Below are 135,983 nucleotides of genomic sequence, written 5' to 3' on the forward strand. Positions count from 1 at the left end.
GACAGGATGGGTATGAAATATATACTTAGTCGATGCTTCATTTTACACTCAAATGGCAATTACATTTGCTTTTTTTTACCGAAGATTCAAGTCTCATTTTTTCTCTCGTATCATTTTATATTGATCGATATTCAATTGTTTTTGAGTATGACGTTTTAAAGTAATCAATAACACATAACCCCAGCGAGTAGCGAGCGTCGGGCGTCGCCATATAATTGATTTAGGCGCTGCGTACACAATAAATCAGCCGCTTATCTGTCCGTATCGCCATCCATTGTCTATGCTTCTATCATCTGTCATAGGGCATAGACAATACCACTAGCGCATCATATTTATTGCTTTATTATTGCGTTAATAGAATAGTGTTGTCGTCTTTTTTGGGAACTATTTGTATATAAGTGCACGTGTTCATATATTTATATTATCCTACGGGTCTCTGTAAATGTGATTTTCAAAAGGTGTTACTTTGATTGTAAATACTTTATCTAGGCTTTAATTTAATTAACATAATATTACTCATACAAATGCACATATTATCAGTTAATTAACCGTAAAATTTGTCACTGTGTGAACTAACAACCAAAGCAGTTTCTACTAACGATGATAAATTAAAAAAAAAAATCACACAAACTTTTGTCATAACTTTATAACCGAAATAAAATAATAAATTTAACTAATTGGAGTAAAATCTAAACGCGCTGTGAGCATAGCTTTCAAGTTATATAAATTAAGACATAACTTAGTTACTTTAAAGTTTAATTTCGATGTGCAAACTGGTTAAGCATTTCACCGCGCCCGTTGTTAACCAAATAAGTTAAAGTCACGCATCTACACTTCAAATGTTTATCTACATTTTTGATATTGTAATATAAATGACCCTCGTTATGACTACACTTTTATTACTCTACAATTTATTAAATAAAAAATTGTCACGTCCGAGTCGTAAAGGGGTTGCCAGAAATAAATTAAATCCTCCAAACCCTTTTAAACTGAAAGTCATGTCAATTATTCTCTTGTCACGTTACTTATGAAATGACGGCTTGAAAAAAAAAACATCTAGAGTTCTAGAGTCTAGAATCTAGACAATAAACAGTAATTATAAAATGACTAGTTTTCTCCGGCAACTCCGTCCACGCGATATTAAAAATAATAAAACAATAAGTAGCCTATGTGTTCCGGAGATACCTTCAAATAAACATCCATCTAGACATTCGTATTTATAATATTAGTAAAATTTAAATATTAATTGATGCTAATTTGGCGTATTAAAAATAGCAAAGAAAAATTTGTGATTTAAAATATAATGAATAATTTTGTTAACTGTATCTTGAAGTGAATAAAGAAAACGTGCATCCAAAGTATTTCATTTAATACAGATTTATAATTTTTCTTCTCAAAGCGAGATTTTGTTTTAGTGAAGTTCTTTGTGAGCGGTTTTATATCTTTTCAATTAGGACGCATATAATCTTACTGAAAACTCAATGTTCAGTTAAATTGTATTCTGAGATATAGTCATAAAATCTTTAATTCAGAAGAATTAATCTGTACAAAGAACCATAGATAAGAATATTTTGCTTTGAACAGCTTTATTAACTAAGAATATAAACTTAAGAAATTAAATATATCCGAAGAACACCTTACAACCTCTACGAATTTTTATTACAATGATCGAACCGTGATTATGAATGCATATTGTTCTATTTGACCTAAACTGATACTCTAGATATTACGTTGTCATTATAAATGACTGTATTGTATGTATTTGTTTACACGATCACCCGCACCTGGACATAGGCCTTCCCTAATGCTTTGCACAGTATGAGGTCCTCCATCTTCCGCAATTACACAATGCAACAGTTAAATTATAAAATAATAATAAAGCCAATATAATGAAGATACAAAATAAAAAAATAATTAAGTGCTGTTCTAAAATTCTTCAAGCGACCGTCGTAGTCCCTCGCAAAAGGGGCCGTTAGAAAATGACTGCCATCCAGCGATCGAGCCCCAAGATAACAGTCTGGAGTCCCTTCACCCTTCGTCCTTCTCCCTGCGGACGACGCGACGACTTAAATCGGGTCTTATTCTCAATTACGATTGCGGTTCCGAAATTTAATGGAATTTTTACATTTGTCCAACACTTTGACGCTCGTTATAAAAATCAATCTAGCGCTCCAGCTAATGCAATGTACACACTAATCCACGTCCTGTGTAAATTTGTAACAAGATTTTCACAAATTGATTCCGTTTCGAAGCAAATTCAATAAAGACGCAAAGTAAACGTTCCACGGGGATAATTTGAAACGTTTACCTAATCTAAAAGCGGCTGCCGTACCGTCGTCGCCGTATGTAATTATTCAGAAAATCCTTTAGATCGTTATTCTTTTTCATGTAATGGAAATTTTACTATACAAAGTTGTTCGAATGCATTAATGCTGTTGATTAAGTCTTTGATGTCTCATGTTATTATTTGCCCTTGTGTCTAGTAAGTAGTAACTGGTCTGTCGCAAAAAGAAAATTTTCACACAGTCCTGAATCGACAGCTAGCGCCATCTATTGACGCGAACTGCGCGACCAATTCTACCCCGCCCCTCCTCCTCAAACACGCCCCGTTCATTCACTCGTCTCAGTCGGTCTCGTCAGTTCCCGTCTGCGCGTCGTTTTAGTTGTACGTGTTAAATTTGTGTATTTACGTGAACGTTAATATTGTTATTAACTATCGCTCAGCTGATCTAGTGACAAATCATTACTGGTTTTATATTAACGCCATATCACAAGGCCAGTAACGGAACGGCGGCATTAGTTTGTGTGAAGATTTAACGAAAAACAGCAAAGAAATAGTCACAGTTGAATGTAAAAATATACGCGTCGCAGAGAGAACCGTTTCACCGCGTGTGACTCTAATCGATACCTTTAAATGATAACATGGATTCAATTAGGTGTTGTTTTAGAAGACGGTGAGATTGTTGTGTGAGTGTTGTGTTGTGCACCGGCCGCTCGCGCTCGACTGCTACTAAAGCGGTGAGTATTTATCGACATATTTACGTGATAACGCTATAGGATTCGTTTGTACCGATAACTGAGCTCGATGAGATAGTGGTGTACGAATTCGCAACAGAATGCACCAATAATTTTATATATCATCGCATATCCTTAGGTTGAAAGCGCCACGACAAGCTCGTCCGCGCAACCATTTACAGGTCGCGGAATTTGTTTTCAATATTCATTTTATTGCCTGCACCTTACACTGGTTTTATCACAAAAACTTATTTATAACCATTATGCAAATTAATACTTAATACACAACAAATTAAAAATTTAATGGTTTTTACTCTGTATAAAAATGTTTATTTTGTTAAGCTTGGAGATATATGCACGTACTTTGTTTCTTAGATGCACATGTCACATAAATTAAATTAAATGTTTTATAAATTTAATTTATAATTCATACGAACTATACAAAATATAATACTTATATTTAACCTAATTATCACATATTAACATTATAATTTTTTTCATCGGTAAAGAATTAATTTGCTTATTTTTAAGTGTCACCGAAAGTTTATTTCCTCGCGAAATGCGATAAAGAATAACCGAGTTTTTAACACTACAAAGAAAAATTATTAATGACAGAAAGAAATGATAGTAGCCGGATTAAAACCATTTTCAAAATTGTTCCAATTACGTATCTGTCGCGGTGGTGATTGTGTAGTTAAAATAAAACGGTCTATCCTTCATAATGTCAGACCGTGGCGGTGGCAGGCGAGTCTCGTCTCGTTAGCCATTTAAAAGAAATTCATAAATTTCTTGGCGTTAAAATTTACCGGAAATGCAAAAGCGCGAGGCGAGGAATAAACTCCCACTGGACTCAACAGTGCTTAGCTTCCGGTACAAAATTACTGGTAAAAATAAAGAATTGAAACAAAGGGTCTTTAAAATCTGTAGAAAATTAATTTTAGCTTCGGTCAGTAAGAAATATCACTTGTGTAATTTTAACAGACAATAAATCTTTTTACTACATATATTCTAGAAGGAGAACACGTGCATTACTAAATTAAAAAGGTTACTTGTCCGTTATATATTATTTTATCAAATTAAGTTAATCATAGTAATAATATAAATGTGAATGTTAAGATGGACGGATGTTTGTGTGAAGGTATCTCAGGAACGGCTCAATGGATCTCGATGCAATTTGGCATTGGTGTAGAACATAGTCTGGAAGAACACGTAGGCTAATTATTTTTTTTAATCCGCGCGGACGGAGTCGCGGGCACCAGTTAGTATTAGGAATGAAACATGTTTCAAAGTTATTGACCTGCTATAAAGTGAGTTGATTTACTCCTTTTTAAAAATAAAATAGGCGAAATGCAAATATTATTACATTCTACAGAAACACGTAAAAGTTAACAAATTTATTGATAACTATTAGCATTAATTATCATTGTTTAATATTTTATTTAAGAATGTCTATAAATTAAATAGATTATAACAGGCACGGACACAAAATTTAAGAAAAAAAAAACTTATGCAAGAAACAATATACGTTGTGACGAATTAATCAAAGTTACATTATAACTACATAATCCCTCGTGATCTATAAATGTAACTTAGCTAACGGTACAACACTACGATGTACATCACAACATGTACAATGTACACATTGTACAAGTGCTCGTGGCCAGGATTGTTTAAAATATTTGAAAGGTGTGCATCGTAAGCTCGGCGCATCGCACCCGCACACGCCACCTTATCCCCAGAACTCAAACATACATCTTAGGCCGTCGGCACACGCTCAACTCGCTTAAAATTAATTCTTGCCTTCATGCCGTACATGTTTCCTCGTATTTTTATTACCTAAAATTCTCGCACTCCAATCGCTGTAGAAGGCTTTTAGCGGAATACATTTAATTTATTAAATTATGGTAAAGCTGAAACTGTTCATTCGAATGATTCGTTTGCCTTCATCCTCAAAAAATAGACAATTAAGAAGCCAGTTTAGCATCAACTTGCTCTATGCAACAATTATTTATTGAGAATACAAGTCGAACAATGGACGCATAGTGTGATGGGCGGCCTTAACTGTCCGGTTCCTTCCTCGGCGATGCACTTTCTCGCGAGTCTAAAATAGCCCGACCGAGCAGCCGCCCGTTTCGCCCGCCTGACTCACGCCGTATTTACGACCGCCTCCTGGTTCCTGACTGCCTTTTCCTGCCTCTGTACCATTACCTGTACACTCCTGATTACTACACTCTTTACCTGCCTGCCCGATTTCTGCCGTCAACACTTGCTAACTCTAAATCTCGGAGGAAGAAATCTTCTAAGGAGTGTACGGAATTGGCTCAGTCTTTAGGTGTTGGTTAAGTTAGTTAAAAAGCAAAGTTGATAAAAAAAGGATAAAACAAATCTTTACAACATTATAAGTAACCACATCGGTTAATCCAAATGTAATTTTTTTGTTATAATTTTGATTAAATTAAACATTAAAACTTTCCTGAGGAATAATTAACTAATTAATTCTATTAATAACAACTTATTAAATGAATTTATTTCATTGATACAGTTCTAAATCAAACATCAACTGCTTTGTTAATCGAACACTAAACTAACTGAATCTTCTATGATAGGTATTCTTGAGATCAGTAAGAGATGCTCATTGCATTACAAAATACAAATGTATAATTTAATGACCAGCTGTGTGTCGCGACCAGTTCCTCGCATTATTAATATGCGATCATCGAATACTTTTTATTAAATATTTATTCACTAACTTTTTGTGATACAATTTAATGGTGCACAGAATTCCTCACAAGGATCTCTGAGTACACTTGGGAAACGTTGAATATTAATGGAGTAATTCTCAAAACGTTTAACGTGTTTCGAGTCCTGCCAAACGTGGACTAAATGGGCAACCATAGTAGAAAAAAGTTACTATTAAAATTCTTCACGAATCCAACGTATAACTTTATAGATTATATTTAAGTGTTGATTGACTGTTTTTGCGTGATTCAATAACTTAAGTCTTTTAAAATGAATGGAATAACACACGATTTAAGTACAAATGTTTGTTGGTTAAAATGCAAGAAGTAGTTAGTGATTAAATTCCAAATTAATATAAAACTGGTACGCGATGACTTTATTGTTATAAAATGCTCAATTGAAAAAAGCTTATTTAACCTTACCAATATAAATGTGGAGGGCAGAACTCTAGAATACGTTTTCTGTGATTGTTCAATATGCGCTAGCTCCCAGCGAAAGCAAGAGGTGGGCTTTGAGAGCAAACAGCGGCAGCACGGCAACCGTGTGCTGTACTGTTTCACATTATCTAACACCTCCTAATTACAGGTAAAACGCATTACACATAATTAGTACTCATTTGAACGGATATAAAGTCGGCATGGGTCGATGGCCGGGGAACAAACACCGTATTCCAAGATTGTAGGCTTACCACATTCTTATTGTTATAGGGATAGTTCTTGACGTCTTTTGTTAATTCTGAAAAGCAAAACTTAGACTATAATCTGGCTTTCGAGGCTTTCGAGTTCTGTGACAATTAAAAGATCAAAGCTAAATGCCAATTTTATATTAACTGTTTTTAACAATCTTTAATTTAACTGTTTATTGTGTATTTATATATTGATAAATAATATCATTTCAAAGACTTAAATATCTCCATACATTTCAGTCGTTTCTAAATTGTAAATAATGAATTTACAGTGAATATTTTTAAGAGGATTATCCGGACAACTGCATAAATTTGGTGCATGTATTCACACGGCATTGGGCTTATGTTTGCCGGCCAGTTGTGAGGGTATACACAAATTTGTGCGTACATTTTCGGTTACAGACCGACCGCACCTCATTTGCATCGCCAACGTAGCTCGCGCCACACGCTCTGTAATTCAACATAGATATTGTCAAAATATAAATTAAACATTTTTATCAATTCAATAGTCGTTCAATTTTATAATTTGCATTTTATTCTGTACAGATTACTGTAAAATATATCTTTAGAAATGTTTTTCCCGATATGGAATTGAAACTTGAAATTCTTTGAAATGTACTTGAAAATAATTTTGGATTAAATGTTAATCCGAATTAGTTACAGATAATATACGATCACCCTCATTCATAATATATCAAGTTCTATATATAATTGGCAGTTTTTATCTAAATATTTGAGTATGTCTAGACCCTAGGGTAATTAGGGTTCTTAATGTGAGCTGGAGAGGTACATTACGCAGTTAACACCTCAGATGCTTCGAACCTCCGGCCAAACAATTACCGCAGTTACGGTTATTATTACCTGATGAGCAGGGGCTTTCGTGCCTAACACTTCACTGCGCACATTTATATTTTACAGCTTCCTAAAGCTTGCTAAATAGACCTTTATAAACTCTGACTATTCTTTGTTTCTAAGATGTTATCACTAAGATTGAAAATAATACAGTATGTTGTTGTTAATATGAAAATATCAACTGTGCAAGTGTATTAATTATTTTTTAAGGAGCGGATTGAACTGCAATAATACGTAGTAAGATACTTATATACTTTGGACAGTTAAGTAGTAAATAGTTATGAATAGACTCAAGTTTGTACAGTGCACGCAACTGTACGCTGTACCCCACACGCATGCACAGAGCAATGCAGTGCCGTTTCGGTGCGGCCATAATGCCCACTCTATTATGCAGCTACTCTACACGAGTATTTCCGACTCGAAAAGTTATCTGTGTAACATAAAATGTTTTTAAACTGGCTGTGTTTTAAAACGTCATTGAATTCACTCACGCATGTTAATCCTTCAAATCCTACTGGTTGGTTAAGAAATTTCATTTTTCAAGTGCTTCGCATTTGTCGAGTTTTGTTAACGATTAATATAAAAGGATGGTAAATTTTATTAAAAATGTTTTTTTGAGTTCGTAATTTTTTTCATGTTGAAATCATTGAAAAAAAAGTTTAAACATTTTCGTAATAACGACGTTAAGCATTGTTAACAAATGTCGCTATGTACTGACTACATATATATAGCCAAGAGCCATCCACTACTACATGTAGACACCCTTCAAGGAACACAAAGTCTGTTTCTTCTTGCCATCATCTCGATACCTTTCAAACCTTTCCCAACACAATTGTAGAAGTTTTACTTACTCCCGGTAACCTTGGTTACTGTTATGTGTTACCTAAATAAAACATCCTGCTTTATAACTGCAAATATACGTAAACACAAGTAAATTAATATCATATTTGTAACATTGCGTCCAGTGACGTGTTTCCCGTTGCCGCGCGACCGGAGTCCGACAGAGGTGATTAACTCATTGGCAGCTTACGTAAACACCGCGCCGTTTATGCAGCCCTGGTACTTGACGCGCTAATGCGGATATATTTCATAGTTTTGTCCCGTATTCTGTTTATTAACTCGCACAATTCCTGTATTCTCAATTGTACTACACTACATAAATAAATTTTTACAAAGCGAACTTAATAAATAGATTGCAAGTGACACTGCATCAGTAAAAACACACCTAACAGTAATAAATACCATTAAAACCAACACCAGTTGTACTAAGATCTTGTTTCCCTCTTTAGTAATGTTCCCGTGGATCTCCACGGAGGTTGTATTAAGAAAATTAACGAGCCTCCGCGATAGCCCGCTGCGTCCGCCATTGTGTATCGCGCCTTGTTAATAACATTGATAAATAGCACCGTGTCTCTCTGTGTACACCGCGTTGTGCTTTTATAATGTTACCAATTTATTTAACCAACTAATACAATGTTTTATCATTCTGAAAAAACATTGATAAGTTTTTGATCTTTGAGACCGTTAATTGAATTAAAAAAAAAAATGTTGACAAAACTGTTTTTCATTAACCGATACACACGGAGTTGTTGAAACGTGTCACTTATGTGACAAGTGGCCATTATTAAGCTGTGGCACGCGTTTACCGACATTGTTTATAAAATAACTAGAGTAGAGTTCCACTGCAGCGGTAACGAATGGAGCGAACTAACAGTGTTGTATCAATATAACATTGTTTTACAAACATTAACCATGATTGATCATCTAGTGTTATGTAAGTCTATTGTTTTATGTATAACAGCTGTTGCGGTCAAATATTAACATTTGTATAAGCTGTTGGTTAATTAAATTTAATGTGAATAATACTACGACATCCTATCTCTTGGTCCATAATGCTTTGACTTCCAATGATTTGGGTACCTTATTCTTTACCAAAAGTCATAATATGCAGGCTTCTTATGAACTTAGTAACATTTAGAGTGCAAGTTCCATAGACAAGGGTTCATAGCAACTACGATTTTCACATATTCACCGGACGAGTCGGTGTTACTGAACTTGAGATTCCTGGTTATGTCGTGTGTTGGTCGGGATGTTGTAATCGGTTATAATTAGTGATACCTTAACACCGATGTTAATCCGGCTTCTCCCGCGCCGCAACCACGCCACTCCCCGGGGATTTGCTGTGTACTGATAATAGCTCTCGGAGATTATCCACTCGAATACTTGCCCTAATAAATTAATAATAATTTTAATATTCATTAGTAAAGCATATATAGGTTAAAGATTTAGTACGTAACAGTCCGACAGAATAACTAAACTGGATGGATTAGTCACTGTTCTAATCTGACTTAATTTCAGAACAGAATCAGCTGCAACTTTTGTCTCTACAAACTCCATATATTACAGGTCTTGGTAGTGAAAGTTTAAAAGTACTTGGCTACCTATTATGTCAATTCAACCACGTATTAGAAAGCTACACTAGATAAAGTAACGTTAGATATCGGATATCGCATTCAAACTTCTCTATATATTAACATTATTTACAAGCAATCAAAACAATCTGTATTTGTTAGCTTCATACTGGAGTACCAGCAGTAGAGGCAGCTATAATAATTCATAGCGTCGATATCGCGCGGCATTATTACACCGACCTCATCGATCACAAATATCGCCGTGCACTATACACACCACAGTGTACACAACTGCAGTAAAACCAATTGTAGTCAACGCGATACATTAGACAAAATTTTCACTGAGTATAATATTTATACCTACTTGTAAGTCTGCAAAGTATTAAGTCATCATAAAACTAAAAGGTTTTTTCAATATCTACTAACATTATATATGGAACCAAAGCAATTCCATTGTACTTATATATTACTACTTCATTATGATTTATAGCTGTCACAAACATGTTCTCATGGCTTGATAAAGATTCTTCTGGTACAAGGCGATAAGATATCGGTCGCTATCGCCGCAATCCGCGCCAACATATTGCGAGGCTATTACAAACTTACTACATACATGTTACTGGAGCTTATCTTGCTCTTTAACTTCGATACTATACGTAAGCATTGGTAACCGATTAGAGTTGACATTAGCTAGGAATCAAATAAACCGTATTAATTGAACTTGAACCCTTTTAGTAAATGACATATTTTGACTGGCATGTCTGTTAAGTAAATTGTAGAAATCAAAGTAGTCTTCATTCTAAGATTATTGACCTAATCCATTCGTATCATTTGATATACTGCACCTTTCTGTCTGGGATATTTTTGTAGTCCCTAGATTAGTCTTGATCATGTATTCTTGGCGGGGTATCATTGATGGGGCTGATGTCAATAACGTGTAAGCTTAGGTACTAATTAACGATGCACTCAAAAGCTTTGTGTTTCGATTAAAGGCGCAGGTAATCAGCGGCGGAGGCCAGGCGTTCCCTCGCGCGGAGTCCCTCCGCCCTTCACCCCACGGGAAACCCAAGTCACGTCATCAGGGAGGACTCCCCTATGGATCTAAACTGGCAATATTAGTTCTCAGCCACTACGTTCTGTGCTTTGTGGGCGAAAGAACAGGAAATTGGAACGCTTAACGCAGTTTTTAGTTTGTGGCAAGAGGCGATGCTTTGTGTTCGCGCTCTGTACGTTTTCATTTTTGTTGCCAGCCAGTTTTTAAGTCTTCGTTTGAGTTACAGTTATATTACAATAGTCCAGTAGTTTACATAATAATAATTGTAACATCGGCTTCATTTAAATCGGCTTTTTCTATTGTTTTAATTTCAGACCATCCCATGCATTTGTAAGGCCTCATTTATACAGATTCCTGTGCAACAGTTTTACACAACAGGCCTTTAAAATGAAGCTCGTAAACTTTATTATAATCGACCTGTATTATCACAAGCAATTTTTAAAGTCAAATTTATGAGAGTTTATTGTCCAAATATTTGTCCTCCGAGCAACAATGCACGAAGTATTTTCGTTAGCACCATTACGTAGCGATGCATCAGTAAAGGAACAGACCAAAGTGGCCCTTCTTCCAATATTGGTAAGGACCACAATCGGCTAATACACTCAATTCGCCGGGGATCGATTATTTGAGCAAACGAGCGGGCTATAAATCATGCTCTCCCGCTTACCTGCGACCGACCGATAGGGAAAAAAGGGCCAACTCCTAATACAAGCGAATGACATTTCTAACTGTGTAATTTGGGAGTCCTTCTGCGATTAGTTTTACGCAAATATAGCTCGATGTAGCGATAAAAATGTTTTAAAAGTCGTCCAATTCCTTTACAGAATTTCCCGGGAGTGATGAAGTTCTTATCCATAATTTTTGTCTACACTCTCCTATTTCCATAGACTCTTAAATGTTCAATATAGAACTAGTTAATATAAATATAAACAATTTCATCAGAAGTCATTAAATCGATTGAGATATAAAGATTACAGACGTGAACAATTTACATTAGCATTTCGTTTTTGTGTAAGACAGCTGAAGCAATTCCACGAAGTGACCGCAAGTTGCGATCACATAGGGATCGATTACAGGACACGGTGCACTGGTATTTAGTTAAAGCGAGCCTCGTGCGTTCTCGGTAACTGACGAGATAAAAACAAACCAACAGTGAACCGAAATAGACGCGTGTCTGGCGCAGAGCTGCGAGCGACCGATGTCGTTACACCCGATGTAGACATATAACCATATTCGATATGTCAACTGTGGTAGCAATAACCCGACATATGGAATCGAAACTATCGTCTATTTAGTACACGTGTACTTATTAAGAAAACGTTTGATCATCGACGCGAGATATATCCTATTGTCGAGATATATCCTCGCTTGTAGTACAATAGTACTACAAGCGAGTTCTAATAAAATTAAATATCATTAGTTGGTACGACGACGTTGAAAACTTGTTCTTCCAACCACGTCCTTGAAACAATTTTGCTTTCTAACTTGTCTAGGAAACAACAGAGTATTATTATAACAATAAAATTCACATTTAAAATAAAATAAAGAAGATAGACTTTCAGTCATGTTTTTGTGACAATGTGACAAACTAAAATAAAACAAAACAAGCATCGCTATTATATTAGAAATTGTAAAGCTAAATGAGTGCAGTAAAACAATCTAGACGCTTGCCCTTTTCCGTCCCCGCGCACAATGTACGCAGGTAAAAGTACTTCTGATATTTACTAAACAATACAAGCTTTGTTTTATCCTCAACTTTTTATTTTATCTGCTATTTGTCTCATGTTTATTTTATGGTTAGTTTATTAGAAAAGTATTTTGTTCACTTTTTGTCACCATTTCTCGTGAAGGGACGGTGATGTTTTGTATATTTTTTTTAACTTTATTAGAATCTTAACTATTCAGCCGTAACTTGTACTTTGCACTGAACAATCTAATATAATAATATTTTTCACGAACCCCCTGTATAGTATTTGAGAACAGTCGATGCTATATGAAAACATATCGTTTATAACTGAGGTAGTAGCACGTAATGCATCCTGTATAGTTTTGTTTAATTGTACAAACACGAGACAAAGACGTATTGTGTGTATATGTACAGGCAGGTCAGTGCCGACGTCCGGCGCGGCGGACGTCCGTATGAGTCTCCCTTGTTTACTAGCCCGCTAATACCACGTCAACAACTGATATATAATCAGCAGCTTTGTAATTACTACCTAAGATAATATATGAGTAAATTCAAGCTACCATTTCCACTTCATTTTACTTTGTATAAAAACCGAGATGAAATAAGAACTTAACTTTTTAAGTTAATAAAACTTAGCACAAGTTTTATTATACTAAAGTAATTAAACTGTTTTCGATAGACCTCAGGTTATAGTGATATTAAACATTCCGAGATATTATCAAGTTGGGATTCCAATTCGAAGAGGATTCCGCGTGAAAACTTCGCGAACAAGTCTCAGTAAACTTAGGAATTACGACTAATTCCCTACGCGGAGATAGGGCGAAAGGTAAAAACATCTTAATCCGGGTCCGAGCCCGGGGGACCAGATCTAACCCGGTTATCCGGGACGGTCATCTCGTCTCTGAGTTGTCAAGTCGGAATTTGCTTATGGCGCGTCTTACAAAAAGAAATCTAATTATGAAACAAATTTAAATGTTCATTTTTACTACAATTCTCCGTTTTCGCGTTTTTTTTTTTTGTCTTTAAAAAAATCTCGAGACCTAAGAAAACATCTTGAGTCAAATTCCTGATAACTTTTTTACTGAAGATGTTTCTATAAGACGTAAAGTATTCAATTATTGTATACCTTGTCGTAAAATTCTTTTTTAAAAATATTTTTATTTAATCCTTAATATTCAACTTTGAAGCTGGCCTTTTCCTAGCAGCACAAATTAAGCAATTAAGGAAACGAAAGTCAACCAAACCCTATGTTAATTAAGAAAACAAAATCTTTTCAAAAAGAAAACTTTCCCGCCATTTCTTGTTACTTAGGCCGCGAGAAGCTCAAGTTTGATCTGTCAAGCGTAAAATTGGCGGGAGCAAGAAAACGTTGACCCAATGGAGGTGATTACTGTGCGCCCGAGGGCGAAGGCCCGGGGTTGAGGCCGCCCCGCGCTCTTCTCTGCGCCTTCACCCCGCGATTTGTTATTTAAAATGTCAACTTACATTTCTGGTTAACCGGAGATAGCTTTGAACTGCGATTTTTTGATTCAAAACCGTTTTAATCTCGGTTCCAATTTAACTTGTTAAAGCAAAAAATACAAATTTAAAAGATTACGGTACAAGATTAGTTTACAAACTACAAGCAACCAATATTATAAAAGAGTAAATTTAAAGCAACAATATTTATTCCCATACTAGTCAAACATCTGTTGTTAAGAGCTCTTGGAAGAACGGCCATTTCAGCGCCTGTCAACACCTCCTTATCCGCAAAAAGGTGTAAGTAAGGCTTGTACCATCTGTTCCACATTCTTATAATTTAAGTTTTAACTTCAGTATAGTATAGCTTCACTTTACAATTTTTTTTCTAAAATTAAGTGTCCCTGCATCGCTTTATAAATCTCGTCAAACCGACGAACAGCTAGTTTGTATTTTTATAGTGTTACTTTACCGTGTTGTCGGGGACGTCGTAAATAACTACAGCGTCACCTTGCGGTTCATGTGGTCACTACAGCTGCGAGGGTGACCATTTAACATAACATACACGGACTGTTTATACAAAAGAAATTCTCAATAAATTCCTATCTTAGACCAACAAGTTTGTCATAAAATAATCCGAAAAACAAAAGTGTTCCAAACAAATCACGCATATAGAAAACTGTCACTGGCGACAAATTCTATGCACATTTTTCTTTTATTAAATTAAAAAGAAATAACCACAACCAATTATCGCGTAAAATCAATAAACAATCTGAACTAGAACTACCGAGAATCAAAGCTCACAAAAATGCCTTAGTAATCTTCTTACTTGATATTTAATACTCAACCTGTATCACTTACAGATCACGTCTCTCTACGTGATTCATAAATCATACTCTATTTAGATGTCTATTTGTAATTTGTATGCAATAAATCATCTAATGTGACCTCCCAAGCTGAATAACATCATGACACACAAGTTACGCACTATCACATGTATCACATAGGACTTAATAAATATATAATGTGTTTAATTTTATTGCACACGATGACAATGGATTGTGAACTAGCGTTCAGTTCACGTAAAGTAATTCATTCACAGTTTTAATTGTCATTAAACATGTGTAAAATATTACACAATTTATAAATTACACAAATGATAAAAAAACTTTCGAATTCAACTACATTATAATGTGTAATTTGTTACACAATTCGTCGAACGCATAAATAAGTTGTTCGATACGTAACACTATTAAAATGCACTTGTGTCCGTCTATATTTATAACGTAGCCTCAAGAGAATTGCTCACATCTGCTCACTTCTAAGTAATAAAACATATGTCATTTGTCAACAAATTTATTTCCATATAAATACTATAATAAACAGCAACTGCTTACAAGTATCTAGAAAAAAGTTTGTTAGTTGTATGGAGAAATTTACCGAAAATGTCTTACGAGTATAAAGTTCCCGTAACTTGGAAGAGTTGCTTTAACATTATTACTGAGACTGTAAAGTTGTCAGTTTAACAATATAGCACACTAGTGTCTGGTAAGTTTATAAGAATTTACAAATGAAGGTTATAGAAATTTAACATCAGCAAATATCGTCAGATAAGATAGCAGTTTGTGAGGATAGAGCGGCGCGGCGACACATTGAAGCGGATAACACGGCATGAGGCGCGCGTTTGTGCGGACTCTCATTAGCGCGGTAACGAGATGCGTGCTTGCCGCAAATCGCATGCGTTGGGCGGTAAATTTAAAATTATTATAAAAATTAATATCAAGAAAATAAGAAAACTTGAGAATATTAGTCATACGTTGATGGATTACGAATAATGAACAACAAAACTATAAATGTGAACTTCAAAAATTGAAAGACATTTTAAGTTAAACTGTAACATTGTGTCGAAATAAATATGATTAACAAGTAGAAGTAAATTGGTATAAAGTAAATAATAAGTTCTGGTAATAAGCAGCAGATATATACAGTTACTGTAAACCCGCTCCCGCCAGCGCCTTACACCACGCTCCAGTCTATAAGCTTTTAATCAGTTGGCCCGCAGCCAAACGATCGGGCGTCAACCTCGCGACACGCGGGCGACGCAATTCGCACCAACATTCGTCAAACTTTCCATACGGCGATATGTTCCCGCTGCGTGCTCTGGTGTTCCACCTCGCAGGACTTGAATGGAAGCTGGCGGATGTACCGTTACTGCAACTGTGATGAAAGATGTATCCCTCCCACTACAGTGAAATATCAGCACAAATATGTACACAAACAAATCAAACCTTCATGGGATTAAGAGACAAAGGACAGATATTTCCTCATACAGTTTTTCTATTAACGTTTTTGTTATGGTTTTACTAAAATAGTTAAAAGACTTTAGCACCAGCCAAGACCTGAAAGTTAGACGCTATTAGCGTATTTATTAATATGTGCGTAATTGGTACGGATAATTGTCGGGCATGAGACCACCGCTACGTGACAGTGACCTCTCTGCAAACAATTGCTTTCTTTGCTCAAGCACATAATTGTCATTTAAAAAGCGACATGAGTGCTTTGTTAATAATTTCGGAGTTCACAGCTAATTACAATCCGTGTCCACTCGACTACAAGAAAAACGGTTGCCTGACATGAACCGTCATTGTCAGTCGAAGTATGAGTGATGAAGTATGAATTCCTTGGCAACGATCCCGTATCGAACTTTAAAATAGCATTGATTTGCGGCAACTAACACGCGCGCTAACAAATAAGGTAAAACGACAAAACGTCGCGCACGTCCGGACTACACTGTACTGAATTAATGTTACTGCTTCCACTGAACCGGAATAATCGCGACCAAGTAAGACAGGACGAGGTGTGGCCACACTGCAAACGATTTAGTTTTTATTTCATTTAACATTTGTACCTTATAATATAGGCTTTGTGTGGTATTTAAAACGTCTGATTAAGAAATTTAGTCCAAAGTTGTGACACAACTTTCTTTATATTAACTCATCCGCTTACTCATTGAAATATTTCTCATCCTACGCGCATCATTGCTCAGAACTAGAAATACATTGCTTTTCTTGATTTAAGAAGCTTTGCAAATTATGTATTGTGGTATTGTCCTGATCCTTATAATAAACATAAAACAAATATTAAAGCAGCGTCGGTGGCTCAGGGGTTAAGCACTTGACTTGCAATCTGCAGGTCCTGGGTTCGAATCCCGCCATGTACCAATGTGTTTTTCGATTTTCGATTTACATATGTACATTTATCCGACGTTCTTACGGTGAAGGAAAACATCGTGATGCAACCTGCACATATCTGAGAAAAAATTCAATGATATGTGTGAAGTCAACCAACCCGCATTGGGCCAGCGTGGTTGACTATGGCCTAGTCACCCCTAACTTGGGGTAGGCTCCGAGCCCCTCAGTGGGGACGTATAGTGAGCTGATGATGAAATATTAAAGAGGATGGAATCTTTTCTTGTCTAAACTTAATTTATAATCTAATCTACTAACGTAATATGTATACAGAAACCTTTAAATGTTAATCTTGTGCATGTTATTTTTATAACCTAGATAATTATAATAGAAACGTTTCTAAACACAATGTAAATAGTTTTAGTATATTCTGTGTTTGTCATCCTTTAGTTTAAACTGATTAAGAAATGTTATTAAAGTATAACAGATGAGCGCTGTGTACTTTAGCCCACGTCTTCAACAAATAGTGGAGATAAACGAATTTTATTGTGTCTTAAATGTTAACATTAATTTTACCGCTACAAAGTAATTGTTTTGGGCTTTCTTTACTTTATATTAAATACGCTTAACAACAACTTATTTAAAAACCTTATAATTTTTCATAATTTCATTGTATTGAAGTACTTAATCGGATTTCAAATTTAACACATAAAAAAAGCCTATAATGTTGTGCTTTATGATAATGAAGATACGCTCATAACAAGCTCTTTCCAATCAATACATTTCACAATTAAACACACTGTTGATTGTGCGAACGTCGATGCCGATTGTTGGCTCTCGATCAATTGATACCGCGGTCGTTCGTTGCGATCGCACTGGTGTGTGCGCGCCTTTATATCCCATCAGTGTTGTGCGTTTTGCACGGCGAGTGCAATTTGTAATGTTGAACATTAGAGCACAGGCACATGTTGCAGATGTTTTACTCAAACTAGAACTTTTACCACACGCATGTTATGTAACCTAGTGAGCGATGTAAAGTTGCGAGCTTGCTTTACATTTTCATATAAGTATTGCACAACTAGGCAGAAATGTATACATATGTTTGTTAGAACTAAAAGTTTATTAGAATATCTATAGAATTACCAATTAAATACACGTATAAAAGATGACTTGTATAATATAATTAAAAGTCTGTAAAGCACCTTTATTAATTAACAAACTTTTGTTTTCAATACTTGACACGATCCTTTCTCCGGTCTCGCTCAGCGCACAAGACGCTGTGACACTTCTGACACTTTTAAACTTTCAAAAAAGACACAAAGGTAGTCGCGTAGTGTTTTGAGAGTGACAAAAAGCAGGGCCACGTCTTAGTTAAAATATTCTGTAAGAAGAACAAACGGCATTGTGTACGTCGCCCTGATATCCGCGGCATGTTTCCCTACACACTGACTTTGCACTCTTTTAATTGCCCACTTTTTTATGTATATTATATGTACAAGATTTATAATCTTTTAATTCTTTTAATTACGTCGTATAATTTTAAAATTATAAGGGAATTAACTCATCTCGTGTAATAATTAGTACTGACTAAACTTCACGCAAAATACGCGCTTGTCGTGGAGTTGCGGAAAACTGAGCCCCAACTACTAACTAACTAGAGTACTGACTAAATAACTTGTGCAAATAGAAAATTGTTTTTAAATCACCACTCCTCAAGCGTTAGAACAGTATTTAAACTAATCTTGCCGCATATTAACTGTTAGACAGTTAAATAGGGCATGTGTACAACAGTAGTTCATGTCTCCTATACCTGCCGTCGTAGTGAACAAAGTCCATCAGAACATTATCCGTGTAACAAGACAATTGCTCTCTTCCTCGTGTTCTTTTTTCTTCTTGCTAATATAATTTGTATATGATTGTTGTCTATGAAATAAAACAAAACTTACTCGCTATTAAACACTACATTTCTACATTTTATGAGGTTATTGCCATTAGCAAATCTTCCCACAAATTCGCTCAAGATTAGTTGGTTAGTGCTAGCTTTGTGTAAAGCATGCATTTAGTGGTTTTGACAAGATATATTGATGTCGCGCTGTAAAGTTGTCTGTAACCACATTGAGGATTCTTCCGGCCGGGTCCGTGTCGACGGCTTGTGTCGATGTGTCGGACGCAACGCCGCGTGTCGATAGCTCGTGTCGATGGCTCGTGTCGTTAAGAGCGCATTAGCCGGCGCTTGGACGCGAAGCGTCGTGGCGCCCTCTCCCGCACATATCATACTACACAGATAGGACATCGTTTTGTTATTCGTTTAAAAATATTTTTTTCAAAACAGCAAGTACTCGTACATTGTACCTAAATAAGTCCATCACAGCGTTGTTAGTTATACGTGATGAAAACAAGAACTTGATGACAATAAGGGTAACAAGAGTGTTGCTATTAGTCTCCCAGAAGCTGCGTTGCATTAGGTACAAACTGATCGTACCGCGTCGCGTCGTTACGGTAGCTAATCAATGACATGCCGTGTATATCCACCCGGCGCTTACTCGACCCAAAATAAATGGTAGTATTTAACTTAAACTAAACTAATTCCATCCAACGTTCGACGAACCTCTGCACGGAGACCGATCGCGTTTATTTTCCCCTTTTTATAGAATACAGCTACAAACTATTTGTCCGATGTATTTCGAGTAATTTGCTTTATTGCTGTCGTTAATTTTATTTGTTTCCTATTGTTACATCGTGAAGATAAAGTTCTACAATTAGAAGTCACAGGTCCAAAAAAATTAAGCTCGCTTCTTTATAACATAAAGTTTAAACTTATTACTCTATAAATCTTAATGTACACATGCCATTGTTCAACACTAAACTAATGTTAGAGCGGTCGTTAGGATGTCACAACACTACAGAATAAAAGTGAAATGCATCAGCGAAGCTTCTCACCCAATAACACTTGAAAAGCGATTACTGATCGAATACGAGTATAGCTTCCGTAAATCGAATGCCAATTCAACTGGCTCCCTGTATCCGCCACGCAATAGACAACCTTATGACAATGCAGTACGGTGCTTATTGGGGTGTTAGTATGTTGTCGATGCAGCACACTATCAGTATGATAAGTTATCAGAACAAAAGATTGTGTGAATGTATCGGAAGGATTGCCGACGGCCGCCACGGATTTTATATTTGGCTCGTGATTTTTACAATGTAATCGTACCTTTTTGTACCGGTCTAGAGTTATATAATATGCTACAAACATACTATTACAAAGTTTGAAGAGTTCATTTTGACTTGGCTTACGTTGGTTTTATCTCGTAAACTATAAACACATCATCAGTACTGGCATCGCATACTATGTTTTGGTAAACATATATAGATCCGAATTTATGACGAGTCCTGGACCTTAACATTTTAAGACAAAATAATACTGACACCAGAAACCAGGTGGGGAAGATAGAGCTTGTTAATTTCCAATGGGTACGGTTCAGGGTTTATCTTGTCACTTTTACATCTCTTTTTTCTAGTCAATTATGGGTAATTATTATATCACCTTTGATTAAATCGTTAGTTGTAATTGTTTCTAATGTTGTGCTGTCTATTTTCAGATGCGGTTAGCTTAGTGTGCGCAATGTGTGCGGGCGTGCAGGGCGCGTGGCGCGCGCTGTCGGCGCTAGTTGCGTTGAGCTGTCTGGTGGGATGCGGCGCGCTGCAGCAGCCACGATGCGAGGAGATCACCATCCCTATGTGCCGCGGCATCGGCTACAACCTCACCTCATTCCCCAACGCCCTTGACCACGACACGCAGGAGGAGGCCGGGCTAGAGGTCGGTGCACTCAAACAACTATAGCCATTAACCAATATCACGACTTCATCGAGCAAACGAGCTTCCCTCTAATAGTCACTGAAACATTTTTCTTGACAACTTTTAAACGTATGAGACAACTCTGTACAAGGGAAATATGCAGTGAAGAAATTTTCCGAACGTTATAAACTAAATGAAACATTATCAAATGTTATCAGTTTATTTGTATTGAATCTATCTTATCTGTATGTTATTATCCAACTTGGAGATTTGCCCCTGAACTCAATCCGCGTACAAACATGACACTATGGAGAAAAAATTCACGACATAATGAACATTCATACGTTTTTTTAGATTTGACGACATTCCGATAAGAAAGAGTGAATAGAGGTTTGTGTAAGTGGTATGTAGAAATGATAATAACGTATGTGTGCGTGTTGCAGGTGCACCAGTACTGGCCGCTGGTGGAGATCAAGTGCTCGCCGGACCTCAAATTCTTCCTGTGCTCGGTATACACGCCAATCTGCATCGAGGACTACGCCAAGCCGCTGCCGGCGTGCCGCAGCGTATGCGAGCGCGCACGCGCCGGCTGCGCACCACTCATGCAGAAGTACGGGTTCCAGTGGCCCGAGCGCATGGCCTGCGAGAAGCTGCCCAAGATGGGCGAGCCCGACCAGCTGTGCATGGACGAGAACGAGCGAGCGCAGGAGCCGGAGCCGCCGCGTCCGCCGCCGCGCCGTCCCCACAAGCCCTGCAAGGATCCAAAAAACTGCGAAAGCGCTGCCGGCGGCGAGGGCGGCGGCGAGGAGTGCGCGTGCGCGTGCCGGGCGCCGCTCGTGAGCGTGCGCGCGCACAACGCCAGCGTGCCCGGCCTCGCCAACTGCGCCGCGCCTTGTCGCGGCCCCTTCTTCTCGCGCGAGGAGAAGGAGTTCGCGGCCGTGTGGATCGCGCTCTGGAGCGGCCTGTGCGCCATCTCCACCCTCATGACGCTCACCACCTTCCTCATCGACTCGCAGCGCTTTAAGTACCCCGAGCGGCCCATCGTCTACCTCTCCGCCTGCTACTTCATGGTGGCGCTGGGCTACCTGGCGCGACTCGTGCTCGGCCACGACGAGATCGCATGCGACGGCGCCGTCATCAAGACCTCCGCCAACGGACCCAGCGCGTGCACCCTCGTCTTCATCCTGGTTTACTTCTTCGGCATGGCGTCTTCGATCTGGTGGGTGGTGCTGTCGTTCGCATGGTTCCTGGCGGCCGGGCTGAAGTGGGGCAACGAGGCGATCGCCGGCCACGCGCAGTACTACCACCTGGCGGCGTGGCTCGTGCCCGCCGCCAAGACGGTGGCCGTGCTGCTGGCGGGCGCGGTCGACGGCGACCCGGTGGCCGGCATCTGCTACGTGGGCAACTCCTCGCCCGAGAACCTGAAGAAGTACGTGCTGGCGCCGCTGATCGTGTACTTCGCGCTCGGGGCGACCTTCCTGCTGGCCGGCTTCGTGTCGCTCTTCCGCATCCGGTCGGTGATCAAGCGGCAGGGCGGCATCGGCGCCGGCTCCAAGGCCGACAAGCTCGAGAAGCTGATGATCCGCATCGGCGTGTTCAGCGTGCTGTACGCGGTGCCGGCCGGCGTCGTCATCGGCTGCCTGGCGTACGAGGCGGGCGGGCGCGCGGGCTGGCTGCGGCGCGTCGCGTGCGGCCCCGCCTGCGGCCCGCGTCCGCTCTACTCCGCGCTCATGCTCAAGTACTTCATGGCGCTGGCCGTGGGCATCACCTCGGGCGTCTGGATCTGGTCCGGCAAGACGCTGGAGTCGTGGCGGCGCGTCTGGCGCGGCGGCCGCGGCCCGCACCGCGCGCTCCCCAAGGGCGGCGTGTGACGCGAGCCCCCCGCGGCGCACCCCCCGCCGCCCGCCGCGCACCCCCCGCTCGGCCCGCCGCACCCGCCGCCCGCGCCCCCCGCGCCCCCGCCCGCGCCCGCCGCGCCCTCGCAGCGCTCCGGACAGCCGCTCTCCGACTACGGCCCCGTCTAGTGACCCGCTGGTTCACATCGCAACACTCCGGCTTAGATGAAGTTGATGTTTTCGAACATACCAAAGGTTTTCTGAAATCAATGGAAAGTACACTGTTTACTGTGGGGGAGGGGGGGGTCGCAAATGGGTTTTCAAATATATACTTCATAATTGACAAAGTGCCGTGTTGCCGGTGGGGGTGGGGGGTGGGGCCGGCATCCCGTAAACCAAACCGAACTCTGTAGTGCCATGGAACATTAAAGTGAGACAAAAAGACTTAACGTTTCATAATTTGTGATAAGCGATCCCAACTGTTTCGGAAGTGCAGTGTAGAGATGTAACAGTGCAGCGGCGCAGTGCGCAGTGCCACAGTGCGCAGTGCCACAGCGGCGCAGTGTAAGAGTGCGCAGCGGCCGCGGCGTCTAGTCCCGCAACCGGCGCGGCCGCATCATATACGTAACTAGTTGTAAGTGTGGAGATTCGCCGCATCGCTTCTCGGTAGCTCTAAATTAATCTTACTAATTCCCTTTGTATTTCGCTATCGATCCGCGAACATAATATTGTAGTGTTAGCTCACACGTCTCGGACGAAACTTAGACCTCGTTACATTTTATAAAATCGTATAAAACTGCTCCCGAATGGCGACCGCGCTGACGGTGCGTATTTTTAATTAAAGTAAAGATCTATTTAATTTAGAGATAATTTATATTGACCGTCATCTCTGTCGCCACTCGACGGGCATGTTACCGTCTTCGATTCGAAGCCTCGACTGATTTACAAATGTATATTCCAAATGTAAATATGTTTACAGAAAATATTACATTAAATCATTCCCCGGACAAAATCTCTTGTTGAATAATTGAATGTCTATGTCAAATATTTATAGCTGTAGAGTTTAGGAATGGAACCACGTGAAATATACATAGAATATGTCCACTTAGCCCTAAGATAACTCCGTACACAGGTCTGTTTTCATTCCTTCATTGAATGGACAAATTGAATCTTGCCAAAATTTGTAAGAAATAATTAGACCACATGTATCAGTAAGATGTTTTATTCCGACGTCAGATGGCGCCATCTTCAATCGATTTGTATGTCTCTTGTATAGATTTTTATATGTAGTTTTTCGTCTGCCATCAAATTGTTTGAAGATAGCTCGCATCAGATCGATTCTTGTATAATGCTGATTAAAGTCACTGCCATTTTTGAAATATTTTCATAGATAATAAAATAAATTACTGATGTGTGTTGAAACGTAGTGCTTCTTCATCTCTTTAGAAGTCTTTTTAATTTTTATAGACATTTTACTTGTACAATGTTCATTCTCAATACGGCTGTTTATCGCGAGTTGGAAGTTAATGTGTAAAATGTAAACAGAGCCATCTAGTGAGTAACTCGACTAATGTTATTAAATTGTTAATAGATGGCGCTGCGCTAAATTTGTATACGGCTAACTGTTGACGAGTAGTTGAAACTACATAATGTATTCTATTGATAGATATGAGATTTCATACATTTATTATTTGATATAAAATGGCAGCTCAAACACTTTACAAATATTTAAATGCGATTTAATTCAATGTATATGTTAGTGGCTTACGAAGTACAGCATTCGATCACAAGACTATATTATTTTTTGTTCTGTTGTAAGAAAAGTTTGATGTAAAATTATAGAAAAAGACTCCGCTGCCGAAATGCAGATATCATCATGTAATTTATTTTATAACTTAATTAACTGTAGATAATGAATAAAGCGACTTTTTTATGTACAAATAATGTGCTGTCTTATTTCATTTGAAATTACAATCACCCACGACCTCAATATTTAATCTAAATAAAAAGAAAAATAAAAAGGTAGCAAATGGCCACCTTAATTCGCCGACATGGCGAAGCGACCGCTGCCCATATACATCCGCAATTATAGATGTATTGTCTGTCTTAAATCGACTGAGGAGGACACGCACAGTTAGAGAATATTTAGTCTTACTGTGCGTCCCTTCCTCCATCAAATCCGCTTCCCCTTCCAAGACTTTAAAAGACTAAAATTGTGATCTCCAAGAAAGTAAACATAAAATTTGATTAGAAATAAGGTGTCACTTCTCCGTAAATATATGTAATGTAGTTTATCTTCTTTGAAAGAGGAATAAAAACAACATCTAAAAGTCTATATGTCTTATTATTAAGTACTTTATATAGCACTAATTAAATATGTTTATAAAATTATTATTGCTATTTTGAACATGGTTCAAACACTAAAAGATAATGGAAATACACAAATAATAAGAACAAAAAGGTTACCTCATTACATTTATATGAAAGCAAAATGTCTTGCAGACAATATCATAATTCGGACACACAGCAGGAATGTTACCAGAAAACAAAATTTCTGTTAAAGAAATAAATGAAATTAAAGCATTTCAAAAAGACTTAATCTAAGTTTTTAACATGCTAATTCTACAACTACTCTTATTATCAATTACTTATAAATCATAGAATGTTTCATAATATGACGAACAAGAAAAATAAGATTTAGACTTATTATTAATAATGTTTATTAATTTTAAATAATCCTAACATCATCGGAGACAATTTGAAACTTATCCTATCACATATTTACGTATTTCGTTAAATTTCTGACGAAAATTATTACATTGCATTCTTATTTATGAAAAATCTAGATTTCGTCAGAGAAATCTATACATAAAATATAAGATGTCTAATGTAACCGCTACGTAACATTAAAAAAAAAATTAAAATTTCTATTTATTTAGTAGTTTCTAGTTATTTAGAAAAAAAAAATTATGAAAAATAAACAAAGGTCTAACTTACTCGAAGACAGGATTTAAAAAAAATTACAAAATTCAATTAATCAATCGATATTATGAGGTAAATTAACTTTACACATTCACGCCAACTAATGCACATTTTACAAACTAAATATGGCACGAAATAATTCGACGTCTGCGCACATCTTACAGCTTATCTACCACATAATATGCTGATCTAGCTGTCTACCAAATATATAAAAATTATGTTAATTCATATCTCACTAACCATATAAGCATCATGCTCTTAGAAATTGAAATAAATTATAGACAAATGACATCGTTTTAATCTATATATATAAAAGAAAGTCGTGTTAGTTACACCATTTATAACTCAAGAACGGCTGAATCGATTTGACTGAAAATTGGTGGGCAGGTAGCTTAGAACCAGGAATAGGACACAGGATAATTTTTACCCCGTTTTCTTTTTTTTTTTTATTCCGCGCGGACGGAGTCGCGGGTAAAAGCTAGTTACTAAATAATTATGCCCCTCTAAACGCACAATTACTAAATTGTGTATAACCGCAATTTGAATTTAAAATAATAACATCAAAAATATTTGTACGTTTATGATTCACAATATTTACAACCTAAATGAGTAAAAATTCTGAAATAATTTACATTTTAGAAAATACATTATTGCTTCATTTAAAGTAATTGGTAAGTCTTCACAAGTATAATTTTGTAACAATAGATGGCGCTACAAGCGACAAAGTTTGTAGTTATTAATTTAGCCACGCGGCGCCACTGGTACATACAATTTTAAGAAATTGATTGAAAAAAAAAACATAAGGTGTTCGGCTATTACAATGAGAGACGATCATTACACGAATTAGCAAACCAGTAGAATACTTTATAATTAGTTTTGTCTAGGTCTAGCTTTAAACATTGTTAAGAAAACTTAATATGTGAAAAACGTGGACGGATAGGAATAATGTAATGTGAAAAGTCAACACCAAGATTTCGGCATCGCACTACTAATTAATAACTAACTACATCAAGTAAAAAGTACAAAAAAAACCGAGTGTGTCCAGTGAAGTGGTTTTGTAAGACAACTTACTTTGTCTCTGCTTACATCTCTCTCTATTATCATAATACGTGGGCTAAGTGTCGTCCTCAACTGTAGGCGAGTCCGCTGCAGCCGTGCGCGTGGAGCAGGCCGGGGGCGCAGTCCTGCCAGTGAGCCAGCACGCCGTGCGCCTCGCCCACCAGCTGGCTGTACGGCACCTCCACCTGCTCCTGCGCCAGCGACTCCTGCCTCGCCTGCATCTCTTGATCTGCTTCGTAATTGTTCCGTGTGTCCGACTGTTGGTACTGTAGGCACTGAAAGTGACAAGTCGGTGTTAGAACTTAATAAAATGTTTGTTTGTTTGAAACAACTTTTACCTTATCTAAACTGGAAATCGAGTACGTAGTCTAGATTCATCTTTTTCGATCTTCCAAATTTAATAACTCAAGCCGAAGTTATATAGTAAAACGAAAACAAGTACCGCGTACCTGCGACTGATACTTGCAGCGCTTGAAGCGGCCGTACAGCGAGGAGTACGGCAGGTTGTAGTGGATCGCCGCCTGGTTTATAGACATCTGACCCACTCTGTAATTTACAAAAACACTTTTTTATTATAGAAAAATCCGCGCGTTACGCTAACGGCCAAAAAGAACGATTCATGATTAAAATGAACGAATGAGAAATGTCGAGAAAAGTCGACGGCAACCTGACGGCCTCCAGCGCCTCCCCCATGGCGTGCTCGGACCAGGGCGTGGGGTTGGCGCGGGACAACTCGATGCCCTCTCTCTTGCAGCGGCCGTACAGCGTGCCGGAGGGGATGCCGTACTGCGCGGCGGCGCGCTGCACCGACGCGGCGCCGCAGCGGATGGCGGCGAGCGCGCGCTGCAGGTCGCCGCGGCGCCAGCGCGTCGGTGCCGCGTTGAACGGCGCCGCCAGTCTGATGCCCTCGCGCCGCGCGATCTTGTACAGCGTGCTGCTCGGGATGCCTGCACACACACACACACCGCACGATATACGACAACGTCCTCCGAGTTATCGGGCGCGGCGCCGAGGGCCGCGTACCGTATGCCTTGCTGGCCTTGTTGGCGGAGAGCGTGCCGGCGCGCAGGGCGGCCAGCGCGGCCAGCAGCTCCGCCTCGCCCCAGCTGCGCGCTGTCGCCTCCCGCTTCGGCGTGTCGATGCCCAGCCGCCGTGCGCGCTGCCACAGCGTCGTCGACGGGATGCCGTACGTCGCGGAAGCCTGCCGACCCGCAATCGTCTTATACTATTTATTCAAAAATACTAGTGGACTACTCGTTGCGTGAATAAGACAGTTATGAGTGCGGCGGTAGGTACTTTGAATGTGTTACCTTGGTGAGGGTCATGCGGCGGTCGCGCAGGGCCTGCAGCGCGCGCTGCATGTCGCGCGGGCCCCAGGCGCGCGGGCCGGGCGGGCTGTCCCCGCCGCGAGCCTCGGCGCCCTCGCTGCTACCGCCACACGAGCTCGCCTCGTCGCTCAGCATCTGCTGCTCTGCGAGTTAACGCCACAAGCCACTGTAGTTGCGTACCGGCTACCAACGCATATACCGTGAAAGCAGTGTTGTACTCACCCCCCTCCGAAAGCGGTTCATCCTTGACGGACAGCAGAGGCATCAGGTCGGGCTCCGCGGCGTCCGCGATCAACCTCAGATGACGATCTAGGAGTGTTGTCCCCTGCGAATGTATACTTGATGATTGGCATGGCTAGATTGCAGACGCGTCATGAGGTAGACATGTGACTCACGGTGTGGGCGCGCGCGGGCTCGAGGGTCTCGAAGCAGTGAGCGGCGTGCGGTGAGCGCGGCGAGGCGGGCGTGTCGTGCGGCGTGCGGCGCGCGTGCACCGGCGTGGCGGCGGGCGCGGCGGGCGCGGGCGGGCACAGCTCCAGACCCACACCCACCTGCATGGGACATTCTTAATTCAAAAATAACGGAACACACAGCTTATACGTTGCTTCCGATTGAATTCGTAACTTTTTGTAAAACTAACAATTATTTTTGTTATTATAGACTCCTTGACACCGTTTTAAAATTGACATGTTTGAATTTTCTGATGCTGAAGCAACAATATGTCAAAAGCGCCGACAATAAAAATCCCGAAATTAAGAATCGTCAATAACAATCCTCAGTGTTTTCATTAAATACCTGCAAGTGATGCAGAATTTGCGAGGAAGCATCTTGCTCGACCGCTTCCACCTTCACGGCAGCCGGCAGCGGGGTGGACTGCAACATGAGCACTCGCTAACAGAGGAACATCTTACGAGATATTACCTAACTGTAACTAACGAAAAAATGTAAATCAATAATAAATTTTATTTTCGATGTTTATAGATCACAGAAAACTAAGACTTCAACGTGCAACGTGTGAACAAGCCACATTAGTTAGGTTTATACATCCATATTAATATATCGATATTGAAAACAACACTCAAGTCTATCAGTACAAATTCTAAGAACAAATATTTAAAGAAATGTAATAAAAATATAAGTAATATCACAATATTTAACATACTATTTTTCACTATAGTTATTGGTTCAAAAACTTAGAATTTATACTCACTCTACCGCACGGGATTCGATCCTCACACTCGATTTGAAAGATGATCGCTCAACCATATTATAAATTCAAAATACCGTATATATATATGGTCTATCACCATTTCTGAAGTATCCAAAAAGTTAATTAAATTAATAGTTTGTTACACAATACAAATTGGTGGTAAGTACCTGATGGTAGAAGATGTCATGAGCAGATTGTGAGCTGCTGTCGTCGCCTTCGGACGCCGGCTCGCGTTTAAATTTGTAACATCCGTAGCCCGGCATTTCCTGACACAGCATTCTTAATGTAACACAATAGTTAAATTAAATAATGTAACAAAAGCACACCGCGCTCTCCCTAAACACTACACTGTCACTATGAATTACTTATATGCAATTAATTAAAAAATATTTAATTGAAAGATATTTACTTGAACAATCGTCTTCGGGCGAAACAACAGGGCAATGCTCCATTTTTTCCACGAAATGTCGCAGGGAGCGAGCCGCGAGCACGGACCGTATTATAAGTAGGTGTACATAGGCAATTAGACAAAAGGAAGCGGGCTTTATTGAATTTTTTCTCGATTGGTGCACAAACGAGGAGTGCAAACTCGATTCCATCTCTTTCGCTCGACGGCAAAACGACGCGGGCCTTTTTAATTCTGTTTGTTTTCCCGCCCGTCGAAATAATATCGCCATGTTACTTATATTATGTTAAACTTGTTAAGCGCTAAGTTGTCGCGAATTCAAAAGTTTAGCCGTTGTCGAGATACGTTTAGGCGGGACAAAGAGCCGTGTGGGCGTCGCACTATAGTGTGGTACGATTCGGCGACACCTGCGAAGGTGGAGGCGAGCGGTGCACTTTAAGATTCGCGGTCAACCCTCTCGCCGTCGCCGGCTACCGAAGCACACGTCGCGGGGGCACGTCTTACGAACGAAGACGATGCAAAGAGGAGGCGATAAACGTGAGGGACACGGAGGAGAGGAACGCGTCACTCGACTCACCTAGTGGTAGTCGGCGAGCGGAGGCCGGCCCGGGCGGGCGCGCTACGGCCGCGTTTACTGCTCCTGGCGCGCTTCACGCTGACCTTCGCGAGACGGGATGTCGCAAATGAAAGTGAATCGGCACGCGGCGGCGCCTCTGCGTCGCCGCGTGGCGCATGTTTAGGAGGTGCAGGGCGGGCGCGTGCTCCTTCTTTTTTCCGCGCCAAAGAAATAAAAACAAACGCCTTTTTGCCGGGAACCGGCCGAGGACGCCGTCTGCCCTCCGCCCGCCACGCCGCGCCATTCGCCCCCTCTCGCATTATTATTACACTAGCTTTTGCCCGCAACTTCGTCCGCGTGGAATTAAAAAAACAACTTGTTAAGTAGACTATGCGTTCTTCCACACGGTGCTCTACATCTATACCAAACTGAATCCAAATTCATGGAGCCATACTATAGATACCTTCTAACAAACATTTATCCATGTATCCATACTTTGGCATTTTAACTAATATTAGTAAGAAGTAAGATCAGTAAGATTTCACTACGAAACTCATTCCGACAACGTTTGTAAGTCAATAAAACTATAAGACTTAGAACTGTAGTAAAGTTCACGTGACTTTAACGTAAAAATAACATTAATTGCTGAGGGAGGGTAGTTGTATATTTTTCTTTGAGATGCAGGAACGGGGCGCGCGGGGCTAGCGGCTGGGCTTCCCTCGCGGGCCTCCTCTCCGCTCCGATTGATTTTTATTACAAGAATTTCTCTCATGCTTTTTTTGTTTCCGCACACCAGGAGGCGGCGGCGAGCTCGCACACAGCTACAGTTGTATAATTCGTTTGTACGGACTCACTAATGCTATTGATTTTTATAACGAAGTGGCAGACGGGCGACGGCACATCCGGCCCGGGCTCGCAACATCACAATCCAACAGTTCTCATTTGTGCAGTTGTGTTTTAACGTATTCCGAATTCCCGATTGGCTATTTGTAAGAACTACTGTACACTCGCTTTTATAAGCATTTTAAAACACGTCGGAAAGTTCTTGGTAACAAACATCAAATAATATTTATGAAGATAGACACCCAGAGTACAAACAAGAATTTAACTATTAATAATGTGTAATTGATGCGCTATAACAAACATAGGTACTCGAATCTAGCGCTTCCTATACAAGGTCAGCTAATGGTCATTCTTGCGTATGTTCAACACTGACTTTATTACATACTTAAAGGGCAGTTTCAGTTCTCAACAAATATAACAGATATAATAATATATGAAGTGTTGTCATACCACAGGGTGTGAGAAAGGTGGGTTGTTGGGGGTTCCCCTCTTGCAGCGAACGGAAAGGTTGCTGAAGAATCTATCTTAATTGTGATTGGTTTATTCAATTCACAATTTTAAAACTTTTTATAACATCCCATCCCTGTTTAAATGTTTACGATGTTACATCTGTAACAACTGCATACTTTGTTATGCATAGTGTTTTTTTTATATTATGGGATGGGATGCAAGGAAGCGGCCACCTGAATTCGCCAAAATGGTAAAGTGACTGCTGTCCATTGACATCTGCAATTACACATGCGTTGCCTACTTTTAATCGGCGGAGTAGGAGACGCACAGAAAGAGAACATTATCGCCTTCTTATGCGACCCCTCCTTTAACAAATCCACCTTCCCTTTCCATCCTTACTTTATAAGAAAAAAATAAAATAAGAAAATAAAGCTAAGTTAGTACAGGGGCGCATTTACATGCACTCTAATCTTTCTCCTTACTAATATTATAAATAATTCTCTGGAACTACCCAACGGGGCTTATTGAAATTTGACTCAGATGTAGAACATAGTCTGGAAGAACACTTAAGCTACTTATTACATTTTTTAAATTCCGCGTGGACGGAGTTTGGACGATAGCTAGTAAATTATAAGTTATGATTTACAACACTTCGTAGAACTAACTACAGCAATTAACATCCTACCTTATAAATAACAAAGTCAATCTAGCATTTACATAGTGTTTTTTTACTGGTCGTACAGATGGCGTTGAATATCTATTTGTATTAAGAAAAGTACAAAATATAACATTGTAATCCTCTAACTTCATCGACTAATTTGATGCACCATTAAATTTCTTGAGTTAAAATTTGGTAATTTCGACGGAAGTTAAAGGAAAAAATATTAGAACCTGGAGAATGAATGTAAATTAGAATTAAAATCATCACGAGTCTTCTGTCATTAAACTAGGTCAAGGATAAACCATTTGTTTTGTTATAGACAATTTGTTTTTATAAGTTTACCAAAAACCGATAAATACTTTATATTTCAATGTGGCGAATTATTTACGATATTATTTAACGTTTTATACAACAGAAATCACCCCTTTTCTCTAAGAACTTGGTATGTTTTCAAGCTTTCTGAAAGTATTTTAATGGCAACATTACGCGAGCTTATTTTGGGTCACTCTGTTGCTCGCTTCCAACTTGTACCTACTTCGTTTGGATTTTTATAGAGGTGCCTTTCGCTTCACTAAACTTGCAACATAGCATAGTTTAGTATTTTCATTCTACCGAGAAAGCTGGCGGGTGTGCAAAAGTGTTAAAATACTAAACGAAAGTGTTGCAGATTTATGTTAAGCACCTTTTAGTGTTTTTATTTTAGGAGTTAGTTGATGATATAGTAAAGGTAAGTGTTTTAGATATTACAATGTGACATCGTGATAAGTGCTTACTTACTACGACTTTTCATCTTGAAAATTTCCACTCGTGAACTTTTAAAAGTAAACTTTGTGCAAAGTTTCTTTGTTAACTAGAAACTTTTTCAAAGTTTGTACTCTTGTATATACACGGTGGACTTTAATTTGTTATGTGTAACGTGAAAACTTGTTCAGAAAATAGTAAAACTTAGAATTTTCGTCGCCATTTTATTTTTTGTCGCGCTGGAAAAGCGGCCATTTTCTTTGTGCCGCGTCGCTTACGACAAGTCGTATGTGGTCCATAAAGTTAATTTAGTTAAGTTGAGGCGTGATCTCATCGTATGAAGTAAATCGGTGAGATAAATTGATTTAGTGAGATTGATATTCGTATTCAATGGTTTGTTTGTTTGTTGAGAATAAAGTTTTCGCAATGGCCTAATTACTGAGTGTGGTGTTTAGAATAAGTGTTGAGTAAACAGTTTGGCATTGTAGGGTTGCGGGCGCGACGAGTGGCGAGGCGGAATCATGGATGACGATCAGCAGTTTTGTCTGCGGTGGAACAACCACCAGTCTACTCTAGTCTCCGTGTTCGACACACTCTTGGAGAAAGGCATTCACGTGGACTGTACCCTGGCTGCAGAAGGACAGACGCTAAAGGCGCACAAAGTGGTCCTGTCCGCATGCAGTCCCTATTTCGAGGTTGGTATAGTTAAGTGGTTTAGCACGATGTAGGTCAATTGCTATCGTGTTTAGCTTACTCGCAAGGCACAGTTTTGCTCTAATAAACATTCCATTCGCGCGATAGCTTTCATATGTTAGCAATTAGTTTTATGTTGATGCCAACTCATCTATGCAACAGAAAGTTGTCTCTACTACTTTTCCAAATGCTCAATTATTATATCGAGCGCCAAATCAATGCATTTAACTAAATACGTTACGCAAATGAAATGTTAATGTAATTTTAATTACATTTACGCATAATTCTAAATTCAAACACTTCATTTCAAAGTTCGAAATATGAAATGTCATTGTTAGTATTCACTCACTGTACTATTTACAAATGTATTGTTTGCAAAAGTAAACATGGTGCATGTGAATACAACACTAATGTTTTGTTACAGAATGTATTATCCCAACAGTATGACAAGCATCCAATTATCATTCTAAAAGATGTCAAATATGCAGAGTTGAGAGCCATGATGGATTATATGTACCGTGGTGAAGTGAACATATCACAGGACCAGTTGGCTGCGTTGCTCAAAGCGGCCGAGTCCTTACAGATTAAGGGTCTCTCAGACAATAAGCCCTCCCGGCCACCGTCGCGCCCTGCACAAGCCGCCCCTGCACACCCGCCTCGTGCGCCCTCTCCACCACCACAGGTAATTCATACACTACTTATTAATTCTAGCTAACTTTATGAGAAAGATAAAAATTGCCTTTACAACTGACTACAATATTTTATAAGTCAGACAAGACTGATCAAAATGGAAACAATTTGAAATACCAATTGCAAACAACAAACACAGGAGGGTATTTAAATATTATGCAATACCTACCACTTCTTACAAAATTACTTTATAGTGTTTTGTAATTTATAACTGGTTGTCATCATCCTAACGGCCATGAATAAACTCAAAATGCGCTTTTTTTTGCATCGCTGTTGTTTTCTCTGTTGGCGAGCATACAGTGCAATTGTTAGTCAGAATAACATAAGCTGTTTCTCTCGTTTATAAAACGGAATGTAATGAAGAATAGTTCAATGAATTATATGCGGATTCTTTATCCGATTAATTTTCAGTAAAATTGCGGGTCAACCATGTGTTAATTTATAAATTACTCTAGTTTTATTTGTATTGTTAAACTACTAAACAACTGTTAAAAACATTAAGAAAGTCACAGGCTCATATCAAATAAAAATAAATATAAATAATGTAAAAACACCTCACTACTCTCCAAAGTGTATCATTTATGTAAACATGGTCACATCAAGGTTATTGTGTTACATTATAATCAGGTTGCCATATGAAAATAATTTTTTGAATTAAAATCAATAAAGTACTTTTGAAAGAAATCTTGATATTATTAAAAGAGTACCCTACTTTTATAAAATAATAAATTTGGTTTACATATACCTTACTTTTATAATTTTTTAATTGAACATTTTCAACGGTACTCACAATGATTACTATTTTTTTTACACAGTTAAAAGTTATATATTTTTTTCATAAAATTGCACACATTGTCTTCTGTATTAAATAATAAGTTGGAAACATTTAATATATTAGTTTATTTGAGACCATGAAAGATGGAGATTTAGTGTCGGAGACTAAGACCCATCTTGAGTAGGTGCAACTCTAATTAGTTTTACAATATATTGGTAACAACTTGAACTTCAAACTTTTTTTATCACAATGTTCCAAATAAACCAAAGCATGTAAACTGTGATTGCCCTATAAGCACCATTTACTAATATAGTTATGACAATACCAGTCGTCGCCCGCGACTCCGTCCGCAATCAAAAATTCTTGATGAGTATGTAGCCTGTGTTCTTCCAGACTAAACTCTATCTCTATGCCAAATATCATCAAGATCCATTGTCTTGTTCCAGAGATACTTTCAAACATCCATCCATCCATCTAAAGATTCGCATTTATATTAGTAAGATTATGTAAATTATTTTGCGAAATGTTTACACAGCTTATCCCATTTGTGATTATGTACATTAAAATATAAATATTTGTATATGTTACTAATATTATAAATGCGAAAGTTTCATGGATGGATGTTCATTACAACGTATCTCCGTAACGGTTCAACGGATCTTGATGAAATTTGGTACAGATGTGGAAAATAATATAGACTATTTATATATTTATATTTTTTTTATTTAAACAAGTTTATTTACTTAAATAAACCTTAATGACTAGCCGTCACAATTCTTGAATTGTTTGCTATAAGAAATAATAATGGAATTGACATACATCCCCACTGAAGGGATCGTAACCTACCCTAAGTTAAGGGTGATTAAGCCATAGTCAAGTACCCAGTGTGGGTTGGTTATTGACATACATACAAACCCTATATACATATGCGAGAAACACATAACCCTCTTGAGCTAATCGGGTAATGACTAGAAATTGTCTAATTTATAAACTGAACCATAAAGTTATAATAAATATTGTCTGACTTGTAGAATGTGTTCATATTACATTGTAATACCTACAATAAAATACGAAGGCTGAAATGTCTGTTGTCATGCAGATTGTATTTTAGATGGTCAGGTTACAATGTATAAGGTGTGTTGTTCTTTTTGCTGACATCATAGATTCATTTGACTGTAATTTTATCCTGTTTTCAAGTCGACGGAAAAATAAAAAGACTGTATCCATTTTATGTGCATTCATGTACAAATTTATAACTCAAATGTTTCATAGTAATATAATTTATTTCAATCTCTTTAATTTTTTTGACAATTGCTTTAGCTGAATATTAAATCATGCAAAATGACACTTTATAGCTAACATCAAGTCATTTTATTTCAATGGCTGAGTAATACTTTTCACGTTATATTGGCATCCCTCACAATTTCTTTCAAAAAACGGGGACAACATGTGTCACTTCAATGGGAACTCACATTTAGGAGCAGTTATTAATCATATTCATACTAATATTATAAATGCATAGATCAGATGGATGAATGGATGTTTGTTAGAAGGTATCTCCGGAACAACTCAGTAGATCATCATGAAATTAGACAAAGATGTAGAACAGGGATCCTCAAACTATTTTGGATAAGTGACCCGCTTTTCCAAAATGAACTGGTACTTCAGACCCCTCATGGCCAAAGTATCTTTTAAGATCAATTATTATTATTATTCATTCTAACTTAGGTCAATAGAAGAAGACAAAGTGAGAATTAGCAATGCTTTAAGTTCGTTATCGACCCCTTTGGGAATCCCTGATGTAGAACACATAGACTACCTACTTATTAAGTTTTATTAATTCCGCGCTGACAGAGTCGTTAGGTTACAAAGAGTAGTACAGTGGAGTGCAAGTGAGGGTGTGGTATTGCAGGGCAGGTCGAGCAGCTCCGAGCGGCGCGGGGGCTCGCTGTCCCCGAGCCGACGGCGCAAGGTGGCGCGCCGCTCGCTGGACGCCGAGCCCACCAGCGAGCCGCCGCCCTCCGAGGAGGCGCCGCCCTCCAGAGACACCGTCGAGGACCTCACCATTGACGAGGACCCCGACCAGACCCCGCAACACAACGACGTCGTGCGCAGTCAGTATCATTTTATTTAACTTAACATCGCTCTAACAGCAGCTAATCGCTGTCTAATGTTATGTCTTAGTGTACATTTCTCATAATAAAGCTATAAAAAGGAAACCACTTAACAACTCTGAGTTAACTTTCGTGTCAAAATCTCTTGTCTTTTAGCCAAAACATTGTTGCTATTGCCCGATGGCTTTTTACATTTTATTGAACCACCATCACATAGTACTGAGTGGAGATGTAGTTGTAACATGTTACGGACTAACTCACCGTGTAATAATTGAAAATGTATAAATATTGGTACTGAAGAAAGATATGCTACCCTCAATTAGAGCTACACACAAATATTAGAATCAACAAAAATTTCATAGACACGTTTAATACAGTTAGAACAAGCTTATCCAATCTCGGCTAGCAATTAATTCCTACGCCAAGTTTACAATACACATAATAAGGTTTCAATTATTTTATTAGGTTACTATCAGAGTAAGAATCAAATGTAATATGTTTATCCTATCTGCATGTCTTTCTTAATGTAGTTACACATTTTGTAAGTATAATTTCAACCTCATAAATAATCTATTTTGCTTGTAAACATTATTTTTAGAAGTTAATGCAAATACAACTTTTCATATTTTTACATGACTTTCACAACTCTGTACTGTAACAAATTGAAATATAAAAATCTTTTACAAAAAATACATCCTGTGTATAGTGAATATATCTTAAATTTGTGTAGAAAGTTACAACAGCAGTATGTTTGGTTGCAGATTTCCAATGGCACATGGAACGATCTCAAGATGAACTGATGAACTCTAACGACAGCATCCGGGAGTCGCAAGGTAAGCGCGAGATGTCCCCGCCCACAGCCCGCCCTCAGCCCGCCCTCAGTCCGCCCACAGCCCGCCCTCGGACACGCCCACGGCAACATCTTGCGTTGTTCTTACTGACTTATACGTCAACGCAACATGTTCTAATGGCACTCGAGATTGTTAGTCCGGGACGGTTCATTTTTACTTGTAATTTAATAGATATTAAATAAATAGTGTAATAAACAATAGTATATTGAGCAGAAGTGGACCGTCCCTGTCGTACAAGGAACGGATGAAATGCGCAATGTCTTCCCATAATTTGAATAAGACCACAGGCCATTGCTTTAAAATATTATATTTATAATGTTATAATATATAAAACATATCTCATGACAGCGGATACGAGAGTGCTAGTGTTTTCACATGTGAACTACAAAACCTTATCTTAATTAGTATCTAATATTAATATTATAAACTAACTAATATTATTGCAAATTTATATCTCTTTTCACATATATATCGATGAGTATTTCAGAGCAACAGGTAATGGTAAACGGTAGAATGGTTTTGTTTAAATGTAGCCTTTGTTTAAGGCGAGGTAACCGCACCGGAGAGGTAAGTGCACAGTTTCATTATCTCCGCCATACTTGTCGCGTAACTCGTAACTCGTAACTCGGCTTGGGAACTGTAGACCATTGCATGCTCATCGCTCCGGACTTGTGGCTAATTCCTAACACAATCTTTTGTATTTAACCAGGTGATGTGAAACATTTGTTTCGGTAAGTAATATCCGAGGTGATTACAAAAACGTGTAAACGTGTATTGTTTATTTTAGTAGCCGCTAGAAAGTTTTGCGCGCACCATCACATCTCTAGTACATTAGTTATCTGTTGGCGAAGTGCGCTCTGCACTCGGCGCTCGGTGTAATGTTTGTCAGCCGCGGCCGCGCACCGCTCTGTGATAGCCAAGATGTCGCAACATGTGACGCTCGCAACAGGCGACAGGCGACAGCCGACAGCCGACAGCCGACAGGTAAACCTAAATCATTTACACTTTTCCGTAGTACTTTCTGGTTATGTGGCTTATGTATTTATTATTTTTATTATCTCTTTTTTTATATTTTTTTTTGCATTCACATGTGATTTCACTGCAGATTTTTTTTTGTTTCCCCTAGCAATTCATGTTTCAATACGGTAACTTCACTCGTCTTATCGATGTGTGCATGTTCAGTTAGGTCGGGCGAAGGCACATGTAAAGAATCGACATTCCGCCGGCATGTCACATTTTCATTCATTTTAAAATGCATTAACCATAAAAGATGCGCATTTCATTTATTGTTTTGTTTAAAAAGAATTATAAGTATTGGCCAATTGAGTAGCGATTCGAAAAAGTAGAGGATTGAAGCTGCAAATTAATGATGAATATGATTATCACAGATAGAATAATAAAAAGAAAATAATGCGTTGTAACATTTCCTTTTTCCTCTTTGCCCCGCATGGCCTCAATATTAACGTTTGCTTATGACTCTATTTAAATAATATTTTGTTATACATGTAATTCAAACTTGAATGGATTGCACGAGAGAGAGGTAGCTCAGAGTGATCAGAGTGGTGCTCAGTGCGGAGCGGCGCCCTCGCCTGCGGCATTAACAATATCTATTGCTAACATGTCCATGCTTTTAATAATTTCACTATCGCTTGTCATTCTTTTGCCCTTGCAGAATCATCCGTCTTAAAATGCGAACTCAAATACGCCAAAACATCCATCCCAATCACCCGCAGCTATCTTAAAAAAGAAAAAAGTCCCAATCGTCAAATCTATGAAACTCTCGAAATTAAAACGGAAAAAGAATTCAAAGTTAAACAGGAAAAGAAGCCGGGTTTCAAATCGCCTCAAAGCATCGCTAGAAAAGAAGGTAGCCTTAAAAAGATGAAACAGGACATAACGTTGGTCGTAAAACAGATCTCGAAGCGCGGCCGGAAGAAGAAGATGGCAGCGGAGAGACATGGAGGAAACAAGGACAAAAAATACGTGTGCTCGATCTGCAACAAGCGGCACTACAAGTACAAGCGCAACAGATTGCGTCACGAGAAGTACGAGTGCAACACGGGCCCGCAGTTCGGCTGCGAGCTGTGCGGCAAGCGGTACTCGCAGAAGAAGACGCTCGTCTTCCATCTCCAGCACAAGCACCGCCATCCCACCACCTCCTAACACTCCTAGCACTCCCCCCTTGCCGCTGCGATCATTCACGCTTTTTTCTTTCCTCGTTTTCCGGTTTATTTTATTTTCTTTATATTATTTTCCTCACTGTGACTAATCAATCATGGTCTCGCTCGTAACATGCAAACATGGATTGTTATGAGAACTAAATTTAAACATGTTAAACGATCTTTTGTTGAAAAAAGATGATTAATAAAAAAAACAATTACGATCTCATATTGATCTGAAAAGTTGCATATTTGTTAAGTTGATTTTGTTTAAGTTTTGTTGCATTAAGCTTAAGCTATGTGCATTATATTTTTTTTTCTTACTTTTTTCTAAATATATTTTCGTTTCGTTACACAAATTGTTTTTCTTTAACGCTTTGGGGTTATTTTTAACGCGAACCATATTAACTATTCACCCGGAGAACGGACGTAATAAAGCGTTCTGTACCGTCTTTATTTATTTCAGGTCGAAAGTCGACGCCGCGGCATAGTATAATGACGAGGAGCAAAAAAATAAACGAGGAGAGCGGAAACACCACCACCCTCGCTATACTCAAGAACGTCACCTCCGCCAACTCACCGCCAGAGGACGCCAAGGAGAACAAGAGGCAGCCGCAGCCCGTCGCCGTACCCGCCGCGCCCCCTGCGCCCGTCGCGCCCGTCGCACCCGCCGCACCCGTCGCGCCCGTCGAGGTGAAGCAGGAGGCGCGCTACAACGTGTTCCCGCGCGGCGGCAGCCAGCTGCCCTGCGCACAGTACAAGACGGACAAGGGCTACCGCTGTCCCAACTGTCAGCGCTGCTACAACGCGCGCAAGAACCTCGTGCGCCACGTGACGCTCGAGTGCGGCCGCGAGCCTCAGTACAAGTGTCCGCATTGCGCCTACAGCAAGCATCGCCGCAACGAGCTCAAGAAACACATCGAGAAGAAGCACCCCGCGTCCCCGCACGCCGCGCCCCGCGCAGCCCCGCACGCGCCCCACGCGCCCCACGCCGCGCTCGTCAAGTGACGGCCCCGCGCGCCCCACGCGCCCCACGCTACTACACACCACTCGTGCCTTATTGCTAACTCGATCTTCCTTATAGTTGATGGTATTACTACGTAAAGTTTTATATGAGCCTTGTATACTTATGTTACTTTTAAGAACGATTGATATTTTTGGACCATTAAATAACTTTTCGCGTTATCGTGCGCTTTTCATTTGGCCCCGTCCCGTGTCCGGCTGCGAACCTCTTATGGGAAGATTACAGTCAGTCGAACTGTGCATGTCTGCATGACTTAGAAGCTTTCGCCTATTATGATTTCTAACAGAGATAATTTTTTTATATATTTTTTTTATTATAACGCATTTCTTTGGTTCCTTAATTTTATTTGAGCCTTCGGTAGTATTAACACGAGTCAGTACGTAGTGGCGCTTTATTTATGATTTGCAATACCGTTAATGTGTTCCATTGCAGAGCTGCACAAGGAGCTCCCCTCGGCTCTGTTGTCGCTGCTGTCCGCCCGCCAGCCTGCAGCACTCGCACCCTCGCGGCTGCAGCTCGCCGCCGCGCTGCACGCGCCCGCCGCGCTCGACGCGCTCGCCGCGGTGCCCGACACCATGAAGCCGCTGCTGCTGCAGCACGCCTTCCTGCAGAACAACAACACGCTCGCCCTCGCCGACTACAAGCCCAAGCGCGACGACCACGACTCGGACGCCGAGTACGACGACACCGACGACATCGTGCTGCCCGACGAGACCGAGACCATGTACGAGAGCGTGGGGGTCGGGCTGGGGGCGGGGGCGGGTGCTGGGGGCGCGCTCGACCCCTACGAGACGCTCGACGCCAAGGCCGAGGGCAAGGGGTACGGCAAGCGGGAGGGTAGCGGCTCGGACGAGGCGAGTCGGCAGTTCGAGTGCCGGCACTGCGGCAAGAAGTACCGCTGGAAGTCCACTCTGCGCCGCCACGAGAACGTGGAGTGCGGCGGCAAGGCGCCCGCGCACCAGTGTCCCTACTGCTCGTACCGCGCCAAGCAGCGCGGCAACCTCGGCGTGCACATCCGCAAGCACCACCACGACGAGTGGTACGCCTTCGCCAGCAACAAGGTGCGCCGCAACAAGAAGACCTCCTCCTCCGTGTAGTCCTTGTACACGCCCTACTTGTACACAACGTACGGGACGGAAACGTTAGACCAAAGTAGATACCCAACCAAATCGGTACTGCAATAATATTTATATTTACATTTTATTAATTTTATTATTGTTGGAGAAGTTTTAAGTTTAATATACACTAAAGATATAGATAGATGTAATGAGCACATTCCCTAACGGCTTAGCGTTAGTTTTGTTGTTTTTGTTGGAAGAGTTTATTAACTTAGTTAAGACTGACCCTCAAGTATTTCTTTCGAGGTATCGTCTTGCGGCTCGGGCGAGCTGAGGTCGCTCGACTCCTCTACAAATTGATCCAAATTAAGAAGCTCGAAATGAAATCACATTTTGGACAAACCGACTCGAATTATATAGTTTTAATGTCCTAACATTCCTTGCAAGGGATAATTCCAAATTTTATTAGTGCAATGATATTAAGTAATTTTTTGTGTATTGTGTTTCGTTTTTAGATAACATTTATATAGAAATTCCTGCAAATGCAAATATTTTTTTTTATGACGTGTAGAGTTAGTTCGCCTCATAGAGGCAGCCGTTACTCTGTCGATTTGTTTATTGTTGATTGTTCGATGTCGCCGTCGTAAAGAACATTGTTCACTCTCGTCTTCCCAACATTGTTAGTAGAGAACCCAAAGTTAATTAATTTTATAAAGAAATTGTTTATTAGGATAATTATAGCGGACCCAGTCCGCGTGAGGCCGGAGATAACTGGGAACTGAAGATAAAGCTCAGAATGATGTGCCTACAATGTTACCTGTAGATAAATATTATTTATTATGTTGTTCGGTTTATTGTTTCGATGTACTGGGACGAAGGCAAATGTGTTCAAAAACTGTAATCATGTCGATTGATATTATACTTCGATATTGAGTTCGCAATAACACTTTAGAAGTTTCCTTAGCATATATTACTGTTGATATTTTTGTTGACCCTAGGATAACAGAGCTATTTGACCAAAGTCAGTATTAGTTTATTAGTCGTGGCGGTGTGGCGATGTGGCGATGTGGCGGTGTGAGGTACTGATGTGAGATGGCTTACCGTTTGGATGTTTTAAAAGTTTACATTGTTTGTTAATATTATTGGAAAACTAGTTAATCGATTAGTGTGATTTTTATATGAATATATTGGGGTTTTACTTGGTAGAAAAGTTGAATAAAATAAAAATATAGTGTACCATATTTGAGTTTTTTTTTTGGCTTTTTATTGCAACCTTTTTCCTCATTGATCACTTTTTCTTTTTATTTTAGCATTGTTTAGGTAAGTCGCCGGATTCCGTTAAGTATAGTTTTGTCTAACCGCGCATGTGTGCATGTGGCCTGCTGCACCTCACCGCTTCTCTTTTCGCCTCGTGCATTGACAGATCGTTTTCCTTTTCTTTTCGTTCATACTAATATAATTAATAATTTCAGGTAGACGAGAAAGCCCGTGGCTCGGGAGACTACATTTATTAACAAAGTCTATCGAGGGCGGTGACAAACTTGTACCGTGCAATGCGATACAGAGCAAAGGCCGTCCATTTTGTCGTGTCGTGGTGTAGTGGCGCCGCCCGCACCACCGTGGCCGGCCACAGCACACACACACACACACGACACTCGGCTCGCTTTACTTCCCAATAAACGTTTTGAGCTCCTCCTTGTTTTGTTTCTTTTTACTTTTCCTTTCGCTTTCGTCACAGCACTCGGTGGTCACACTCACAGTAGTATCTAGTCTATGTACGTATCTATGTATGTGTATGTATTATGTATATATATTTATATAGTATGTATGTATTTATGTATGTATATGTAATGTTTGCTTGTTGCGTGTGTGTTGTCGAGGGCGCGGCGATACCGAGCGCGGCATGACGTGGTGGGTGACGTGGGTTTCAGGGCCGGAGGACGTGTCGTTCTCGCGCATCGGCGGGCTGTCGTGGGAGCAGTGGTCGGCGCGGCTGGCGCTGCCGCTGTGCGGTGGCGTGCGGGGCGGGCGCGAGGCGGCGCGGGAGCCGCGCGACGGCCGCGACGCGTGCTTCGCCTGCCCCGACTGCGGCCGCGGCTACAAGCTCAAGTCGTCGCTGCGCAACCACCAGAAGTGGGAGTGCGGCAAGGAGCCGCAGTTCCAGTGCCCCTACTGCGTCTACCGCGCCAAGCAGAAGATGCACATAGCGCGCCACATGGAGCGCATGCACCGCGAGCTGCACGTCAAGCCGGAGCCCTACATCAAGCAGGACAACGTGGACGCGTGCATGTAGCGTTTGACAGATTGTGATAGATGTGATGCAAGCCTTGTGATAGTGGCGCCGGCCGAGGTCGCCGGTGAGGCCGGTGACGCGCTACATACCTACCGTACGATTTTTAAACTCATGACGAATTACTGTTAGTATTTGCGCTGATTGCACTATTTGCAGCGGTGCTACCGACTGTTGCATTTATTCACTATACGTTAAGAAAAGTGATTTCGTGTCTAGGTACGCTTTTTTTATTTTTTTATATATATATTTTTTTATATGTACAGCATTTTACTGTATTTTATCATTCTTGGTTTACTCGAGTAGGTAGGCGTTAGTTTCGATAGACGGATTTCCTCGCGTAGGAAGCGTATTTTGTATTTGTTACCAATCGCAGTTACTATTTGCTAAACGAAGGCGACATCTTTGTGACGGGTCGGCGGAGCCGCCGCACTCCGCCTGCGCTACCCCGCGCTACCCCGCGGTATCGTCTCGTATATCGTAGCCTAGTTTTAATCGAAATGAAGCTATTTTCGCTTAGTTAGCAAGCTCTAGTTCTTTGCCATAATGCATGTTCCATTATTTTGTAATACTCAAATAAGTTAATTTTTAATGGATTATTTTTAGATCTCTTTACGTGTAATGCATTTATATTAAATTAAGAACTCATTTGAATTATATTTTGATAATGTAACGCGAACATTTAGAGAAGCTCTCGATAGATAGATAAGTTCCTCGTGATGAAGTATTTAAGTGGAGGTTTCCTCGACTCCGGGACCAATGCGGTTGTTCAGAGACGTCTCTGCGAGTGCCTTATGTCGTAGTTGTTGACGTGGACTTGTAAAGTCGAGCCACTGCCATTCAAATATATATATCGAAATCGTGCACAAAATGTTTGTTACGTTTGATGTTGTAATGAATCTTCCACGTAGTTACTATTAAGTATTTTATACATTACCATTTAGGAATTATAAGAATTAGTCTGTAGTCGGGTAGGCAGATATACTCAATCGATCAAAAGCCGTTTTATTTTATAATTTTAAAGTTAGATCGTCAAAATGTTCCTTAATATTGTGTCGTATCGAGATTCGAATGATGTACGTGTGTAATTTGGTGCGCGTAGAAACAAACTTGCCATTGAGTATTTCTGCATATTTACTACATAATTATTAGATATCCGTCGGAGTTACCATCGTACAATCAATGTAAAGTTCACAAAGTACAAGGATGCAAGTCAATTCAATATAATAAGTGCCTTTGAAACGTTAGTCATTAGGATTTAAAACATTTCAATGCGAGAAATTGAAATAGATGAATATGTAACTTGTTATCGCTAAATATCTAGGTTGTGACAAACATTCGAGCTATGACATTTGTACTATAACAAATTCCTGACAATAATGAGTATTACATAGCTGTGATAATGATACTCTAAAACCTAGTGATATATCACTCGTTGAGTTCTATGCCAAGTGAATGCAAAACAAACTTTTCCCACTTAAACAATAATGGCTCCCTACAATATTTGCGATACTAGACACAATGAGATTGTCAATAAGAAGTTACAGTGATTAAATGCATTTGATTGTATTTTTATAACCTTTTTGTATTTTTAATAAAGTTGCTATTCTTGATAAATATTTGTTTCAATGTGAATTATTGTTATTATAACCTGATTGTATAGTTAGTTGTAAGTGCTAGAAGTAGTATTAACCTCTTGGGTGTATTGGTTAACTGTAAAAATAACTGCATCTATTAATTATATATATTTTGTATATATTTTATATCTTAGAATAGTTTTGTGCATGTATCATATCTTAATGCTACTTGATTAAGTAAACTTAAAATGGTAACGGTACAGTTTGAAAGACCATTGCCAATTTAAGTTTGAATAGGTGGATTCGGTCGCATGCCCTCTGGAATTGAGATACAATAATTAGATAAATATCAATTAATACCCTTAGACATTGATAAAAGCAAATTAATGGGAGACATGGTGCATTATCCTAAGCTTGCGGCACAATATTTTCCTATAAAATACGGTGGCTTCGCTTCGGCACACGGTGGTAGCGGGCGCTTTGTTTATTTGCACGTATTTATTTTGTATTTGCTCACATTTCAGTTGCACAGTTGTACTCGCCTTATATATTGGGTTACGGTACGTCGGGGCTGGCGGCGGGGGGCGGGGGCAAGGCGCGCTGGACTCTGCACGAGTGCGGAGACTGCGGCAACAAGTACAAGCACAAGGGCTCGCTGCAGCGGCACATGAAGTACGAGTGCCGCAAACAGCCCAGCTTCAAGTGCCCCTACTGCGTCTACCGCGCTTACCAGAAGCACAACCTGCTGCTGCACGAGCGCCATCTGCACAAAGACCTGCCCGAGAAGGTCGACTTCGTGTCCGAATGACCGCCCGCCCCACAGGTCTCAGTACGTTTGACCTTCACTAACCGCCTTTCTATCGTACAACGGTAACCGTACTAACTCGCCATTCAACTCGTCGTACTAGCGACCTGTTTGTACCGCGCCTAATTCTACGCACTCACCCACTAGTAGCATGCTGTTCTAATCTAGGAGTGGTCTCCTTTACTACTAGTTTTTGTATCTAGATAATAAGTAACTGAAACCATTTCCTTTTTCTAATTTATGTGTCCAAATTATACGCACAAATTTGTAAATACCGACTTTTCTTTTGCAGTCCTTTGGCAGAAACAAAGGAAGCGGAAGATTCTTCTACTTAACTCGAAGATACAAGACACGATTGGCGAGATGCGGGAAATTTTATTATTACTTGAATTTTAACATTAGATATTTAAGGAAAATTCAGTCTTCCCACTAGCAACACTTTAAAGTTACCTTTAGATATAACTTAAAAACGTGTAGAAAATCTTTTGTAGTCTTGCCATATCGAAGTTTACACAAGTAGAAAGACATTGTTGGAAGTAAACTAATTGTTTGTTTTTATCGTTTTTCAGATGTATTTTGCCTTACTAATAATAAATTATCAAAGAAACATACAATGGCAGCTGTTAATTAAGTAGTTTTATCATTTTGATGTTCTGCGGGTATAAAATACGTAACATTTTAGTATGAAGGTGTTGCCAGAACAGAAGTTGTTTCTGGGAATATCGATTTTGAGATGTTAAATTTATAAATAAGGCAATTTTGTTTTCGATTTTTATACATATAATTTGTTACATTTTCTTGTTCTCGTTATAAATATAAAGCGTGTGTCGGTTGTGTTACCAAAGAAATTTATCTATTAATACTAAAATTCTATAAATGGATATTTGTATTATAGCGTTCAGTATTTCTGTTAACTTATATTATTTTATGCATTTGTTACTGTTATATAAGTTACCTATAAAGTTCAAATTAATATCCAAGCAATATTTAAAACCAAAGACTCTTTCAGTCGAGTTTAGTTTTGTAAGAAATAAGTGCCTTGAAACCAAAATAATGTTAAGTAACTAAATTATTATTATTCATAGTTAAGTTTTTATTAAAAAAAATGACTCAAATTATATTGTGTACATAAAATTTGATTAGACATCTAAAATAGACATTTTTAAAAGTGTGTCCAACTCTTAATTCAAAGAGTACGTTATTTATAACGTATCATTGAAACGCACACTTTTCTGCAGAGAAAACTTTTTTATAAATTTTTACAGATTTTTTATAGAACATATGCACTGGCATAGCAATAACGAAAACATTTTATTTAATATAATAAAATAAGCATAATATTTAAGTGTTAAGACCCACCAAAAACTAACAATGAAGAAAACAAGTTTTAAACTAACACAATTACTGTATACCTTTATTTTGTTATAACCTGTAAATTATATAAAAAATATTTATACACGGTAATTAAAAGCCAAAGAAATGTGTCTACTATAGTCTAAAATTGTTTTTCCCGTCGAATTAATCGGCCTATTGATCAGTTGGCCAAATTAGATTTTGTTCCTATCGGTCCGATTGATTCTATAGTTCGTCCCAATGGGAAAATCTCCCATTAGGCCAAACGATCAGTGGGACGTTCAACCCAACGGGAAACACCCCTACAATGTAATTTATTGTGTTCCTAAAGAAATTGTCAATTCTCTATGTGCCTTAACTAAATGTTAACAATATTTTTATAAGATATATCGTGTGATGTCTGACCTGGTCAGATTTATTTACGTCTGGTAGCTTATTTAGCATCTTAATGGCTTAATCTGTGCAAGAATTTAGTCGAAAATTGCGCAACCCTTTTAGCAACCCTATAAAGAATTTGAACGTTAACCATTAATTGTACGATTCTACTTGAAAGCGAATTGTCGTGGGTACTTGTACTCGCTGGAGACCTAGGATTGGCAGATAGGTTTTAATAAAGCAAGACAATATGTAATAAAACAGTTGGCATTGTGAGACGTAGATAACATTAAATTGAACAAACGTTAGACCGCAGCAAATTAGTGAAATCTAGGCATTGGGTAATCAGTTTTTAAAGAAAGAAAAAACAAGGGTCAATAGTGTAATAGAAAAGAAAAAGTCCATTTAGAAAAACTTTACTAACGTCAAGAGTAGTTTTTCGAGGATCCCTATACTTTCCTAATTATTTGTGAATATCTGTTACTATCAATTTAATTCAAACAAATATGAAAATAAGGTGTAATTTTCAATTCAATATTTTCACCACAGAAGATTATGTAAGACTAAAGTCAGTGTGATTCCAAGCACAGATGAAGCGAGAAAAATGCATAATAAAGTAAACTAGTAATTATTAAATTGCAATATTTTACTAAGATGATAATAATTCTGATATAATGTTACCAAGAAAATGTCATTATTTTTGTGAAAATGAACGCACAAACGTTAACAAATTGTTGATGTATTTTTTAGTTCAAATGCATAAAGCGTGTTTGGTTTGTTTTTTTTTTAATTAATGATTATGCATGTGAATAAATGTTCTTGGTTTAATAAAAATTCTAGTTTTTCTGGTCGAGATCCTTTACGAAATATATCAATATGTTATAAAGCACAGTAGTGATTTAGTAGGTAGGTAGTCTACAAAGAACGCCATAGGAATCTGTTATAAAGCTTTTGAGCGTTTGATTTCATTGTTACAGGTGAGGTGGATTTCTTTAAAACGATGATGCAAAACATGTTGCCTATCGTGCCAATGAAGACTAAAAACTACTGGTCGCGGTATGAAACTAGTTTCGAGTGCGAAAAGTGCAAGAGGAAGTACAGGCACAAGAGCACCTACAGACGGCACGTCACTTACGAATGCGGCAAGGAACCTATGTTCAGGTGCCCTTTCCTGGAGTGCACTTACAAAGCGTATCAAAAGACGCACACAGACGCCCACATCAAGACAAAACATAAAATAACGGCTTTAGAATACAAGCGATGATATGCGTCGAAGTGACGATAACTTTGTGATATTAATTAAAGTTTAAGTAAAACTGACTGTTTTATACTTCAGTAATGTACACCTTGATTGGCAAAAAGGACGGTATACCTAACAATGCAGTGATGCTGAATTAAATTTAGCTTTTCTTATTGGGAAATGGAACAAATAAATAGTATTTTTAGAGATTGCATACTATTTCGCAGTCGTACAAACGACCCGGCTCAGTCCGTGTCCTCTTTCCATCGCGCTAAAAAAAATCCGACCTACGCGTCTGCAATTGCGGATGTCTATGAGTAGCGGTCGCTTCGCTATTTCGGCGAATTCAGGTGGTCACTTGCTCGTTTGCCACCTTATGATATTGAAACAAATAACGAATCAAAATAGCATTTTATATATTAAAGTATTATGTTGTATAAGGAGCCATATTGCGAAAAACCTACGGAACAGATTTCTTGTAGTAGCAACTTAAATTTATGCCTTTAACTAGAGTGTTCGGAGCACTAAAGTGGGGCGTGTTGGGAAACCCCTGGCCACTGGAGATCTTTTTGTGACAAATTGCCACGGTTGTCATTTACATAAAAAATAAATCGAGTGCAACGTCTTTCCTTATGTTTATTTCTTATACTTTTCAATCATCTTACGATTAAATGTCAAATTTGTATGAAACACTCCATCTAGAGCAGTGTTTCCCAAGGTGGGGCGTTATCCCCACCTGGGGGTCATTTGGATTTAGAGGGGGGCAATTCGGAGATTTAAAAACTTAAGGCTACATCCTTACAATGATAGCCAGTGCTAAAACGTTTAAATTTTTTGGCTCTAAAGCCAAAAATCCGTTGCATTTAAACTATTTATATGTGTTTTCGTGTTTAAAATTTTTATATGAAATTGATCTAGTCAGCCAAAAGCAGTATTTAATTATTTCTCTAACATTGTAAATTTAGGCCTCGAGAGAAATTTATTTCTAAACAAAATTTATAAGGGGGCAATAGTCATGTTCATCCTAAAAAATGGGACATGGATCCAAAAAGGTTCGGAAACACTGATCTAGAGATCTCCATTATACCTTTGGGTACTAACAATTTCACTAAAATTTAGTTTTGTAATTTTTGAATTGGTAATTTGATAAGTCAAAAATACTTTTTAAATGACATCTGTAGAATGTTGCAATATCAATGAAGATTGTGGCGCCCTCGAATCGAAATCGCCCGCGAATATTGTTATATTTTTGGTCATATCATTTATTAATCCTCTTCTGTTTGGTAGTTTTTCAACAAAGAGTAAGTTAAAGCTTATAAATTTGTATTAGATTTTGGACGAATTACATAACCATATGATTTTGACATTTAACGTCAATATAACAAGATTTGACAAAAGCCATGGTTTGGTTATGAGGAAAAGTCCTTATTATTTTTAATTATAAATGACTAAATAAAAGCATTATAAAATAAGATGAATCGACTACTTTGTATGAATAGGTGTTTTTATAATTTGCGGCAAAACCGAGTCCTTAATCTGGTGCCAACTTTATTAATTCCGGCGAAAATTATACCCAATGTTTGTGTTAGTCGGGGAATAAGTAATGAACGGAAAAAAATAAGATCAACACTTAATTATATGATAGCTCTTGGTATAGCGACTGTGGGTTTAAGTTACGCAGCAGTGCCGCTTTATAGAATATTTTGTCAGGTAAGTTAAACTTATAATTCTATGGTATTCAAAGGTGTTATTGTTTTGAATTAAAACATAGTAGTAATACTTCGTCAAAGTAAGCAATAATTTTACTTAATCGTCTTTATAAAGGAACCTGAATCTTAAGAGTACAAGTCAAGACACAAGTATTAGCCCCTAACTATATGTTTTGTTAGTGGTTAGATTTATAACTCTTCTATGGTAGGTATAATTTTTTTAGAAAACAATCCAGCTCTGCCCTTTAAATTTTATTCAAAACATTTGTTTGTATCAAATAGGCATACAGTTATGGTGGCACAACAGGACAAGCAGAGCCTGCGGAGACAGTCAGCAACATGAAGGCAGTGCAGGAGCGGCCAATCAAAGTGCGCTTCAATGCTGACGTAGCATCTTCTATGCAGTGGAACTTCAAACCACAACAAAGTGATATTACAGTCAGTATAAAAGCATTTAATATATTCTAAAAATAACATAGCATTATTTTAATTTTTGAAATTGAATATTTTACAGGTTTTGCCCGGAGAGACAGCGCTTGCATTCTACACAGCACGCAACCCAACAGATAAGCCTGTTGTAGGTATTAGTACATATAATGTCATCCCGTTTGAAGCCGGCCAGTACTTCAACAAGATACAGTGCTTCTGCTTCGAGGAGCAGATGTTAAATCCACATGAACAGGTACGACCCAAATTGAAATTAAAAAATTATAATACACATGCAAGAACATTATTGTTATCTCTATTTTTCCAAAGACAATGAGAAAATGATACTCATGTTATGCATATTTTGTTGTAGGTAGACATGCCAGTGTTCTTCTACATTGACCCCGAGTTCACAGAAGACCCCAAGATGGAGTATGTTGAGGAGATTGTGCTCTCTTACACATTCTTTGAGGCCAAGGAAGGTGTCAAGCTGCCGATACCAACCTTTGTGAAGTAAAACAGGTTGTACAAGATAGTGAAATATTCATGAGACTATGACAGTGAAAATATGTAGTTTAATTTGTGCAGTATTTAAGAGTTAGGTTATTTTTAGGCACAAATATTGAACTAAGAACTTATTCAATATAATTTTTGTTATAATTGAAAATGAAATAAAATGTTTGTGTTTTTTAATAGTTGCTTATTTGCATGTCTTGTAGATAATTAAATCCTTAAATGAAGACACGAAATATTATTTTCTGGTTGTCTATTGGTTAATATGATCGACGGAACTGCTTTGATAATATCCACAATGTTTATTAAATCTCAATCAATATTATCATCATTCACTAATTTATTCATTTCCTTTGCAAAACATCGATAATTTTCATAATCGGATCGCAAACTATTCGATAACGGGAGTCAAAACTAGTGGGAGTAGTAATGTTCAAAATAATACTATAGAAAACGAAACAGATTTATTCTGAAATATAGTTCTGTGAGCGTTAAGCTTTGATGGCGGCGGTGACGGGGTACCCGCGGCGCAGGCCCATGCACTGGTCGCGGTCTATGAAGAGCGTGGCGGCCTTGTTGCGGAGGTCGGCCTCCAGCGAGGCGCGCACGCCCAGCAGCGTCTGGTGAGTGCCCTCCGCCGTCGCGATCTTTGACCGCAGCTGCTCCATCGTCTCCTGCAGGTCGCACACCTCCTTCACCAGTCTACGAAAGAATTTCTTGTTAGTGGGTTTACTTGCTCTGTGGCAAGTCGCATTTCACTCTAATTTTTACTTGCTTGTGCCATAAAATAATGTCTCAATACAGTATGGGAGATATTGATAAAGAGCAAGGGCAGTGACCTGGTCTGGGCGTAGTCGCGGCACTTCTCCAGATGCGGGCGGTTGGTGCGCGCCTGCAGCCGGCTGTGCGCCACCTTCATGGGCTGCAACTTGTCCTCGATCGCCTTGTTCAGCAGCTCCAGTGTCTTCTCGATGTCGAATATCTCGTTCTGGACCTACATACACATTTACAAATATATTTATCCGTAAACTAGCACCGGATCGCTTAACGTCAGTATATAAGGAAGAAGATTTTGAAAATACAGCTGGAGACTTTTCGACCACACAATAAATGCGATGCGAAGGTACCTTGTGCAGATGCAGCTGCAGCTTGTTCTTGATCTCGATGGTCTCCGCGATGCGGCGTGTGAAGGCGCTGTTAGTGTTGCTCCACTGGTCCCAAATCTCCGTCGCCGACACGTTTATCAAGTTATCCGTGTCTGCGAATCATTTCATTTTATAACCATTACAAACCGCAGGAATATAAACGAGACCACGGTAATAATCGTTCTTTATTAATTCGTCAGACGAAACTCACACAAATTGGATAGCTATCCTATCTCTCGTAAGAGTTTTCCGAAAAAATAAATAGTTATGTGGTGTGTGCGCGGCCTCACCCGAGAGCATCTGCACTGCCTTGGCGCGCTCGGACTGCGAGCGCTGCAGCGTGGCGGCGCTGGCGGCGGCCCAGCGCTGCGCGTCGCACACTGTCGGGTCGTAGCGCTCGATACCCGCATAGAATTGTAACCCCTGTGGGGATATTAAAATCAAAAAACTAAATATATATTTTGTCTTTGTCCCATTAAAACTAAGTAGTGGTAAGCTAATAAAATAACTAAGTACGACAGCTAATCAACCATAGTGATATTCTAATGTTCTTTACTTGACCTTGGAGAAGTTGTTGAGCTGGTGGCACATGTTGTCGATGCCGAGCGCGTACTCCTTGTTGCGCATGTCGCTCTCCAGCTCGTGCTGCGTCGCGCGGCAATTCTTGGCCTGCTGCCGAACCTGCACACAACGTATTCTCTTGGCTACGAAAGTAGAAGATAGTTTTCACTTGTACGTACAAGTAGCATGAATTACTAGCCTAGTTTAGCTTTAGCAAATACGTGACTTCCAATAAATTTTGAAAAAGTGCCATCCTTCATTCCATCCAGTGAGTCATAAAATTATAAAAAAAGATAAATGAAAGAAACACCGCATTTCATAGTTTACCTTTTCCAACATATTTCGGAACTTATCCTGGCATTCGCGAAGGATCGCCACCTCCTTGAGTAATGACTGTTCTACTGTGTCGTGCACTTGCTCCAAACCTACGACATATAACAAAACGAACGAGTAGAATATGCTAAGAAATGGCCGTGTCAGAATTATCACACAAAGCAATATCGGAGCAGTGTTGTACCCTGTCTCTTTTCGCGGTGGTAGAGGCATTCCTGCACAATGTGCAGCGGGCCCTCGATGCCGGCCACCGCGCGCTCCAGCTGCCGGCGCGTATCCGTCAGCCGCTCGCATGTCGCCACCAGCCGCTCCATCTCTATCGCCACCTGCACAGAGCACCGGTCGTCTAGCTCCCGTTACATCGTGCATACAACACTGATGTGACTCCTCGTTACCTCATTCCGCCAGAACGTGGTGTCCGTGATACGTTCGCCGATTTTCCTGCCCGAATCCCGCTGACCTTGCGCGCCAATTTCGTCTGTCTCCCTGTGACGAAAAAGAAAAAATATGTAACAACTTAATTTTACGTAAAACTAGCATTTCTTAAAAGTGCGTTTTTACCGTAACATCCTCATAATGTCATTTCGGACTCTCTCCGAAAAATTTCTCTTGGCATCTGACTCGTTGTAATTCCTGATACTGTTCTGGTTCCACTCGTGCTGTGTGTATCGTGTGTAGAGCGCGGCGCGCGCCGCGTGCTCGGGGCTTCGGTCGAACCCGGTCACCAGGTTGGGAAAGCGCAGTGGCTCCGCGGCCATACCCTCCGACGTGTAACACGGATCCACCATAGTGTTTGTTATAGGTTGCGAGGGCCTGGATACATATGTTGTACGTTAGTAGCAGAATCTGCAACGGTAGCTGTTGAATAAAATAGTTGATACTTACATAGGTGTTACTTCTATTTCTTCGTAACCCATGATAGGCCTCCAAGGGTGTTTTTTTGGAGTATGGAAGCAGTAACCTACTTGTGGCGGTACACTCGGAGTGCTCCCAGTTGGTTTTACTGGGCTCCATTGTTGGAGTTGCTATAAAATTCAAAATTGTGATATTAATAAACTTATTTTAAGATAACAGCCAATCAAGTAAATGATTTGTTTCATACCGTACACATGGAAACTTCTTTAGCCATGGTGATATAATAAAAATATGTAAATATATTAAATTAAATTAGTATAAAAATTAAATTACGTCATTCCAGTATAATTTGAAAAAATAATGTCAGCTATTCCGGAATCACGAACAGCTACGATTTTAACAGTATTTCAAAAATTACTTTAAATGCGAGAGAATACATTTTAATATATTACTGGTATATTAAAATTGTGATTCTAATAATATTCCAATATTTAAAGATTTCAATAATAAGTTATTGTAGCTTTTTAAGGATAGTGTAGTATTCTGTGCACAAACACTATTCTTAAACGCAAATTACAGTGTCAATGTCACCGCAAATTGTCAAAAATGGTTTTGTCATTAAAACAACATTTCATTTCAATTTGATTTCAATCACAAGAGCAAGTTGCAGCTATTGTGTAGATATTTATATTTACATAAAACCTAAGTTTTAAGCGAAAAAACGTCTAACATACAGGAAATAACGTCGACAGCAATGAGTAACGTCCCTGAAAATGCACCTAACCGTAATGTTTTTATTGTTATCAGATTAATATTCAGAAATGTTGTAATTTTTTATAATTTCCCCATTTATTGTACTGTAGATTGCCCTGGAACCCAGAGCGAGGATGCGGGGAAGGCGTCAGCTTGTGCAGGTTGCCCCAATCAGAACATTTGCGCGTCAGGTACGTTAGACTTTGAGCTTTCAAAATAAAAACATTTCGCAATACTTGCATTGATTATATAGTTGTAACGAAGGGCATATCTAACGCATAGATAAACAAGTTTTTGTTTAACCCATGGTATTATTATTATATGTTGTGATCTTAAATAGTAAATACCATTTATTAATATTTTATTAAATGGATTTTATGCTAAAGGCTATTTTTCACAGGTTTGTTAGTTTTGCAAAATTGTCAGAATCAAGCAATTGTTACAAATGTGACACTAAAAATCTTACAGAATACTAAAAAGAATATTGTTAATTGTATCAAGATTGTATAAATAACTACATCAGACCTAATGAAGCTTTATGTACAGGTGTGCCAGCAGGACCAGACCCTGCAATAGAGTTGATAAAGAACCGTCTCAGTAATGTGAAGCATAAGATCCTGGTGCTGTCAGGCAAGGGTGGGGTGGGCAAGAGTACGCTCACCTCCCTACTTGGGCATGGACTGGCTGCAAGGTTTCCCGATAAGAATGTGAGTTGCTACCTTACTTATTTGATTGTTAAGTTAAAAATAAAACAATTTAATTTTGACCAAAGAAATATAGAATCTTACCAATTTGTGAAAAAACTTATAAATGTAGCTAATGTGGTTACTTACACTAGATGTGAAATTTAAAGCTGTGTGCTTAGTTCACTATTCAACAGTTTAGTATTGATTTGGTATTTTAAGTTAGAACAAAGTCATCTAAAATACATTTATTGTTGACAAAAAATTTTAATACTGTATAAAAATGTATTTAAAAAAATTTACATATAAACTTGTTTTCTTTACAGAAGAATCTCTTTTTGTTTTAAATATTTATAATAGGATTTTATTGACCTCATTTTATCTTGCACTTTAAAGTTAATTGTATATAATGTTCTCATTTATATGAGATGATTTTCAATAACAACTATTTAAAATGTAAGATTAATTATAAACAATGACTTAAAATAAAAAAAAAACTAGTCCTTTAAACTTAATTGATATTTACCTTTGGCACTAGTGTTGTAGTCGCGCGAATTTTTATTCGGAACTAAAAATAGGCGATTTCGTGTCATAGTTTGTATTCACCATATATTATGTACATTTAGGGATAAGTTTCTACCACTCATCTCACTCAATTGGCGGAAAAATGTTACGTGTAATTTTTATTAATTTGCAACAATTAAAAAAATCTTTACCCTGTTATATCTCGAGCGTCTTTCGTAAGAGTTACCGAAGTCCATTCCAATAGAGAGGGCTGGTGTTTGTGAGGTAAGGCGCCGCGTATCGATTGGCGGAAAACACGGCGGCAGGCGGCACCGACTGGCACCTCCGCATACACTGGATATAGGCCATCAAGGATATAAACAGCATACCGATTACGTATTATTGCAAATTTTTTTTTTTGTTAAAATATATAAACGATCTGAATATATTTAACAACCCCGTAAATCGTCTTTCCGTGTGTTTCTCGTTAAAAACTTGTCTCGAGGATACAGAGGTCCAGGTTACGTCAACTCAAATCATAATAAAACAAGAAATATTTTTGAAATAAGAAATATATACTGTTAATAAAAATTTAATGTCTGTGATATAAAAAATCCTGAAATTTATTTATTTTCGTCGCTTATAAGGAAAAACCATTTTTATGAAATTTTTGTCTGTTTGTACTTTCAAAGGTAGTATATCCATGCGGTAGTTACTTAAGTCATATTTTTCCATGCCATCGTATTCGCGACCAACAGCTAGTCTGCACTAATATAAAAAACTTGATAGTTTGTTTGGATTGAATAGGCTCCGAAACTACAGATTTAAAAATATATACTACATTTATACATTTTTATAATTCCGCGCAGACGAAGTCGCGGGTAATTGCTAGTAAACAATAAATTTGTTGTGCACTAGAATAGAAAAAATAATTTAAAACCTGCCAATCAGAAAATTCCAGCATTCTCGCTTGAAGGTGAACCACAACTATTTCGATCTAATCTGTTGTTACACGCATTTACAAATTAAAAAAAAAACAAGTTTACAATAACAAGGGCACACGAGAAATGTTTATTTTGTTTGCTGTCTCTCTATATCACTTACAGAAGTACACGGAATAACCTTATAACATTGTGTTAATATTTAAATTGATATTATGAGATAATTTGAAACTTATTTAATTATAAAATCGAACCTTCCGTAGAAAAAAGTTACATTTCTTATTAGAACCATTAATAGATGTAATTATTTTGAAGGTTTAAACTTCCGATAACCCCTTTTATAGCAGTATCCATATATGAATACATATCGTTTGCTAGAAATGTATTAATTAATTATGTGACGTGCAATGAAGTAATAAAGTCGTTTTTTCAGATCGGCATTCTCGACGCGGACATCTGCGGGCCGAGCCAGCCGCGCATGCTCGGCGTGCGCGGAGAACAAGTCCACTATTCCGGCTCTGGATGGTCACCTGTTGTAAGTTAAACAACTTTCATTTTAAAGACATTTATTACTTCTATATAATCATTCGTAAAATATTTACGTATTATTATTTTTTCATTTATAGGTTCAAAGAAAGTATGGTCTTTGTTTAATAATTATGTGCCGGCGTATAAATATTAGGTCCTTACATATGAAATTGGCGTTTTGTATGGGAGGAACAAAAAGTCGAATATTTTTTAATATAATATATTTAATTAATCAAAGTATGAACCATTATTTTCTATGCACTTTTGCCATCTCATAGGTAGTTCATTGATCCCTTTACTAAAAAAACCAGTCGGACGGGAATCAATAAAATCTTTGAAGGCGATTTGGACTGCCCCATCGGAGTTGAATTTTTTCCCTTGCAAGAAGTTATCCAGATTTCGAAAAAAATGGTAATCTGTTGGAACAAAGTCCGGGGAGTACGGAGGATGTCTTAGACTTTCCAATTGAAGCTCTTCTAATTTAGTAGCCGTCTGTTGCGCAGTGTGTGGTCTAGCGTTGTCGTGAAGCAGCAGTGGCGTGGAGCGATTGACCAGCCTAGGTTGTTTAGCCGCTAGCTTTTCCATCATGGTTTGCAATTGCTGACAATAGACATCAGCCGTAATAGTCTGGCCAGATTTGAGAAAACTGTAATGAACAATACCGGCACTAGTCCACCAAACGCTTACAAGTAACTTTTTTGGGGTTAATTTTCGCTTGGGGCAGGATTTGGCTGGCTGGCCAGGATCCAACCATTGCGCTGAGCGCTTCCGATTATCGTAAAGAACCCATTTTTCATCACAGGTAATGATTCGGTTTAAAATACCTTCATTATTGTGCCGATTTAGTAATGTAACGCAACAGTCGACGCGCGTTTGCCGGTTTGCTTCAGTCAATTTGTGATGTACCCACCTTTCAAGCTTTTTAATCTTCCCAATTTGCTTCAAGTGAATTAAAACAGTTTTATCACTAACATCGCAGCCTGCAGCTAACTCGGACGTGGTTTGCGATGGATCCGCTTCCACAATAGCCTTCAACTCTTCATTATCAAGTTGAGTCTCAGGCCGTCCACGGGGCTTGTTCTGCAGATCGAAATTTCCAGAACGAAAACGATGGAACCAAAAACGAACTGTGTTTTCTTTTGCAACACGACCGCCATACACATCATTCACCCTTCGAGTCGTTTCCGCAGCACTAGTGCCACGGCGGAACTCGTACTCGTAAATAATGCGATATTTTAAGTTTTCCATTTTGTAAAATGAGTGACGCAAACAGAAAAAAACAGAAGAAAAAAAAACAAACGAATGACGGTCATCGAACCACAAATACATGAGTCTATAGCTGTACAAATTTGAATTTGGAATTCCTTACCAAAGAGGAGAAATTCGTGATTAAAGTGGCCAGTACGAAAAACGCCAATTTCATATGTAAAGGACCTAATATTTAAATCGATTCTAGATATTTTTCACAGAATTGAAACATCTCTATACAAAATTCTACTTTTTATAGATTGACATCAAATCAGAGTTTTGAGTTATCGCGGTATCTTATCTGCAGCTACATATATAAATATACAGTTTCATGGCGAACACGACACTTGAAAAGGCTCTATAACTTAATCCACGCCCTTACTCAGTGTTGATATGAATAGAAAAACACTATTTAGTCTCTAGGAAACAGTTGATCCCTAATTATCCTGAATTACCTTATTATCTATAAGAGTTGCCCGCGACTTCACCCGCGGAGATATTAAAAAAACTAGTAAAAAATATAGCCTATGTCACCCAAGGATAGTGTAGTTTCCCAACAGTGTAAGAATTTTGTCAAATCAGTTCAGTAGTTTCGTAGCCTATGCAAACAAACAATCAATCAAATCTTTCCTTTTTGTAATACTGTCTTTTACCCGCGACTCCGTCCGCGCGGAAAAAAAATAGAAAACGGGGTAAAAATTATCCTATTCCTGGTTCTAAGCTACCTGCACACCAATTTTCAGTCAAATCGATTCAGCCGTTCTTGAGTTATAAATAGTGTAACTAACACGACTTTCTTTTATATAGATATATAATTGTCTGGCTACATCATAATTAATTGCGAGGTTACAATTAAAATTGTTTGTCGTCAGTACGTGGGTGATAATCTGTCGCTGATGTCTATCGGCTTCCTACTGGGCAGTCCTGACGACGCCGTCATATGGAGGGGGCCCAAGAAAAACGGTGAGCCTTAACTCAGATAACATGGTACTCAATCAAACTTACGACATTAGTATCGTACTAACAAATTTTTTTCTGCCCTTTAACATTTTTAATTAACTTTCATACTTCGAAAATAAGTTAAAGGGGATGATTTCGGGAGCTAAGAGCGACGTTGTAATGTTGTAGACTTGTTGCATTGCTCAGGTATGATCAAGCAGTTCCTGAGCGAGGTGGAGTGGGGCGAGCTGGACTATCTGCTCATTGACACGCCGCCAGGTAACGCCCGAACATATTACACACGTAGACCGTACACATTGCACACGTTGACCGTACACATTGCACACGTAGACCGTACACATTGCACACGTTGACCGTACACATTGCACACGTTGACCGTACACATTGCACACGTTGACCGTGCACATTGCACACGTTGACCGTGCACATTGCACACGTTGACCGTGCACATTGCACACGTTGACCGTGCACATTGCACACGTTGACCGTGCACATTGCACACGTTGACCGTGCACATTGCACACGTTGACCGTGCACATTGCACACGTTGACCGTGCACATTGCACACGTTGACCGTGCACATTGCACACGTTGACCGTACACATTGCACACGTAGACCGTACACATTGCACACGTTGACCGTACACATTGCACACGTTGACCGTGCACATTGCACACGTTGACCGTGCACATTGCACACGTTGACCGTGCACATTGCACACGTTGACCGTGCACATTGCACACGTTGACCGTGCACATTGCACACGTTGACCGTGCACATTGCACACGTTGACGGTGCACATTGTCGAGGCAGGCACGTCGGACGAGCACCTGTCGGCGGTGCAGTACCTGTCGGGCGCGGGTCTGTCGGGCGCGCTGGTGGTGAGCACGCCGCAGGAGGTGGCGCTGCTGGACGTGCGCAAGGAGCTGCACTTCTGCCGCAAGCTGGGCGTGCGCGTGCTCGGCGTCGTCGAGAACATGGCCGTCTTCGTCTGCCCCAACTGCAAGGTGCGTCACCTCACACGGCAGACATTGTATAGGTTGTGTTGTATGACTCGTGTGTGTCTGTGTGTCAGAGCCGCAGCGAGGTGTTCCCGGCGACGACGGGGGGCGCGGGGGCGATGTGCGAGGAGCTGGAGGTGCCGCTGCTGGGCGCGCTGCCGCTGGAGCCGCTGCTGGCGCGCGCCACTGACACCGGCCACAGCTACCTGCAGCTGCACCCGCCCGCCTCGCAGACCCTCGCCGCCATGGAGCAGATACTTGACAGTACGGCCCCGCTCTCACACACTAACTGCTTGCTTGTGTTGCTGCACCACTCCTACAATTTATATTTATATTTTCAATATGTCACATCAGCAGATATGCATCTTCTCCCTGCTGTAAAACTGTATCTCGAATTCCGATTTAAATATTGAATTTAATTACATTAAAGTTAACACGCATTCGTATAATCCTCGCAATCGCCACCGACTCTACGTCGCCAATTTAGCGAAAAAAAAGATATAAAAATGCGATACGTCATACTTCTTAATGGCGCGCAATCGTTTAGAAATACGCGTTAACCTTTACTATAATGTGATATATTTAATGTTTCAGAGATCGTAGCGGCGTGTGAGAGCACCAGTTGAATTTTTACATTTGCTGTCTTTCTGATGACTGTTTAATTAACATAAAAATCGGACAAATAAAAATTCTGTTGAGCTTTCGAACAAATATCGTATGTGGCATGAATTTTTAGTAAGCTTTACAATTTAATGTAAGTTATATTCAAATATATTATGTATGTTATTTAAATGTAAGCTAGTCAATCTGTTAAAATAATTAAAATATATTAAATATTGAAGACATTATTTATTAATTTTTATTTTCCCTCCTCCTGTCTCCTTTCCGAAATGTAACTTGTGCTTGTGCCTAACTTTAAGTCCAAGATAAAGTACATTCGCTCAAAAGTGATTCCATAACGAATTTCAGAAATGTAATATCTATTAATCGATTTACATGTGTGCAATTTGTCTAAAATATTCAACCGCACTTACCTTTTTCATGATGAAAGGGTTTTTTATAAGTATTCTAAAAAGAACTATGTCATAGGAAAAAATAGTAATAGATAACTGATAGATATTTTCTATTCTACGATGTTGTATTGTAAAATAAAATATGGAAATATTTTTGTAATCGTATTATTTTCTTTGCATAGCACACTAGATAATTAATGTCATGTGAAACGAATTTACTTTGACATATGACAACAAATGACAATTTGTTGATCGGGGCGAAAATTTTAAATTTAAAATCTTATTTTGCAAATTACTTTAAAATTAACAAATTAAAAAAAATCGTGTACTAAACGCAATCAAAAACTAAAAAATGATCTAGTGTTCTATTAAGGTAGTGATGTTGCGCAATTTTAATTTTGATTTCATGAGGACGAATGAAGAGTTTAGATAAATATGCCTTCTCATGACGAGGAAGATAAGCCTTGCAGAGCCTGCAATGACTTTAAAACGTGGTCCAAGAAGCAATCAAAAACTAAGAAAGAAATACCTGCCCCGCAGACGAATGCACCGGTAAGGTTATGCAGATAAGGTTTAAGGTTACTTAAAATCCTCTGAATCCCTTGTGAAAAGCATAATATTTGTACTTATAAATTATACTTCATAATATTTTCGAGAATTTTAACCAAAATAAATAATATAATAATAAATATTTAATGTTACGTAATATTTAAATGGGACGAAAAGATATCGATGTAAATAAGGTTAACAAAAACAATGTATCAATTATTTTCTTCAATATATTCAAAAAATAATTTAATACCAATCTATTTTAGTCCACAGAACAAGAAAAGAGAAAGGAGTGTCCTTTGGACAAAGATGAGTTAGGCACATCAACATGGGGATTCCTACATTCAATGGCGTCATACTATCCCGAGAAACCCTCAACATCACAAGCAAAAGACATGGATAGTTTTTTCAAACTGTTTGGAGAATTTTATCCATGTGAGCCATGTGCTATAGACTTTAGAGAAGAGTAAGGATTTTATTTATTTTAACACAAAAACATGACAGCTCTTAAGATGCACTTTGCAATTGCTTACTTGTTTCATTTGTATATTAATACTAGTAATTTGTAGTTAATATGTTTGATGAATTCTCTACTATGAAAGATACTTTATTATTGATTTTTTTTTTCAGCATTAAGGCACATCCACCAAAGACAAAATCAAGAGATGAGTTAGCAAAATGGTTGTGTGAAAGACACAACACAGTTAACAAAAAGTTGGGCAAGCCTATGTTTGATTGTAGCAAAGTGCATGAGAGATGGCGTGATGGCTGGCCGGATGGATCTTGTGACTAGCATTTATTACTTGAAAGTAGTCTGCTATGAACATATGGGATAAGGGTTCTTAGTCCAATATTACTTTATATAATATTTTTATTGTACAGTTATATATGCAATTTTGTTTCTCAACTTAACATATGATGCCAACCACTTTCAACTTACTTTTTGGAACTAAATCCAAGTTTTAACAATCAAGTATAGCTGAAGTGGTTTTGTGGATTTTGTTCATCAACCACCAAACATCAGTACTATCTAAAATCCAAGTGTGAAGTAACAAGCAGCATAATATTACACACAGAGCTGGGCATTAACTCGTTAATCCGTTAATCGTTAATTAACGAAGTTAACATTTTGCTTAACGGATTAACTTTTAAGTTAACTTCAAAAAGTGTTAACGCTTTTGTTAACTTCCGTTAAACTCAACTTCCGTTAATAAAAGTCCGTTAATCGTTAAATTAGGAACTTGGAGACGTGCTATCATTTTGTTTAAATTACGTGCCACGCCACGCTCGTAAGTTCAGCTATTTTGGGCGACTGTCGGCGACTCTAATGGTGAACAAACGAGTTGATAATTGATATATGTAAAGTTCGCGTGCAAGTGTCATGCATCAGAGCGTCCGGGAAAGACGTGACCAACAGGACAAAATCAAAAGAAGGTTCGAAATAGTATATTTCATTACGAGTATATAAAAGCACGAGTATGTAATAGCCCACATTCCGAACGCTCTTCGTCCCTGCATACGCCACTTTTTGAGCAACTGTATTAAAACATTTTTTACTCGTGCTTTTTCTTTAGCTTTTCCAAACTCGTGCGTTCTCTTTCCCAACTGTCAAAATAATGTCTGTTAAAAAGAAAAACCAACCACGAAGTTTTTATAAAAAAAAATCATTGAAGTTTTTATGATTCATGCAAATAGTTCTAAAAAGAAGCTCCTAATTTGGTACAATATCAAATTTAATGATTTTATTCAATGAATTAGGTTAGGTTTCATTTTATTTCATCTCATTAAATTTAATTTTCATTTCATATCAATAAAAATAATCTATTGAAGACTTGGCTGTTTGGGCATAGTTCCCTTTGCCTACCCAGAATGGGTGAAGAAAACAAAAAAAAATCTCTGTTTGTATTCTTTTACGGTTGGTGACATTTTCCAAACATTTTAGTTATAGTTGAATTTAGTGTGTTTTTATTATTCTGTTAAATTGCTTCATTTTTTCACTGTATCAAAAATAGTTGTTTAGTACACATGCGAAACTGTCATTACAACTTGTTCCAACTGTCAACTTGTAGACATTTGGCGGAACTCTTTGCAATGACAGGCTTTCCGCACTCGTAATGAAATACACTATAATGCATTCATACTTGTCTCTAATACTAATGTGTTATAGAATGTATAGTCAAATTACTATTTTAAACAAGTGTCGCCACAATAAGTGCGAAATTAGTATGTATAATTTTGGTATGGTTAACTGTTAACGATTAACTTTAACTTGCGTTAAATTTTCGAGAATTTAACGCTTTAACGATTAACGAAGTTAATTTTTTAATTAACGTATTAACGATTAACGAAGTTAACTTTTCGATTAACTGTGCCCACCTGTGATTACACAATATTGTTGTAAATAGAGGCTTGTATATAACGGACTTTATTACTGTGTATATAACATATCTAGTTTTTTGTACCAGAAAACTTTAAAGCAATTCCTTTTTTAATCCATTGGGCTCTTTTAATATATGGTCTTATATTTGTAGTTAATAAAAACAACACATTAAATTTCATATATAATATAATATCTTTATTAAAGTGATGAATTTGAGGTTACTTCAAATATTTGATACAAATTTTTGGTATTAAAAGTTTATAATCAAATTAAAACTTGATATTTTGAATATAATATAAATGCAATAAATGTGATAAGTACAATAATATGCTGTGAGTTTCATACTGTTGTATTTGGAAGTGTTTTAATTTTACTGACTGTTTACACTTGTAGTGGATACAGATTGCATAACAAACTGACATGAAGATGTTTTGTACAGAATTAGTTATAGTATCATTTGTTATAATGATAAAAGTTAATAAAATCACTGTTTTTAAATGTTGTTTTATTATTGGAACGAAGTTCCTTATCGCGCGTTGTGAAAAGGGGGCTAGACGGAAAAAAATCTTACGAAAAGTTGTCACGACACTTTTTGCTGTAGTAAGCTATTGTAAGCTGTGCGGCGTCGCATGTTTCTCTGTCTGTCTCTCTCTCTCTTATAGAAAGCAAGCCAGATATTTTTATTTCTATTTCGCATTGAACAGTGTGGTGTCGCGACTTAAAAAAAAAATAATAAAAAAAAAATTATTACAATTCCTTCACTAATTAATCGAAAGGAACTTCGTTCCATCCGGGTGTCCCTTGACACCTCTCAAGTTTTTTTTGTATAACTTCCTGGATCTACTTCGAGAATAAGGTGAAATTGTTCAATTTCTTTGTGACTATGAAGTAATATGAAGGTATCGTAAAATAAAAAGGCAATTTTAATTGTAGCAAAAAATTTAATTGTCAAATTCTTAATTTTAAAAGAATACATTGTTACAATTTATATCACGTTATATGTTAATAATGAAATACAATAAAGTCTTAGTAACAAGTGAATTGTCACTAGGTCATTTAGGCACTTGTTGACGAGACTGTTTCCACTGCGGCATGTAAAACATGTATCATCCCACATGTTTTTGTAAACAATATATTTTTGTTGATGTTTATTGACAGTGGGAACTCAGTGTTAGTGACACAAGTCACTGTTTGCTTTGTTCTCATAAGAATTCCATTTCCCGTTCAATGCCAACAAACTTCAGTTGCTCCGTCGGTCCGTATCTGAAATGAAAACACTCATCATTTGCTGATTAATTGTAGATAATTTTTTTCTCATTTATTGACTATAAAAACTTTATCACTCCACTTCTGGTTATATATTCATAATTCTTTTTTTATTCAAAAGGTACTTTCAACGGTAGACTTATTTAATTTTATTTTTTCTTAAAAAATATTAATATAGACGACAATTTTATTTGACATGAACTAGTACTTTATAAGCTTATTAATATTCTGATTTCCATCATACTATAACTAATATTATAAATGTCAATGTTTAGATGTATGGATGTTTGTTTGAAGATATCTCCGGAACAGCTCAACGGATCTTGATGAAATTTGGCACAGATGTGGAACACAGTCTGGAAGAACACATAGGCATTAGGCGCGCGGAAGCAGTCTCGTGCGAAAGCTAGACCATAAAAGTAAATTAAATTTTGTTAATGATTGAAAAATCAAAAAGGATAATATGTATTTATGTAGTAAGTACCTGTAGTCGAAGAACAGCTCCTCTCCAGGTTGTATGGCGCGTTTGGCGAAGATGCCAATGCGGTGATCACCATTCACCATCATCACCTTGGCGTAGCAGTTGGGGTTGATGGAGTGGTTCGCGAACCTGATCTTGTTACCTTTGCGCGTCGCGTCAACCACGAAGTCTGACAACGAAAATTATACCAAATTTACATTTTTTCTACGAATGAAAAGATGACAAGTCTTAGTCAATATCTAGCTTGATGTAATACCACGACTACACAAGAAACCTAATTTTAGTTTTTCCCTTCCATCCTTTTCTTACAAGGAAATTATGAGAGGAAAGTGGATTTGACAGAGAAATGAACGAATGGAAAGGGGAAATATTCCCTTTCTGTGTATCCCCTCTTCTGTCGACTAAAGACAATGTTATGATAAGCGGTCGTTGGGATATTTTTGCTTATTTAAGTGATGTTATGAGTACATACCATTGTTAAGATTGAAGAGGAAGGAGCACATATACTTGTCGTAGACCTTGCCGCGACGATCAGCCTCATCCTGTGAGATGATCTCTCCGCAGTACTCGGAGATGAACTCGTTCTTGTGCGCAGCCTCCTTCAGGAAGATGCCCCAGCCCGCCACGTCCGAAGGTGCCAGCAGCAGGTGTTTGTGGAGGCCCCTAACGTGTAAATGTTAAATAATAACACATTTTGACGTCGGTAACTGTTTTCCGTAGCTGAGGTTTACTACAAATGTTAAGTTCTCTAGCGCTTCAAATGTTAAACTTTGAATATAAGTAAGTTTTGTTAAATAGTTATATTTTAACATAGTTCCAGAGAGTTCAAGAGACTGCAATATTTTCCTCGCTTATAGAGGTTTCCCACTTTTTTATTTTTCTATTTTATAGAAGTATTGGGAAAATTTAAAGACATTTAATAGTATAATATGTCAAACATAAAAAAGCAAAAGCAGATTATCATACATTTGCATACATCTATATATATAAAAGAAAGTCGTGTTAGTTACACTATTTATAACTCAAGATCGGTTGAACTGATTTAGCGGAAAATTGATGGGGAGCTTAGAACTAGGAGGGACATAGGAACTTTTTTTATCTTGTGTGTAATTTTGTTTATTCCGCGCGGGCGGAGTCGCGGGTAAAAGCTAGTTTGGGATAAAAACCAATTCATTCTTTGCCGTTCCTTAGCATTACCTATGGCATAAAAAGATTGTTTTCTATATGTCTAGATCTATCCAAGATGACAGCGTGTACCGACCTCTGTACGGAGACGTTGCGGCAGTAGACATGGGCGTGTTGTCTGAGCGCGGGGGCGTGTGGGGGGGCGTGTGGGGGGGCGTGTGGTGGGGCGGGGCCAGGGCTGGGGGCGTCAGCGCCGCACGCCACGCAGAGGTCGGGGTCACACTCGCGCACTCCCAGGTAACACGGGCACTGCTTGGTGTTGCACTGCGCCTTGCAGCGACATCCCGGGAACCGGTTCTGACCTGGATAACATAAAAATACGTATAAAACGTATTTTATTTTTTAATACAGTTGCGAAAAAAAATGAAACAATATAATAGAAAATTTTTGGAAAATGGCGCCAACTGTAAAAGAACATAAGCAGATTTTTTTTTTCTTCACCCATTCTGTGTAGGCAAAAATAACTATGGCCATACAGCCAAGTCTTCAGTAGATTATTTTTTATGATATGAAATGAAAATGAAATAAAATAAAACCTAATCTAATTCATTGAATCAAATCATTAAATCTAATATTGAAACAAATTAATAGCTGCTTTTTAGAAATATTTCTATGCTATGCACTAGTGATGCAACGGATGTCTGTTTCCGTTTCCGCAAGTGCGGAAGTTCCGCACGCTTTTCAACATCCGTTTCTGCTTCTGTTTCCGCAACTTTTATAACGGAGATAAAACGGAACTTTACGACGGCTGAGAGATCCAAATGCGCAGTCCGTGCGCGGCCTTTCGGCACTTGTCGCATTTGTTTGTTTACGTACTTTTTAATCGTACGTAATATTTTCTGCTGCTGCTTGAAACAATCAGTTTCTCTTGCTGGAGTAAACTGTCTAGTTGTTGTCCATATAAAATTTGACAACTGGCAAAATGTGACTATTTCATACTTACGAGTTATTAAATGTACTTTTGAATAAGCGATAACCATATAATATATCATCATCATTATTATCATCAGCTCACTATGCATCCCCACTCAGGGGATCAGAGCCTAGGCCAAATTAGGGGTGACTAGGCTATAGTCAACCACGCTGGCCCAGAGCGGGTTGACTTCACACATATCATTGAATTTTTTCTCAGATATGTGCAGCATCACAACGTTTTCCTTCACCGTAAGAACATCGGATAAATGTACATATGTAAATCGAAAATCGAAAACACATTGCAAGACATGGCGGGATTCGAACCCAGGCCCTGCAGATTGCAAGTCAAGTGCCACGAGCCACCGACGCCTAATAATTATATCTTTTTCTAATCTAGATTTGGTGTATTTGATACTTAACACATTCACTGTTTACAAAATAAAAAAAATGTAACAGCTGGGAGCCAAAACTTTTTATGATGAATTTTTATTTAGTATCTGAGAATGTTGAACATATAGATAAATTAATAATGTTATTATAATTATTTCAATAAAAAAAAACACATTTTTTGCGTTTGAGCACTAGGGATGGCAATGGTTTAGTTCACTAATATGTAGATATTTGTTGTAAATATGTTTTTTTTTTCATATTATTTACACTTCTGTTTCCGCATCCGTTTCCGTTTCCGTTTCTGCTAAAATTTATTTTTGACATCTGTTTCCGTTTCTGGTTCCGCTAAGACACTTCCGTTGCATCACTACTATGCACACTATAAGTCCCTGCATTACGCCAATTTTTGACCAACTGTATTAAAAAAAAATTTTTTCAATATTTTCGAATGGATGTTTCAAAGCGGAATTGTTGAAATATTTTTTCTTAATAATACAACATAATAAATATAAAATATAAATAGATTTACTACAATCAGATGACAACTCTGTAGTTTTTGGATACATTTGTTACTGTATTATGTGAGGTGTATGAAATGTGTATGAGGTATATGAGATGTGTATGAGATGCGAGGTAACTCACAGTCGCTGCTGCACTGACAGAACTTCTCGCAGAAGTTCTGTGACTGCAGACAGGGGCACATGTTGTCACACGGCTGGTTGGGGTGGTCGCACGGCGTGTAGTTGTATCTACAACATACATACATACATACATACATACACAATATACATCCTAAGAAATATATCAATAAATGAATATATTGCTGAATTACTAAGAAAAAGTTTTTCCAAACTATCAAGTAGGAATATAACCTACATTTCTTACTAATATTATAAATACAAACTCCGGGAAGGTTGAATTGATTTTTCTGAAAAATTTAGTACTTTAGGACATAACCTGAAAGAGTACATAGATTATGGCTTAGTTTTTTTACTGAGTTCCTGACAACAGTTACTATAAGACATAATGTATATAACTAACACATGATGTGAGGCGGAGTCCTTCTTGAGTTGTATCTTGCGGCAATGCACAGACCAAAGGCGGTGCTTCTTCTTCTTCTTACGTGGTGGTGTCAGCTCCGCCTCCACCCGGCACTCCTCCTGACCCGTGCGGATCCAGTACGAGTACACCTGCACACCATACACGTCTCATACACGTCTCATACACATCTCATACATGTACCATACACTTTGATAATTATATCAGAAATTCATTAGTCCCACTGTGAAGACATACCTGCTGGCATGTCTTGGACAGCATGAGCTGTGCGATGGCGCAGTAGTTGGAGGGGAAGACCTTGTGCAGTGCTCGGAACAGAGACTGGTCCGAGCCTGTCCACTCTGACTCTATGTCACCCACCGTCAGACCTGACACCACCACAATTATACTTCACACAAACTGACTGACAAAACTTATTATTGTAGGATTTAGACATAAAAATGTTTAAAAACTAGATTATATTCAATGATTTTGAATAAAGTAGTTATTAAATTATGCGAGTCCATACCGAGCGCGTTGTATGCGGGGTCTGCGGCCGCGGCGGGGTCTGCGCCCTTGCCCACACCATTGGAGCTCCAGTTGCTGTTGCTGGAGTTACTATTGCTACCTGAAAACATTCAAAATGTATAAAAAAATATAATTGTATGAAGTTGTATGAATGTAATGAGATGTATACCTTTCTGGTATCTGTTGCTGTCGTTGCTGTCCTCGGAGGAGGCGTCGTTGGGGGAGTCGATGGCGTGCGCTTTGCCCGACTCCTCCTCGCCCGCCGCCTGCTCCCGAGCCAGCTTCTCTCGCATGCCCTCCTGACACACGCACATACATACATTGACATACAAGTTCATACAAAATTAACAACGTAATCTTAATTAGGGATTACTACAATGATATTTGAGAATGGTAACATTCAAACAAAAAAAAACTTTAAGGAAATGAGACAGTAACAAATAGGTAATGTCTAAGCTAATTTTTTATTAAGCATAATTATTTGGCACCTTGAGTATTAAAGTTTTAGTGGCTTTTGTAGTATTATTGAGAGAGTGAGTATTGTTGCATGTTGTACTCACCAAGAGCATGTAGCAGTTAGGTCCGCAAGGCTCTGCGAAGGGCTTGAGGTCTGGCCCCTTGCGCTTGCTCAGGTTGGGTCCGGGATGGCACGCTTGTAAACCTAATTTAATGTTAACTGTATACAACACAACAGTACAACACTCATACCGTACGATCAACATACAAATACATACAATAAACTGTTGTATTAACATTCATACAAGTCATACATTCTCTATCTCATACATTATAGTATATATCTCTTCCACAATCAGCATTCATTCTCTCAAATTAAACATACAACTAAAAAATTTCAACTTTAATTATTGTTAATCCAATTTACCTTTAAAAATACATGTTAAATATCGCACAGAACTGTCATCTCTTAATTACATACTTGAATATACTAACTTAGAACTTGGTGCATAAAAATATTAATTTTGTAAACTGGAAAATTGTTCTCTAATTATAAATTATTTAATTTGCAAAAATTATACACATATATTTTTTTTACATCTTACTTATGTAGTCTTAATAATATAATTATATATTTTAAACACATAACTACGTAAAAATAAAGTAAAAGTAATTATATGATGTGATAACGGTTAAATTAGGATTGCACAAATAAAAAAACTGAGCAAAGTAACGGGCGACATTAAACATTTAGGGTGCGTTTCCATTGTCCATTCACAGGGTATATGAGTAATAAAAATAAACAATAACCACCGCACTCAGAGAATTTTCTAAACAATAACATAATAGTAAAACAGTCCCATATCATAGATTCATAATAAATCTACACTAAGTGACAATTAATGACAATTAATTTCGTTTAGTCATTAAAAACTTTTCTTAAGGAATTACTACAGGAATTTTTTGAGAAATCTACAATATAGTAATCTGCTATAACGCTCACACTCAGTTATTTAACAGTTATTAAGTAAGACTGTTAACTGAGTGTGGTTGTAAGGTAGTAAACTGAGTGAGCAGTTAATCTGAGTGTGGTTGTTAGTGCGTCAGATGATAGAAATGTGGTTTGAGCGGCAGCGGTCTGCAGAAGTAGCAAAGTAATGATGTAAAGGTTGCGGATGACAGGCTTACCTGCGCCCTGACTGCCTGTCAGCCAAACAGACAACACATGCCGTCAGCCCATACATTGTACTATGCAATCATTTTATCTATGGTAAAGTATTTAATTATTTCTTAAAAATATAAACACCCTTTATATATATTATATCAGTGCCTATAAATTAAAATTCATTATGACGTCAACATTTTTGTATAACATATATACTTTATGTGTTGTTCAAACATTGAATTATTTTTCATTCTTTGTAGCTAAAAAAAATCTAGTATTTTTCTAATTATGTAATAAATGATTGGATATTGATCACACAGTGTTGTATGTTGTATGTGAATGAGAGTTGTATGAAGGATGAGAGACTCACGGTGCAAGAAGCAGTCGTACTTGAAGCAGCGCCGACAGAAGAGCGTGTGAAAAGAGTGCATGGTCTGTTCGCGTGGCACAGACTCTGCTAGCGGGCCATCTATGTTGGGTGTACACTCTGGTGGCAATGCATCCGGATCACGAAGAGACGTCAGCTCCACATACCTACACATAGATGTGTGTCAATGTGCAGCAGCTCAACAATTAAATTGACAACTCTGTTCATTGCGATGTGAGTCGATGAGCCGAGAGCTGCCTGGTTACTCGTATCATAGTTCTATGCAAGTAAAAATTGAGTTGAGCTATAAGCCAGTTCACTAATCTACTTCACACATGTGAGCTGTGAGCTGTGAGCTGATCTGTAGATCATTAATTTTAGTTGATTTACCCATAGTAGCTCCACGTGAAGTATGTTACATCACTCATACATATAGGACACTGGCTTATGCCCGCGACTTTGCACGGAATAAAAAAAAACTTAGTAACATAATATAAACTATTTCAGACAGTAATCTATCTGTGCCAAATTTCATACAGATCAATCATTCACATTTATAAAAGTAAAATAGTTTTGTCAATGTATGCGAAACGAGAATGTCTAAATTTCAGACTAATTTGTCAAAAAAATGTAATAAATCTAATTCATACACTACAAAAAGTATAGATAATGCTTACTTTTCTCTTAGTTCCTGAGCGGTGCCCTTGTCAGGGAACTGTGAGCTGATAGCCTGGAATATAGTGAAGATTGGGAACTGCTTATCAACAACTGCTTTCTTGTCACCATCCTTGACTTCTTCTTTGTCTTTTTCTTTCTCTTTACCTTCTTTACTTGTATCTTTCTGCAATACAATTATAAATAGTCAAAAAAAATTAGCAAACTAGCATTTTTTCCTGAGATATTTAAGACTTTCAATGTTTAATATGTAAAAAGAATAATCTTTACATCTTTATCTTCTTTAGAGTTACGTAGTTCTCTCTCCTTCCTCTCTTCAGCAACCTCATCCTTGGTCTGATATGTCATTAATGCATGCACCAGATCCACAAATAGCTGGTCATCTATAAAACCTCCTTCTTTATCACCTACAAAAGAAAGTTAAAGTTACGTAAGTGCAGATACAATATAATAGTATGAATGTTAGTGATAATTTTATAACTTTTCGGTGATCTCCAGTATTTTAAATGATAAAACATATCAAATCTAAATTTAATATTACTTTACCAGTAAAAAACCCTATATTTAATTATTTTGTTCTTTTTCATAGTTACTAAATATTCCATAGAAAATACAAGTTAAAGATATTTGAGATGTAAGTACCATGAACTTTTCCATCATAGTTCTTAATGAGTTCCTCAATGAATGTCCCATCTTGGTCCAACACCTCGTCCCCCATGTATGGAATGTTATGGAGCACTGTCTCATCCTCCACCATGAAGTTCTTCTGAGTTGGTGCCCATGTGTACATAGTAGGTATGGGGTTTACAGAGTTTATGATACGGATCGGCACTTGTTGTGTGGTCACAACTCCTGATGCTGAAATAAGGATATGACACAATAATAATCTGGTATTTATTCGTTTTTATAATTTTGAAAAAAAAAACTTTATCAAATGAATGGTAAACGTATAAAAATAAGACATATTATGCCCTCATTTCTGCCCTTCTGAAGGCTCCGCACAATCTAGGAATACATAGTACGTACACATTCGTAGTACGAAGTAAAAATAAAGCAAAAGATTTAAATTTTAAATTTAATACTTACAATCTGTATAGGTAACTTCAGCTCTTTTCATAAGACTTTCGTGGCTAGGGCTGGGTGATGGAGGAGGCCAGAAAGGCCTGCGCCCCCGCTCCGCTGTCTCCGATTCACGCGCCTCTATCGCCTCTGACATTATACGTAAGTTTCGCGCCCAAGCAACTTTTACTTCGTCCGCTCTTTTGAATCTCTATAATAGCATTAAACGTATTCATTATACAAAAGCATTAATAAACATTGAGCAAAAAGCAGCATTTAGAGCAAAAAATAAAAAATAAAATTAGTGGTCAAGCCTCACTTTCATTTGGCGAAGCCTCATATATTCCGATTTTACTCGTTTCTTCCATTCTGCTGATACTTTTGACTTACTCATTCGATAAAGTCAATTTGAAAAGCTAGTTTACAAATTCTATAACTTAAAAATCAACGCTTTATAATATTGACAAGATTTGACAATTAAGATTTAAGATTGATACAATTGACAAGAGAAGATACCATTAACAACACACTCACAGATTAGAAATATACACACATAAGACAGTTTTGCCAATAGTTGCCATTAGAAATATTTCTACTACTGAGTAATTTTTTCAATACAAGAACCGAGAAGCACAGACATCCTTTTGATACATAAAATAATTGTTGCTCCTCCCTTCCTCGTTGTTGGAAATTTATATATATTTTTTTCAGTTATGCCTGGTTTACATTAGGCCAACTCAGTAAGCCAGTAGCGCAGGCCTGGAATGACTTGTTTTGACGTTGGTATCTACATTATGCCAGTCCAGTCTAAGGTGCTGATTCGTAAAGACTACTGGACAATGACGTCTAGGAAACAGTTTATAAACATACACTACAATTAGTACTACAAGATTGGTGAAGTTTATATCGCGATTTTAAAAATTATTTATGGATGACATCAATTTTATTATATAAAAAAAACTGATAAACTTTTTTCTTCAATAGCTGTTTTTAGTTACCAATTAATCAATATAGCTTTTCTCCAGCTATAAACGCATTGGCTACAAACACGTGGTTCCTATAAATTTGTTCTTATAGCACTAAGGACAGGCCGTCTACAATATGCCAGATGCGGCCAAATGGCCGAACTGACCTGAAAAGTAGAACGCTATTCTAGCTATCGGACTCGCTGGCTTCAGTGGGTGTCTACATTGAGTCAGTTGTGTGTTAGCGCTGATGTCGAGTGTTACTGGCTTACTCAGCTGGCCTAATGTAAATCAGGCATTACTGTATTTAAAATCAAAGGAATATTAAGGTCTTAACACTGGCTACACTTGAGTTGACTACTCTTGCTTTATCAATCTTTTTTATTGTCTATGTTATGTGTGAAGCGAATGTGTTCGCTGCCATTTTCTATTAAATTTCCTTAAGAAAAGTATTTTCCAATCAAAAAAGGTGAGCATACGTAGACAGGTATTATTATCTTTTATTTTTTTAGCTTTACACGTAACGCATGCCTAATCGTAGCCAAAATCCGTATTTTCGGGCTCGGATTACGTAATTTGTTGTTTCTCGACACAAAATTGTATTTACTACTATTCATCAATACCGTTCTGCGAAGGCCTTTCACGAGCGGGGAGAGCAGAGTTGTTGTCTACACCGAAAAGTTATTCTGTTTGTAGGTGTGTGCCTACCTACAGACTGCCGCAGGTTATGCGAAGAGGCTGGTATAAGTATGTCCTCGTACGGAGCTCCAGGGGCTTGGGACGGCGGGCCGCCCGGTGCCGAGGCGGACTATGCCACGCAGCACGCCCCGCCGCTCGCCCCGCCCATGCCCACCACGGACCCTTGGACCGGCGTCAGCTACAGCTCCTACGGCCAGCCCCACTTCGATTACCAGCACTATGCTCCCACGGGTTACGGTTACAATTACGATTCGAGTTATTATTCTCGGTCTGACGGCTTTTATAAATACCCAGATACAAGGGATGCTTATTCTGCGGCACCGAGCGGCTACGACTATACTAGGGTACGAGCGCGGTCCCGTTCACCCCTCGGCACCGCGGCCGGCGACCGGCGGCAGGCGTCTTACAGATCTAAGTCTAGAAGTGTGTCTCCTTATGAGAGAAAAGAAAGATCTTATTCAAGAAAACGAGACGGTAGTTATGATGAAAGTAGTAGAAAAAGGCATTCTAAAAGTAGATCTAAGTCGAGGCGTGCTAAGTATTCTTCTAGTGACCGTTCTAGTTCACGGTCTAGGTCTTACTCGCGGTCTCCATTGAAGAAAAATACAAGGAAAAGAAGTCCTTCATCAGAGTCATCACATACTGAAAAGTCATATGTTAAAAGATCTCATAGAGATAGTGATCATTCCTTGACTCCTCCCATAAAAAAGAGTAAGATACATTCTCGTAATCGTTCATGTTCTCCTATTGCTAAGAGAAGTGCTCGTAAAAAGTCCGCCAGTGTCGAACGCGAAAAAGTGAAGCGCAAAGAGAGATCTTATTCTAGTAAAGAAAAGAGACAAAGTAAAACTTCATCCACTAGAAAACAAAAGGAGCTTTCTGAAACTCCACCAAAATCTTATAAAAAATCTGATAGCTCACCCACAACACCAAAAATTCATAAAAGATCTGACCATTCTCTAACACCACCCAGGAAATATAAAAGCAAGGGTAGAAGATCTCCAACACCCCAGAGGAAACCAAGAGATAGTTCCGTTACACCTCCAAAATGTTATGCCAGGAGTCGATCATCTTCCAGCTCTGATTCTAACTCAATATCACAGAAGCGATTGAAACGTAATCACTCGGGCACTCCAAAATCTAATCATTCCAGATCTAGATCAGTATCCAGCCATTCATCAGAATCCTCGAGGCGTTCAAGATCCAAGTCTAATCATCGGAGTAGACGTGAGTCAGTTAAACGCAGATCCCGCTCAAAGGGAAGTTTAAAACGTCGCTCTAAAAGCAATAGCAGATCTCAGTCTCGTCGACGTACATTATCTAGAGGAAAAGGAAGGAACTCTACATCAAAGTCCAAATCAAAATCGAGATCTCGTAGTCATAGCAGAACTCCAAGTGATGACGAACGTCGTGGACAATTCACAGTCGCCGACAGAAAACGTTATTGGAAAATGCACAGAAGCCGACAGGAAGAGAAGGAAAGAGCTAAGAGTCCACAGAAAGAGGTGAAACCACCTCCAGGTGCCGTTGAATCTACTACAGTAGATGACATTGAGTATGGTGACCCACCAGAAATAGAAGGCCCCAACTTTGCTGAAATGCTCCCCACGCCAGATCAAGTTGTTCAAAGTCTACCTTCAACATCAAAGTCTAAACCTATGGCTTTACCTATTAAAAATGATGGTAGCTTCTTGGAAATGTTTAAGAAAATGCAAGAGGTCACTAAGCCAACTGATGAGCCAGAGAAAAAGCCAATTAAAAAACCAGTTTTGCCATTTATAGGAAAAAGACGAGGGGGCAGAGTGCTTAAAACTGGCTTGGTGAAAAAAGCAAAAGCTATTGATGAACAAACCGTTGACAACACTCCGAAAGATGCTTGGTCACTTTACATGCAGGAAGTTAAAAAATACAGAGAGACTTCTTGTGAGGAGGAACGAAAGACAAGGCCTCTGGTTAAATAAAACCTAACTAATTTTGTATCATAAACTCTACTTATGTTTAATTTAACAATCTTGTTTTCTATTACATGTTTATCATCATTGTCTGTCTATTTAGTCTATGTGAACCAGCTAATAAAGAACAAAAAGAATGAATTTACTTGTTCTTTGGTTGCAGTAAAATGCCAGAAATGATCAAATCGCCCGCCGACATCAAAACAGCTCCTTTCGACCCTCGGTTTCCTAACCAAAACCAGACAAGGTAATGTAAAGGTATATTTTTACTAACCCCGGTGGTGACAACTGGACCTCCTGCCCTGCAGTCATTTGATTCATCCTTATCATGGATCCATTGTAATATTTTTTAAAGCATTTAATTGTTTAAGTACAAACATAGTTTAAAGATATATAATATAGATATAGAAAGTATAAATGAAATTATTTTTACATATATAACTTTACATTAAAAGTAATTAAATAATAATTTAAATATAACCTGTCTAAATTTACAAATAAAAAATTATATGTGAATAGATTTTGTTTCATAACAATTTTCCATATTATATTTTAAAAAAACATTGGTTTTTTTTTTAATTTTGATACATCCACCAAAAGGGAACAAGTGATTCACTTCATCAATCTACCATTCATTTTGATTGTTGCTTTTTGAATCCTACATGTGTTTTGTTCATTTGAAATCCATGCATGATTTATAGCATTTTACTTGAGACAGCATTGATACAGCAGCCTTTTGTCAACTAACACGTTGAACATTGTGACCGTATAAAAATGTTGGACGCGTGCCAAGTGTTTTGTTAAATTTCATCTGCAATATGACGCGCAGCCAGAGGCGCAAGTTACTAGGAATTAAATGCGCAATTTTTATTTGAATGCCACATAGCTTGTTTTATAAAAATACATTAATATAATAAAAATAAAAAAATAAACATTTCAAAGCTTTTGTATTCACCTGACTACATTTGACAATTAATAGAAGTTGTGGATTATGGTAGAAAAAGTGACTATTTGTATGTAATGTCCAGGCACTGCTACCAGAGCTACCTGGACTTCCACCGGTGCCAGAAGGTGAGGGGGGAGAAATACGAGCCGTGCAACTACTTCATGCGCGTGTACAAGTCGCTCTGCCCCAATGAGTGGGTCGAGAAGTGGGACACGCAGCGCTCCGAGGGCACCTTCCCCGGCAGAATCTAAGTCGTCACGTTGTTATATTTAATTTAATTTTCGCTTAGGAAGCAATGATAGATAATAAAATGAGTTAATTACAAATTTTTGGTTTGATTTAAACTATTCCAATGTAATACACATTTCGCCAGATAACCTTAAACGAGGAGACGCCTGCGGTTTTTTGTATTTGTGAAAAAGGTTGTGTAGTTTGAATCACCATATTATAAATATAAAGGGCAAGTTAACTTTTTAAGATTCGGATAAACAATGAGACACTAGTTTTAGTAGTATCGCAATAAAAATAAACAGTTTTGATCGAGCCGCACTTTAGAAAAATAATAGCAATTGCGCATACTGAAAACATCCAATTAAAACAATAAGGCGACCTATATGTATTAAATGTTCAGCAATTAATGACTACCGTGTATTCATTATTTTTTCTAGTAAACTTCTTCAAACCAACTCCATTTGATTCACTTGTATATTGCATATACTCCACTTTGTAATCCACACATTTAATACAATACTAAAATAGTAGTACAAAAAGATTCTTAAAAAAACTATTTCAAATTATAATTATTTATTTCAAATAAAATCATATTAAAATAAAGATATCAAAAGCATATAAATGCTTAAAAAGTTGTTATATTGGTCCCGGAAATGCTCCTTTTGCCCGTTGTTCGTCCCATTGCGATATCCAGAAGTTTGGGCAGATAGTTTCGAAGTATCGTTTGAAGATTTTACAGTCGTCCACGTCCCCAAGCAGCCGAGTGCATTTGTAAAAGTCGCAGTAGTTATCGTAACACGCTCTGAGAACATTTTAAAGGCCACATTTAATTATGGATGTCCACAGGATAAACTTTTTTCTATGACAGAGCAAGAATGAAGAATACAATAACAGTACCTCGCTGACTCTCAGTAGTAGAAGAGAGGCCAAGATTATGAAATTTCGTGTAAAGGCAAATTAAGCAATTATAAACAGAAAGTGTATTAAAAATCTACGCTATTATGAAAGGATAAATCGAAAAATTAAAAATATATTTTTAGAAAGGATTATTTCGTTACTTACTTTGTCTGATTTTGAAATGGATAGCGCGGATCGAAACGTAGGGTTCTAAATTCTTGATCGCACATTTTGTACAATTTATTTTATTAGTAAATTAATGGTGGTAAGATTTAAAAAATTATTAAAAACTGTCAGAATAAATAAATCAATGAAATTAGTTTTTTTATTCTTTAATTTTAAATTCTTCCTGGACAGTGTTTATAAACGTCAATAAAACATAAACTTTTTCGTTTATAAACGTCCAAAATCTTTATCACAATGCTAAAAATATCACGCTCGTTATGCCACGAGGTGGGCAGAGACTAAGAATTTGACGGGATTAATCTGTCTCTGTACTCTTCATCCATACGTACCTATATATACAAGGACTAGTCACCCCTAACTTAGGGTAGGCTCCGAGCCCATGAGTGGGGATGTAAAGTGACTGATGAAGATGATATTATACAATTTTTTGGAATGTGTCGCTGGCTTAGCGTCACTAGGCCTATGTTCCCATAAATTAATCCGACCGATTGATAACTGTAGTATTACTGCCGGATATTTGGGTAGAAAGGTCGGACACCTTATATTATTTAGGATTTTGTCTCAGTATTAATAGGTACACTCTCGTTTGGGAAATGTAAAAGCCTAACAAAAGCCGGAAAACCGTATATATTGGCCGGACAGGTAATCAAAAAGTTTTAAAGAGAGTCGGTTAGATGTGCAAGTGGTAAATGGAGAATTTAAGGAAATACTTTAAAACTAACAAAACAAAACTTTATTTAACTTCATAACATATCTTTTGTAAAAATCAATCAATCAAACATTAATAAAATACGTAGTCATAGCAACCGTAATAATTCTTATTTCTTCTTTATTTTGTCTCACGTCGCAGCCAATAACATTAACATCTTCTCTCGACGTGGAGACCAATAAAGTCGCACAATTTTTTTCAATCTGGCTCTAGCCAACGGTTTAGTAAACATGTCTGCCAACTGGAGGTCAGTGGTTACTCTCTCAACTTTAAGCTGACCACCTGTTACTAACTCTCGAACAAAGAAATGTCTAATCCTTATATGCTTAGTTCGTCTATGGAACTCCGGATTGTTCGCCAAACGAATAGCCGCTTCGTTATCCAGTAATAGAGTTGGTACTCTCTTTATTCGAACAATATCTTTCATGAGACGTGTGAGCCAGATGCACTCTCTAGCTCCCTCGCTAGCTGCTACAACTTCCGCTTCCGTGGTGGAAATAGCCACACTTTGTTGTCTTTGGCTCATCCAAGAAACAGCTCCGCCAGCATACATACACAAAACTCCAGAAGTAGATCTTCCAGTGCCAACATCTCCACCGTGATCAGCATCACTGAAACATTCCAGTAAACCCTTCTTATAGTTCCTTTTATATAGAATGCCAAAATCGGGACAGTACTTTAAGTATCTCAGAATCCGTTTCAATCTGATACAATCTTTGACACTTGGGTTTTCTAAACTCCTTGATACAACACTAACACTGTATGCAATATCTGGCCTTGTTCCGACCATCAAATACGCTAGTGCTCCGACTACCTGTCTATAAATATTAATAATGTTATCCACATGTGTCTCATTATTATTTATAGACTCATTGTCTTTTATGATTGGTGTCGTAACAGGTCTGCAATTCTGCATTCCAAATCTCTCAATCATTCTATTGGTATATGAAGTCTGGGAAATTTTTATTCCATCTTCTCTGGTTTCTATTTCAATACCTAGAAAGTAAGTTGCTGGTTTTACGGTTATCTTGAAATGACGTTTCATTTCATCGAGAAACTCATCTAATAAGGTTTGATTTGACCCGGCAATCAGGCCATCATCAACGTACAAAACCACAATCAGAATACCACCTTGATTTTTCCTTATAAATAAGCAAGGATCAGCATCGCTTACTTCGAAACCAGTTTTCTTAAAGAAATCCAGTATACGACGGTTCCAACACCTTGGAGCTTGCTTCAAGCCGTATAAACTCTTCTTTAATAGACATACTCTACCAGAACCATCATCGTACCCTTCAGGTTGTTTCATGAATATCTCTTCATCTAATGATCCATAGAGAAAAGCGGTCGAAACATCAAAATGCATCATGCACATGTTCTCGCTTGCAGCTACACTAATGACAGCTCTAACCGTTGTCATTTTAGCTACTGGACTAAATGTTTGATCGAAATCTATACCTTTTCTCTGTCTGAATCCTTTTATTACCAGTCGTGCTTTATATTTATCAACTGATCCATCAGCATTTAGCTTGATTCTAAATACCCATTTACACGGTAGTGCCTTCCTGTTCTTCGGTAGTTGATCCAGAACCCACGTTTCATTTTCTTTTAGTGAGTTCATTTCACATTTTATGGCTTCTTTCCAAAATTCTCTCTCAGGACTTAACATGGCCTCTTTAAACGTGCTGGGTTCTTTATATGAACTCCATTCTGTATTCAGTGCATAATCTTTGAATTTTTCTGGAGGACGTAGCAATGAACGATCTCTTAAAACTCTCACAGCATGCTCCTGAATTTCAGCCTCGGAAATCGTAGATTCTTCATGATCTACACCTTCATTCGCTTCTTCCATATCTTCCCCCAATTCAATAGATTCTTCTCGAATACCTATTCTATCCTCATCAAACTCAGTGTCGCAATCTAAATCATTCATAACAGGATCATCAGTAATATCAGTGCTAACACCTTCATTATGAATAACGTGATCTTCAGAGGCAGTTGAGTTTTTCAATGGGATTACACCTATACCTTTTTTAGGTACTGGAAGAATAAGATCTATTCCATTATCCTTACTATTATCATTTGATAATTCTTTGTCAATATTAGACTCCAAAGGCTTCTCATCAAAAATAACATCTCTTGATCTGACCAGTGAGTTTGAACTTTTATTCCATAGTCTATATCCATCATCATGATCATATCCTATGAGAATGCACTTCTCAGCTTTCTTGTGCAGTTTTCTTCTTCTCTGCTTTGGTACATGAGCAAAACATGACGAACCTATTACACGTAAATGTTTGATCTGAGGTTTCTTGCCAAACCATAATTCGTAAGGTGATTTATGGTCTACTGTTGTCGGTCCTGTCCTGTTCAAGATATAAACAGAAGTCTTCACAAGCTCAGCCCACAACCTTTCAGGTAACTCCTCATGTGCATGCATCATTGCTCTAGCTGACTCTACTATTGTGCGATTCTCCCTCTCGCTAACGCCATTTTGTTCCGGCGTATAAGGCATTATTAGCCTATGATGAATACCAAATTCCGACATAACTTTCTGTACCTGTGCATTTACGAATTCACCTCCATTGTCACTAAGAACCTCCTTAACAACGTGCCCCGCCGTTTTTACTTCAGCCAGCATTTGTTTCAGCTTCTCAGGAACCTCCGACTTATTCCTCATAAGATATAGAATACGGAAACGTGTGTATTCGTCCTTGAATAGTACAAAGTAACGGAACTTTGAATTAGAGCTTGGAAACGGTCCGCAGACATCCGTGTGTATACGCTCTCCAGGCTTCGTAGCTTTCTCTCTAACACCGAACTTTCGTCTATGTGTTTTTCCAAAAATACAGCCTTCGCATAACTCACCATTATCTGTTGTCTTGATATTCAACTCGTGCTCTATCAGACTTTTCACGTGCCTTTTATTCTGATGACCCATCCGCTCGTGATAGAGTTGCAACATGTCAACATTCTGCACTAAGTTCACTGAAACAGTAGGTGGTACAGCTTTACAATTTAATTCATACAAGCCTCCATACCTCTGCCTGTATCCTGTTACAGCAACTTTTCCATTTAGTTTCACAGAACATGACGTGACCCGCGACTCGAATAAGCTTGTAGGATTTTTATCTTGTGTCGCTAGCACCGAAAAAAGATTTTTACTTATTTGTGGAACATACCAGACATCTCTCAAGAAGAAACTAGCAGTCTTATCTTTCAGCTTGGCTTCAATTTTTATCGATCCTTTACCTATGGCATTAATCATATTTCCATCAGCCGTAGTTACCGTGTGACTTCCATTGAAATGTTCAAAATCTTGAAACAGATCTTCTCTCATCGTAATATGGTGCGTAGCCCCGTTATCTACATACCACTTGTCACGATCTACATTTCCTCCAATGGTGTTCACAACATGTAACATCATACTGCTTTCTTCTCTGAATTTCTGATCAACAAGTCTCTTTGGACAATCCTTCTTAAGGTGACCCTGTTCCTTACAAACAAAACATCTCACCTTCTTATCCGGATTATGTTTACTTGTAGACGCTTGTTTCTTTCTTACAATCTTGTTTACGGTCTTAGCTGCCAGAGTTTCACAATTTGACTGTCTATCAACACAATTTAGAGCTTTCTCATGTGTGCACAGCTGACTAGTTAGGTTTTCTACAGTCTTATCCTTCTTAGACATTAGCATCCAACTCGATTTAAATGAAAAATATGATTCCGGCAGTGTATCTAGTATTTTGCAGATTAATAGAAACTGTGGTAAATCCTGATAACCTTCTTCAGATTTCATTAACTCCTGCCTCAAACTGTGCCACAAATTCTTCAATTTTGATACATGAGTCGCTATATCATCTATTGGATCCATACTGAACCGGAAGAATTTCAAACATACATCGTACAGGCGGTCCTCATTTACGCCTTCATACAGCCTATGTAGTTCTTCCCACACCTCTTTTGACGTCGTGAATCTCATTACTTTTTCAAGAGTTTGATCCGATATGTTATTAGTTATTAAAAGTAAAGCAGTGCTATCATTTCTTACGTATTCCTTCATCGAAGTATTATAAGCAGCCAAAGCTCCTGCAGGTGGTCCATCTCCAACTTCACAAGACGGCTTTTCCGGCTTTGCTATCTTGCCTTCGACAACATCCAGCAGTTCACATCCTCGGAGAATTGTTAACATCCGGAACTTCCAATGTACCCAGTTGTTCTCCTCAAGTTTGGTTATTTGAACTTTGGATAACTCCATTATTCCAGCAAATGATCTGGGCCCATAACCTTTTAAAGAGAGTCGGTTAGATGTGCAAGTGGTAAATGGAGAATTTAAGGAAATACTTTAAAACTAACAAAACAAAACTTTATTTAACTTCATAACATATCTTTTGTAAAAATCAATCAATCAAACATTAATAAAATACGTAGTCATAGCAACCGTAATAATTCTTATTTCTTCTTTATTTTGTCTCACGTCGCAGCCAATAACATTAACAAAAAGCCTACTTATGTCCGGCTTTATCCGGACGCCTGGCAACGCTATATCCAGTGGTTTAAGAACACAGGTCCTCTCTGTTGTTTTTTTTTTTAAGATACATATCATTATCAAGGTGTTTTTAATTCTGTCTCATACATAACAATTGTACAATAGAGTTTGCATTCGCACATCTATAATCTCAACACTATAAAATCTATTGTACGTGCTAAACAAAGCGGTACTCATGCAGATTAGACGCATTTAATGTAGATCAAAAGTCTTATACTGATTGCGTTATCATATCTGCCTACTTATACTTTGTTCATAGCTATAAATGTTATTGAACGGTATCTTTTTGCTGCAATATAGTGTACACTTCTAGTCACCTTTATTCTCTTTACTGAAAGGTGCATTTTGCTACAAATTTATATCGTTTTATAGAAATTATGTGACAATAGATAATTTCACGGAATGTACGATTTCACAATAAAAATGAATGTTGTCGATCACTAAGAATCGTTTGTATTCGTTGATATTGCGATTTAATTTTCATAAATTTAATTAGGAAAATAGTACGATAATTTATATGTTGGATATATGCTTACCTCTTACATGACTTTGAAAATACTGCATATTTTCACCTAACATATACTTCACTAAAGCTGCGCTCCTAGATTACGTTTGACGCTTTTGGGATAGCGTAGTAAGGGAAATTAAATTTTGTCCTTTTTTGAAAAGTGACGGAATTGTTTTAAAAAACAAACAAAAAACTCAAAAAAAAAGTGGGCAACAAATATTTATTGAGCAATTGTTGCGTTAATGTTATTAAGATTGGGGATATAGTTTCTTCTGTCAATAAGTTTTGACGAATCTTTGCCTCATCAAAGTAAGGCAAGTGTAATTCTTTCGAATTCCAGTTTGGGAAGTAAAAAAAGAAACAAATTAACATTTAGATATGTATTATATTAATGACTACATTTTTTATTGTAAGTTGACACTAACGAAAAAGCAAATAATAATTTTAGTTTTTGATTTATACAGTCGAACCTGGATAAGGGAGACTCATTCGATCCCGACCTCCACATGCGAGAAACTTCTCGTCCTTTGGATCGCTTATCTAAGTGCGATTGTATATTTTGACAACTTTGACAGTGGAATCCCACGGCTATAATTATTATACATTAAAATTAAGACAGTATAAGGAAAAGGTATGATTGATGCTTTAAATGAGATAGAATTAAAATCCAAGACGGGATAATGAAAAAATAATATATATATTTTTATATAAGTCTTTATGGTCTTTGTTAATTTACAATATCCAAATGACCGCCGATTTATTTATCGAAGGTTTTTGAGACCAAAGTCTCTATATAAAAGATATTGTTCTCAGAAACCAACGATTTATCGAATATATTCATATACTAGTTACATTTATCTTGAATACTTAAAATATTTAATAACAAAGAAAACAAAATTTTATACATAAAAAGAACGACATTTTATCACCATAGACAAGAAAACTCACTCACACCATAGAGTATACATAGCATAGACATTGTCTGTGGTCAGGGCAGTGGCACAGCACAGACAGAACACAAATCTCTATAAGTCGCAGCTGGAAAACGACAGCTTTCGGTTTATTCCGACTTTAACACACCTATAATTATTTTTATGCTAAGTACTGACAATTAATTCTATCTAAATTCTTCTCTATTGTTGTTCAAATCCTCATCGTAACAGTTAGTGCTTAAATGGCGAAAATCAAATAGGCACAAAATAAGATGGCTTATAGCCTGTCCATATAGAGGATAGCGGAGCAATCAGTGGTCGTTGTCAGCGTGCTTGCCGCTGAGTGTGGCACATTGCTGCTGACGGTGCAGGATGCCCAGACACTGCAGCAGGCACTGCATGCTTGCAGCAGACGTCGCCTTACAGTTAAAAAAAAATTAAAAATAATTTATTGACATCCAAAAATACAGTGAATTATCCAGGATCCTTGCACTCCACATAGATAGATGGCAACAGGAATTAAACAATATTAGAATAGTTAAGTTAACTACACAAGAAAACAAAAACATACTCATTACAACTCAATTCATAAATAATAACTTAATTATTCTTATTTAATGTACTATTTAAATGATTTTCTCAGTTTCCGCATATGATCGTTTCCATAACCAGTTATACAAACACTTTCAACTAATGTTGTAGCACTCGTACTTGTACAAAAACTCGATTTTTGGTTGTCAATTCAATGTATAAGTTAAAGATTCTTTTGACTAATATTTTTAAAACTTAACAAACAATAAGTAACTCTGCTTCATTCTAAAATAATATACAAGCTTTTTTTATGTTTCAGAAACATTTGCCAAGGACAAAGTTGTTTTTAGTACAAATATGATTTATGGTAAAAGTACATTTGACCCTGGATAAGCGAGAAAAATATTTCAGTCTCTTGGATATTCACTTATACCAGTTGAACTGTATTAGGTTTATAATAATTATTAAAAATACCTTTAAGAGTAAGAGATCGGGATCTGTATGAGGAAACGGTGAATCCGATGATTCAATACACCTGGCCAGAGCAGCGTCACTAAAAATTTTATAAATACGTTATAATCTACAATTTCTAAATAAATAGTCAACTAAATCATACTAATATTATAAATGCGAATGTTTAGATGGGTGAATGTTTGTTTGAAGGCATCTCCGGGACGGCTCAATAGATCTTGATGAAATTTGTCACAGATTTAGAACATAGTCTGGAAGAATACATAGGCTACTTATTAAGTATTTTTTTAAATTCCGAGCAGACAAAGTCACGGGCGACAGCTAGTTATTTATGATTTAATATCTCAATATGACAAGGTAGCCAAAATTTCCACGAGATTACATTACATTACTCCGTTATCTTATTTTAATATTTGTTACATTGCTAGGTGTGTTTACCTGAGTTCGGTGGCTTGCAGCTGCTGTCGTGCGGAGGCCATGGCGTCGTGCACCGCCAGCTGCTCGCGCGGTTGTAGCGGCGGGTTGGCGCCCATCGCCTGGAGTTATAACATTATTGAATAATTTAGGGTCAAACTTATAAAATTACTAGCTGCCACCAAAGACCCTGTCCGTGCGGCAATAAAAAAACTTTATAAGTAGCCCATGTGTTCTTACAGACTATGTTCTACAACCATGCTAAATTTCATCCAGATCCGTTGAGCCGTTCTGGAGATACCTTCAAATATCCATCCATCAATCTAAACATTCACATTTATGATAGATAGATAGAGAGAGATAGGGATATACAGATATAATTAATATTGAATTACTTGATTATCTTAAACATAAAACACCTACAACCATGATACTTGTATTAAAAGTATGTCACTGCTTTGTCACTGACAATGATTTCAACAGTCAGGTAGTCTGTGTTTTAAATAAAATATAAGATCACATTCTTCTATTCACATCTATGTGCCTAATAACTAGAAATCGGAAAATTACATTGTTACTACAATGTATAAAATAAATTTTCATAGATTATATAAAATGATACAAAACTTACTTTAGTATGTATCTCAGCTATAGCTCTTAGGCCATTAACCCACTCCTGCCGTGCTCTAGCATCAGTGGCACGCAGCTTCAACATGTCTCCTGATGCACAGTTTATGGTGAACGTACGAGAATCCTCGTCGCTCGGACATATTACTGCTGCAGCTAAATGTGCCTGCAATCACAAATACAAACCTAATAGTATCAATAAGTTCTTTTTAAATATAATATAAACTACAATACTCGCGTTTACATAGTGAATTATAAGTTTAAGTTATGATACAGTGCCCATAAATATGTTCCTTTAAGCAATAGCACTCATAAAATAATTTTTTAAGGGAAATTTAACAATAACCAACCTCCCCTCGCGCCGGCTGTCCTGGCTGGATTGTATCACCAGGACCATCGAATAGATAATAAGAAAGTACTCCAGTCTCCGGATCCACCGCAAACCATCGCTGCTGCCATCCCTTAACGACGTTGGTATACTTGTATAGCTGCCCCGAGAGCGGTCGATGAGAACCTAAACCTGTTGCTTTCATCATTTTCTATAGCCTAAAGCTTAAATTTTATATCATGATCTTTGACGAAAAAGCACAACACACCAAACCTTGGCCAATATTAAAATATTAACAAGTAAGTTGATTTTTATTAATATTGATACACAACATTTGATTTGATTGGTGTTTGATTGACTTACAAAAGGGAAGGGAGAAGTGGAGTGGGAAGGGGAGGACACATTTGACAGAAAAGTGTCACTGTCAAATATGTCAACTTGATAAATTTTTATTTCGTTTAGAAATTTAAAATTTTAAGAACTTTTGGAAGTCAAGTAGCATTTAGCAACGTCTATCAATGTAAAATCTATGATGCAAAACGTATTATGAAGTCATATTACGATAAAACTAAAACTAACGTAAAACGTAAACGAAAAACTTTAGCGAAAAACGGTTTAACGATTTCTTTGATCTGTCAAATTGCTAGAACTCAAGCAATTTTGCTTGTCCACAATTAACCGTAAAAAGAAAGCTTTTTTGTTTGATATTTCGAGTGATAAAATATAACTTTTAACAAATCTGTCGCGTACTATAATTTCTCGCATTCTAAAAAACATGCTTGATTAAAACTCCTGCACTTCTAAAAATACTTTACAAGATGTTTAAATTAGTGCGCATCGATGATGAAGGTCATCAAGAAATTCCGTTGTCGGATGGTAAGCAAGTAATAGGACGTGGGAATTTACTTCAAGTAAGTATTATTTTTTTCTCTAAATTCTGGAAATGTTAGTTGTTCCGTAACTATGCTGGTAGTATGACGTAGACGTAGTACCTAAAGTATGTTTTAAACTATAAAGTTAGGAAGTTTTGTATCATATTTTAATAGTTTATTGTACTTACCTTGATACTGATAGAAAATAAGCCTTATTTCTAAACAAATCTACATCTTAGTCATACTAACTCCAATAAATCCATCATAGATATTAAATCATAATATATTACATTTAGAATGTAATAAATATGGAATTATTAAACTAAAATAAACTGTTTTAAAAATAATTTTGTTCCTATATTTAAATTTGTGACTGTTGTTGTAACGGACTGCACTACAAGTAGCACAAGTTCTAGATAACAAAGCTTAGTCCGTTGAATGATCAGTGACAGTGAGTTTGTCTGATTGCAGTGTGACGACAAAAGAGTATCAAGGAACCATGCAGAATTAGAGATTGTTGACGATTCAATAATTGTGAAGGCTGTAAGTGAAAACAATACTTCTTTTGTTTCCTAATAATTAAAATTTTTCAGAAAGTATTTGTTGTTTGTTAATCATATTTTTTTACATGATTAAAAAAATAATAATTTTTTATATGTATTATTGAGTAGATTAACAGCAGAAAAAAAAATTAAATGTATATTAATAAATTTTTTGTAATGTCAAAAAAGTAGAAAAAAATTCAGTAGACAGTAGACAAGACAAAAAAATTCTATTTTTTAAATAGGATCGTCAGCTCTATATATCCCCATGGAGGGGCTTGGAGTTTGCCCTAAATTAGCTGCAACTGGTTGTTAATCAACTACACTTAACTGTGAGAGTGGCTTAACTTCATGCAAATCTTTCTAATTTTCAATTTTTTTACCAATATTGCATATATTGGTAAAGAAATTGAAAATTTTATATCAAAATATTTTCTTTCAGTTATAATTTCAAGTAAATGGAATGGATACGGCATAATAATGGTTATGAAAATAGAAATAAAATACATCAAACCACTGAACCCTTTTCATAATATGTCTTTAGAGTTCAAAATGGTTTGAAATAGATAATAATCAGTATAGATTTTTTTTATGCTTTTTATTAATTTAAACTGATAAGATACCCTGGAAGTAGAGTTATATTTCTAATCTCATGTTTTATTAAGGTTGCTCTTTATCATTTACAAATAAAGTAGGGTTCTGTTCATTGAACAAATTGATTTTATTTCAGCGTTTAAAAAAAAAATAACTCCTTTTTTTTATTTATAACTAGCTGTCTCCAACTTCGTCAGTGCTACCCGTACTAGTCTCAATCAAAATCCAGGCATTCTTGGGATTTCCCTGAACAAACATGGCCTTGAGGATAGACATCAGAGAGACAGACAATTTTTTTTTTTAAATTGTTTTTCATTATCACCTACGGAAATACATTATGAGTACGGAATATTATTATTATTCATACAGATATTTCAATTTTATTAGTACGTATTACATATGCATTACAGACTATATTGTAGTAGATATTACATACTATATTATATTTTATTTAACATAAAAAGTATGTTTTCCTTGTTTGACTGGATTTATTTTCTAAAAAATTGTTCTTTACTGAATCATAACTCTAGCACTTCTGTACATACATGTAGCCTTATCTCTTTTATGTTGAAGTATTTGCATTTAATAGATAGTGCTATCGGGCAGATATTGAAATGTTTGTTCACTTATCACATGGTATTTAAAGTGACCGAGAGTATCACACACTTAGGGATGTTAACATTGAGTTAAAAAATCGATTATTCGAAAATCGATTTTTACAGTTGATGATAAAAATCGATTAGTCGAAAATCGATTTTTAAAGAAAAAAATATTCGATTTTTAAAAAAAACTCGAATAAATTTTATAATCGATTTTTGTAATCATTCCATAAAAATCGTAAAAAAACTTATAATAATCGATTTTTTTCATAATCTATTATTTTTTTAACATCCCTACACACAGTATGCTGATGTGTTGTGGTGAAGTCCCACTGTAACTAAAAATGTATATACTTACAAATAGAGGGTGTTGCTTCAATGTTACACCATTTTGTAAACAAAGACATGATTATCATTGTGTTCTTGTTTTTGTTGAAAATATCCATTTTATACATCTATAAATGTGTTAACAATATCATGTCATAAACATATTTTAAAAATTTATACTGATTCAAAATTAAAAAGCCTGCAATTTTAACTACAATGCTTAATATTAATAATGAAATCTGAATAGAAATTATTATTAAAATTTAAGTTTAAACATAACTTGTTGAAAAATTGAGTAATCTGTCAACATCCTGTATACGCCCATAAAGTAATGGCTGCTGTGTCACCCTGTAAATATAAAACGGCTGTTGAATATTTTATCAATGACTAAAAAGGAAACTTAATTATTATTACAGACACATAGGTACACAAAGCATTGTGATTAATGCAATGCAAAAAACTCGTATTTTGAAATAAATCATAAACCGTCTTAATTGTACTTTGTAATTATATTAAACTAGCTTTTACCCGCGACTCCGTCCGCGCGAAATAAAAAAAATAATAATAGAAAACGGGGTAAATATTATCCTATGTCCTATTCCTGGTTCTAAGCTACCTGCCCACCAATTTTCAGTCAAATCGATTCAGCCGTTCTTGAGTTATAAATGGTGTAACTAACACGACTTTCTTTTATATATATAAGAAGATTATTGGTTGTTATAGTATTTTTAAGTTTGAATTATTGGTGATGATTTCATTAGTACAGACACAAGTCTTAGACTAACAAACTTCAAATACTTTCTTTTAGTAATTTTTAATAATTTATTACGCGTACACAATAACATGACAATCGCAAAGAATTTGATGCTTATGAAAATTTTTTTGGTTACTCTTGTACATAAAATTATACATACTATGTTTTCTAGTTACTTATATTAGTTATCATGTTATTTTGTATGGGTAGTATTACACATTTTACAATAATATCTTATATGTATTTTAATTTTTGTAATTTTTCCTTTCAGTTACATATTAATCCATGTTTCATAGTAAACAATAAAATGGGCGAAGCAAAGATTATTAATCAAAACATGGTTATAAAGGTCAACCGGGGTGATAAAATTGGGTTTTTAAATGATAAATTTTGGTATAATATTAGTAAAAATAATGAAATAAATGATGTATGCCTTAGTATAGAAGATTTTCAACCGTTAAAAGATATAATTAATAAACACAAAGATATAGGGACATTAAATTATAACACAACCAGTGAAGATTGTAATAAAAGTGAAAAGGAATTAACAGAAGAACAGATATCAAATGAAACAGTGAACGAGGAATACGATGATAAAGCGTCAGTCTCACCTTCAATATTAAGTAAGTTTAAATAAGTATTTTACTAAGCCATAAATAGTAAAGATGCTCTGCTTAATGGACGAAGATGGAGAACCGAATTTGGTATTTCCAACAGCTGTTTAAATTTATGCAATAAATCTTACGCGTCGGGGAAATCCAGATGTTTAAGTTAATAAGGGCACTTGTATTTAAAATAGAAATAAATAACAAATTAAATAATAATTCTTTAGCTTTGTGAATGGTTTAAAATTAATTAAAGTGTCGGATAAAAAAGTTTAGTAATAATCCACTAAATTCAAGCAAATGTATGGTCACACTAATTTAACTGCGCAATCCATTAATTTCCGACATGTTTAATATACAAAATGGATATATCGTGTTGAACATTACGTCATGTTTAGAGTACCACAATTTTCCAGTCCGATAAATATATTCTGTATACGAGATGACATCGTAAAAATCGTAACTAGGAATGTGTTAACTAGCATTGCTTATTATACTGTTTTTGATTAACGGAATAATAATCTAAATTGTTTTTATAATATTTCTTCAGCAGATAATTTAAAAACACAAGAATTAATATTAAATAATGAATCAAAAGACCAACAGTCAAATGAAATAAAGTCAGAGGAACAATCAGATGATGGTCACCAGTCACCGGGAAAACGTTCATTAATAAAACAAGAGTTAACCAGCCCAGTAGATATAAAGAAATTAAAGACAGAAGATAATGCAGAAGAGAATCCACAATCTCCGGCCAGTCAAGCAGTGAGTTGTCATTTTTTATAAAACTACAGTAGTTTTTTTTTTTGCATTATACCCTCACTATAGCTGTCACTTGATGAACTACGATAAAAAAACAAGGATATATATTTTTTTGAAAGAAAAAAATAATACTACGCTATTAGGTCTAAGATGTTAGAAATAATCTATTTATAATATGATGCAAATAAACAACATGAGTCATCACACGTCATTCTACTTTTGTGAAATGTTTCGTAATTACGTTGAATATTTCGAATCTGTGACGCAGATGCGTTTCTGAGATTTTTTAACAATGGGTTTTCACTGCTGCTTGCAAAAATATTTAACAAAAACTTGATTGTTTAAGATATTTAAGAGTAATCTCTCAGTATGTTTTAAATAAAAAGCTAATGTTTGTGTTTTACAGAGTACATCATCCGGAGCAAGTTCAGCGAGTATATCATCTCCATCCAAAGAACAAAAGCCCAAGCGAGAGAGATGTATGTATGGAGAAAAATGTTACAGGTATGTTATAATTTATTTACTATATACTATAATTTTGCATTTTCACTGCATAAATACTTGTACAAATACATTTTGTTATCTAGTTTTTTTAAACATATTTAGAGGGATGGGTAATCCCATCTCTCTACAAAATAAATGTTCCGGAAGAAATTAAAAAAATTATATTAAAATTTATTATAATTTCTTTGATATGCTAAGTAAATAAATATGTTAACAAAACTGTGGGTAAAATATGTACTGATGATAAAGAAATTAATTTTAATATGATGCAAAAGAGGTTAAATTTTATCAAGTTACCCTTTCCTCGCATGTTGTGACTCGGTACAACTCTGATTAACTGTTGCGGTTACAGTTCACAAATGATAAGCAATTATTTTATTATTCATATAAATTGTATGTACTATGAGCAAAGATATTATATATTTTCAAGTATTGTAAGTTGTATATACTCATAGAGAGAGACTTAGGAAAGCTAAATTTTAAATTATCAAAAGGTTTGTTAGAAACTAGGTATAGGTTAGAAACTATTATTATCAGCTCACTACGTCACCACCGAAGGGGTCGTAGCTTACCCTAAAGTTAGGGGTGACTAGGTCAGTCAACCACGCTGACTCAGTGCGGGTTGACTTCACACATATCATTGAATTTCTTCTCAGATATGTGCAGCATCATGATGTTTTCCTTCATCGTAAGAACGTCGGATAAATAAATGTTCATATTATGTAAATCGAAAAACACATTGGTACATGTCGGGATTCGAACCCAGGACCTGCAGATTGCAAGTCAAATGCTTAACCCCTGAGCCACAGAAGCTCTTAGTAAGAAACTATGGCTAGATTAAAAGGTAGTTAGAATATTGTTATATATTTTCAGGAAGAACCCACAGCACAAGACGCAGTTCAGTCACCCCGGGGACTCCGAGTGGGGCAGCGGGGCGCAGGCGCCTTGTCCGTGGGGCTACGCCTGCGCTCGTCGCGACCCTCGTCACTGGCGCGATCACTCACACCCCTACGGCATGCACCCCCCACCCCCGCAAGGTAACACACACACACACACCCCCCTACTAATATTATTTTATTTTTTTTATTATTAAGAAAATCACTTTAGAAAATTAAATTTGCCGAAAAATTTGAATTACGTTGTCGTGATCGAAACTTCTATATAATAATACAATAATTTTAACAAAACGTTTTTGATTAGAAAATTGACATTTCGTTGATGTCGTTTTCAAAATATTTTTTGAGCAGACTTTGTTTAGAAAGCTGTTTGTTATAGAATCAGTAAGTGATCTAATAGTTTTATTACTTCAATATTCATTACAAAACTTTTTTTTTTCATATTGTAAGGTGGCTATAGAACAAGTGGTGACATAAATTCGCTGAAATAGCGAAGTGACCACTGCCCATAGATAATTTTAGACGCGTTACCTACAATAATCGACGTAGGAAGGGATGTACAGAAAGATGATATTTTCCCTTCCTTTGCGTCCTGTTCTTGGTTAAATCCACTTCCTCTTCCCATACTTTCGTTATAATAAAAGGGTGGGAAGGGAATGTATACTAAAATTAACGCTCATTAACCAAACGAAATGCAGAATTGCTTCAATTTGACGTCTTTATTACGTGTTTAATTTTAATGTTATCAATTTTTGTTTCAGGTATACAAAAAAAGAAAACTCACATTGTACAAAGGAATGGCAAAATCTTCTATATAAATGCTCACTCTGTCAACTTCTACGACGATCACTTTGAGGCCGAGGACTCTGACGGCGACAGTGTTGATTATGATTATGAATTCGATTAATACAAATTAATTAATTATTTTTTATCATTAAGTTTTATAAAGAAATTCACAAATAAATATTGTTATTTCATTTTTTTGTTGAATTAACTCGATTTGAGTATGTTTCATACAGAGATTATGGTCTCGGAAACCAACGATTAGTCCTTCATAGCTATTTAAAATATCACACTAGAATAGAAATCGTGAGAAGCCTAAAATTATAATACTAAACTAAAAATTTACTAAATAGCTGTTATAAAAATAAATATATTGAAGAATATTTTTTGAAGTGTTATTATTTTGTATCGAACATTAATGTTAAAGTGATAGGAATCCTTCATAGATATAGAAATTTATAGTTAACAAAATTCTTAAAACTTGCCGAATTTGATGCTAGTTTTTACGAATTACTGATAAAAAATATAATATTTATACACCTGCACATTATTTCCTTTAAAAGAAATTATTTTTGCTTTATTCATCCAGATTATAAATTCGTAATTACTCACTTAAATCAGATGATAGTGTGTAAAAGAAAATACAAATTTTTAAAGTTTTAATTTAACTTGTTCATATTATTATTATTTTTTTATTAATTTGCATATTAAGCAAAACATCTTGTTGAATAAAATTATAATTATTTTCTTTATTTTGTTTTCCCACCCTGTTATGTTTTATGTATGACAGGTAGAAGAAAAAAGAGAACAAAGAGAAGTTCCAGTGGGGAAACACCATTAGAAGATCTCATATTGACAGGGAAGAGATCTAGAAAGACTATACAAAGAGAGACATGGAGTGGCAGTGAGTCGGAGGAAGAAGATCCATACGGTACTGATGATTCCGACGACTGGCAACCACCAAGTGACGTCTCTGAAACTCAAGACTATTCCCAGGCCTCGCAGTTATAGATATATAATTAAATAAAAAAAGTTAATAAACTAGTTTTTTTTCTTTTTGTAAGAAATTTGCTTAACCTTAAATTAAGGACGAAAAGCTATATAATGTTTGGATTAACAAGCAACAAGTATATATAAGATACTAGCTTTTACCCGCGACTCCGTCCGCGCGGAATAAAAGATAGAAAACGGGGTAAAAATCCCCCCTTGATCTTTGGCTGACGATGCATTTGCCCCTTGTCCTATTGAAATTGCTATTTATTGATGTTAGCACTACATTATAGTGCTTCAGACATAATCCACCTTCAAATAAAGTAGGTAGGTGGTCTGTTTATACAAAAATATTATGATACTTTTTCACTATTCGAGAGAAGATCTTGATTGTTGAATATAGTATAAAATAGAATGAAATGGTTTAATTGTGGAACTGAATAATAAAAAAGAACATCAAAACGATTTTTTTTTATTATACCAATATAATTATTCTATAATAAATTAATAGAAGCCTTCATCATCGGAATGTGTTGAGGCTGCATCCCAGGAGGGTGGGGCGGCGGCCAACAGTGCGGGCGGTGCTTCGCCCCCGCGCACCCTCAGCGCGTACACCGCCGCCTCCACCTTCTCCACGTTGCGACGAGTTGTCGATAGTTTGCGGATCAGGTCTCGACTGCATCCTGTGACTCCTACAAAACACATAGTTACACATTCAAATTACAGATTAGACAAATATTTTTGTTATTAAAATCAGACATTGAGTTATTGACTGCACATGTGCATAGATAATAATTTATATCACACTAGCTGTTGCCCGCCACTCCAACCACGCGGTATTAAATATAACTTAATTACTATCCTATGTGTTCTTTCAGACTATGATCTACATCTGTGCCAAATTTCATCAAGATCCATTGAGACCTTCAAACAAATATCCATCCAGCATTAATTCCAGCAAAAGTTAAAGTTTAAAGCAAAACTTTCCCATTGTACTGTTAATTTTTCATTATGTATGAAGTATGAATCTTTATACTTAAGTTAATTATCTATTTAGTATTCTCAGATCCTCAAAAGTTACCTCCAACAGACTTGTGTCTATAGTGTTAATAGTGTGAATGTTTTTGATGTCTTACCTAAGTAACCTGTGTACAGATCTCTGACATTCTGACAACAGTTGAAGCATTCCTCACTGTCACCACTTGCAATGCTGTTGATAGCCCGCCTCATTAACTCTCCAGTCAGGTCTGCAATGCCTAGCATGTAGTCATTCTGAGTCAGCATAGTGATAACACTTCTTTCTTTGTCATTTGCCTCATCTTCTATTTTATAAGTCAGCTCATCTTGCATTTCTTGAAATGTTATTATATTCTGTGTCTGCATCAATGAGCATAGAGTTCTGGCTTCAACATACTCCTGGAAACCTGGGGTCACAGCACGCCAATGTAAGTAGTTCGGAATGTTTTCCAACTCAAGTCCAATACTTTTTATCGGACCCTTTGCTAGTTTCTGAAGACGTATAATTGCTTCCGAAACTGCTTTTTCACATGTTTCTTTGCTACAAAGATAGAAATAATATACATATTTTTACTGATAAGGCATACAGATTTATATGAATATGTGTCACTTACGTTATAGCAGAGTGCAGCAAAAATATGATCCTCTTGCTTTCAATAGTAATATCTCTGGAGAGTTTTACCAGGCGCTCGTGCCTGTCTTGACGATCGTTCAGTTTTACAGCAGCGGATTTAAATATCGCCAATATAGGACTGTCAGCGGGAAGTGAAACTGCCGTTTCTCTTGCCACTGAAGACAACGTTTGTTGGTTGCGGTGCCGGCGATATTTACCTAAAGGTTTTTAAGGCGGATTGAATTAAATACAAACTTTTGAACATATGCAATATTTATAGTTTTATAATAGTAACCTCTTCCAGACATGTTGCTAAAATATATAGTATTTCGTTCCTGTTATTTATATGTTCTTAAGAATTATCTTTATTTATTTACCGAATGCCAACAAGCCCAAATATTTTCCTTTCAAAGCAAAGAGTCTCCTACGTCAAAAATAGTTTACTAGGGATGTAAAAAAATAATAGATTTTGAAAAAATCGATAATTTTAAGGTTTTTTACGATTTTTATGGAACGATTTTTTTTTACGAAAATCGATTTTTTTAAAAATCGATTATATATTTTATTCGATTTTTCAAAAAGCGCTATCGATGAAATGTTTCACGCCCTGCGACGTGCAAACCGCATTTCGTAACTATTCACTTTTGTGGTTATGGCAACATTAAAAATGGCACGCACGTCACAAATACTCTTGCCTTGTGTGATTGTGTGTCGGTTGAGTTTATATTATTTTCTTCTGTTTTTCACTCCTTTTCCACGACTTTTATTACTGACTAAGGACTCTAATATTTGCTTTGTGTGATCCGTGCGTACCTAAAGGATTTTGATTTTGCCCCTCGTTCCTGTGACTGCCATTGACTTTTGGATACCGATTTTGCCTCTGTTTGGATTGTTGATTGATATTGCTGTATCAATCAACATGGAAGATCGTCGTCACAGATTAACGCGAACCTTGTGTGTTAATTGTAACATTTGTGTTAACACTTTACGCCGCTACCTGGCTCTCACGCTCGATCCTAGAGTCACCAGTTTAATCTGTAGCTGGGTCTATCCTCAAATAGTAAGTAACACCTACTTTCATACCTAGTATCATTTACAATATTAGGATGTCCTGCTATCATAAACCTAACTGTATTACAGTTTTATTCAGTTTTGTGATATGTATTATATATAAAACCAAATCTGACCTACAGTTTATTATTTGTGCCAATGCAATTAGTTCTTTATGTTTATTTTGTTTTTTTTTTTAGATTACTGAAGAGGATGTTGTATGTGAAGCATGTAGAGATCTTGCAATGTTTGCTGTCAATGAAAATCTACAACAAGAAGTTTCTAATAGTGGTGAACAAGCTGGACCAAGTCACAAAGGCCATGCTCATGTGTGTCTTTTGTGTGGATGCTCTATAGCTCGTAGACAGAGTGACAAAATATTAAAAGACTCCCCTACAGACCTGCAACGTTCCATAATAGCTATTATAGAAAGCAGAGTAGCGATACGACCGGTACTTAATATATCTTCTTAATTTAGAATCTCTTGTATGATAAAACATAATAGAATTTAGTTTAGCTGTCTTAAGTCGTAAAAGGCAACTAAGAGATATTGGGAACGGCGAATAATCCGTTCAAATCAGAGCAGCCTGTCTGGGGCAGGATCTTCATCTTATAGAAGAAGGTGCCCAAATAGCATTGATCTCGGCCATGTTGTGTTTCAACGGTGAATAATGTCTAGAGATCCACAGGTAGCCATTTTTGTAGGGTCGGCAACGCGCCAGTGACAATCACAATTATTTTCGAGTGTCACACTAGCTTTTTTATAAAATAATTTTATTTAATAAGTTAATATGGAACACCAGGTCTATATGTAACTATAAGCTCAAGAAAAAAGCTGTATTTGTTTTCTTGTATTAAAATAAAATGAATGCCATAAACATCTTGCACTCCGACTTATAGAAGATGAATAGATTGGACAATATTTTAATATTGGGATAAAGCCTAAAGTCTTTTAATCATGATTACTATCTTGGTTTGTTTATTTTCAGATATCAGAATCTGACCGTGTGTGCCATGCTTGCTGGTTACGGACAAAGAGAGAGTCACAGCGTATGAACCGTATTGATGACGCCAGATCACAACAAAATGTTCAAGAAGTCACCCAGTCACAGGACTTTGTTTCTCCTGACCAATCAACATTAAATGTGGAAATAATTTTACCTAATTACAGAAGAGCAGCGAACACTAACAACCATTGTGTTTTTCCACACTGCTCTAATACTACATTAAGAGGAATATCTGATGAGCTAAGAGCTATTGTCCTGAATTCTTATCATTATTATCTGCCAGAGCTGGCTAGAATATGTGATGAACACTTGGAGAGTTATACGTGGGACACATTATTTGATTCAGATAATAGTATTTCGAAATTTACAGCCCGCCAAATACAACATGTATTTTCATTTGTAAACGCTTTTAATCCAACATTAGATTTCAAAAATATAGAAGAAATGGATGAGCGACTGTTTATATATTTGATAGGCTACACTAAAGAGAAATTCAACACATTACTTGAAGAAGTACCTCGTGTCAAAAGTATACGTCAGGGAACCCTAGGATTAGCAATGCTCCTTTTAAAATTGAGGACTGGCGACTCTGATGAGAGAATTGCCACATTGATTAATATGCCACGTCGCACTTTGGAGACCGTAATGGACAAAGTGAGAGAGGTACTTGTTCAAGATTTTGTGCCAAATAATCTTGGTATAAATCAATTGAGGAGGGAAGAACTGTTTCGTCGCAATTTATCCATTCCAATACGGTAATGGAAATAATGCCATAGTAATATGTGATGGTACATATATATACATTCATAAAAGCGCTAATTACATGTTCCAAAAACAAAGTTATTCCCTCCACAAATACCGAAATCTATTGAAGCCGTTTATGATTGTTGCTACTGATGGATATATTGTTGATTGTTTTGGCCCTTATAAAGCAACTAAATCAGATGCTGACATTATGATAAGTTTATTCCAGGATGGATCTCCTCTAAGGTCGTATTTTATTGAAGATGATGTGTTCATACTGGACCGGGGTTTTAGGGACAGTATTAATTTGTTAGAAGAATGTGGTTATAGACCATGTATGCTAGATTCACTTCTAGAAGGCGAGCACCAATTAACTACAGAACAAGCCAATCAGAGTCGTTGTGTTACACTTTGCAGATGGGTGGTAGAGGCTGTTAATGGTCACTTAAAGAGAGATTTTAAGCTATTACGACAAGAATATTTTCATCGGGCTCTACCACACATGATGCAAAACTTTCAAATAGCTGCAGCTTTGTTAAATAGATTTGGTGTTCGCTTTCAAGATAGTGTATATGCTAATGAAATATTAGAAGTAATTAGAGAAAGGAGGAATCTTACGAATAATCTGGCTAACATGTTTCAACAGACAAATATGAACCGTAGAACAACACAATATCAAAGCATTACTGCAGATCGTAATAATCTTTTATACTTCCACGGCGGTCAGTAGTGGTGAACATGATTCTGCTGGATACAACCATAGAGGAAATGGCGTGACAACATTAAACAATATTACGTGTATATTTTAATTGAAAACGATGTTCCTGGCAGAACAGCTATAGTAGAATATTGTTGTAGCTGTTTGGTAGTGAGGCGCACTTTGGGTTGTTGTGCCCATGTGACTCTGATATGGTATTTAAGATGGGCCAGACATGAAAAAAAATTGTGAGCCGAGGACGCCTGGCAGATGTGAAACATCGTGTGTGTATAAGTAATATGCATAAAATAATAAATATTATAATTAAATTAATAAAAATAATTATAATAATGACAAGAATGATAATGATAGCGTGGCGACCCGTCGCCACACCGTACACTCTGCTACACATAAAAAATATATATGTATACCTCAGTATAGCGTGGTGACCCGTCGCCACGGCAAGCGTCGCCACGTCAACAATTCGGTTTACAAGTGATCCTATAGATGTTTCACATCAATAATATCACTGCACCGGCTGAATTTTTAGATTCTATTATTATAAGAGAAGATGATGAGGAAGAATAAATGTATTTAAAAATATGGAATTCTTTCATTTCTTTTTTATTTACATAGACAGAGTAAATTATTGACTGCCTCCGGTTACTTGTCCAAGCTTTTGCTTTGTGACCGCCGCCTTGGGTTCGACTCCCATGTTAAAAAATTGGAGGGTTGAGTCACTTGATTCTCCTTAATCCGTTACCGTTACTTAAGTAGGCCTGTTAAACCTTGGACTCTGAAAGCCACCTGGCGGCCATTTGGGGCCCTCGCTGCCTTGATCGCAGCGCATAGTTACGCGATTGTAGCAAAATCAAACCTACACGCCGCGTGACAGCTAATGGTGCTCTCATATTTTTAAAAATCAGCCACTTATCTACTCGTAACCACCACCTGCCTGATTTATAATGTTACAAGTCCTGATTTAATATAGAAAATAAAATCACGTACTAGATATTTACCTAAATAACGAATTTTCTCTAGCTGTCATTATGACATGTTACCTTAAAAAAAACGAAAAATCAAAATCAAAATATCTATTATTAACTAATTCTTATTATTTTAAGATATTTTTCATGCTAAGACGCTATAAATTAGCCTCAACTATTTTGATATATGGGCAGCTGACATTTACTTAATATCATTTTATTCGATAAAATGTATAATGGCAATAAGTATTTTAAAAATATCCATTGTATTTTTATGTTTTCCCTGTAATTTTGTTGATTGTTTAAAAAATCTATTAAAATCGATTATTTTTTCTATAAAAATCGATATTTTCGAAAAATCGATTTTTAAACTCATTGTTAACATCCCTAAAGTTTACACCACATTTTCGAAAATCAATGAACCTTTTACATATGTTAGGAATTTTTTTAATTCACGGGAAAAACTACGGCTAATTTACTATCATATATCTTAGTGATATTAATTAATAATTACTATGTATTTATTATTTTTTCTTCAAAACCTGAATTTCATTTAATTTTATCTAAATCTATGAGCGTCAAGTGAGCTGTCAACTGTTAATGTCAACTGACAACTCCATTACGTCACTCATAAATCGAATACTCATAGCCGATATTCGCTGTTTGCTGTGGTCGTTGTTGAAGGTAAATAGTGTATTTTTACTCTAAATTTATTAAAAACAATATGATATGTAGTTTAATATTTATTTTGTATTACACAGGAATTCGCGTAGACTGACCAGAGTCCGCGGATTTCTCGTATTAACTAGAGCAGAGCTGTTTCTTGCCGTTAAATATTCATTGTCCGGAAAGAACTACCAGGTAAATAGATTGCTAATAATTATTAATTCGTTAATGTATTGAATATTTATCCATGATTGATTTTAGCAGTAACGATGTCTCAAACGCTTACATTCGGTGACTCATGCGCTCCGATAACTTGCCACGCTTGGAATAAAGATAGAACTCGTAAGTATGGCTTGTTTTAATTTCTATTAAACAATTTTTTTAATGGAATTTGCGACATAACCCATGTTTTATCCATAACATTAAGAAACAACAAGAAAAATCCCGAAAAGACGATAACATTTCCTTTTTAGTTTACTTAGATATTTAGAAATCCACTTTACTTAGCTGTAACTTGATTAATTAGCATCATAAATAATTACGTAGTAATACATATTTTAATTTATATAGATGATTTTAACTATAATGTTACGTTATTCTTCCAGAGATTGCCTTTTCACCTAACAACAATGAAGTTCATATATACCAAAAAGAGGGAAATGAATGGAAGCAAACCAATAACCTAGTGGAGCATGATTTGAGAGTTATGGGCATTGACTGGGCACCCAACACTAATCGAATTGTTACTTGCTCTGTTGATCGTAATGCTTATGTGTGGACACAGAGCGATGATGGGAAATGGACCACAACACTGGTCCTTCTACGTATCAACCGAGCAGCCACTTGTGTGAAATGGTCACCCATGGAGAACAAGTTTGCCGTCGGCTCCGGCGCAAGATTAATTTCAATTTGTTATTTCGAAAAAGAAAATAACTGGTGGGTCTCCAAGCATATTAAAAAGCCCATCCGCTCCACTGTGACTACATTAGATTGGCATCCAAACAACATGCTTCTAGTCGCCGGATCGGCCGACTTCAAAGTCAGGGTCTTCTCTGCCTATATTAAAGATATAGAAGATCAACCTGGTCCTAATGTTTGGGGTTCCAAGTTACCCTTGGGGCAACTGTTGGCCGAATTCCCTAATTCGCCTTCAGGAGGCGGATGGGTGCACAGTGTTTCGTTCTCTGCGGACGGTAATAAGGTGGCTTGGGTCGGACATGATAGCTCTATCAGCATTGCTGATGCCACTCAAGGAAAGACAATGATCAAAATTAAGACTGAATACCTGCCATTTTTGGGATGTAATTGGATTTCCAATAACTCCCTGTTGGTCGCAGGCCATAGTTGCATTCCATTGCTGTACTGCCACGATGGAAACGAATTGCGTTTCGTAGCCAAGTTGGATAATACTCAGAGGAAGGAGTCGGGCGGCCTCTCCGCCATGAAGAAGTTCCAGTCACTGGATCGTCAGGCTCGCATCGAAACGAGCGACACTTACTTGGATTCCATTCATCAGAATGCAATCACTTGTATTAGCCTCTACAAAGGCACCAAGGCCAACGCTAAGAAGTTTAGCACTTCCGGCCTGGACGGCCAACTTGTCATTTGGGATTTGGATTCTTTGGAGAGGTCAATTGAGGGGCTCAAAATCGTTTAATAACACAAACTGCATTTAATTCTATTATTTTTATTTATTATATAATGGATAATATAGTTATCGTGCGAGCTCTGCAATCACTCAATAGGAAAAAGATCGAAAGGAGGAAAGCTGCGAGAATTCACGATCACAGTTGAATCAGTCTAGATAGCGCGGAAATGAAAAACATGAAGCGGTCAGCGGCTAGCGGCGAGTGACGTCAGCTCTCCGAACGGTAAAAACTTTCAAATATACAGAATAAAATATTATTTATAGGTACAACGTCTATGATTTATACAATTTAATTTTTTTTTTAACATTGTTAATCAAATAATTTATATAAATTAAAACAATAAGACTACCACACACTATATATAATAGATCAATTTTAATACTACTGAAGTACTGATTGCTGTCAAATATTACATTAAAATTTAAGGAATTAACAATTGCTTTTTATTTCTATGCGTTAAAAGTGTCCCTAGACATCCGAGGGGAATTCCTTAACGCACTTTTTTTTAATAATTTTATCAACAAAGTCATACTTTAACCTATGAAACTATAAGGCCATTCTGTTGTGTAAAGTATTGCAAGCTTATTGCGTGCTAACGATGTTGAAGACTGGTCCGATGCGTATGAAGACGCGGCGCAGTACTGTGCGCAGCTCCGGCTTCAGGTCGAAGCAGGTGATCTCACACAGCAGCGGGTAGTAACTGGACACGTGCGCCGCAAACTACATCACACAATAACATGTTATTACCTCAGCAAACACTTACTTATTCATACACTTCGATTAAATTGGTAGGGAAAGTATACGGACTTTTACATTTTAATTATTTTTCTGATAGTTTTTCTAATGTACAAGGATAAATATACTTAAAGTGTAAAACCTTAATATTTAATGAGCATTTGCTCGCTTCTTCGTTCGTACAGAATGAAATAAAAATGTAATAAATTTAGTCTATGTCACCCGGGGATAGTGTAGCTTCACAAATGTGTTTTTTTTTAAATCGATTCAGTAGTTTTGAAGCCTATACAATGCAAACAATCAAATCTTTCATCGTTATAATGGACGTTAGTGTATAAATAAAATGACGATCATAATATGTATTAGCATACACAAGTTAACAGTATCAATCTATAAGGACACAGGCCACTGTTATTTGTATGACAAACATAGTATTGTTGCGTGTTTGAATTTCCGATTGGCATAGGTGATTCACACCTGTCTATAAATATTTAGACATAAAGGCAAGTTTAGATAAAGGTGTTTAAGTACTTGACGATATTTTTTAAACGAATCATTTTCCTATCATACATAGTAAATACTTTATATCAATTTTCTTGTAAGGTTTTACGCAAGAATTGTAAAAAAAATACATACCCTTTCATCGGGCATCTTCAATATTCGTGTGAGAATCAGTAGTAGTATGGACGTCCAAGCGTCTCTGTGAGCTTCGTTGGTCAATCCGACGAAGTACTCCAGGGCTTCGCAACATATTTTTATCAAGCTGCTCTGTACGGCGGGCCAGTGATTTCTTCGCGCTTCGTCGCTGTACATCTTGAACAGGATCCGCATAACACAAGCCAGCGACTGGGTCTCTTGTTTCAGCATGTTAGGTTTCACAGATCCTTTGAAATTCGCCTTCCAGAGTACGTTCCGCTGCGCATTGTTGGTGTTAAATGTCTTCGCGAACCGATGACTGCACATGAGACACTCGACGAGTCGTAGCAAGTGTGGTGAGCTGAGCAGCCGGTACATGCCCTGCTCTTCACGCTGACATTCCTGCTCGGTGCCCGGGGTGCCGCCGGTCAGTTCGGCGGCCGCTAGAGCTAATGTTTCGGCGTCTTCCTTTCTCGATGTCGCCGGATAGAAGACTATGTTGTCGATCGTTTGAATCAACTCGAGTTGCACCACGCACTTGATGAGAAGGCTGTTGAAGACTCTGTTGGAGGATTTCGATTCATCTCCTCCTTGCGGCTTCTTCAATATGCCATGACGAACGTGAGGTGTTTCGCCATCGTCGTTTTCGTCCGGTTTCCAAGTAAGCAGAGTGGTGGGTAAAGTACTGTTGAATATATCCAACATAATCTGGCAGGTTTTACTCCAGGTGTCTTCGCTGAACTTCATCCCGTTCGATATGACTAGATTTTCTAAGCAGTTAGTCCCGGACCTGGCCAATTGTTCGTTGTCTTGTTGTACGCACCAATGCAACTGGGCGTACAGCTGCTCGAGCAGGAGAGAGCCGAGGATGTCAAAGTATTGGGTGAAGACGTCGACGATCGCATACAACGCGTGATTGCATGTTGTAGTCATCCATTCGTTCTTTTCCAACTGATGTTCGGGTAATTTCATGTTGTCGAAAATTCTGAATAAAATATTAAAAAGATCTCTCCACCAATGCGGACGGAATGATTCACCATGTGTTTTAATAATTTCGAATAGGACTGTGAGCCCTCGAGTGCGGACGTCTAATTTGCAACGGCTTACGACACATGACAGGGAGAACAAGAGAGGGAACCATCCTCTTAGCCATACCCTATCTTCTTCTGGAGCACCAGGTTCTCCCTCTAGTCCCGCGTGCTCCGCGAATAATTGTGGTGAAGCGCCAACAGCTGTTGCACAAGATCTTACAAGCCTTATGGCTTCCATGGACGTATCGGGGAATTTCGCGTTACAAGCGAATTCAGAAAGACACTTAACTGCATCTTGGAATGAATCGATCATCGCTTGGAATTGTTTCTCATACAGTTCCGATATAATTTTTCCGGTCGTTTGGAATGCTAAATCAACGATAGCCTCGTCTTGGTCACTCGCCGCCAAATGGAATACCGAAAATATATTTTTCCAACCGGACTTTATGTTCGGAGCTTGCGAGTTAACCATTTGTGCTATACATCTGACCACCATATCTCTTATCGTCGGAGAACTGTTTTTCTTCATTATATGTTCAAAAGGACGTAAAAAGTCTTTTTGGAATTTGAAATTAGCGAACTCGCCTTTCTCTATGAACTTCATTGAAAGTTGCCTTAAGGAATCAACGGCGAAAAAGGCGATATCTTCATTGCTACTGCATCCCACTTTATTAAAATGGTCACCGAGAACTTGCCAAATGCGAGACCACTGAAGCCTAATTCTGCCCATGTTGTAATATGATATCTCGACAATTTTTTGCAGTGAGAACATTCTCGGGTTTGTAGCATGACTCAGTTCGTCTATGGATACTTGACAGAGTGCTTTTACGAAATCAACAATTGCGTCACCGTCGAGCCTCGTTGAACCTGTGAAAATTCTGTCGACGGCCACTACGACACTTTGCGAGCTCGTTTCTCCGATGTGCTCTTTTACACTAGGATCTAATGCCATGAGGCTAAATTTCAATGCATCAGGTTGAGGTTTGATGCCGGAACCTGATAAAAATTGAGGACGGACTCCTGTACCTATCAATTGCGCTAATTCGAGTTGGGAAATACATTTCACTACGTCCAACCAACTACTTCCTAAATAGTTTCCATCTGTATGAGCGACAGTGATTAAAGTCTTAATTGTATCAATATTCTTTGCTTTCATTTCTGTTATCGGCGAATTAGCGGTCAATAATGTAAATCTTGCGAGAGCTTGGACGTAAGCGTCTCTTTCTAAAGACATGTGGAAAATACAAGCGATACGAATTGCACATCTTATGCCATCCAAACATAACGAAGCTATCTCGGTATCATCGCAATCTTGTAGTCCCACGGAAAAAGCGGCGAGAAACGGGGTCCACGCCATTTTAAACATTGGTCGCACGTGCTCGACATGTTTCGCAGTTGTAAAAGGCGTTTGCACATGGGACACGGACTCCATTAAATTTTTAGCTGCGGTTGATATTTGCTCCATTTCCATGTTCCATATGAATTTGCGTTTCTTTTCATTAGCAATCCTGTGCTGCCCCGGTTTCGAGGTGTTTTTCATTTTAATCTCATGGCCAGCTATTTCGTCGTATATTTGCGACAAGTATTCACGAGGCAGATCATTGTTGTCGCTGATGCCGCTATTCAATTTGATATATTGTTCCTTTGTCATTTTATTTTTAACTTGAGGCGAATGCAAATCTGTTGTTAGCATTATTATAGAAAATGCTAATACGTATACGGTGTCGGCACTCATGAATAGCGTATTAGTTGGATTGCATTCACAATATCGAGCAGCGAATTTTTCCATAAGCCGGTCAATTTTTTGCGCCTCGCCAGGTAACCTAAAGCCTTCTAGGAAATGGCGTAACGCTGCTACGATATCCATATTTGAAAAGTTCATGGAATCAACGTAAGCGTACATTACTTCTTTGGAATGATCGTCATTTTCTCCTAAATATTCACCTATAAATATTTTATCAATCCTCTCGTCAGTTAATAACCATTCTGCAATTTCTTTCGTAGATGTACCCAACAATCCTTGTTCTTGTAAAAATGCAACACCCTTTTTGGGTTTTCTATTAAACAGATCGATTCCCGTTTCCCAAACTTCCTTCTGTTGTTTGAGAACTTCGAATTGTTCAGGTGAATCTAAAGTTTCTCTATTACCAATATTACTAGACCCTGTGGAAACCAAACTAAGGCTGGATCCGCCGTGGGATTTAATACTGTGATGGTCAGAGTCTTCTTTTATAGTTCTCTCGCCTAATGTTGTTTGCATGTTAGGGTTGATGTATAATTCTTTACTCCATTCTACCATGCACTTTAGAATCGACACTAGACATTCGAGGCCTCTGATACGCATGGATTTCTCTTGGTTGGGTGTAGCTCCCAATTCTAAAGCTTGTCTTCCTTGGGCAATCTTTGATACATCGTTGACTAATCTCTGGAATAGATTTGCTGCTGAAAGATCGCAATCGTAGTTCACGTAAATGTCTACAACGCTTTGTGCATCACCGCAAATTCTGGTCAGAGCTTGAATAACCATCCATTTATGTTCAAATGAAGAACTGGAGGTCTCCAAAATATTCATGAAAATTTCTTTAAAGAAAACTTCAATTTGCTTCTTGAGATGAATTTTGAAGTTTTGAAGAAGGGCCAAGAATATTGCCAGAGATAATTCAAAGACTTCTGGCACAGAGCTTACTCCATTCTTTGATAAGGCGACACAAAGGTACTGCTTGATTGCGGTTATAAACATTTCATTGTTTCTAAACACTGGACCAGCATTTTGCAGTATAGAAAGGAGTAAATGCAAAGACAATATTTTTGACCTAAGCTCATGAGATTTAGGATCTGGGGTTCCCTCTGGCAAGGGTTTCATTGAAAGTTTACAAAGTGCTCTGAAAACAAGGAATGCATCTTTTTGTAGGACATGTGTAAATTTAGCGGTGACAGAATTGTCATTTTCTGAAGCAACATCTACACTCTCTTGTGATGGTATCCGTGTTATTGAAGATTCATTTGGTATTTGTTCACTATTCTCCTGGGACACACTGACACTGTCTTGAGAGTCTGATGGGTTTTCATTATTATCTGGTATGTTCTGACTCACATCATCTTCAGACTTTTTAGAAGCAATTGAAATGGCATTATCAATCACAGAGTCAACTATTTGCTTTGCAATTATTTTAGCTTCAAGTACTTCATCTGCAGGCTCATCAGGTACAGAGTTTTGATCTTTATTTTCTTCACTTTCATTATTCGAATTTGATTCTTCAGTCACAACATTACCATTAGGAATTTTATTACTTTCAGTAATATTTGTGTTTGTTTCAGTCTCCAATGCTTGGTTTTCCATTTTTGTAAATATAACATTAAGCATTTGAGTCAGAGTGGCTCTAGCTGTTGTCTGGTTTATTAGATTTTTGCTTGCTAAGTAAATGTTGTAGCAAGTTCGAACAGCAAGAAGCACTGTTCCTTCATGTACTTCTACATGTTGGCTTGTTATTACTGTTAAAAGAGCTTTTATTATCTGAAGTTGAACACCTTCATCTGTCTGTGGGCCGTTAAAACAACTACATATTGTCTCTACAATGCGATCTATTAACAATTTTCGGGGTGTTGTGGAATCTGGAATGTTTCCTGTTAAATGTCCATATGCAATGAGTTTCTGCAAGCAGTCCAAGGCTGTGACGACGATACGCGATGCTTTACTCTGGCACGCCAGCTCGAATGGCAGGAAATATTTTTCAGCTGTGATAATGTTTGAGGCGTCATTTTTTGGTAGTGGCAGAGTGCCTGAAGTTGGACTTTCTGATGATTCCGGCTGACCGCCATTCTTTAGTTCTGTTTTTATTTCCTCTGAAAATAACATATGAAATTTTAGAAAACCTAGTTTATATTATATTATTTTAGTATACTTTATAAGTCTATCTTTTAATAAATAGTTGTAAGTTATAGCAACTTCAATGAGTACTTAAGATTGCCTGCTTACTATTGCAACATAATAAAGTGTAAGATTACATAAAACAATATTCTTGAGAGCACCAGAAGTATAGGCAAAGTGCCAAGTGAAGATAAGCATATATTTTCATTCTTTCATTGTTTGGAATAGGTTTTTGTTAATAGTCAAACCTGGATAAACATGAGTTCAAGAGACGGCAATATTTTTCTCGCTTATTGAGGTTACTCTTAAACCAGAGTCCTACAGTTATCGAGGTTTTAAAAACATGTACTCCTTTGACACAAATCAAGCCTAGGTACAAGGTTTCAAGAGAGATTGTCACTGTGGTTTATGAAATTATTAAAACTTTCATGAAACTTTTTATAAAACAATTAGACTCATTTTTAGTTCTGGGCTACAAACCATGAGTTTAGCTAATTTTTTTTAATTGCATTATGTTATTAATTATTAATCCAATACCTTACAGTAAATTATACTTCTATGACCTTTCAAAACTAAAATTTTTTTAAGTAGTAATTTACAAGTTTTTAAATTATTTAATTCATTTCTCTTGATGGAATACATAGATATTATATTTTTTTGATAATAAAGTAACTTTATTAGAATATCAGATTGTTTCATTTCATTACACATTTTATGACTACATTAACTATTTTATTACATATTTTATAGAGAATATTTTAAAATTCATAATGAATTCTATTACAGTTCAAAATCTATTCAAATTATTAACCAATATTCTACTCAGTTGTGAGAATATAATGTTTTCTACTATATCTTTAAATTCTTGTTGTTATGTTATAAAAAATATTATAAATATCTTTTCAAATTTCTCTTGCTTTTATGGTTATACTATAGGATTTCAAAAAAAGGTTTTACATTAATGGAAAAAGTTGATTAAAGATGTTTTTCATGTTACTATTTCTGATTTTGATTATAACTATTAGCAATATCTTTATATATTTCATGTTATGATTCATGTATTTTATCATAACATTAAACACTAATGTATTAAAAGTGTACATTGATAAAAAATATACTTTAAAATGAGAACAAACTAGTTTTGATTACAAAACTGATTAAATTAAGAGAATGAGGAGTTAGCATTTTAATGCCCTTGCTTTCACATTCCCTAACCAAATATGAGCCATTTTTCCCCTAAGTGTAGGTAAAGGTGTCATAGTCATACAACACTGAAACGTTTTATAGATATTGTATTTGCCAGCAATTACGATATACATAGACTAATTTGATAAGGTATTTGAAGTCATTTCAACTTCATCAAGGTCACCACACAAATTTGCTCAGAAAAACTTGTAAAACTGAACTTTAACTTAATTAGCATAAGTGATACGTAAATAGTTTTGTCTCGATTCATATAAGTAATATGTTTTCGGTTGTGTAAATGTCAAAATGGAAACCTTACCTAAAGCCACCTCACAGGACTTTTTCAGTTGATTATGATAAGACCTTTTGATGTCTTTATCCGCTAAAATCTTTTCCAAGGCTCGTACTATAAACATTTCTTTCGTTTTCAGGTTGGTTTGCATCGTTACTTTATATTATAATCACTCCATTCGTATGTATCGGAGTGCGACTCAACTGCACGGAGCGAAAGTAGACATTTATAATATTATTGAGGCACTCTTGTATTGCATTCGTTGATTAATTTCACGTGAAAAAGTTGCACAATAAATGTAACATGACAATTATTTAAGCCGTAAACGTAAACGATTTGCGTGAATCCATTTCAGCGAGAGAGTGATTTTAATTTCCACAAAGAGTATAAAAAGAGATTTGGATTTAAGATTTCACACACCTCATCACAAACATGTCAATCGGAAAGAAGCGTTCAGTTTAATTATGTAGAAAATTTTTGTTAAAATATTATGATTTAGGTATTCATTTAAAGAGAATAAAATCAATGTATGAACAAAAAGAATATTAGACGTATGCATATTTCATACTTTGTTTAATCCAAATTATAAATAAAATTGACTTTTTCATTTTTAACATTCTTTTTGTGTACGAAATTATAATCTGTATAGTATAATGTAAATTCAAATTCCAAATGACGGAAATGTCAATGTGACGTTTTTCGTGATGCATGGTGTTTACTGTGTATTTACCGTATTTACCAATTTGTAATTTTAGAAAAATTCAAAATATAATCACTTAAACTTATCTTGAAACTGTTTAAAAACTACTTAACAAAATTGCTTCCACAATGACTGTGACGCGGGTTGCGGAGTCCCGCACAGAATTTAAATTGAAGAACTTGCCAGAAGATGCGATCTCTAGCGTCAAGTTTGCACCTAAATCCAGCCAATTCTTACTTGTATCGTCATGGGACTGTTCAGTTAGGTTATACGATGTTACTTCGAACGTTGAAAGACATAAATATAATCACGAATTGCCGGTTCTCGATGTTTGTTTTAGGGTAAGCTATGTTCATATTACTAACGTTTTGTTTACTAAAAATGAAAAAAATTAACAATTATATGATTTAATTTAGGATGCTGTACACTCATATAGCGGTGGGCTAGACCAGACCCTCAAGATGTATGATCTCAATGCAAGCACAGAGACAGTGCTCGGAGAACACAAAGGGGCAATACGCTGTGTGGAGTTTGCAAGTGAGGTGAATGCAGTACTCACAGGCAGCTGGGACGGCACTGTCAAGATGTGGGACAGCCGTGTACCTAATTGTGTGGGCACATACAACCAAGGAAATGAAAGGGTACATACAACTTTAAATAATTGTTTTTGTCCCTAAACATTGGATTTAAACTGAAAGTTTACCTGACACTTAGTGACATATTTAAGTTTTACTTAAGAATCTAAAACTGTTTATTAATCTGTTTTATTACATTTTGTCATATTTCAGAACCATATCTTCAGATTACATAACAAAACTGTGATATATAAAAATAATTTTCTTCAGACACAATAATCTTGTATAATATCTGTTTATTAAAATATTAAATAACTTGTTTACAGGTGTACACAATGAGTATAGTTGGTGAGAAGTTTGTAGTAGGTACGTCAGGTCGCAAAATCTTTGTGTGGGATGTACGTAATATGGGGCACGTGAACCAAAGACGGGAGTCATCTCTCAAGTACCAGACCCGTTGTATACGTGTCTTCCCCAATAAGCAGGGATATGTTCTAAGCTCTATTGAGGGTAGAGTGGCTGTTGAATATCTGGACAGCAATCCTGAGGTACAGAAAAAGAAATATGCTTTCAAATGTCACAGGATCAAAGATGGTGGTAAGTTTAAGAAAATTAAGGACAAAATTTTTTAATTAACTATCCTATAAAAATTGTAGTACTGTTATAGCCTAATGGTCAGATTTGTTTGTTTTCAGTTCAGACTAGACTCTTTTATAGGGAAATAAATAATAGGTGTTTAAATAAATAAACAACTTATTTATTTAGAGCTTCTTGAATTAAGCTAACTTTTTTTTATACCTAAAAGAAAATAACAGTAACAAATATAAATTAAATGACCATTGAAGTATAAATGCAATAAGATACATTTTATTTGTTTTTAGGTTTGGAGAAAATTTATCCCGTGAATGCAATAAGCTTCCATTCAGTGTACAATACATTTGCGACAGGTGGTTCTGATGGTTATGTAAACATATGGGATGGTTTTAACAAGAAAAGGCTCTGCCAATTCCATAGGTACTTATGATAAAATATATTGCTAGATAAAAATCATCATCATCATCAGCTCACTATACGTCCCCACCGAGGGGCTCGAAGCCTACCCCAATTTAGGGGTGACTAGGCCATAGTCAACCACGCTGGGCAAGTGTGGGTTGACTTCACACATATCATTGAATTTCTTCTCAGATATGTGCAGGTTGCATCACGATGTTTTCCTTCACCGTAAGAACGTCGGATAAATGTACATATGTAAATCGAAAATCGAAAAACACATTGGTACATGGCGGGATTCGAACCCAGGACCTGCAGATTGCAAGTCAAGTGCTTAACCCCTGAGCCACCGATGCTCGATAAAAATGAGATATATAAAATGTATTTTTTAAATGATCCTTTCAACAAAAACTCACATTGAGTTTAGTTACACAAAAATATAGTTTGCAGTTTATATCTTTGATTATTTTTACCTCTAGATTTTTAGACTTAGTTTTTGCTTATTAGTCTAAGTCTAAGGGTTTTAGTTAAAATTTCCTTCATAATAAATTTTCAGATACAATACAGCAGTATCGGCACTAAGTTTCTCTCACGATGGTTCAGCGTTGGCCATCGCATGCTCACAACTGGACGAATCTCAAGTTGAGGACCCCAAGCCAGAGGACACCATCTACATCCGCTATGTCACCGACCAGGAGACCAAGCCCAAATGAGGCATGGACAAACTCCGATAGAACTGCACAGTGGCTTTATAGATCTTTAGAGTGAAATTAAGGTTAAACAAAATTCAGTTTGATTATGAATTCTAATGTTTTGCATATGACAATTTTTTTTTTGGTAAATCAAATTCAATTCTCAAAAAAAAAAAATTGAAACAAAATACTGAAATTAATTAGTAAAAGTCCCTGTATGATTTATTTGAAGTTTACGGAGATAGCTTTTTATTGTTTATTTGTTCTAGTGTGTGTTTTAATGATTGCTTTGTTTCATTTTTATCCATATCAAATTGTTACTTAGGATGACAAAATATTAATCAACTTGCCTTGTGTTTGTTGATCTATAAAGCGTATTGTGTGGAGCTGCCGGGTGTTCACAGATTGGATGTGTCAGTGACGTACTATAAGTGATAAGTGAAGTTTAAATAAATAATTAGTTTATATGTATTGTTTTATTTTGAATAATTCCCCCATTTCAGTACTATGACTGGAAGTTATCAATATGCCCTTGAACGAACTTATAGTTTATAGACAAATTCAGTGGTAGTTATTCGCTTCAAGATAAGGCTATTTTCGGATTTCCTATTATAAAACATATAATAAAAAAAATTATATTTTAATTAAAAAGAACGTTTTTAAATTCGGTTTCTATAATAAACTTGTAAAGCGACCGGAAATAAAGCGTTGTTTATTCAAGGGAGTGCGTTTCACGCCAGATTATAAAACCTACCTTTGTGAACTTTGAAAGGAGAGAATTCACGCGCAGTATAACTTTACATTAAACCTCGTATTACAAACATTTTCAAATTAACACATTTCGCGTGCACACAAGAGACGCGTTCGCGAAAGGATTTTGCAATTAAATTTAAGAGTACTTTCAAGACCATCGCAAAATTATTGGCGGGAATATTTTGACGTATAGCTGTCAAGTTAAAGTCTATTTTCGTATGGATGTGGTGCACAGATAATGTTGCAAGTTTGTAAGACTCGACCGGTCCAAATTGCCGTTCAAACAATGGTCATATTTGCGACCACCTAAAGCCTTCTTAGAAATGTTACTCGCGTCGAAGTATGAAGATGGGCCTGTGTTTGCAGACGCCATATAACCCCTCTCGCTTAATTATATTCCACTATTAGAAGCTTAGCTAATTGAGGAAGTAATACACGCCTAGCCTCTCGTTTGCGCGCCTTCACAAAACCACTTTCTGTTTGCTGAAATCACGGCCTGTTCAAATTTGTAACGGCACAGGTTAGTTATGCGTTGTTTCAAGTAAGCACATGCGAAATTGCTAATAAAGTTAAATCACTATTTATGGATTGCAGCTTCTGTTTGTAGAGTATTTTGGTTTCCCGTTATTCGAAAATTGCTAAAAGAATCGTAACGTTATAGTTGTTTCAGAAAGATTTCCTGAAATACTTTGGTCTTTGGCGTGTTTCAAAACATGTCATAATATGCATGCAGAGTGCTATAGATTTTTTAAATAAGCAACTACATACGGTAATTAAGACCAACTCTTGGACTGTGCTTTGGAATAAATGGTATGCACAGTTTTTTTGCCGAGTTAAAACTAATAGGCGTTCGGTTTGTACAAAAAATCGGGCCGTTGACTTAAAAATGTTTCCTTTTCATTCTATTAGAGTACTTCGCTTGTAGGTATTTATTTGTTACATTTGATGGTCATTCGAATAGCACTTCAGTTATTCTGTAGGCGTTACCCACTTGCGTCCAGTGTGTTCTACGCCTTACGAGGCTATACAACTATAGACTTATTTTCATTACAATATTGTACGATAAGTGTCAGTATTGCTTGTACGATCTGTTGTTATGCGTAGGTGGACAGTGATAAGGTTGGCCAGGAATCTCAATTGATTTAGACATTTTTAAAATAAAAGTAACACAGTACTCGAATATTTTCACATTCATTTGTTAAGGAAATAATATGTTCGTGATTGATTAATTCCCAAGGACCAAGATTTCATTATAAATAAGTTTATTTTATAGTCCATCCAATTTTGTCAGGTTAATTTTGGCAGCTGTCAGACGTAACTAGGGATGGGAATTCGATACTAGAATTTACTTAATTTTGATCGAATAAAGATAAAAGTTATATTGCGATAGATATAGCGATGTGTCGATAAATCTAGGAAGCGCGTAATTCAAACTTGTTCTTAGGCATTGCTTTTATCAATACGGGAACGTCACGCTGTGGCAATTTCATTAAACAGATTGAGCACAGATAATAAATAATTTATAACGCATCTCTGGCGGCGAACGGAAATTGTCACTCGCAACATAAGTTTCTTACTTATTTGGTAAGTTTCAATCGCAACTAGATGTTTCTTGAAGCCTAGTTAGTAAAACTGTCTATCGAGAAGCGTTTACATAGATTTACACACTGATTGGTAGTTGTTAAATGTAAAATATTACGTAACGCGTTATTCTAACTTAATTGCAATTTGTCACTGTAAGTAGATAGTATCATGTTATACCGGCTTGGTGTTCTCGTCATATATAAATTTATAAAATAAAAACTCATTGGCTCAAGTTCATATGATTATCGAATGTAGGAACGAATGTGTCGAAATCGTTGCTAATAAGGTTTATACTGTTTATAACTATTGTAAATAAAAACTAAATTTTCAAATCCCTAATTGTATGGTCACCCTACACACTTCAAATTGAATGGACGACAAATTGCCGCAATGATTTCAAAACACAATTAATTTCGTTTAATTACATTTCGTTAAACGCATTTCTTGAATTATTGTCGGAGCTCGTCGTTAGCTATCGTCTTTGTAATTAATTTAGACAAACTCATTACTGCGTATGAGTTATGGCGCGTCGATTCTCTTTTGTATGGCTCTGTGTCGTACAAAGGAAATATTGAGACGTGCGTGAAACGAGACGTTATTGTGTAATTAATGGGATGTTGTAAAAACAATTGAACAAGCACCAATAGCATATTAATATACTCTTTGACCAATAGCTTTAAGAGCTTATCATCCCTAGGTATATTATTTTGCAATCTGATACAAATCTGAAGAATTTTAATTATAGACGAACGGCACATTTTTCGCTAAAATTCGAATAAAAAATTATGTGAGACTAACAGTTTTCCGCGTCTTCATCCGCGCGGAATTAAAAAATATCTAGTAATAAATATAGTCTATGTCAACCGGGGATAGTGTAGTTTCCCAAAAGTGAAAGAATTTATCAAATCGATTCAGTAGTTTCAGAGCCTATTCAATGCAAAGAAAAAAACTATTCTTTCCTCTTTATAATATATTATATATAATAACTACCCTTACTCGAAAATCACTTCATTTTATTTTGCAATTTAAAGGAAATCACAAATGTAAAATAGCGTATCCGCTTTATATGGAATTTTTGTTTGTCTGTTTACTTAATATTTAGACTAATTAAAAAGACTAAATAATGAAGTATTAACACAAAGATACATTATTATGCTTTAGTATTATATAGTAATATATTGTGTTATAATACGATCCGTAAATTGGTCTTCAGGGCGTTAAAGTACTTTAATTCGCACCTGACATTTTCTTAACATCAATAGCGCTGGGTAGCGTTTGTTTTAATAATTAACAAAAGCTCGCGACTTCAGGTAGTATTTTGAGTGTTTAAATGCGAAATATTTTAAGAATTACGTTGTCTTTATCATCGTGGGTTACTACTGTCGAATCAGACAAAATCTACATTTAACAACTCTCTAAAATTCTTGGAGAAAAATAGAAATAATATGTTTTGTAGAGGTGTTTCAGCAATGGAAGCAAATGATAAACTGACGATTCTAGAGCAACAGTAATTGTTAATTCGTGTAATGGTATCCTATCAAAATTTTTATACAGTACTTAACTCTCACAAGCTTTGTTAAATTTTGTTCTTTAGCCAAGCCTATTCTAGATCCCAATTAGCCAATTCTAGTTGGTTGTGTTTTTTTTTAAATTTATGAACAAACACGGATTCTTGCTTCAGGTTGCCCTAGTTTTACCTTAGGTTTTCAAATAGAAAACTGTTTAAAAACAGTTAGGTTTCAGTAACTGTTTCATTGGGCCGTGTAGTTATTAAACATTCTATAATTATATTTAATATTTCACAGATATTTATAGTATTTGAAATATAATTGAGAATAAAGTGTTCGTACGTGTTAATGAAATAATTTGCAAATGTTTGTCGATATCGGAATGTATAAGAGAACTTATCACGCTGAATGTGTATTACTCCTCCTCCAAATGAAGATAAAGCGTGTCCCTGTCTATCTTAATGTCTTTCAATTAACAGGTAACCGGTGGCGGTTGCGATGCGGGCAATTTTCATCTGTTAATGTCGCCACTTGCGACGGAATCATTCTAAACGAATGTACCTATATTTAATTATTTATCTGTACTATTATTGAATATATTGCAATTGAATTTATAAAGTTTAAATATATTTATAAAACTTTTGCACATTTTTTGAAACCAACTAATAAATCCAGCACTTAGCTTGGGATGAATAAAGGCAGTATTTCTGTGAAATAAAATATTAAGGACCTTGACACTATTGCTCATTAGTTAATGTCACGATGCAGATAAAAAAGATGGCGTCTAAATATATTTTAGTAAGTTCATGATACACTTGCCAATGCCAACGTGTGTCGTCTGCCGAAGGAGAGCTATGGTCTTCCATTAAACAGCGGCGAGCCTTTAACTTATGTTAAAATGTCCACTATCTCCATCTTAATGGAAAACAGGTGTGAATTTATGAATTGTATAAGTTCTCAGATATAACACGAGAGTTCCGATGTGTTAGTCACAATAATTTCTCTTTAATAGGGACCTATAATAAAGTTATCTAGTCACCGGAGTGCAACTGTGGGAAACGCAAACACTCGCCCGACTCGCTAATACGAAATAAATTGAGCCTCAATAAAATCTAGTCGTGAAACGGAACGCTTATGTGAAACAGAGACGTTCGTCTTTGTTTGACAGATCCCAGTGACATATCGACACGGAAGTATGATATATTTGAGGTGGCAATATTACGTTTCACTTGTATTACGCATTAATTGCTGAAAGTCATTTATAGGTTACACTTTTTTACAACTAGGTACTTCAACAATATTTTTTAACAGCCAATAGATTTAATCCGACGAGTAAACGAGGAAGTGTATTTTTTCCATTCATTGCATACCTCCATTGGTTTTTAAATTAGAAAAAATCTTATTATAATGCCAAATGGATAAATTAAATGAGATAAGCTGGTTTTACTGACGCGGCGCTACATCGTAAGTATATTATTTGCATACAAAGTATATACCTCCGTACATTACTTACACATATGTATAAATCAACGGAGATTATATAGTTAAAGTCTAATTTACTGACATACAATATTGAAATTAGCAGACAAAACCTCACACCTACGCCATTAGAGACAAATTGGAGTCACGGAATGTCGCTTAAATACGAACGTGTTACGTAAAATGTACCCTGATATATTCGAAGGTGATAATTATGTGCGCACTTAAAAAACAAAGCACTATCAGAAATCATTTGTTACAATGAGAGATAATCAAAATACCGCATCTATTTCATTTGATTACCGAATCCATGAACGCCCGCCCACGCGCCTTCTCGCCGATAGAATGTAACGCCGTAACGGTTTGCTCGGTTCCCGTGCAATAAAATATTTTGTACAACATTTTTTTTATTGTAATTAACCTATTTATTTTCACTACCGTGAGTTTTCATCCCGGACACGTAGATTAACGCTTAAAATTGGTATGAAAATTTACCTATTTATATTATCATGGGAATCTTAAACGATAATCTGCATTGCAAATATTGTACCGTAAGGTTTTCGCGGGTGTGGTTTTTGTTCGTCACTTTTATTGCGGTATATTGGATGAGGAATAATTGAACCACTTAAAATCAACCACTTAAATTTTCTTAAATTAATATCTATTAATATCAGCTCAGCATCAAAGCTTTAAAATATTGTCTACTAGTATTCTTTACTATCATTAATTCTCGCGACATGGGACTAGGCTCGTTCTTTATTGTCGTAAAAGTCTAAAATAAGGTTTCTTAGGCTACATATGGTATCCAGCCTGGCCTAGGAGCAGTGGGTGGTGCAGTTATAGTCTAATCTCGGTGAAGCGACACTAAACGTCGAAACGACTACCTGACACTTTGTTGTTAAAGTGAAATATACTTGGGAGCGCTAAATAACATCGCCCTAGCGTCAATTAATGTTCCTACAATGTGTAATATTGAGTACTTTACGTGCTACTACCCATTCCACGCGACTTTGATCGTTTTAACTAATACAAATAACAATTGAGTTAGCAAATAATGTATTATTAGCAATTTATAGAACAGCGAAAATTATGCTTGTAAATAACAATAATAATCAAAGCGTGTTCATCTTTAGATATTATTCATCCGATATAGAGTTATAAAAAATACGTTAAAAACATACAAACAAACTAAGCAATTTTAAATGTTGGGATGTTGAGTTATAAACTGTCAAATTTTTCGATCTGTTCAAGTCATATTGCAGAATTTTCAGTTCTCTTTTCTGGACATCCTGTGTATCAACTAGAAAATTCTAAACTAAATATCGATTATAGAGAACGAATCATATAATCTAAAGTTGTTCAGATAATAAACAATTGAATGACAGAGTAAGCTAAACACTCGAGTGTATCAACTCTCGTTGGTGGCAGCACTGAGCTCGATTCTGTCGACTCAGCCTCTCATCGTCCATTCCCACGCGACGTACATTTTTAATGAACACTTCAATATCCAAACAATACTAGAATGGAATGTTTCGCAATGACTTTAAACTTCTCTAAACTTTCACGCCTCGGGGTTAATTCGAGTTTAATAAATTAGTCTGCCATTAATCGCTACATTTCAAGCGAATGTTGCCATGAAAATTGCATCAGCAATTATTTGTTTGTTCGTCTCTCACTGCATGACGTAGCAAAAGTAAATTGAATTAGACATATTCTGCCATGAAATTGGTAACATACATCTAAATATCTTGATTGATTTTAATATAATTGCTAACAAAGAAGTACTTAGCTTTAAGTATTACATCAAGTATTACTTAGCTTTCAAAATATGAATTTGTTAAAAAGTTCAAACGTCACGTACTAATTAATATTCAACTATTCAAACGTAACGTAAAACTTAAACAATAAGAAAACTCTAGAATAATTATAATTAGCGTAGCAACTTAACATTCGAAGACAAAAGTGGATTAAATATTGAGATCCGGATATGTTTGTGAATATTCATAGACTATACTCGTTAGATGTGACATCTTGGTCGCAGTTGCAGCACCGCGGCGCACGTCCCGGGTGGCGCTGGTATAGCGGCCATTATTATTTTCCGCTGACCAGTAACAATATACCACTTTCTCACATCGAATGACAAATTGCTAGTGAGTTAATACCGAGACACGTTTGTTCGTTTAAATCAAATGGCGCGAATCTCACAGCGGGCTGTACATCGTTGGTTATTACAAACTTATGTGTGCATTCATATTAAACCGTATTTATAAGTATTTTTAGATTTAAAATCGTTTGTATAATTGCGATATAGGTTATTTAATTGACAAAATTATTTTTGCGATGATTTAGTATTTTATGTTTAGTGCAATAGAGTAGATTTTTGTTAATTTATCGAACAGTATTATTAAGTAGTGTTAAATATACGCGCTCGACGGAGGATGTTATTGCTCAGTGTCTTCGCGAGCTCGTAGGGATGGGGTCGCGAACATTTACGAATGTCCATTTTATTAATGTTTATTTTTTGTATAATTTATCGACTTTATTTTGTTATATAATTTTGTAAGACGATAGTTAAAATATCCATTTCTGTTATTACTTGTAACTCTAGTTATTAATAATATGTTGTTATACGTACAAAGTATCATTGTTTTGACTGAGATTTTAACAAATAAAATGTAAAACAAGTGCAATATATAACAGACTAACAAAATTAGATCCTTGTCGGCAACGATATTTTAAACCTCATAGCTAAATGAAATTACCTAGAAATGTTTGCCATAAAATACTGTTTCAAATTGTACTAAAAAAAACAATTAATAATATTTAAGTTACGATACACTGTAAATTTTACACATGATAATATTAATATCGATATTTTGACCGATATCAATATATTGTAACATCACTAGATCGCATTCGCACAGGGTGTTCCGCAACAAATGCGCTCGCACCGGCGCAGCCGAGCGCGGGTTTAATAGTTTTACTAATGTAACAAATAGACCGGCTCTGGCACTCGCCACGACCTCAGCGGACTAAGGTGTTGCCACTTGCAAATATACTGGCCCCCATAGTCCTCGTAGAAATTTACACACACGTTCCTACTTAATATTTAATTGTGTCTATAAGATTTTAATTTCAATCGTTTCCTTGATGGTCGTTATAACAATCTTTCGTATTATAAATCAAGCTGTTATAAAATTAATAACAAAAGTGACGAGAATTTTATGCAAAAAACTTGACATCAACCATAATATTGTAAATGCGAAAGTTTAGATAGATGCATGGATGTTTGTTTGAAGTTATCTCCGGTAGGGCTAAACGGATCTTGATGAAATTTGGCTCAGATGTAGAATACAGTTAAGTTTTTTTTAATTCCACGCGGTCGGAGTTACAGGCGACAGCTAGTAACCTATAAAACATGTGATTTCTGTAGAAAGATCAATGAGGTATTCAAAATACCGCTCACGATAACGGAAGATATATTTGAATAGGTGCAAACAAAACCTCAACAAATACACATACATAAATCACAGTCGACTCGAATTCAATGAAATATCGTACGGCACATAAAAAGCAGAAGCACTAAGGCGTATTATCCAAATAACAGGGAAGCGAGTAAAGCCGAGCGAGCAGCTCAGTTAATATTAATAGCAGTTATAAATCGCGCGTTATATAGCATATAAGCTCTAATTAGTTTTACGACTAAGTGACATCACTAGGAGTCCCCAACGCTAGCAGCTATAAAATATTAATTCGATTCGCGTGTTATTACTAAATAGGTTTTTAAAATGTTTTTAATTATTTGTATCGTAAAATTAATCTGCTTTTCGTATCTGAACTACTTGCATTCAATGTATTTGTCTATTTTAGATATATGTCAAGTTTCAAGGTTATTTTGTTCATTCAATTATTTAAATTTTATTAAAATCAGTTGCCAACACTCTGCGCTAAACTTTAAATAGGAAGGGGAGTATGTAGCTACGCCCCATTTAGATAAATTTACAATTTACATCATTATGTTTTTTGGAACGCACAGATAAAAATAACTACAAATACCTAAGCATAGATATTGGCACAAAACTATTTCTTTTGTAAACCAGGTACGGATTAAAATTAAAAATTAATAGCGTAAAAAAATGAAATAATTTATTTGATATAGCATTTATTTATGGACAAAATAACAATGAACCAGAGTTGGTCAGTCTAGATTTCCAATGAGAAGCTATAAAATTTTAGAAATACCTCGTCTAGAGATAATATTATGTCATTTAAAGAAACAATCATTCGTCGACATTGTCGAAGCATCGCGCTGTTTGATTTAGGGTTTTTTTTTTAGTAGGAACAATAAACAGGTCGTCAAAAGAAGCGAGTAGAAGAGATTTTGTAGTCAAGAATAGTTGTTGAATTATTTACTTAATATAAAAAAAAATGATTAAACGCGAAAGAAAATTTCGTAGCATTACAGCTCTGGCAAAAAAGTATGTAGTTGTTCTATGAGCATTTTCTTTAATACTCTTTCTATGTGAGAGGTCTTAACCTAGCGGGATATACATATTTGTCCGTACATCCTTTTTATACTTTAACTTAACTGCTAATATAACGCCAACGTCGTCCATAAAGAGGATGGTATTATAAACATCAATCATTTTATATCACGGAGTGTTTTGATAAGGTCCGCCTGATTTACGGCCGCTTTACGGAGCCACAGAGCCTTAATGGCCTGTAAATAACTAACATATTGATACATATCTGATACAACACGGTACGACACAACAGGAAGCGATGCATCGTTACCATAACATTGACAATTCCTTGGAAAGTCCTAATCAATTATTTTTATTTCATTTTACGAAATTCATCATTATCAACCTGTCCTTTATCCCTATGGTGGGTCGGCATAGTATGTACTACTCCTCCATACATCTCTATCAGCCATCATATCTGAATTTACCCCCTTCTTACGCATATCCTCTTTCACACAATCCATCCATACTTTCTTTATAGCCATCCACATTCAATCTCATTACTTTTTTGTTTATATGATCATCATCCCTCCGCATAACATGTCCAAACCACGCTAACCTTCTGCTCCTCAATTTCTCGATAACTGGCGCTACTTTCAAACTTCTTCTGATATACACATTCTTAACTTTATATTTTCTTGTCACACCACACATCCATCTTAGTATACGCATCTCAGCTACATGCAGTCTTCTTTCATCCGAAACCTTGGTGGCCCAACATTCAGATCCGTACAATAAGACAGGTCTAATTTTACGAAATTAACGATGACTTAGAGAGATAGAATGCTTAACTACCTGAAAGGAACCTTGAAGTATAATAAACAACTTTATCATCTGTAAATTGGAGATATTTAGAGATATTTTATTTGGAGATATTCATCAGTTAGAAAGTAAAGTTCACTATTTTTGAACTTTACCACTAACTAGATCATTTTTTTAAGAAGAGGTAATTAAAATGTTGAAGAACTTTTACTAAATCATTGATAAGCTTAAAGTTGTCCTGTATTGACAAATTGTGGTAACCCTAAAATTATCTGTACGTGGGGAAGCAACGGTGAATGGCCATGTGGCCAGACGACACACGTAAAACATAAGTTTTATGTTTATGTAATAGTTTATGTAACGACAGTATTTACAAGCGAAATGAACGTCAAATGTTTCAAAGTTTCCTTTAGCGACTGGCCGGTATGATCACACTGGCCGCATTAGTTTTATGATTATATTAGCTGTCGCCTGCGAATCCGTTCGTGCGGAATTTAAAAAAACGTAATAAGTAGTTTATGTGTTCTTCCAGACTATGTTCTACATCTGTGCCAAATTTCATCAAGATCCGTTTAGCCGTTTCCGAAATATCTTCAAACAAACATCCGTCCATCCATCCATCTAAACATTCGTATTTATAATATTTGTAATATTTTACAATATTATTATGTCAATTGTTTTTATTAATTCATTCACTGGTTCGATTATTTGTCGATCTTCATGCTACATTATTCTATACAGGATTGGAACAATATGTACTACTCTTCCATACATATCTACTAATCGCAGTTATGGTTCAGTTTGCTAGAACATAGTTATTTGATCAATACTGTAAACGAGATGTATTTCCCCGCATTGGATGGGACCTCCATACGTTATGATTAACCCGAACGCGCCTGCGACAGACGCTGCCAACTTGACTAATAGTTTTAATTAATTCTAACATTACTGTGAGATGTACGCTTGAAGCTTAAGTGTTGAGTTAATATATTAGACATATTGGAAACTTCAAAGGTGTCGAGTGTTGTAATGATCAAATCCGTTGCACGATGAGCTTTATAAATATTACATGGCTGTACTTATGAATGTAATTTTTAATTCATGTGAAGAAAAAGAATTCTTTTGGAAATCTAGAAAGCATAATTAGTAGTGCCAGTAACAGTTTTGACTCTACTAGCACACTGTGCGAACGGCGAATTCTTTTTTATTACCACGCTGGCGGGAGGGTGCTGGCTAAATGATTATATGAGACAGTGTAATTTTCGCAAACTACCAAAGTTTCTGCCCAGTGCCCAGAGCGGTCGCCCAACCGCGCCCTACCTTAACGCCGGCCCTGAGTAGAGCCAGTAACAACAACATCTGTTGCAAGAATTGTCTCGACCGGTCTATTCTATTCTATTGCAAATGTTCTAAAAAATTGTATCCAATCAATATCTATTCTTTTCTTTCTCTACATTCATAAAAATATTAAGGAAAAAAGTTGAGAGTGCACCAGAAAATATTATTTTGTATTTTTTTAGGTAATCGACAACAAAATTTGTCCATCGGGCAATCTCATTAGGTATACGCAATGAACCAAACTTTTCAACATCACCTGAGTCATATTGTAAATTGTATGCATTTATAGAGCTACGGCCGCCTTGGGTGGCTTCAGAAAACCACTTCAACTTTGACCTTAAATTGAATTTTAGTAGCACTTATTTGAATAGGCATAAAGTTGAAAATAACTTGACTATTTCTGGTGGGAGGTATGTTGATAATATTGCGGGTCGGAGTTGGTTTCAGAGAGCATTATGGTGATTGTAAATCTATCGGTGGTCTGATGAGGGGTCAAGGATGTGTCACCGAAGGTCTGGTGGTCGCACGATAAAGTGTGATAAAACTGTGAGGTTGCTTAAAGCACTCGGATATATTACGGTACTTTGAAACACGTTGACCTTTGACCCCGGCTTTACTAAAGTAAAGTAGAATGAAATATACCTTGCTAATTCGAAGATGTACTTGTACGTATTAATAATTTAAATAAATTCTATGAGGATTAAATGTATGTATGATAGGTCGTGTAATTTTATAACTAATACAAATTTTTGCTATAATTAATATACATAATAAAAATTGAGGACGTGTGTAAGAATTCAATTTTGCCCATTCAATTGTTTTGTATTTTTTACTTCTTTTTTTAATCGAGAGTAGACGTACTGAACTATAAACACTCGATCAAAACCATGGGAATATCGTTGTGAAGCAGGTCTAAAGTTATTTATCCCGCGAGATTTGACCTCTACACCTCCACGCCCACGCACCCTATACTGAATCAAATTTTTAAATCAACCGTCAAAACATTGAACACGAAAGTATAGTGTTGTTTTTGTTTGTTTGTCTAGTATTTGTAAAAAAGTATTAATTTTAAAATTCTAATTTTACAATTGAAGATTATAAAGCAGCAAAATTTCTTCACTTGACAATACATCCTGTATTTGAGATGAAGGGGAAAGATGAGGATGATTATTTATAAGTATGCGAATTATACATAGAGTTAATTTACTGGAATACACAAATGTGTACTGTGACTTATAATTTGTTCCTGAGATGAAAGTCCCTGTATAAAACATATTGTTATCTCTGTCTTGTCAAAGATAATGACAGGGATGGTGATATTTATACAAAGACTTTGCTCTCAGAAACTAATCTTATATATATAAAAGAAAGTCGTGTTAGTTACACTATTTATAACTCAAGAACGGCTGAATCGATTTGACTGAAAATTGGTGGGCAGGTAGCTTAGAACCAGGAAACGGACATAGGATAATTTTTACCCCTTTTCTATTTTTTATTCCGCTCGGACGGAGTCGCGGGTAAAAGCTAGTGATTAATATATTAACTTTTGACCAAGGTGAATAGAATTGTAATTGAACCATTAAAAATATATGTGACTAACTTCCGCACTCAGAGTTGTAACGTTGTCTCCCTTGATGTTAATTAGAGATCCTTAGCGATGAATCGACGACTGTTATTTAAGAAGTAAAAGTTAGGAAATATTGAAGGTTTTAAAGTTAGTGAAAAACGCTGGCCAATGTATTTAAGACACGCCTTTGAATTTTTACGACTCTCATTGGCCGCGTTTGGACTGAGATGGTTATTTATACGTGCCCGTGTAATGGTATGTATTGCTCACTAAATCACAATAAAAGATTTTTTATTGTGTTATTCATTACGAAGTAAACTTATGCTTTAAATTTATTAGTATATTTTTGACAAATAGTGGAGAAGTTGAATGAAAAAGGGTTATTTGATACCTTACATGAACTTACACAATACAAAAATATTGGTTCTACAATTTTTAGTATATTTAAAAAAAAAAACTATATTGTACATCTTAAAAACAAAGAAGTTTATGGTATTTGTTGGCGATGCAATATTTACGTGTATATTTATATTTTAGAAAAATGAATTTTAGAATTTTTGCGCTTCTCTAAAATAAAGGTTTTTCTAGCATGACGAAAAAAAAACTAAAGAAAAAAGCCAAAGTATAGCTGCGGAACTGAGACCAATGTCAACATCTAACATTGTTTCCTTGTATGTTATTCTAATAATACTAGAATAAGTAACAAGCGGGTTACTTGCCTTCCTTTTTTTCCTAACAAAACGCTCAAGTGTGTGCTCACCCTAACTGCCAGTAATCCATTTAATTCACCAAAACATCCAAAGAACTGATTACGGTAAACTCTGGTTCGAATCAAATTCCAACTTAATCTCTTTGATATGATTCGAAAGGCGCCATTCACGATGATCGTAAATAAAATATAAAGTGATGGAAGCGCACTTTCAATGCGCTACCGCATTTAGTCTGTCTCATGCAGCAATATTTTTTACTTTATTACAAAGTTCATTGGAGACATTATCCTATAGTAGATAGACCTGCGCCGTACAAATCCCTCTCCTACGTCGCTTCTATTTAACTTGAAATGAAATATCAATGCGTATTTTGAAATTTCTATGCGATATCGATTTTATGACTAATTTATATGAATATGGTTTGAATTTAAAATGTATTTCAAAGCGTAGTAAACGATCGAAGTTGAAAATGAATTTTGTGAGTTCTGCTTTTTGAATAAATTTACGTACAAAAGCCCTTTTTTTCCTTCATTAAAAATGCTCATGTTCAATTAATATGGTCATTAGACGTATATACAATCTCTTGTATGATGTGCAAAAGATGTGCAAATTGTGCAATAAAGTGTTCATTATTTGTACACTATAGTAGCTGAACTATCAAATATGGCATTGTCTACAAACTATTTAAGTAAATTATCATCAAGAGTTTAGTTTTGTCATCACAAAAACTTAATGTTTCTGTTTATATTTTGGCTATTAAGAACCTTATAATATCTTCTTGTTCCATCAAGAAATATAAACATTTTTATAATTTCCATTCGTCGATTCTTTAATGCTGAGAACAAATAAATTTGTTATTGAAACCAGTTATATAGCGCGATAAATTCTTTTAGAAGAAAAGACGATTATGTTCCGTGGATCAGTATGGATTTAGTTAATTTACTGTTGCTTATAAAATATGCCCCGTTAAGAATCCTATATATGAATATCATCAATAATTAGTGGACCTCCCATTGGTTTACGGCTTGAATATATATTTTGTAGTATTTAATATGTATATTAGCGCGTCGGTCGCGTGTCTGTCCGTACGTTACTCTAATGACTTATTATTTACTGAAACTGTCATAGTAGGATTGTTTACGAGCGGGCCGATGTCGCGCTCGCCTCAATCTCCACGCTTTATGATTGCTGTATTGTTTGTAATTAATGACAGATAGATTGACTTTTTATTGCTATAACAAACAACAAACTTTACAAAATACAACATAAAACAAATGAAATTGATGCTGGTTTTACTTTACATATATTTGAGTATGTATAATTATGATGGAATCCATTACATGATTTAACAATTTTAACATTGGTAGAGGCGATTGGGCCTACTGATAAAAATACCACGACCACAAAGAATACAAGCCTCAAATAGAAATAGTTCCGCGATTCATATACCTCGGTATACAAGCGCAGGAAGGGGAATATCCTATTATATATGTCCTCTGTTAATTAAAGGTAGGCAATGCATATGAAAATGCCAATGTCTATACTGCAAATGAATATATCTGTGGGCAACGGTTACCTCGCTATTCTAGTGTATTCAAGAGGTTGCTTTCTCGTTTGCTACCATTTGCTATAAAAATATAAGATGAAGCAATTACACGGTAGTAGGATCAGAATTTAGAAAAGTTAGGCAGTATATCTGCAGTTCCTCTAATGCTGTGGGTGTTGTTGAGCGGTGGATAAGAAATTCAAGGTTTTGGGTTTATTTGCGAATGAAGCCGCATTTGTAATTCGGTCAGTAATTCAGACTTGTAAATTAAAAATAGATTTTGATATAAATATTTCAATTTAATCCGGAATCTATTTACAAGGAAAATTTAAATGATTAATTAAAATGTAACGTTGTCCTAAACTCGATGACAAATTAAATTAAACGGCTAGATTTGATTAGATAATTTAAAATTTCAACACGGTAGTTATATCATTAAATAAAAATATAATCATGGTCTTCTTTCTGTCAATCAATAACGATGTAAACATATGTTTGTATCGCTGTTACATATATCGGTTATTTGCCAGCGGATAATGAGTGGATATTTGCGTGATTGTTATAAATTTGAACACCGAGTCAATTGTAAAGCGAACTATGTTCGGATTACAATTTTTTTTTGGCGAAAAACATACTTTTTTAGTTCCTTTTATATATTTTAAGCATCAGTTTATTAAAATGACAGTAAATAATATTGTAAATTAGATATTAATAGAGTAATAAAACGTATCATCGAATAGCCTTTGTAATGGAGAACAATTTGTATGTGGACAGTGGACAGGGCCGTATTGAGGGATTGAGTGAAATCCCCGGTCCGGCCCCGTTCGCTTTATTAGCCAATTAGAAGAGCCGCCTACATATCGATTCGTTTGCATACCATTAGCTTTATTTACAATTTTATGTGAGCATTTTGGAGCCATACGTCTCGAATGTAATTTACTGGTATCGGGCCTCGCGGCGGTGTTAGCTCTTTATAACGATAGTAAACATTTTTACACATTTCTATAGGACAATACTAATTTAGTTTTATTCAAATATTCATCTACTACTGGTTGGAAATTATTCAATAGCATATAAATTAAAATAAAAATCTCAATATAACAGCACACAACAAATAAAGAGTTGGTAGATCCCGCAACAACAATATTTGTTTTGTGCACGAATTGGCCGGATCGACCGGTGCAATACCGCGACCACACAGAAGACAGGCGTGAAGTGGAAGCAATTCCGCATTTCGTCTGATGAGTGTGTGGTACCGGAGGTCTAATTTTAGTCCTCTTTCCCTTCCCACCCTTTTCTTCTTAGGAAAGGATGGGAAGGGGAAGTTGATTTGGCGGAGGAGGGGACGCATAGGAAAGAGAAATATCCTCTTTCTGTGCGTCCTCTTCTCCGTTGATTAAAGGTAGGCAGCGCATCTGCATTTGCCCGATGATTATGGGCAACGGTCACCTCGCTATTGCGGCGAATCCAGGTGGCCGTTTGCTCGTTTGCCACCTTATGATATATATAAAAAAAAAGTTAAAACATAAAAATATCGTCATAGTACTTTACTCTGTACACGTGTTTTCTTTATGAAAATGTAGAGGATTCGTTCTTCTTGTTGTCCGATGTAGACACTGTTCGGTCATCAAGATTATCTATGCAATTTCCTGTATTTTGTCCAACGTATAGTTACCCTAGTCATAGAGCGCGTCGCTAATGAGCTAGCGCGATGATACATTGAATCAATGGAGAGCCGGAGTCAATATGTCCCCTTATGGCCCGACCGCCTCTACTATTGGTAAATTGCAAATTATGTCTAGCGTTATTTTGAATTATTGTTGTTCCAAATGTTTATATACTAGGTATATATGTGTATTATAACTGTTTGGTTTTAATTTATTTGACGTAATTGTAAGTTTGTGATCGACGGATATAAGTATCAATGTTTATATTGTCTATAGATTCGAATCAAAGTTTACTGTTTTTAATTATAATGTAGTGACATATGAAGAACTCAACCTTCAGCTCATTTATAATTAAATATTACCTTTTAATAAGCCATTAGCCAATTAATCTGTTAATACATATTGATATACTAAAAATTTAAATCATAATAAAGAAATATTTAAAACACAGCGCATGTTACTTTTATCAACAAGTTGTTTCTCAATAACAATCATTATAAATAAACGTAATGTTAAATGAGTGAAATGCATTTATCGACTCGAGTTACGTTAACGATCTAATTATTCGTTTGGACATTTTGACAAACGACAGTCTAATGCTGTTTTATTGTTAATGCATCGAATATTTATCGGTGTTCGAGCGACCTAT

General features: G+C 36.7%; 17 protein-coding genes across 23 annotated transcripts; 11 read left to right on the plus strand and 6 right to left on the minus strand.

The window, feature by feature from the left end:
• Positions 1 to 2,623: 2,623 nt before the first annotated feature.
• On the plus strand, positions 2,624 to 22,759 carry LOC106718897 (frizzled-2). Its single transcript, XM_045680138.1, has 3 exons — positions 2,624 to 3,018; positions 20,692 to 20,909; positions 21,332 to 22,759. The coding sequence occupies exons 2-3, from the start codon at positions 20,715 to 20,717 to the stop codon at positions 22,757 to 22,759; spliced, it is 1,623 nt and encodes a 540-aa protein (XP_045536094.1). The 5' UTR covers positions 2,624 to 3,018; positions 20,692 to 20,714.
• Positions 22,760 to 26,518: 3,759 nt separating this feature from the next.
• On the minus strand, positions 26,519 to 28,649 carry LOC106718898. Its single transcript, XM_045680328.1, has 7 exons — positions 28,488 to 28,649; positions 28,315 to 28,417; positions 28,075 to 28,235; positions 27,788 to 27,965; positions 27,432 to 27,711; positions 27,214 to 27,310; positions 26,519 to 27,039 (listed from the first exon to the last, which is right to left on the minus strand). Exons 1-7 carry the CDS (start codon positions 28,647 to 28,649, stop codon positions 26,833 to 26,835), a joined length of 1,188 nt encoding a protein of 395 aa, XP_045536284.1. The 3' UTR covers positions 26,519 to 26,832.
• A 4,066-nt stretch (positions 28,650 to 32,715) lies between these two features.
• Positions 32,716 to 42,448, plus strand: LOC106718899 (longitudinals lacking protein). 4 transcript variants are annotated; one of them, XM_045680323.1, is made up of 7 exons: positions 32,716 to 32,945; positions 33,448 to 33,654; positions 34,077 to 34,334; positions 37,030 to 37,231; positions 37,993 to 38,064; positions 39,755 to 40,178; positions 40,708 to 40,820. In XM_045680323.1, exons 2-7 carry the CDS (start codon positions 33,481 to 33,483, stop codon positions 40,730 to 40,732), a joined length of 1,155 nt encoding a protein of 384 aa, XP_045536279.1. In that variant the 5' UTR covers positions 32,716 to 32,945; positions 33,448 to 33,480; the 3' UTR covers positions 40,733 to 40,820. The 4 variants fall into 4 exon arrangements, with proteins under 4 accessions (XP_045536279.1, XP_045536276.1, XP_045536278.1 ...); XM_045680320.1 differs by lacking the exons at positions 39,755 to 40,178; positions 40,708 to 40,820 and adding an exon at positions 41,698 to 42,448 and having other exon boundaries at positions 32,717 to 32,945; XM_045680322.1 differs by lacking the exon at positions 39,755 to 40,178 and having other exon boundaries at positions 32,717 to 32,945; positions 40,708 to 41,545.
• A 1,693-nt stretch (positions 42,449 to 44,141) lies between these two features.
• LOC106718900 (protein krueppel) lies at positions 44,142 to 46,207 on the plus strand. Its single transcript, XM_014513101.2, has one exon. The coding sequence runs from the start codon at positions 44,227 to 44,229 to the stop codon at positions 44,614 to 44,616; it is 390 nt and encodes a 129-aa protein (XP_014368587.2). The 5' UTR covers positions 44,142 to 44,226; the 3' UTR covers positions 44,617 to 46,207.
• Positions 46,208 to 51,342: 5,135 nt separating this feature from the next.
• LOC106718939 (cytochrome c oxidase assembly protein COX11, mitochondrial) lies at positions 51,343 to 52,727 on the plus strand. Its single transcript, XM_014513142.2, has 4 exons — positions 51,343 to 51,673; positions 51,955 to 52,110; positions 52,187 to 52,354; positions 52,472 to 52,727. The coding sequence occupies exons 1-4, from the start codon at positions 51,437 to 51,439 to the stop codon at positions 52,613 to 52,615; spliced, it is 705 nt and encodes a 234-aa protein (XP_014368628.2). The 5' UTR covers positions 51,343 to 51,436; the 3' UTR covers positions 52,616 to 52,727.
• A 361-nt stretch (positions 52,728 to 53,088) lies between these two features.
• On the minus strand, positions 53,089 to 57,897 carry LOC106718917 (tektin-3). Of its 2 annotated transcripts, none has more exons than XM_014513119.2 (11): positions 57,658 to 57,897; positions 55,536 to 55,675; positions 55,212 to 55,463; positions 55,046 to 55,136; positions 54,835 to 54,976; positions 54,645 to 54,742; positions 54,318 to 54,437; positions 54,047 to 54,179; positions 53,739 to 53,869; positions 53,451 to 53,605; positions 53,089 to 53,313 (listed from the first exon to the last, which is right to left on the minus strand). In XM_014513119.2, the coding sequence occupies exons 1-11, from the start codon at positions 57,700 to 57,702 to the stop codon at positions 53,103 to 53,105; spliced, it is 1,518 nt and encodes a 505-aa protein (XP_014368605.1). In that variant the 5' UTR covers positions 57,703 to 57,897; the 3' UTR covers positions 53,089 to 53,102. The 2 variants fall into 2 exon arrangements, with proteins under 2 accessions (XP_014368605.1, XP_014368606.1); XM_014513120.2 differs by lacking the exon at positions 57,658 to 57,897 and adding an exon at positions 55,753 to 55,790.
• Positions 56,114 to 62,838, plus strand: LOC106718918 (cytosolic Fe-S cluster assembly factor NUBP1 homolog). The gene is made up of 9 exons (XM_014513121.2): positions 56,114 to 56,290; positions 56,369 to 56,449; positions 56,805 to 56,965; positions 58,820 to 58,921; positions 61,035 to 61,125; positions 61,309 to 61,380; positions 61,937 to 62,130; positions 62,199 to 62,388; positions 62,719 to 62,838. Exons 1-9 carry the CDS (start codon positions 56,260 to 56,262, stop codon positions 62,748 to 62,750), a joined length of 954 nt encoding a protein of 317 aa, XP_014368607.2. The 5' UTR covers positions 56,114 to 56,259; the 3' UTR covers positions 62,751 to 62,838.
• A 516-nt stretch (positions 62,839 to 63,354) lies between these two features.
• Positions 63,355 to 64,753, plus strand: LOC106718937 (FAD-linked sulfhydryl oxidase ALR). Its single transcript, XM_014513141.2, has 3 exons — positions 63,355 to 63,689; positions 63,953 to 64,152; positions 64,317 to 64,753. Exons 1-3 carry the CDS (start codon positions 63,573 to 63,575, stop codon positions 64,477 to 64,479), a joined length of 480 nt encoding a protein of 159 aa, XP_014368627.2. The 5' UTR covers positions 63,355 to 63,572; the 3' UTR covers positions 64,480 to 64,753.
• A 2,310-nt stretch (positions 64,754 to 67,063) lies between these two features.
• LOC106718913 (histone-lysine N-methyltransferase E(z)) lies at positions 67,064 to 76,093 on the minus strand. Its single transcript, XM_014513115.2, has 16 exons — positions 75,911 to 76,093; positions 75,619 to 75,802; positions 75,175 to 75,390; positions 74,803 to 74,939; positions 74,535 to 74,698; positions 73,861 to 74,024; positions 72,430 to 72,530; positions 72,039 to 72,168; positions 71,871 to 71,969; positions 71,600 to 71,730; positions 71,345 to 71,493; positions 70,946 to 71,052; positions 69,075 to 69,300; positions 68,286 to 68,476; positions 67,817 to 67,982; positions 67,064 to 67,329 (listed from the first exon to the last, which is right to left on the minus strand). Exons 1-16 carry the CDS (start codon positions 75,983 to 75,985, stop codon positions 67,269 to 67,271), a joined length of 2,301 nt encoding a protein of 766 aa, XP_014368601.2. The 5' UTR covers positions 75,986 to 76,093; the 3' UTR covers positions 67,064 to 67,268.
• Positions 76,094 to 76,851: 758 nt separating this feature from the next.
• Positions 76,852 to 80,473, plus strand: LOC106718972 (cytochrome c oxidase subunit 6B1). Of its 2 annotated transcripts, XM_014513196.2 has the most exons (3): positions 76,927 to 77,025; positions 79,371 to 79,454; positions 80,236 to 80,473. In XM_014513196.2, the coding sequence occupies exons 2-3, from the start codon at positions 79,375 to 79,377 to the stop codon at positions 80,402 to 80,404; spliced, it is 249 nt and encodes an 82-aa protein (XP_014368682.1). In that variant the 5' UTR covers positions 76,927 to 77,025; positions 79,371 to 79,374; the 3' UTR covers positions 80,405 to 80,473. The 2 variants fall into 2 exon arrangements, with proteins under 2 accessions (XP_014368681.2, XP_014368682.1); XM_014513195.2 differs by lacking the exon at positions 80,236 to 80,473 and having other exon boundaries at positions 76,852 to 77,025; positions 77,253 to 79,445.
• Positions 80,474 to 87,771: 7,298 nt separating this feature from the next.
• LOC106718931 (oxysterol-binding protein-related protein 11) lies at positions 87,772 to 90,953 on the minus strand. The gene is made up of 5 exons (XM_045680132.1): positions 90,559 to 90,953; positions 90,213 to 90,374; positions 89,606 to 89,703; positions 89,171 to 89,249; positions 87,772 to 88,584 (listed from the first exon to the last, which is right to left on the minus strand). The coding sequence occupies exons 1-5, from the start codon at positions 90,742 to 90,744 to the stop codon at positions 88,477 to 88,479; spliced, it is 633 nt and encodes a 210-aa protein (XP_045536088.1). The 5' UTR covers positions 90,745 to 90,953; the 3' UTR covers positions 87,772 to 88,476.
• Positions 90,954 to 91,183: 230 nt separating this feature from the next.
• Positions 91,184 to 98,809, plus strand: LOC106718902 (aprataxin and PNK-like factor). The gene is made up of 9 exons (XM_045680329.1): positions 91,184 to 91,447; positions 91,880 to 91,951; positions 92,723 to 92,749; positions 94,496 to 94,847; positions 95,380 to 95,594; positions 95,998 to 96,095; positions 96,969 to 97,132; positions 97,753 to 97,896; positions 98,565 to 98,809. Exons 1-9 carry the CDS (start codon positions 91,355 to 91,357, stop codon positions 98,783 to 98,785), a joined length of 1,386 nt encoding a protein of 461 aa, XP_045536285.1. The 5' UTR covers positions 91,184 to 91,354; the 3' UTR covers positions 98,786 to 98,809.
• Positions 98,810 to 99,249: 440 nt separating this feature from the next.
• Positions 99,250 to 100,806, minus strand: LOC106718935 (translin-associated protein X). The gene is made up of 4 exons (XM_014513139.2): positions 100,690 to 100,806; positions 100,396 to 100,612; positions 99,901 to 100,322; positions 99,250 to 99,456 (listed from the first exon to the last, which is right to left on the minus strand). The coding sequence occupies exons 1-4, from the start codon at positions 100,700 to 100,702 to the stop codon at positions 99,269 to 99,271; spliced, it is 840 nt and encodes a 279-aa protein (XP_014368625.2). The 5' UTR covers positions 100,703 to 100,806; the 3' UTR covers positions 99,250 to 99,268.
• Positions 100,807 to 101,049: 243 nt separating this feature from the next.
• Positions 101,050 to 104,148, plus strand: LOC106718924. The gene is made up of 3 exons (XM_014513129.2): positions 101,050 to 101,454; positions 101,645 to 101,896; positions 102,434 to 104,148. The coding sequence occupies exons 1-3, from the start codon at positions 101,314 to 101,316 to the stop codon at positions 103,208 to 103,210; spliced, it is 1,170 nt and encodes a 389-aa protein (XP_014368615.2). The 5' UTR covers positions 101,050 to 101,313; the 3' UTR covers positions 103,211 to 104,148.
• Positions 104,149 to 105,462: 1,314 nt separating this feature from the next.
• Positions 105,463 to 107,201, plus strand: LOC106718952 (actin-related protein 2/3 complex subunit 1A-B). 2 transcript variants are annotated; one of them, XM_014513161.2, is made up of 4 exons: positions 105,463 to 105,562; positions 105,640 to 105,739; positions 105,806 to 105,886; positions 106,150 to 107,201. In XM_014513161.2, exons 3-4 carry the CDS (start codon positions 105,814 to 105,816, stop codon positions 107,199 to 107,201), a joined length of 1,125 nt encoding a protein of 374 aa, XP_014368647.2. In that variant the 5' UTR covers positions 105,463 to 105,562; positions 105,640 to 105,739; positions 105,806 to 105,813. The 2 variants fall into 2 exon arrangements, with proteins under 2 accessions (XP_014368647.2, XP_045536328.1); XM_045680372.1 differs by having other exon boundaries at positions 105,809 to 105,886.
• A 562-nt stretch (positions 107,202 to 107,763) lies between these two features.
• Positions 107,764 to 115,380, minus strand: LOC106718951 (brefeldin A-inhibited guanine nucleotide-exchange protein 1). The gene is made up of 3 exons (XM_014513159.2): positions 114,968 to 115,380; positions 108,565 to 113,438; positions 107,764 to 107,913 (listed from the first exon to the last, which is right to left on the minus strand). Exons 1-3 carry the CDS (start codon positions 115,089 to 115,091, stop codon positions 107,776 to 107,778), a joined length of 5,136 nt encoding a protein of 1,711 aa, XP_014368645.2. The 5' UTR covers positions 115,092 to 115,380; the 3' UTR covers positions 107,764 to 107,775.
• Positions 115,381 to 115,677: 297 nt separating this feature from the next.
• LOC106718927 (mitotic checkpoint protein BUB3) lies at positions 115,678 to 118,004 on the plus strand. The gene is made up of 5 exons (XM_014513132.2): positions 115,678 to 115,981; positions 116,057 to 116,281; positions 116,542 to 116,812; positions 117,097 to 117,229; positions 117,762 to 118,004. Exons 1-5 carry the CDS (start codon positions 115,769 to 115,771, stop codon positions 117,916 to 117,918), a joined length of 999 nt encoding a protein of 332 aa, XP_014368618.1. The 5' UTR covers positions 115,678 to 115,768; the 3' UTR covers positions 117,919 to 118,004.
• The last annotated feature ends 17,979 nt before the right edge of the window (positions 118,005 to 135,983 follow it).

This window comes from Papilio machaon, chromosome 12, assembly GCF_912999745.1.
Source record: "Papilio machaon chromosome 12, ilPapMach1.1, whole genome shotgun sequence".
Classification (NCBI taxonomy): domain Eukaryota; kingdom Metazoa; phylum Arthropoda; class Insecta; order Lepidoptera; family Papilionidae; genus Papilio; species Papilio machaon.

Excerpts from the sequence above, each read along its gene's own strand:
- LOC106718917 (XM_014513119.2), bottom strand. The coding sequence starts at position 57,702 with ATGGACTTCGGTAACTCTTACGAAAGACGCTCGAGATATAACAGG. Across the intron at positions 54,977-55,045 it reads CCACGTTCTGGCGGAATGAG|GTGGCGATAGAGATGGAGCG; the intron begins GTAACGAGGAGT and ends TGCTCTGTGCAG. Across the intron at positions 53,314-53,450 it reads CGCGACTACGCCCAGACCAG|ACTGGTGAAGGAGGTGTGCG; the intron begins GTCACTGCCCTT and ends ATTCTTTCGTAG.
- LOC106718900 (XM_014513101.2), top strand. The coding sequence starts at position 44,227 with ATGACGTGGTGGGTGACGTGGGTTTCAGGGCCGGAGGACGTGTCGTTC.
- LOC106718902 (XM_045680329.1), top strand. The coding sequence starts at position 91,355 with ATGTTTAAATTAGTGCGCATCGATGATGAAGGTCATCAAGAAATTCCG. Across the intron at positions 95,595-95,997 it reads AATCTCCGGCCAGTCAAGCA|AGTACATCATCCGGAGCAAG; the intron begins GTGAGTTGTCAT and ends TGTGTTTTACAG. Across the intron at positions 97,897-98,564 it reads TTATGATTATGAATTCGATT|GTAGAAGAAAAAAGAGAACA; the intron begins AATACAAATTAA and ends TATGTATGACAG.
- LOC106718937 (XM_014513141.2), top strand. The coding sequence starts at position 63,573 with ATGCCTTCTCATGACGAGGAAGATAAGCCTTGCAGAGCCTGCAATGAC. Across the intron at positions 63,690-63,952 it reads CCCCGCAGACGAATGCACCG|TCCACAGAACAAGAAAAGAG; the intron begins GTAAGGTTATGC and ends AATCTATTTTAG. Across the intron at positions 64,153-64,316 it reads GCTATAGACTTTAGAGAAGA|CATTAAGGCACATCCACCAA; the intron begins GTAAGGATTTTA and ends TTTTTTTTTCAG.
- LOC106718913 (XM_014513115.2), bottom strand. The coding sequence starts at position 75,985 with ATGAGTAAGTCAAAAGTATCAGCAGAATGGAAGAAACGAGTAAAATCG. Across the intron at positions 75,391-75,618 it reads TGAAGTTACCTATACAGATT|CATCAGGAGTTGTGACCACA; the intron begins GTAAGTATTAAA and ends TCCTTATTTCAG. Across the intron at positions 69,301-70,945 it reads CTGTCAGTGCAGCAGCGACT|GTCAGAACCGGTTCCCGGGA; the intron begins GTGAGTTACCTC and ends TATGTTATCCAG.
- LOC106718927 (XM_014513132.2), top strand. The coding sequence starts at position 115,769 with ATGACTGTGACGCGGGTTGCGGAGTCCCGCACAGAATTTAAATTGAAG. Across the intron at positions 115,982-116,056 it reads TTCTCGATGTTTGTTTTAGG|GATGCTGTACACTCATATAG; the intron begins GTAAGCTATGTT and ends GATTTAATTTAG. Across the intron at positions 116,282-116,541 it reads ACAACCAAGGAAATGAAAGG|GTGTACACAATGAGTATAGT; the intron begins GTACATACAACT and ends ACTTGTTTACAG.
- LOC106718935 (XM_014513139.2), bottom strand. Across the intron at positions 100,323-100,395 it reads TTGCTGCACTCTGCTATAAC|CAAAGAAACATGTGAAAAAG; the intron begins GTAAGTGACACA and ends CTATCTTTGTAG. Across the intron at positions 99,457-99,900 it reads TCTGTACACAGGTTACTTAG|GAGTCACAGGATGCAGTCGA; the intron begins GTAAGACATCAA and ends TGTGTTTTGTAG.
- LOC106718924 (XM_014513129.2), top strand. The coding sequence starts at position 101,314 with ATGGAAGATCGTCGTCACAGATTAACGCGAACCTTGTGTGTTAATTGT. Across the intron at positions 101,455-101,644 it reads GCTGGGTCTATCCTCAAATA|ATTACTGAAGAGGATGTTGT; the intron begins GTAAGTAACACC and ends TTTTTTTTTTAG. Across the intron at positions 101,897-102,433 it reads GCAGAGTAGCGATACGACCG|ATATCAGAATCTGACCGTGT; the intron begins GTACTTAATATA and ends GTTTATTTTCAG.
- LOC106718899 (XM_045680320.1), top strand. The coding sequence starts at position 33,481 with ATGGATGACGATCAGCAGTTTTGTCTGCGGTGGAACAACCACCAGTCT. Across the intron at positions 33,655-34,076 it reads CATGCAGTCCCTATTTCGAG|AATGTATTATCCCAACAGTA; the intron begins GTTGGTATAGTT and ends GTTTTGTTACAG. Across the intron at positions 34,335-37,029 it reads CGCCCTCTCCACCACCACAG|GGCAGGTCGAGCAGCTCCGA; the intron begins GTAATTCATACA and ends GTGGTATTGCAG.
- LOC106718931 (XM_045680132.1), bottom strand. The coding sequence starts at position 90,744 with ATGATGAAAGCAACAGGTTTAGGTTCTCATCGACCGCTCTCGGGGCAG. Across the intron at positions 89,704-90,212 it reads TAGCTGAGATACATACTAAA|GCGATGGGCGCCAACCCGCC; the intron begins GTAAGTTTTGTA and ends TTATAACTCCAG. Across the intron at positions 89,250-89,605 it reads CTGCAAGCCACCGAACTCAG|TGACGCTGCTCTGGCCAGGT; the intron begins GTAAACACACCT and ends TAAAATTTTTAG.
- LOC106718897 (XM_045680138.1), top strand. The coding sequence starts at position 20,715 with ATGTGTGCGGGCGTGCAGGGCGCGTGGCGCGCGCTGTCGGCGCTAGTT. Across the intron at positions 20,910-21,331 it reads AGGAGGAGGCCGGGCTAGAG|GTGCACCAGTACTGGCCGCT; the intron begins GTCGGTGCACTC and ends TGCGTGTTGCAG.
- LOC106718918 (XM_014513121.2), top strand. The coding sequence starts at position 56,260 with ATGAGTAACGTCCCTGAAAATGCACCTAACC. Across the intron at positions 56,291-56,368 it reads CCCTGAAAATGCACCTAACC|ATTGCCCTGGAACCCAGAGC; the intron begins GTAATGTTTTTA and ends ATTGTACTGTAG. Across the intron at positions 58,922-61,034 it reads GCTCTGGATGGTCACCTGTT|TACGTGGGTGATAATCTGTC; the intron begins GTAAGTTAAACA and ends GTTTGTCGTCAG.
- LOC106718951 (XM_014513159.2), bottom strand. The coding sequence starts at position 115,091 with ATGCAAACCAACCTGAAAACGAAAGAAATGTTTATAGTACGAGCCTTG. Across the intron at positions 113,439-114,967 it reads GTCCTGTGAGGTGGCTTTAG|AGGAAATAAAAACAGAACTA; the intron begins GTAAGGTTTCCA and ends TGTTATTTTCAG. Across the intron at positions 107,914-108,564 it reads TGAAGATGCCCGATGAAAGG|TTTGCGGCGCACGTGTCCAG; the intron begins GTATGTATTTTT and ends TGTGTGATGTAG.
- LOC106718898 (XM_045680328.1), bottom strand. The coding sequence starts at position 28,649 with ATGCAGGTGGGTGTGGGTCTGGAGCTGTGCCCGCCCGCGCCCGCCGCG. Across the intron at positions 28,418-28,487 it reads AGCCCGCGCGCGCCCACACC|GGGACAACACTCCTAGATCG; the intron begins GTGAGTCACATG and ends ATACATTCGCAG. Across the intron at positions 27,040-27,213 it reads GCTGCAAGTATCAGTCGCAG|TGCCTACAGTACCAACAGTC; the intron begins GTACGCGGTACT and ends TGTCACTTTCAG.
- LOC106718972 (XM_014513195.2), top strand. The coding sequence starts at position 77,306 with ATGTCCTCGTACGGAGCTCCAGGGGCTTGGGACGGCGGGCCGCCCGGT.
- LOC106718939 (XM_014513142.2), top strand. The coding sequence starts at position 51,437 with ATGAATCGACTACTTTGTATGAATAGGTGTTTTTATAATTTGCGGCAA. Across the intron at positions 51,674-51,954 it reads TTTATAGAATATTTTGTCAG|GCATACAGTTATGGTGGCAC; the intron begins GTAAGTTAAACT and ends TGTATCAAATAG. Across the intron at positions 52,111-52,186 it reads CACAACAAAGTGATATTACA|GTTTTGCCCGGAGAGACAGC; the intron begins GTCAGTATAAAA and ends AATATTTTACAG.
- LOC106718952 (XM_014513161.2), top strand. The coding sequence starts at position 105,814 with ATGTCTCAAACGCTTACATTCGGTGACTCATGCGCTCCGATAACTTGC. Across the intron at positions 105,887-106,149 it reads TTGGAATAAAGATAGAACTC|AGATTGCCTTTTCACCTAAC; the intron begins GTAAGTATGGCT and ends TTATTCTTCCAG.